Source organism: Anopheles coustani, chromosome X (genome assembly GCF_943734705.1).
Source record: "Anopheles coustani chromosome X, idAnoCousDA_361_x.2, whole genome shotgun sequence".
Taxonomy (NCBI): Eukaryota; Metazoa; Arthropoda; class Insecta; order Diptera; family Culicidae; genus Anopheles; species Anopheles coustani.
In genome coordinates, this window is record NC_071290.1 from 2,694,896 (window position 1) to 2,835,235 (window position 140,340).

A 140,340-nucleotide genomic window follows, 5' to 3' on the forward strand; every position below is an offset into this window, starting at 1 on the left:
GTTTGCCCAGTAATGCCGTGCAGGCTTCACTGGAAAACTAGACAAGGACACTTTGATGGAAGCCTTGTGCTCGATTTTCGAAGGGATTACCTAGCACGGCCTCTAGACCCTAGGGGAACCTTGTAGCAAACGAAAGATAAACATGTAAGTTCATTAAAGCTGAAGTTTCACTAAGCTTAATGAAATGAGCTAACTTTTAAAACATTACACACAATTAAAACAACCCGTGAACAACCGTATCGTGATGATATTGACGACGTATGCAACCATGCGACAGTACCCTCGAGTGGATTATAAACGAGGCCTGACGTGAGTTTGTTTGCGCGTCCGGGAGCTAATTACTATAAATGGTACACCCAGCAGAAGATCTCCAACTAGCGATTAGTAAGTTTTCTCCTCCCTTTTGGGCGATAATGAAAATGAAGAATCGAGGGGCGATAGAATTGGGGTTGAGAGTCGTACCGCCTGCTGTTACTGAACTGCTTGTTCACAAGCGCTCGGAATCTGCTTAGCAGACACTTCCAAACACATTTATCTTCCCTCGTGGTGACACGACACAGCAGAAACTTCAAACAGGACCGGCTTCGATCGTGACATCAATAATCTAAAACGATTCATCAACGTCATTATAAAACTGCGAGAGCTTACGGAGTTCATCACGACAGTTGATGGGTAAACTAAAAAACAAAAACATTTCCTTTTCACCTCCCCTTGCACAAACTCTGACTATCTCAACCAGCGTTTTGAGAAATGTTTGGTTGATTCCAATCATTTAGCTCGTTATAATGGTTCGCATTCTTGTCGTACTAGTATTTCACGTTCGTTGCAGTCTTCTTATCTTGGTTTATGTTATGTCAACATTGCCAAATTCATATTGTAGCAACAAGTGAAATTCACCATGCAACCACATTGATAGCTTTGGAAGAATACTTTAAGCACACCAAACTTATTCAAAAGGCTTAAGGCAATCGTTTTGAAGGGACTACATTCAAAATGCTGTAGTAGCAGAGTATGAAGGTGATTATCCAGGCGTCTATTTTAATTTAACGCCTAAGAAAAGGCAAACCGAAATTCCCGATGGAGGAGACAAGTAAAACAAGGGCTTAGACAAGTAAAATAAGTTAATAATAATATTGGGAAAAATGAAATGTTCCGAAGAGGTCCGCGACAAGGTTCCGACAACCACAGAATTTAATAACAGCCGCCCTTACCGCCGGACGAGCTCAAATTTATTCTCATTTGACCTTGCCTGCGCTCAAGTGGTTGGCTTCGCGAAGGGAAAAACCACGTGCCGCCGGTAGGAAAATGTTGAACATACTTTACTCTTTTATCTGCGGTGAAAGCTTTTTTCTTCGGGCTGCGGAACACTTAATGCTCGTTATGGACTCGATACAGCGTCCCTTTTGGGGGCGTAAAACTTTCGTTGCGCACGAGAACCAGCGACTAGGAAAAAAAGTTATTAACAAATTAAGCTTGCGGTGTAACGCTGAGTGAACCACCACCAACGATCATCAGGAGAAATGGGCAGAAAGAGTGAACACACGACACCGTAGATCTATATAGATTTCTTACGCCAGTTGCGCCAACTGTACCACCGTACCTCTCGGTCTTTATTTCATTTTGCTCTGCTGTCAAATCTAGCGCTTAGTATCTATCGCCGCTCCAGGTGACATCGTATCCCGTGTAACAAATAAGTTAGCAGTAAAACAAAAAACAAAAATAGAACAAATGGACGGCAACCGCTGCTGGGCCGCTGCGTTGTGACTGTGTGTGTTGTGACTGTGTGCCTAGGACGCTATTACTCCCCGCTTTGCTGCTGCTGCTGCTGCTGCTCCGGTCAGATCGCTCAGAGTTCTCCGGTTGGGCTCTATTGTGTTGGGCGTTGCTCCGACGGATCGTCAGATTTACCAGGCGTAGCTGGCACCGAGTCCAGCGAACTGCACCACCGATCCACCGTGCACAGCGGCTACAGGAGCGGCCAGCGGAGCCCTGGAATGGCAGTGAAACGATGCCCACCGGTTAGAGGCCGTCCTTAGGGAACAGATGGCGCTCGATAGGGACTTACTTGTAGGCCAGCGAGGCGGCAGGGTACGCCGGGTAAGCGGCCGGGTAGGCGGCTTTAACGATCGGGGCGTGGGCAGCGTAGTGGACGGCCGGGGCGGCGTAGTGAGCGGCGGCCGGATAGTGGACAGCCGGGGCGGCATAGTGAGCAGCGGCCGGGTAGTGGACAGCGGGAGCGGCATAGTGAGCAGCTGTTGCACCAAAGAGACAACGATTGTTAGATAGTTGGAAAAGGACAAACGGAAGCTAGTACGGAAACTTTGAGGTGTGATGGAATAATTAGAACTTTGATATTCTAGGCGAGTGTCACCCCAGGATCAGGAGTTCTTTGCTAGCGTATGACATTTGGAAGCGAAAATACTTAGGGTAATGAAATCAACAGTAATATCAGTGATGAGTATCCTTGCGGGTAACTCCTACATCTGCGCTATCGGTAGCCAGGTACAGTATCTGCTCTCCTCAATCTACTCACCGTAGGCCGGAGCGGCGTACTTGACGGCGGGTGCGTAAGCGAATCCATCGTTGCTCAGGCGGGAGCTGTGCACGCGGACCGACGAGTGCGCGGAGTCGACGGCCTTCGAGTACTGCGACAGGACGTTCTGGCCGTACAGACCCTTGACGGTGTGCTCGTGCGACGCACCGACGGAGTGATAGTCAGCGCTGGGGGCCGCAATGGAGTAGGCGGCCGGTCCGCCGGCACTGACGGCAGCAACGAGCGCGGCAAGGATGACGAACTGCACGATCGAGAGAACATCCGTGAGATTAGGAAGACACTCCCGCACGGTTCCAGCTCGGTTCGGATCTCTTACCTTGAATGCCATGGCTATGTTCGGGGTTGGTTTTTAGTTGGTTGGTTGATGGAGTTGATTGAATGGTTGCTCGCTCGGAGATCGTTGCTGCTGAAGTGATGCTGTTCGAAGTTACGCACCACTGCTTTATATACCAAAGTGTTGTATTTGCTCTGCGCCGGTCCTCCTTCCCCCGCCCGATCTACCACACCCAAGCTCCGATGGGGCGTAGCCGTTCTAGACCTCCGCAAGCGAGCAACGCGCCTAGCGTTCGGCAAGAACTTATCTAACGCGGCCTATCCAAACGCAGCCTTGCCGCAAACTCCTAGCACCCTTCCGAATTCCTCCTTCCCCCCAAAAACACTGATGAAAATAGTGAGCCTTTCGATCAGTCCGCAAGGGCCACGCATGGGAACACCTGAGTACGTTCACTTCACACCCTTCCCCCCTTGCGCCGGCGTCGGTGAACCCGATTTAAGTATCGCCCGGAGATCGTAGAGATCCCGCCGTTCAATGCTCCCCCGGACTGGGACCGCGGGTTTTTGCACACGCACCGTTGTACGCCGGTGCTGGAGGGCACACCCGCCCCCGGGACGGATCCGGTCCGGTCGGGCAGCCACGCGCCATTCGGCGGAGGTCAACGGAGCAACACGCCCAGAACCGGTTCTGCGACCTCCGCCACATTATGCAACTGCCACAACAACGCAGCACGTGAGTGCACCGTTGCACTTTCCCTGCAAGCCTTAAAGCCGCATGCAGCCAAATGCCCCCGCCCGAATGTGACAACTGTACCGCGGCGTTTTGGGGTGCAACCAGTGTACCGCCTCCATGCACGTTCACTTTTCTCCGGTGCGCCTAAACGCTGCTGAATCGGTGCAACAGCTGCACCGGGTGAACAAACTAAATCAAAACGCGCAAAGGTTAGGCACCGCCGCCACAGCTGTTGCCACAGAGCGCGCGCGCCCCGCTTCGTCATACACACAGTCGCAACTGGGTCAGCGAGAAATCGGCGGCCATCGTCTGCATGATAATTTGCAGCGCCAATTCGTTTGGAATGCTTCAGCAGGACGCTTGGCGTTCGCTCGCTTGTTCGGTGGACTTTCGGGTATCACAGCAACTACATCTCCGGTGCACGTCCTATCGCACCGCACACCAGCAAAACTTAGGGGGCCCTACGACCTACCGAACCCGAGCTTTTACATCAAACATCTTCGGGCACATTTCCACGCCCGCCCATAAATAATAAATCACGCAAACAAATTCTTATGATGTACGGACAAAAACAGGGGGCGCAAACAAAAAATACATTCAGCCAATCCCTGTCACAAACCAATCCCCGAAGTGCTGCCATATAGACCGTCTCCCTGTCCTGTGCGAGCGTACAAAAATAAACGAACCACGAAAGCCGCCTCCATTAGCGCTGAGGTTTGATATCCACCACTAGTACACTCCACAGGTAAGGTAAGGTGAGGTAATATGCACCGACTGAAGCGAAGCACATTCATTTCTCCACTGAACATGCAAAACTATTCCGAAAGTATTTCTATTCGCTTTAGGAAATGCTTTTAAAGCAATTCACATATTTGGTATGACACACACCAAATTCGACATTTCAAACATCTGAGTGGAATCTACCGCACCAGCTCATCTTGCCCCACTCGTTCCTAAACTGTTGGAAAAAGTTGCCAATCGACCGGACGCCACAGCCTGAGGTGAACCCGGCCGTGTTGGTCAAAGGTAGTGAATATTTCGCAGCACCAGAACAAAAAAAAATCATCATCCCACCGGACGACACTTTTCTTTTCCACGGCCCCAAAATCCGGTTGTTGATGGTGCCGGGGATCGCTGTCGGTGTATTTTCTTTTTTTTTTCCCCTGTAAACGCAAAGGGCAAACAAAACGCCCCGGCCCCAATCCCCTCCACATTCTCTGGAGATTTTCTTGGTTTTCGTTTTTCGTTCCACTCGCGCCATTTTGGTTAGTTGCGTTTTGTTGGCCTAGATTACACGGAGGGACAAAAACAATGCCGTATCCTGCTCGAACGCACACACCCATTGTGCACCCCGCGTCGTCGAACCATCACAGTCGAGAAATCATCTGAATGAGTAATTGATTTGCCAGCGGACGCATCAGCGCACAATAAAAAAACCTAAGGTAAGCAGAGGCAGTGCGCCACAAGTCCTCGCGTGAATAAAAATACTTCTAAATGTTTGTAAGATTGGATCATTTTGCCTAACATTTGCCTCACTTTGAAGCATTCGTCTCCACAGCAAGGATGCAAGGGTTATACAGTGAAAAGTGTTTTTGATTTTCGCTCAATATTTTGTTCTTAATCCAACTAAATACACTGCTAATATTTGTTGCATCTTGTTTTGCATTTTGTCCTTGTGAGAGTCACTTATGAGTTAGCGAAAACAAACACATTTAAAGTGCCCACTTTGAAATTTCGAGTTTTGCATAAACTTTTCCATTGAAAGCTAAACAATTCATTGTTTATAAATATTGTTTAGGTTTGTTAGCACCCTTTCTGACAAATGGGACATTCATACATGTATTTGTTAATATTAGGTTAAGGTATCTCATTACTTTGACGAGTGGTAATACGGTTGGTGGTAATTTTCCATTATTTGCTTCAATAATTCAACTCAAAACATAACGTTGCATTTTACCCCCGAACGGGACATCTGGCCCTACGTTTCCCTAACGAAAGGACTTTCGAGCAACAGTCATCCCGGTCATTCAAACCAAAAGCTGTCTGCTACCATGGGGAAAAGATCGATTGCTCCATTTGCCAAACCGGGAGGGACGGAAAAATCCTTCGAAAGCTGAAAATCGATCGGATATTTTTCAATGGAGCGTCTGAGCGAGGAGAGAGAGACGCAACAAAAAAATGGGAGACCCCAAAAAAGAAAAGGCAGGCCGTGTTTTACCGCTAAATGTCAAACGGTGTTTTAACAGCTGGAATCCGGATGCCCCTCGGGTTTTGTTTGTCCCGAGCCGTTTTCGGGTCGTTTTCCGGCTACAAGATTGCTGGCTGCCGGATGCTCTTCTCGTTGCTCGTTCCCGAAACGTCAGTTCTTTTTTTTTAATGCAGTTCAAGGTTGCGAATCGCACGCTGCAAAACAAACCCGGTGATCGGATGCCCTTCTTCCTCGATCACCGAACAGCTTAGTTAGCAAAGTGTGCCGTGTACGTCGCCCTCAATCGCGAATGTCTCCGGCGTCAGTTAATGGGCACAGTATTACGAGCAATTATGGTCACAATTACAACCCTCCGTACCACGCACCCTTGCCAGGGTCCAGAAGCGGTTAAAGCTCGACGCAAGGGTGGTAATGGGATAATTATATGAGCTGCAAATTTGTCGATGAAGCGGTAGGAGTTGGCAGGGCGCAACTGGTAGGTAAACAATGGATGCCCTCCTGCACATGGAGTGCCACAAGCTAAATAGAAGGAAGATAAACACATCACAAACACACACCCCCACACACATACCACACAGTTTAGGATGCCGCATTATGTCGATGCCTGGAATGCATGGAAATTTATGTCGGCAGCATCGCCCGGCTGTTGGAGAGGAAAAACATTCCCGCCCGCCGATGAGTGCGGAGAACGCGAATTAAAGCGCATTTTCCAGCTCGCCGTCCCTGGCAGTCGGATGGAGAGGCAATCAATCAACTTTCCCGGCCGCAAGCCGGGGTTGGTGCTCACCCAGTTATTAAACAGCCCTCATCAGAGGGCAAGGTGCGGACGTTCCACATCCACGCCGAAGGCTCCAATATGGAAACGGGAGGCAATTACAGCCATCGAGCATCGGTAGAAAACAATCCCCAGATGGTCGTTTACGGTGGCTACTCAATAAACATGGCATACAAAATGCATCCATTAATCACCGGCTCCGGGCGGATTCGCAGCAAACATCTTCCGATTCGCTGCAATCGAGCAATCTCAATCATTGGTGTGCCAATTTTCCAATTGCTCATTGCAACGGGTCGGTTTCTATGTCTCGCCCGAAAAGTTGAATGGCTTTCGACCTCCCGGGTGTTAATAAACTATGCGCCAAAGCCCCAACCACCCATGCGGTAATCATACAAACCGCTACGAAAGTTTATCAACGTTTCCACTTTTTTCGCCCTAAGCCAATCATCTCACCACTCGCTCGTAAACGACCTGCCCAAACTCCTACCAGACAGCATTCCATCAACTTGCGGATAGTACCAGGGGACAGTGGGGCAAAATGCACCGCATTGTTTTAAGCGCTTTTCATTTTAAACCCATATTTGAAGTAATTGGATATGTTTATTAACACGTTTCATTTCTCGACTCTACGGCAATATTTTTACGGAGAAAACGAGAGAAAGCAAATTCAGTGTGTTAACAAATGTTTACAGCTCAAACATTTACTGAAACATAGATTTCAAATTGTTCTAACCGTTATGTTCATTTTTGTAAAAAACTTATTGCGCCAAAAGAAACAAATCAGCAACAACAACAAATCCCAACACTTCGTTGGGATAAGTTCAGCTGCTTTCTAGTTTTCGGTATAGATGGTAAATATTTGTAAATTTTTTTAAATTTGTTATATATGGGAAAAGATGTAAATGATGGTATGGAAGTTCATATTGCCACACCTTGCCTTACTTGATTCCTGCTAATGTTGTTACATATCCGATTGTAATCCATGACCATACGCTTCCTGCTAGCGCTCTTTCTCTTCCATGGAAATCAAAGTTATGCATATTTAAAATTTTATCAAACCACCCTGCCGCAACCATCTCACGGGCACCCCGCATGCATCCTGCCCTTCCCTACGGGTTATACAATATGCGACAGTTGTCGAAAAGAAACCCCGTTTGCCCTCTTGCAGTCTGAGCACGTTTGTAGAGCGTGCACGATGCGCATCCATTTGACTCTGCAAGCGTTTCAAACAACCGGTACTCGCCGTGTTATCGTAGTACAGGTTTTTGTCCGGACTGCCGTTTTACTACTCCCATTCAGTGTGAAAGTGCGCCCTTACATTTCACTGCGGATCAACTTTCTAGGCAAATGTTTACTCTTATTACTCTCACCCCGTCTTACCAACGTCAATTATTCTTACCACCAAAAGTGCCACACATGGATAACCAAATTTGTCTTTCTCTTGTTTTGATTGCCCGAAGTAATAAAAATTAAGAACAAATACAAATTAAGAAATAAAGTCAAAAAACTTTTACTAAACTTGCAACAAACACATTTCAAGTATTGATATTGTAAAATCTGTTGGAAAAGATTTCACATGTAATAGCAATAAGGGATAAAAGTATCATCTAACAACTAATTTATAATTTCCTCTACTCCCACCTGTTGCTTCTCCAGCGAAGGAGTAACCATTCTTTCACTCGAGATGTTCTGTTCATTCCTACTGCAACCAATAACATAATGTTTTTTGTAATATTCTTTTACAACATCGTAAAAAAACGTTTAAAAGTTTTTTGAATTGCATCGTTCTAATAACCTTATGAACTACAGTAAAAAGTATGAACTACACAGGTTGGCCATGGATACGTTGTTAGCTTTAGCTGTGGATGTGAAAATTAACTAACTATTTATAGAAAAATGAAACACGTAGGAACAGACAAAACAGGCTCTCAAAATAAATGTTTGCATTTAACAACTATGAGTGCAAGAAAACCTCTCTGTAGGTACCTTGGTACAGTGTGACATCTATTTTCACCGGGCAAGCGCACTGACAGCACAGACAGCAAACAACGAAAAAATATTTTGGCTCTGCATGACAACCAAAGAATCGCGTTCGTGCAAGTTGCATCTTCACTTTTCGGTTACCGTCCGACATACTTTCCCCGATTCCTGTGCCGGTGTTTTTCAAGTAAATTGTTGTGAAGCAAGCGTTGTGCTGTTAGTGCTGCTGTTAGCAACCGAAATCAACCTACTGCGATGGTTTCGGACGCCCAGTGTTGTTAAAAATAAGACCGGGAATCGGTGAAACCAATCTTTGGAGTTTCTTTACTTTGGATAGTCTCAGAAACCTAGGGTTGCTGAATGCAGTAGCGTGGCCAATTTTCGCGTTTATTGCGGCATCCTAAGGGAATGTAGGTCTGCTTTACGGTTCACGCATCGAGGGAAGGACGTATCAAGCAGTGCACAGCAGAAGCCATCATTCAAGGTAGCTATCCTCAAAGAACAACAAAGAGATTGTAAAACAAACGCTTAGTATAGTAGTACGCTTTGCTTACTATTGAAAATCATAGTCATATAAAACAAACCCGGTACTGGTCGGCACGTAAGCGAATCGTTGGTAAGGCGCTTCATCGATTTCACTCCAGCAGGCAGGGCAGGGATGATGATTATTTGCTCGTTTCGTAGCACCAAATTCGAAATCAAGGAATGTTTCTCGTCCCGAACAGAGACCCGAGAACCATGGCGCCCACATCTTGATGTCAAAATTCGCCCCGTCACTAGTAATTGCAAAAACACTTTCATGTATTTTTAGAACTGACATGTGAATGGTCAAAAAACATCTTCATCATCCATAGCAAGAGCAAATTAGATTGAGCTCCATACCGCCTGTACCACATACTTTACTTTTCAACTCAAACCGATTGAATCGACCTGAATGATTCATTCTATCTTTTAGATGTAACATTTTTGCTAGAGTGGCTAGAGTCAACAGAGGAATGCACACTCAGTGACATGACTAAAAGACAGCACGCACTTTGCTCCAAACATATTATTTGCTGTAAAAGTAAAGCGCATAAGATGGACCCATTTGGTTACTATTTGCTACAAGATACAAATAGCGGATTGCAGGCATTTTCTTCTAAAGAATCAGTATCACAACGAAGTACGCTGGGAGATAAAAGATAAGGCCACACGAGTGCTGACTGCCATAAATGTATTTTATGGAGGCGCGCAGCGTTTCAACAACTAAACTGTAGGTGGTGATTCAGAAATGAATTTTAAAAAATTACAAGAAACTGACTCAAAAACGATTCACTACAAAAGTTTACGGTGCAAATTGATATTGTATAGTTGAAAGGCTTAAAATGGCTCTAGGGTCTCTTTGTTCATCGTTTAACATTGTATAACAAAGTTAGTTACTCAAAACTATTCCGTTTAAGCTTACTAATGAAACACTTCGCGGTAGCTTTTAGTTGCAAGGGTTTCATTTTGTGTGTCGCTCAGTATGTTATCGTCTAATGGAGTCATAAATCTGTCCCAGGCTGGTGAGTAAACCGTCGATAAGGCAATGCAAGGGCCAACAGATTTTCAAGTTGCGTCTCGTACTATCTGATATAAACAGTTACGACGTCATACGATGACGCATTGGCCTTTCAAATTGTCTTCATGGCCAATCCAGCACTATCGTAGTGTTCTTATCTTTGTTTGTCGATTGCTGATGCAGTTGTCGTTGCATACAGTGTTTAAAATTTAATATTTTTAAGTAAAACTACCTACAACATATTGTCTTTAAGCACATATCATGCTTACACTGAGACCTAGCGATGGCTCACGAGAAAGGAAATTACGATATTAAAACAGCAAATGTAACCTTAAACGGGACAATTTCAACGATTATTTTTGTTTTTCTTTTGCAGCTCAACTCCTCACCTATCAAAGAATCACTACAAAAGAAGAAACGGTCGTTCGGCGAGAATGATTTTTCAAATGGCGGATCTACCATCACCGAACCCAGATGCTGCTCAGCCCGAGGGAGGGGTTTCTAATACACCGTCTTTGGAGAACAGTGTGAAGAAGTATTACCGCAAAGCCGAGCACAGGTGAGTTGAAATTCACACTGTTTTATGTTAACATCGCCTAGTACATTATCGAGCCGCAGAACCTTTGAAATTGGTGTTTATATTTTAAAGGTTGGTAGAAAGCGAAAAGTTACCCAGGACACCAGAGGTTTGGACATCAATTCAATGGGGTTCAATGTATCAAACGACTATGACTATAAAATGCCAACGCGTGGCAATATTCATTGTTTTTATTCGCTCCACAAGCGGATACAAACAACAACCAGTTAGCTTAGTTTTAAAATCGAAGCTCAAGGACGTTGTAGGTCATAAATTACAACCACTAATACTGCCTTTATCGGGTGCAATCGACCGCTCCCGGTCGATTATCAACAGAGCGCGTCCGACAATGGGTCTGATCAATCGATCACTGTGCAGATTGCGGCGCGGCTTGTTTGCAATTTCCGTTCAACGCGGTACAATTAAATACCCCAGATACAAATAACAACTCTTTGTGACGTTGCCCCGAAATGGAGCAAGCCGTAGGCACGGAACGTACACTATGACGTCATGACGCGGCCGCAGTTGTTGCATCGAGCGAAGACGCTCATGTTCGCCTAAAGAAAACGATTCAGTAGAGCCGCGAGAGCGTGGCAATAAACGTTCCGATAACAACAACCGGATTTGATCCGATAATGACGCTATCAATTGAATAATTTTGGCTAACCCCCAGCTCTTGGGGTTTGACAAAATTATCTCTTCACGGCACTTTGTTCCAACTCGCCACCAGAGAATGAAGCTTATTGTACTTAGACCCTGCGGCCATAATCCAGCCCGAACATTTTTCTTTTACCACATTGATTTCGATAATTTATACCATCACTTCCTATCGCGAACGTTGTGATTTCAATGTATTTGGTTTGGCTTCGAAAACGATAACCGAGAGCTTCTCTAATGGGAATGAGATTTCAATAAACAAACCAATCATACTTATTTCAGTAACTAACCACAATGAATTCCTCATAGTTAATGGTCGATTGAAAACTAAGATTTGTTCCAAATCGTAAGCAATCGATAGACGATCGTCTCCAGAAGCGTTCGGGGGAGAACGTCATACTTGCCAAACTCACTTCGGCCATCGGATCCTATTCCAGCAATTATTATTATGCTCTGGAGGTCGAAATCAATTAACCCTTTTGTGGCCCTTTAAGATTATAAGGATTATATGATAATCTATTGCAACCAACGCGGATTCACGAAAGTGGAGTGTTTCAGCAACGTTTTCACCGATGCTCTGGGAAGTGTCCCGAAAAACCACCTCCCATCAGCACCCGAAGGGTTAGCTGCTGGAGGCGACCACAATCGCGAGGCGGAGAGAAATCCTGCAATCGGATGCACCAGCACGGGACGGTGTGTGTGTGCGCTGCACTTTTGCCCACCCCCGCCCATAACGCCCGTTCGTGCCGCCTCAACCCGGGCGATTCGTCTATCGCTGTCCCGCGGCTCTTTCACTCGTCTCGTATTGCTGGCCAAGCTCGTATCTTTTCCTCCCACTCTGCTCGACGAAATCCACCTACGTGGAGACGGTCTCTGCTGCAGAGTGCGGCTTAGCTGCAATGGCCGAAGGGCCGTGCGCGTCCCACTCCCTCCCCGCGCAGATTTGGTGTGTGTGCAGTTTCGAGTCGGCCATCCACGGTCAGTCCCCGTTCCGCCACCCGTTCGAACGCAAGCAGAGTGTGCGCTTGTTGCTGCTCCCCTGCAAGGGAAAGCGTGTAGAGAAGTTTGTTATTCCGTTGGCTGTTGTGTGTTTGTGTGCTGTTGTTGGTGTGTCCACGTTGTGTTGGCCGGTCCGAGCAGGGTGGGTATTGAGAGGCAGGTATCGAGCGGGGTGTTCCGCACATCCGGTTTCTCCCCGGGGCGCTCTCTGTTTTGGGCCAGTTTTCGGCCAGTTTTGGGTTAGGTTTGGGCTGCTTGCGAAGGACGGCAGACCCTTCTTCATCATCGGCGCCATCCGTGCAGACTTCCGTGCCCGCCTCCTCCACTGTCCTCCCGCTCTCACACTCGCGCCGTGGATCAAGGAAACGCAGCCACATTCGGACCAACCAACTTTCCCTCTCGAAATCACATTCCAGCGGCACGCTTACGCATAGAGACCCCGATTTTCTACCTACCCCCCACGAGAGGCCATCGTTCGTGGCCTTGGATTCCCCCTCCCGTCGGAGAAGGGTGAAATGTATATTCTGGCGTCTGCGTGGGGTTCCCTTCCGTAGGTCGGTCGCGATATCGACAAGTGCGTCGTGTGCCTGCTGTCGTCACCCCCGTCGTTTTGTGAAGCTACTCGTCCGTCACAAAGCGAAAAGCGCACGATCGCGGCAGCATCACACACATTCCGCAGCTCGCTTTGTCTTCTGTGGTCGGTCTCGCGCACCGTCTCGCTTCCGCCATTACGCGCGCTCCGTTGAGCGCTCCAGCCGTTCTTCTATTGCGCGGTCGCGTCATTCTTTCCTCTATCGTTGCGCCCGTGTGTGTCGTAATAGTCGTGCCGTAGTCGACGGAGCCCCACACTGGTCACCTCCAGTCGAGTTTGCAGCTCCGGTTTCGCGTCAGTGTCGGTACGGCTGTCAACGTCGGCGTGTGTTCAGCCATTCAAGTTAATCTTTGCTCGCGCTCCACACCACCTCGCACTTCCTAGCTCCAGCAATCGGTGGCGTATTGTTGTCGTGCCCCCGGTCGCGAACGGAAGTGCCCAACAGTGTGCCTACGTGCCGTATATTTGTAACGTTTTGCTTTTATTATCGTTGTTATTTTTGTGACCCTTATTCACCCGCAAACGCAGTGCCGTACGTCGCCGTCGCGTTCCACGATAAAACAAACATAAAACACAGATAAACGTAAACAAAAACGAAAACAAACGTCCCCGACCGACCCAGCGACCATGCCGGACATATCGCAGGATGAGTTCGAGGCCAAGCTGCCGCATCTTGCGCCGGCCACCGCCGCCGAGCTGCGCAAGCGTGCCAACTCCGGTGGGTCCCGCACGGTGGCTCGTGCCGCAGGCTCCCCCACATCAAACGCCCCGGTCACCAATCAAACGCTCGACGAAAGTGTTTCCGGTCCCGCGTTTGCCGAGCCCGTGTACGGCTACAAGCGTGAGATTAGCCATAGGTACGTATCGTGGGGAAAGGGGAACCAAACGGACGGTTCCACGCGGTCCTTCCGAGGGTCCCTCTCGGTATATCTTAACACCCATTGGCTTCACCACCATAGCACCAGCAGCCATTTTCCCCCCTCTCCCCCTCCAATTGTCTGTGTCATGGCTTGACACACTTGACCCCTCCTGATAGTGTCATCCGAAAGGGAATAAACTTTCTATCCTTGGCCTCAAATCCACCGAGCCCGACATTCCTCGACGCTTGTCAAAATAATCAAGACCCAAGACGCCCAGGACCGTGTGGTCTTCGTGGTTTGGTTCGATTTATCGCCACAATAGCCAAACACCGCAACACATCGATTCAATTACCACTGCTGCTCGTTGTTGCCATTCTAGGTCAGGCGCGTAGTTTGGGTCTACTTTCGTGCCGTTTTTAACGTTTCATGGAGCCACTTGTAAAAGTATAGCTGCTAACATTCATGCACGTAGTTTACGTGCTTGTTGCAAATATACTTCCATCACACATGTCTTCAAAACTCCAGATCTTACGCGCTTATTTGCCCAACGCACATGCCGCCGTCCGCGACACATGGGGGGTCCGCGACAGCCGAGCGGTAGCGCCGGTTAGAAATTCGGCCCATGAGCGCCGAGGCTCACCACCTCGACGGCGTGGGTTCGAATCCCAACCGTGACCGGACCCTCCCCTGTACGAGAGGACTGACTATCCACGTACAACAAGGCAACAAGTCTTGTAAGCCCTCAATGGGGCAGGCATGACCAACAAGGTCGTTACGCCAAGAAGAAGACATGCCGCCGTGGAGATTTTGATAAGGTTCCAGCACTTCGCTTGAAGATTGCGGCTTCGGTTCGGTCAAAAATCTCCTGTCAATCGCCATGCTTTTGACCGGTTTTTGGAGCATGAAGATTATATATAATTAAAAGATATTGTCGTAGGATTACTTTGAGCCGGGTCATGGTTCCTTCGGACCGGCAATAAAGTCGGGTAGTGAAGCGATCATTCATTCACCGCAGTCCAATAAACCTGTAACCTCTCGCTGCAACTATTTTAAGCCCTCCACCAAGGTGTGTAGCGGTCGTTAATTTTTGCATCGGGCGATAGTGAGTCGCTAGGCAAGGGACACAGGCGATAAGGTTGCTCCTGGCGAACGGGTATTTTAATGACGATCATATGTAGATGAAGATGAAGCTTGTTGTTGGCCGTGAGGTTCGCTCGAGAGCGTCTGCTCGGGAAGGGAGAAGATCTTGACCCCGAGTTGATAACGGAACCTGGCACCACACGTCGCCGATAGTCGCAAGTGTGTTCCAGTTGTGATCTACACATAATCTGCCAAACAGGGTGCACGTAGTGGACGGTATGATGCATGCTGGACGCTAATCACACTCTTGGCAGTACCTACCCTGAAACAATGGGAGTTTTTTTGGGTATCAACCGGAACCACCGGAATGTTGGCTTAGACACAGGATGTATCTTTAAGCTCATCAAATTAATAATTTCACTAAGAAGCATCGTGGCTAAAGCTGTCCTGCCTACTGGTCCTACTGTGTAGACAATATAATATTGTTTACCGATTGAACCACTGTTGTGCGTTGTGCCCCTGGCCTCAAATGCGACGCCGCACGAACGAGCGGAGAACACAAGCCTCGTTTTCTGCGACATTTGTTTTCCTTCTACTAAGGACTAAGTTATTTTGTTGTTTCGATCCAATCGCGTTTTTGTTTTGCTACACATCTCCTGCATTGCAGCCGCATTCGCTTCGGGGGACCGTAAACAAGCAACCCTCCAACAAACCGAGCTGTAAACATCTCTCACGCGGCCTACCAACTGCGATTATTCTGCGCCGCAACTGCGAATGCGAGGTGCAATGCTCTGCACAAAGCATGGGGCAACAACATGGCACCACTATGGGGGCCACTGCCACTGTGTTTTGGCTTTGCTGGAGGTTGGACAGGGGATGGGAGTCTAAACAACATCCTATCGCATCCGATCGGTCACCGAAACGGCGTCGGAGAAGAGTTGAAGCTTGTGAAAAACAAAAATAAAATACACCAGAAGCCGTACTTGAATCGGTGCACGTTGCATTTGAAAGCTACGTTTAACATCCCTTAAGCTACTTAAAAAAATACACACATCTATCAACCTTTGATGTCGCACAATTGCAACACATTTTCCCACTTGATGCTGCTGAACGGTCATCATCATCAAAAAAAAAAAACAACGCCGAATAACGTACACTTCATACTGCGTTTGAAACCAACCACAGTGGGGAATGCGAATGCAAAGGTGTGGACGTAAAAACTTTGTAATTCTTCATATTTTTCGATAACACTTGCGTATTACGTTTGCATTTAAATACTGTACATTAACGCCATAGAGAAAAAGTTTGGATCTTGTTTTTGCATTCAAAGCTATAAAGGATTTTGGACATTGATTTGTAGAATATTAATTTACAAAACAATATGGAGCGATCCAAAATTTTACAGTTGGTAAAATCAAATCGTCAGAAAATGTGGAATTGGAAAAACTCAAACAAGCGAACTTAAGCACGTAACGCATATTGCCCATCCCATTGATTTGTTACTTGAATATAAAAATACAAACGCAATCAATCGGTCAATATTCGTTATCGTTTCATCATACTACCTCCTTCCCCCCACTGTGCAAAACCGGCGCAAATCACGCCCGTAAGAGTTATTTTAATCGTACTGATCGTCCGCCCTGCATCCTGCTCATTAATTCTCGCTAAAATCATTACCATCACGCCCGGATAGCTTGGCCGCCGACCAACAGGTACTTCCTCGCTGGTGGAAACGGTTTGCTGGTTTTGTTTTTCACTACACGAAAATAAATGGAAATACCAGTTAACAGTACCGAACGAAGCGGAAGTGGGTGCTCACCGTGTGAAAGGTATGAAAAATTGCCAAAATTTGTCATGCATTAATCGTCATTTGAATTGCACTCGTTCCATGCATTCGAAACGCATCCAACCCCTTGAAAAGCGAAATAGCACCCTTAGGCCACCGCTCCGTTTAGCACCTCGGCTTGTATAACCAAGATCGGGAATTTTATGGAACTGTTTGGGAAAAGTAAAACAAGTGTCCTCAGTGTGTCCTTGGAATCCAAAAACCCTTTTCTAAGGCTCGGGTCAGTGGTTTGACGTTATTTTGAAAATTCTAGGAAAGCCAGTTGAATTTAATTATTATTCGTAGAAAAAAGTCTCAATATCGGTTTGATAAAAACCTGTCAAGATTACGAACCGATAAAATTAAATCTGATTTTCATCTGAAAAATCCGCAATACCGTGTACGTACAAAATCGGACGTGTCAGAGATTACTGGCATTGCGATTCTTCGAAAGAGTCTCATTGTCCTCCACTGCTTTCAAAATTAAAAACACATGAAAAGGTCTAGATGGCACTCGACGAACGATGCATGCAAGGGTTGAACCTGCGACGGTTGGCAGGCAGCTGCTAATGCTTCCCACACCGCATCACTACTCCCATATCCCTCGATGCAGTTTCCCCACGATTTCGCAAATCCCATTCCAAGTGGAAGGCACCACACGTCAGTGTTCGAGTCACTTCCCCACAGTGCGAGTTCGTCAGTGAATTTCGACGAACGTTCGACGGTCGCTGGTTACACAAAAGGTGAACCGCGTGGTCTCCGTCGTGTGTCGCGCGTGTTGGGATGGGATTGCACACACTTGTTGTTCGGTGGTGGTGCGCTTAGCACAAATAAATCATCTGCCCTACCCGTACGGGAAAGGAACAGTGTTTTTGGAACGATGTCACTCGCGAAGGCGGACGATGTTTCGGAGCGTGATGGCGATTGTGCATCGCCGATTTGTTCCAGCCAGTCTTCTAGCCACGATGAGGATGACATTCCCGAGCTGTTCGTCGCTGACCCGACCGGAATCGTAGGTCACCGGGTGGAGGAGTAAGTACAGTACCGCCCAAGGTTACACGTCGTCAACTGGCTTGTGATGGGCCAGTTCCAAACCAAACCCGAACAGTGTCATCAGTAGGTTGAACTCTAGATCAAACCCTAATTTGATCGTGAACTTTCCATCTTCTAGCCCACAATAGACTTCGGATAAGCTATGCTGAATGTCGTGAGCAGCATCAGCTTCATCGCGGTTGGCAACAAGGCGTACTTTCCACCGTACCAGGAAGTCCTCCATGTGCCTAGCCTATTATGTTTCTAATCTTTAACGTAGCCCCCCTCCCTCTTAAAAAAAAAACTCCACTGGAATGCGTCCGGCAACAGCTTTTAATGTGACCGCCGCCCCCCGAGACGAGCGGGATCACGCAATAATTCAATCATCCACAAATTTGTCACAATTTGTGACAAGTGCTAGTTAATTTGTGGCGGGTTGAGAGGATCCTCCGACATCTCATGGCTTCTTTACCACCGACCGACTTTGGGGGTCGAAGTTCAAGTTCAATGCTTCCACCCTACTACTAGCAATCGATCGCAGGAATGCGGGTGGAGCTATTTATAAACTGGTGGTGTAACATTCCAAGAGCTCCTATTACTGCTAGCTCAAACGGGTAGAGTTCACCGTCGATCGCATGTTGATGTCCACGAGGAACTTGGTTGGAACGCATCTCAATTACACCCCGAAGCAGGGAAATATCGCTCTCACCGAAGGCTTGAACAAATAGATACAGAAGCAGAATGACAAAGACAAGAAATTCTCTAAACAACCTTTCGTCTATTCCGCCATTGAACAGGATCTTCGTCAACCGCTCGATGCACCTGGAGAACATCAAGTTCTATGGCTTCGACATGGACTACACGATCGCGGAGTACAAGTCGCCGCAGTACGAGCAGCTCGGGTTCGATCTGGTGAAGGAGCGGCTGGTCAGCCTCGGCTATCCCGCCGAAATACGCCAGTTCGAGTACGACCCGTCGTTTCCGGTGCGCGGTCTCTGGTTCGACTCGCTGTACGGCAACCTGCTGAAGGTGGACGCGTACGGCAACATCCTCGTGTGTGTGCACGGTTTCGAGTTCCTCAAGCAGTGAGTGTTGATTCGCGTGTGTGCGAAAGGCAAAACTACCTCGAGTTTTCACCTATCTTTTTTATTTGTTTTATCCCAGCCATCAAGTGTATGAACTGTACCCGAACAAGTTCCTGCAGCTGGACGAGAGCCGCGTGTACGTGCTGAACACGCTGTTCAACCTGCCGGAGACGTACCTGTTCGCGTGCCTGGTCGACTTCTTCACGCACTCGCCGCAGTACGCGGAGCAGGTCGATCGTACCGGAGTCAAGTACGGCGAGCTGTTCATGTCGTTCAAGTCGATCTTCCAGGATGTGCGCGGTGCCGTCGACTGGGTGCACATCTATGGCGATCTGAAGAAGAAAACACTTGAGGTGAGGTCGAAACCCCCTTTCCGCCCCGAGCCCGTTTTACAACTAACGCAAACCTCTCTCTCACACACGCACAGAACCTGGACGAGTACGTCAAGAAAGACGAGCGGCTGCCGATGGTGTTGTCGCGCATTCGCGAATCGGGCGCGAAGCTGTTCCTGCTCACGAACAGCGACTACAACTTCACCGATCGCATCATGACGTTCCTGTTCGACTTCCCGCACGGTGCCAAACCGGAGGAGCCGCACCGGGACTGGAAGACGTACTTCGACACGATCGTGGTGGACGCCCGGAAGCCGCTGTTCTTCGGCGAGGGCACCATTCTGCGCCAGGTCGACACGACCACCGGTGCGCTCAAGGTCGGCACGCACATGGGCCCGCTGCAGGCGAACCAGATCTACTCGGGCGGCTCCTGTGACGTCTTCACCAAGCTGATCGGCGCGAAGGGTAAGGACGTGCTGTACATCGGCGACCACATCTTCGGCGACATTCTCAAGAGCAAGAAGATTCGCGGCTGGCGCACGTTCCTGATCGTGCCGGAGCTGGTGCAGGAGCTGCACGTCTGGACGGACAAGTGCCAGCTGTTCGCGGAGCTGCAGCAGCTCGACGTGCGGCTCGGCGACCTGTACAAGAACCTCGACTCGAGTGCCAAGGAGAAGCCGGACATCCGCTCGGTGCGCACCGCGATCCGGGACGTCACGCACAAGATGGACCTGGCGTACGGCATGATGGGCTCGCTGTTCCGCTCCGGCTCGCGCCAGACGTTCTTCTCCAGCCAGGTGGTGCGGTACGCCGACCTGTACGCTGCCACCATCCTCAACCTGATGTACTACCCGTTCTCGTACATGTTCCGCGCGCCCGCCATGCTGCTGCCGCACGAGTCGACGGTCGCACACGAACAGCGCTTCACGCTCGATGCACCCATGATCCAGCGCTCGCGGCCACCCCGTGCCATCGGCGGCTCAGCCAATCCACTCGGCCCCTCGACCTCGGGCCTGCCTCCGACGGCAACCAACTCGCTTTTCAGCAAGTCTGCGATGGTGGAGGGTGCTGCATCAGCAGCAGCAGCTATGCTGGCCTCCCTGACCACCTCACAGATGATGGCCAAAGCCAGTGTCATGCTAGCACCACACGAACTCGCTGACGAGCTTGGTGATCTGGTCGGTGGTGACGAATCGAAGGAACTGACACGGGTAAGATTGCGTACCCCACTAAGAAACTGGTTCTAACATTCTCACACTTACTTCAAACTCATCCAAGAAAACTTTCTTTGTTAACCACTATGCTTTCCTTCTCTAACAACTCAACATAATGAAGACGGTGTTTAAACAATTTTGAATAGTTGATTTTTGGACTCATAATACAATACAAAACATTGCCTAGAACGATAGGGAACAATCCTTTCTAAAGCAAAGTTGTGGCAAAACATGTTCAAACACGAACTAGCGGTTTTACTTTCACTTTTAAAATCATTCTCAATCGATCACGACAATAGTTTAACAGCGAAATTGTATGTTTACTGTTTTTACTGTCGTTTTAGCTTATACCACAGGAACAGGACGGTCTGCTGGCCGTGTCCGTGCCACACACGCGCCCAGAAACGCCCCGCTCCGTCACGCACACGCACGACGAGGACTACTCGGACGAGGATAGCGACGATCAGAAGAAGATGGTGTCGGCGGTTGCACCCGCCGCAGCAGGTTGTGAGGGCGGACAATCGTCATCGGCCACCGGCGACGGACCGGATCCACCCGCTCGGGTGTAAAAGCAGCTTGAGAGAGGATTGGCGTTTTCCCGGCTTCCGCTGCATACACACAAACACATTTATCGCATAAGTAGCACAAAACCACGGGGGGGATGAACACAAGAGAAAGTAAAAGCGAAGGAGAGACTGCTGCTGATGCTGCTGCTGCTTGCTGTTGTAGTAATATTATGCACCGTAGCCCGTGCGCAGCCGAATGTTGATCCGAAGCCGAACGCAGAGAAAAAGGTAAAAGCAGAGTGAAGGACAATTCAAACAGACATTGCAATTTACCTTGGTATAGAGTGAAACCGAACTGAGGCTGGGCTGACGAATGTAGCCTACGTAGAGACATTAATTGCAGTTAAAAAAAAAGGTAGAATTAATTGAACGCTGGCTTTCGTTAGACGATGAAACTGAACAGATATGAGAGGAACAAGCACACGTAGAAAGGTTTAGTTTTTTTTTTTTTATTGCTCGGTACTCTGCTCGAATTATTTATTTCTACGTTGTTCCATTTGCACCTATTTCAATTCAAAATATCCAACTCAAAAAGAAAAACATGAGGAAACCTATTTTAAAAAAAGGCCAGGTTCATTGTTTTTGTCGAGAGCATTTTTGTTTGTTTGGGTTTTCTCATCGATTCTTAGGCTACGCTGGCAGTGTACAGAGAACACAAAGGTGTCACTTGTTACAGGGAAAGAAAATTCAACACAGGACAAAGCGTGAGGGTTGAACGAATGGTTAAACCATCGGAGGAGAATGCTCTTTTCGGCCCATGATGATGGTCCACCAGAAAGGTCAGAGATTGCGAGATTCGTTTTTAAATGTTCCTTTCGTTTCGTGCGAATCGAAATAACGACTATAATAGTAGTACTAGTAAGGATTTATAATAACCATAGTACAAGCAAACCCGTAGCTCAACAACATATATCGTGTACGCTAAGAATTTATGACTTTGATTGGTTTGTTTAGTTTCGCGACGGTCGACAGCGGAACTCTCTATACTATCAAACTTGCGCATTTTGTGGAGCACGGTAAACGGAAGATTCACATTCAGGGTGGGCGACAAGTTGTTCTCTTTAAATCAACAACCCATCAACGTTAACGGGTCAAGAAAGTCGTATGTTGTAGGAAGTATCGGGATAGAATAATCATGACTTGTTCGCCCAAAAGGATTGGATTTTACCGTTTTATTAGAGATAGTTTTTTTTTCTTTCAATCTTTTGTATATTTACTTTTGGCTTGATATGTAATCTGCAACAACAAAAAAAGTGAACACGGCACAATGCAGCTTTCATTGAGATTATCTTTTTATATATAGCTACTAAACAAATGAAGAAGAATCACAGAGGCAAGAACACATACCGAGCTGCTACAGAATCTCATATCATTACCAAGAATTTACAACTAAATTGCAACTAGTTGGCAAAGTTAGCCAGCATTAGTTAAAAGGCATTGTTTCTCTTTTCCGAGGCGCTTCCCAAAGGCATAAATGCAAATCAAAGCAGGATTCGACAATATAAGTAATGCAGTCAACAACATTGGTACACATATTTCGAGAGTCGTAAGACTTTAGCATAAGTCTTCATATGTTCATGTGGTAGCTCTTTTAGTATATTACTCTTTTTCGCGTTTACCTTATGTTCTGTGCAGTGAATTTCCACCGCGCGCATGCTAAACAAGCAATAGAGTTTAAAACGTTAACGGGTTTTTTGGTGGAAAAGTTTTTCGAAAAGTACTCTTGCTTGAAACGACGATTCATACGAGTTGCACGAACCGAGTAAACCGAAGCATTTGCAGCCGAAAGCTGAACCGCATTCGCATCAAAATGTGAACGAGAGGGAGCAAAAGGTGGTCCCAAAACTAAGCGACACTAAACTCGGAACACAGTACAATAGGCAAAAAGGGCATTGTGATCCAGACCTCCACTAGAGCTCGTTTTTTGGTAGCAGGGTTTAGTAACAGTGAAGTTAAACGCGTTTGAATTTGTATCGTTACAACGTAGGGAAAGCGAAGGAATGCCAGCGTACAAGCATGTAACCGCGTTAAAGAGTGTAATTAATAAAATTCGTTACCTAAACATAGCAGCAGGCTCCGAGTGTGTGATTCTTGAACGGTGGTATTATCCTATTGGCCCGTTCTAGAATAACATTATTTGCATTAAAACGATCTGAAACGCATACTTACTTGTGTTTTACGCCTTCAGAATGTTCTTCGTTAAGTGAAATTGCCAATTGCAGTCCCAGATACCTTTATGAAATATGCGTTGAGTTTAATCTTTCGACGAGCTGGCACTATAAAGTACTTCATACATTCAAGTTCGGAGTTATAAACATAACGCACGACACGCTCGATAATGTTTCATAGTTCATGTTTTTTTTTCCTTTTATTAGTCGTTTATCTTTTTCTTATCCATTTATGATTACTCTCTTAAATCGATTAAATGTGAGGACATATGGCCTCTACCGTCATAAAACCCATGCGGGTCTATGCTTTAAATGTTAGTTTCAGGTGTGTGTGTATTGTTGTGTTTAATGCATGCGACGAAACATAGATAGCATGCTGGATGACGCCTGGATGAGACGGTGATAAGGGTGTTTGTTTAAATATAATATATATATATTTGTATGTATATATGCTCAGGATTGACTGTTGCTCGCGCCCTTTCCAAAAAAACCCCATCATGCTCTGCTATGCGAATCTTGCCTGTTAGTTTCGGGACTGGTCTCTATTTAAACGGGTTTTCCAAATCGTGTTATCCGTACATACGTATGGGTTGTGTAAGTGGCTAAATTCGTCTCTTTGCGAACTAGGATAAATTTTGCTAAAACCTTTTTTATGCTGTTGGTTTACAGTTTTTCCTTCTCGAACGAACGCCTGAAAAAGCTAACCTGAGCTAACCCCCGTCTTCTTCTCGTGCCCTGAGAGCTTAACTATAACGAGACCGTCTGACCACATCTGTAACATTCGCGATTTTGTTTTATTATTACAGTACAGGCGCGGTAAACAGAGCATTAAAATCTACGGAACTGATCTACGTGGAACAAGGAAGGTTAAACGAACGGTTTGGTTGATGAATCGTTTTCTCTCCAATAGTGGCCACTTGAATCTGGTTCTTGGCGTAACGACCTTCTTCCGGTCATGCCTGCCCGTTACCCACGCACGTCAAGGTGGTGAGGGCTACTACTTGAATATTGCTCCGATTTATCAATATTTTGAATCATTTCCGAACGAGTCTCCAATTTTTTTCAAGCTTTTCGCATGCACGCCACAACAAACTCTCATTCCAAATCGCCGGCTTCTGCTGTTTTCTGCCGCAAAAAAAAAGCTGCGTTGGGGAAAATATATGCAAATTCGGAATAAAATAAATCATGGTTGACTGCACAGCGTGTACAGGACATTCTTGTAGGAAACACATTTACCCATTTGCTGCTTTCCTAGCTTCAAAATTCTGATGTATTTAACGTTCAAAAAAACTGGAAGTGACAAATGAATACGTATAATTTTCGCTTCTTTCCGAATTCATAGAAAAGCTAGTAAATGGTTTCGAGAAAGGCTCACACTATTCATGTTTCGAGGCTTTTTAAGTGAACGCATTATTATTACCTCGCTTCGAAAAGGAAAAAACGATATTCCTCTTGTTAATTCTATACGCACTCCTCTCCTAAGCAGTTTCGTTCTGATCCTAATCTTCCGTTTGTTTCATCATGCCTGTCTTGCCTTTCAATCCTTTCAAAACATAATTCCATCGTTTCGACGTTCTCTTTCCCAAAACTGCTTCTTACCGAAACACACCTTTCTTCTCTCATCCATCGACTTTTTACCAAAACCGCTTGCTACCTTTCCGAGGCCTTTTGAATTCCGCACCATCTCCAAACGAGCGCTATTATTATTTTTATCTTCGCCAAGTGCAAAGTGTGTGTTAATTGAAGATTGTAGTACTATCTGGTTCAAACTGAAAATTACTCAAAGTTCTGAAGTTATCAAATCAGTTTAGTTTCCATTAAAAATAAAAGAAAATGCATATAAAATTGGCGAATTATTTCGAAAGTAGCAAAAGTGAAACGGGTTCAAATCGAATAGTGATTAATGAAAAAAGGGTATTAAGAAAAAAGGTTCTGATTGTAAGATAATAAAAAAAAGCTGAGTGATAACATGATCGCGAAGGTTCAATACCAGTCAAAATTGAAAAGCAAATGAAATTTAAAACCATTTCAAAGAAGACAATAATGGCGTGAAATGGCAAACAAAAAATCTAAAAAAAAGAACAACCATTGTTGGAAAAAAACACACTATACGTGTAGTAGTAATACGAAAAAAAACCTAGACACAAAACCGTTAATTCAAGATCCTGGTCGAATTTGGCGCAACATTCTCTTCCCACTTTCTCATGATGTGTCCGCTTCCTGCGCGATGATCGTTATTCCTGCCTGTAGTGTCTCTCTCGAAAAGCTCTGAATGACTTATTTTTAAACGAGTTCTATCCGCTAAATAACATGAAGATGAAAACTTAATTATACAGACTGTTCCTTGAACAGTCAAAATCAGGAAGGAGAAAATGCGACTACGATCTCCGACTCGGATCCTCCTACGTATCCTTTCCTACCCTCCCATCTCCCTTTAGCGCCTCTGATTTTCTATCTCCTGCTGAAATGATAGTTTTCACACATGACTACTACCTTTATCCATGCGTTGTGTGAATGAGCGAACTGTTAAGATGAAACATGATACTATCCTTCGATTGTTTTGTTTGCAAACACAGTGCTGAAGTAATTACATGCCTAAGGAAAGTGTAGGAAACGCGATTGTGATCGCTGAAAAAAATACTATCCGCACGCTCTGTGACTTTTCGTGATCGTGTTCTTATAAATTCACTCTTCTCTTCTTTCTGCCCAGGATGCAATTTCCAAGCTTTTTTAATTCATTCGCTAAGCGCCTTCCCTTTCTTTTCTTCATCCGTAGCCAAATAATAGCCTAAATCCTTGGCCAAGAACACATGCCAAACGTTTTCATCTTCTCTTTTGTCCCAACAACATGGCTCTTTCTCCGTCGACCAATTTCCTTTTTGGTTTAGTTCAATAGTATCATCCATAATCACTGGGATTTATCGGCGGTTTGCATTGCCATGCGTTGTATTGTGTGTTGCACGTCATCGTGCTGCGGGTGATGATGATCTTTGAGGGGTTGGGGGGGTGTTGTGATTGGCGATTCCGGTCGGTCGACAGCACATTAAATATCACGATGTAAGAGACTGGTCTGCTTAATCTGACCACCGTCGCCTTCGGAGACGAAGCGCTTGCGGCCTCTAAAAAGAGATAAAGAACAAAAAGCGAGAAAATAATCAGTCAACTGCTGCAGTTCTGTAACATGCTAATGCCAGGTGTAACTTTCGTATAACACTTTGATGGGAAACAGCGGCTTGAAATCATGAATTCGGTTGAAACTATCCAAAGAGGAATACATGTTGTGTATTTTCAACTAACTGTTGCGCATTAAACATAACTTTTTGTGCTTATCATATTCAACATAAGAACCGCTGAATGGGGTGTAAAACGCCCGAAACGTGACAACGACCACTCCGGCATCCATGCACGCTTGGCACTAGGATTGATAACCGTCTTCTTCTCGACGGCGTTTTCATTCATACTCTATGATTGATGAAGGGTGTGTCACAATTTCGTTTCCCTCGGGTTTGTAGGTAAGAGGTGGTGTGGTATCGGCTAAAAACAACATGTACCCGTAACCAAGATGAAACTGGTTTAAACCGGATCGGCTTAGGAGCAAATCGATGTATGTATAGCAACCACTCGGGTTTGTTAGTTTCCTTCCCCCGGGTGCCCCTACTATGTAGTAAGGCGTCACCGCACAGTGGTCCATACACTGCAGACCAGTGGGGGTTTGGCATATCTAAATGATTACAAATGTACATTTTGAATAACATATTGATTTCAATAAGATATGTATCTAACTTTTCATTTCTGAAGTCAAAATGCGAATGTTGGGAAATACTGTTCATCTCAAAATCAAATAATTATAATTCAATTTCGAGGAATCTTACTGTGTTTATTGGACTCGATATTAATTAAATTACATTATTGGCGTGCAATTGTAGATGAAGCTTCGTACCCAATGTGCTCTCACCACACCTCATCCATGTTGAGGCCCCCCTTTACTGGTTTTCATTTTGTGTTGGTGGTTTGAACGAGAAAAAAAATCAATAACGATAATTATAACCGGCAAACACGGCGTGGGGCACGTACAGCACACTTATCTCATCTAATCACTACAATGTATTGGCCTAGCACAAACGAGAATAGAAACATTATCGCAAAAATCGCCCCTGGGGACAGGAAGAGAGGGAGTTTGTTATCAGCAAAGCGGCGCTATTGCGTCGCAGGTTAGCGAAAACAACGCACACAACAGGCGTCGTCTCCCTGTGTATTCGTGTGCGTGCTTGCTGTCATCTTTCGCGATGGGGCTCGCGGAACCGCGTTCGCGGATGTTGGCGTTCGTGTGTTTGTGCCAACACCGCGATCCGCCTCTTTGCGCTGCCCTTTTCTTACTAAAAACAACCAACATCCATCTTCCAGTCGGTCTTTTTATTATTTAACTTGTGAAAGGCGTCGCTTTGTGCGGTGTAACTTGCACTCCTTTTTAGTTACACAAACAACAATTGAAGAACACATATGCGAAGAAACCGCATTTCGACAGCGACACCACCATCAAAACCTCTGATTGCCATTAGAATTCGAACTGGATTGTAGAATGTTTATGTGTAGACCCGTGTGTGTGTGTATGCACAACAGTGCAAAAAAGCAGAGCGATGGAACGAACAGGTTTTCATGACCATAACATGATGATTCCCTTCCGTGCATAAACACACACACACGCAAAGGAAAAAACCGGTACCGGCAAATGGCGATAAAAATAAACACAAAACAAGGCTTGCCCTACCAACGTAACCCCCGACCCCCCGCGGCCCCGCCATCGTTACCGGCGTAATTTCATGAACAAAACATGAAACCATGATGAAGCTGCACACATCGCACAACCACAACAGTGAGCCTGGCCAACACCGCGTATATGTGGCCAACCCTTCCCTCCCAACGGAACGTCTTCACATGAGCAGCAACACAACCCCCATATAGTTGTTGCCGTAATATTTATTAGGTGGGCTTCAACAAAACGTTGGAAAGTGAAATACGTTTCAGACTACCCCGCGATATGGGGTGGTTTGTTGCACAAATGTATATTAGCTACCGATAAATGTTGACCTTCGGGGCTAGGAGCACAACGCAGCTCCTGCTTCTTTCTCGTGTGCTGTTTGGCTTGGTGTAATAATCCGCCATTACAATCATCCGCATCCGATAACGCCAATTATTGCACCATTGAAAGTACATGGTACAGGAGTTGAATGGAGGATTAAATACTGAAGAGAAGCCTTAAGCTACCCGTTACGCAACAATGTTTTGGTAAGCAGTTCGTTCTTAGTGGCATCTGTACCACAGACAACCTTCTCCCATCTCTATACATATGTTGTACATACTTTGTTTTGATGGTACCCTAAGCGATTGCTTTAATTATAGGACGCAACCCACTGTCCGAGGTGTTGTAATAGAAACAACAATCACCGCCCTCCCCCTTCTACCAAATCAGCAGCCCAAATTGATTTGAACCAGGGAGAGGAGAACTATGATGTTTTGATTGCCGGCCATCCATCGTATGCAAGGGCAGAAGAACACATAGCACTACCGAATGGACACACAGGTGCTGGTGGTGCCTTGCTATCTCTGACACACTGTTCATGTTGTTAAATCAACACACAAAACAACCACGTCGAGAGAACCCTCTTTCCGGCGGGGTTTGGATTGGGGTGGTTGCGTAATATTTGTTGTTGTCGCCGAATTCAACCGAGGCCTTTTTCCCCCTTTTGATATTCGGCTCGTTCTTCGAAGATAGACGAATTAAAATTACGCAACGCGGCGTGTGGTGCAAAGCAAGAAGAAAAACTTCTCCCAATCCGAAGACGCGGTGTTAGAGAAGCAGCTGTTGACTGTGTTCTTGGTAGGGGTCGGGTAGGAGCATTTTTCTTTAGACACATACACTATTCTGTAAAGCATGTATCACGAATGTTTTCTATTTGATAAAACAACCCAGAAGGCTTTGATTGCGAGGGATCGGTTTACCATCCTAGGTTAGACGTTTTTGGTCATTAAAATATAGATAAAATATAGATTATATTTCTACTTTTAATATGTATAAACCAGTCGAAAGGTAAACAGTAAACAATATGAGCGAAAAAGAAGCTGCTTCGACAAATATTTGTTGATGCAGCACTGGTTGCTCTAACCAACACTCTCCTTTCATGTTTTACAGATTTACCGGACATTGGCGTCTATTGCAAAACTGGACGCGAATGTTGTTATGATCTTTTCTACGGTTTTGTCGTAGCCTTCCTCCACCATTTTCATGAACGAACTGCGTTTTAGTGCGTTGTATCTTCTACCCCCCAAAAAAAAAAGTAAAAACAACGGAAAGGAAAACCATGCCCACACAGAAAGAGAGACAGAGAAAGAAGCAAATACCAACGGAGAGATTGTACACCCAAGGACAGGTTGACCTTCAAAAAACACGAGCCAGGGCCCGGGAACCGACCCAACCCGGCGCGATTCTGTTCTGTTTTGCTCCAGCAGGGCGCATAAGTGCATATAGGGGGAAAAGAGGGAAAGCGATTGTGTGTGTGTATGTGTGTACCGCATATCTCTTCTTCTCCTGCCAGAGGAAACCACCAACATGCGCGCTTGGGCGCGTGCGTGACAACGCGTTCGAGCATATTTCTTCGAAGCGAAATAATGTTTTGGTTCGATGCGAGATGTTGGGGACTAACTCCTCACGTACACACGCACGCACTTCCAGTAACGAAGGAAGAACTGGGCTTTCTTTGAAAACAATAATAAAAAACAATCAAATGTTTTGAAAACCGGATTAAATAAGACCATCAAATTCATAGTACTGCTCCGGCTCATAATGGCGGAAATGTAACATCAAAAGTGACATTGCAAGATGGATTATTTTAGGCTCAAGAATGTGGGTCGAAACAAATTCGCGGGATTCAACCTTTACCTTTCACAAAATTGGATACACGTTTGGTGTCCTCATGTTACTTATCCAAACTAAAACCACCTCTTTTCGTCAAATGCCAACCGAAAACTGTGTGCATAATCGAATAGTATCAAATAATTGGTCGGTGTTTTGTTTTGGTTTTATATTGTTACTCATCAAAGTAGTAATGGGCAGCGAGCAATTGCGTTGTTGTTGACGAAAACCGAGTTGATGTAACCGTGCCGCGGCCGCACACCCCCCAATCATCCATCGTCATCTTGGCCTCGGTCACTACGATCTCGTTTTATCACCCTGGTCTCCTTTTCCCCACTGATCCCCCCCTTGGGGACTACCCTCCTTCCTATCCGTGCAATCTAACCTTGAGTCATCCGAACACACGAAAGCCGAAAATCCTGTGCGTGACACGTGTCTCCCAGAATAGAGAGAGGGGTAGGATAGGGGAGGGGTAGGATAGGGGAGGGGGGGGGGACCGACCATCCCCGAAGGCCAAATCAAGGCCGGAACAGAAAAGCAAACAACACCAACCAGGCAGCAGCAGCACAACAAAACACAGTGTGTGTATTTCCTGTGCCGGGAAGGCGCGTGCGGGCCGTTCTATTGCGTCGTTGTCCAAAATTTGCCCGATCATAACAAAAACAACATGGGCATCCCCCATCTTTCCCGTGCGCCGGGGCGTGACATGGTGGTGGGGTAGGGTGTGTATGTGTGTGTCTGTTAGATGCGTGAAGGAGGCAACAAAAAAAACCAAAAGGGAAACCCATGAAAGAAAACATATGCCATTTGAGGTAGAACGAATGTTAGATTGAATGATTCTTCTGACCGTAACTTAGACTAAACGCAGTACGCGAAAGATACGGACACATGTGTTGGAGGTTTTGGGACACGTATTTTTCTCAAATGAAAGTAAAATGAAGTGCATGTTCAAACACAAAAAAAAGAAACAAGAAAACAACACCAACCAAAACGAGAATTCATGAACGATAGGAGTAAGAGGGCGCGCCTCTAAAACGTCCGTTCGCTTTTGCGACGACATTGCAGACGACTTTGAGAAGCATTTTAAGGGTGTTTTTCTTCCTCCATCGAAACTCGAAAGTTGTTTTTGTTTTGCCTTTGCCGGGGTTGTTGTTGTTTCTGTTTCGCTCTGACCTGCTCTCTATGCTGTTTGCTATTACATCATGGGTCGTTGTGGGGTGTTGTATGCTGCCGAACAAACACACCAACAAAGTCGTGCGCATACTCTCTGCTCTCCTCCCCTACACCAAGGCATCGCACACATCATCCGGTACACCCTAGCGGTCGAGGAAAATCGAAAACAAAACACGGCGGTACCACCGGAGAGGGGAGTGCCTACTAGGGAAATGGCACGTAGGCCACACTTTTTTCGGTGACCGGAGCCAACAACACACCAAACCCGGCCACAGGCGGTTCGGTTAGAGATTTTATTTCCGGCAACATCGCTCTCCGATACACCTCCTCGGTCTGTCGACAGCTTTATTGGGCTACAGCTTTGTTTATGAGCGACGGTGAATGAAGATATTCTTGAAACTAATTTGTTCCAACAAATCGGTTAATTTTTAATCTCCACACAACCGGCATACGAAGTGTGTTTAAAATGTAGATCTCATCTCATCTTGCTAATGGAAATAAAAACCAAGTGACAAACTTGCTTGGACTTGAACAAAACGGAATAACAAGACACCAACAACAACAGTGTATAAATCGACAAACAGAAATAGAATCAAGGGAAAAATATTGTAAAGCTTTTAGGGCAACAAACACTTACCGTGTAGGCATATCCTTGATGAGGTTGTCGCTCAAGAACGAACCGGCCTGGCGGCAGCGCTGCATGAAGCGGTCCAGAATCGAATACGCCAGCGGTATGTCGAGCACGATGTCGGCCAGGTCCTCGTAGACGCGCCGGAAGCCCCGTTCCATTTGGTCCGGCGAAACGATGCAGGTACTGTCAAGTGTGCGAAGCAGCTCACACATGGCGATCTCTTTGGACTCGTTAAAGGCTTCAAGAGTCATGATAATGGCCTGTACACACCGGGTGAAACACGCGAAGATAGGAACCGGTTAGCGCAAGAAAGCAAAAGATGCAAACGGTAAATAATGTTACAAAGGAGTGAGAACTCCACTCTCTCCTACCTCGTAAATGAGCTCGTGGTGGAAGTGCGGCACTTCGAGCTCCTTGATCGAACGCTGGGCTTCGATCGGGTCGCGCGACACCAGATACTCCTGCAGGAGCATCAGCATCTGCCGCGTGATGGTTTGCACCGGGCGCAGCGCCCCACCGACGCCCCACACGTTGTCGAGGTGGCCCCAGCTCATGTGCATGCTGAGCAGCGCGGTGGCACGCATCAGTGCCGCCTGCGCGTGCCCATCCAGTTCCTCCCGGTCGTAATCATACGCGTACTTCGGAGGCAGACAGTCGTCGGCCACCGCGCGGGCAATAAAGTTGCCCACCAGGTTCGGCGCGTCCGGTGTATCGAGCATAATGTCCGACAAGTCCGCCAGCAGTAGTTCGATACCTGCGCACACAAACACCATAAGATACGTAGTTCACATTATAATAACAAATATATACATGTGCTCTCTTCAAATGATGTTGCGGTTCCCTAAACCGAACCTCCTCTTCTTCGAATGGAAATATATGTACCATATTTCGACAACCTAGTGTGATAGGAGTTGGCTGGTTTATACAGCACACACTTACCATCTTTAATGTCCTGGGACGTAGCGAGCCGCCCGTAGAGATCCGAGAGCAGCATCGACGTCAGCTCCCGCTGGGACTGCTTGTGATCAAAAGCGATGGCGATCATCGTCTTGATGACGAGTGCCTTCCATTCCGGCTTTACTATCTCAAGCAGCGCGTCCGCCACCTCGTGCGTGTCCCCGTGCTCGAAATACTCGTGGATGATCGTCTCCACCTTCTTCACAAACTCCTCCTCCGTCATCTGCGGCACAATCTCTTTCAGCTCGACATTGTGCGAGCTATTGTACGCATCGATGTCGAAGTTGGGGTCGTTAGGGTCCTCGTCCAGCTCATCGTAAACCTCTGACCCAGGCATCCCCCAAACGCCCTTACCGCCGGCGCCCCCCTTCTTGGGCAGGCCGCGCCCGTATATGGTGCGCGAGTGGCGCGAATTTTTCCATTTCCGGTGCGGCGCGACAAAGTTTGGCCGGCCGGCGACACCGAGCGTTGCAGTCCCGCCACCGTTGCTGTCCCGACCGACCAGCACCGACGAACGGCGCACGCGCTTCTTCATCCTACCCTCCATCGGTAGCATCGGTCGCTTCATCAGCGCATCGTCGCCGTTCACGCCGTTCGACGGTGGACTGCCCGACGACGACGGCGGACTACCTGCCGCCTCCACGCCGCTGCCATTAAGCGATGGCCCGTTGCCACCACCAACCCCGTTTGCGACAACTGCAGCAGAGTCGTCCTCCATGGTTTTAAACTTTCTCTGCTCGGAGGTTCCTAACAAAATCTATATGCACAAACGACGTCTACTGTAAAAGAAGGGAAGCAGGAGAAAACCGACGTGCGAAATTTGCAATTATTTTATTACTCAGGTAGACTCTCAAACAATCTTAAAAACTCTATCGTGCGCGCAACCCCAACCAACATTAATAACTCTTCAAAACAATCATATTTACCTGTTCGCGTTGGAACTGAAAAAATCTGATTCTCTACAAAATGTCCGGCCGCTGATGGTGGGGCGGATGAGCAGTCTTTTATTTCGATAATTCTTATTTCTAGCTATTGCTAGTCTTGATGGTTGATAGGAAATTGTCGGTTAAATTTTCGGTTGATCGGTAGAATTCGCTCCACAACCGGTCTTTTATCGCACGCTACGCACGAACGTGTGCAGTCCGACGACCACGAAAAACACGACGTTCCACCAAACGAACAAAGCCTCGACGATGGCTCCTACAAGACACGGCCGTTACGACGATCCTACGGGACGACTGCCTTTATCGCATACTATACCGCGAGGAAGAAGAAACCCACAACGACCCAAGCCGGAGGATGGGGAAAAGAAAACGGGACGGGGGGTGCGCACTCGGTTATTTCTTCCTTCCTTTCTTCCTCTCTTCGACTACCGCAGGCTACAGCGACCGAAAGCCCGAAAGACTTTCCAGCATACCACAACTGCGTAGTACTGGCTCAAAGGCAAATGGAGTCGTCGTCGCTTCGGTCGAGAGCAGAGGCAGCCTTCCGTGGACTGCAGCTGGCCTCTTCCTGCATGTACAACTGCGTGCTCGAGCGCCGAGCCGTCAAAAACGTAGCGCCTGGGCCGGAGAGACCACCAATACCTAAGAGCGCACACGCGTGTTCTCGGGCGCCGCCGCTAGCCTTTCCAACGATTTGTCCAAACACAATTGCCTACTATTGACGGACGGGTAGTAATTTTAGCATTCGAACATTTGCCACCAAATATCGAATAGGGCAGGGATGGATGGTGCTTCAAAAACCGGCTTATTAGTTCTTGCTAACCAATCGAATACTGATCCTAATTTTACTGGTTTCTGCTTGCTTTACTTCTATGTCTATCGTTTGTCGTAGCAAACCGGAACGCAGCCCAACACGCCGGCCGGATAATGGAACATTCGTCCACACTCGCTTCGACGCCTTCGCCTAAACACCGCACATGCGAACGCGCGTAAATTTAATGTTCACTGCTGGTTTGACACACGCTAATTTCCGTTCACGTTTCGAAGTCACATCAAAAATCACACACAACTGCGCACAAACTGCTAAATAGAGGATTTTATTCCAGCTCACAGGAGCCAAATATCCGGGACTTGCTTTCAGACACGTCTTTCCGCACTAAGGTTTAGCGAAAGAATGATCCGTCCGGTCGCAGCCGGGAGACATCGAAGCTGTAGGAAAATGACTGCGGTCACGTACACTGCGCCACTAGGGTGCCTTTTCGCCTTGTGCAATCACAAACACCTTCCTACGCTGACGCTCCGTCTCGCACCTCCTAGTAGTGATGGGCAGAATGGCGTTCGGAGCAAGATTCATTTGCTTGTGCGATCCGAAGTCTATTTACCTGGGAAGCAGTTGAATGTATTAGTTGACAGCTCATGTAATCACAGGTTTTCAAACAAATACCGTCAGTCTTAAACCAATACGTCAATGGTAACAGTTAATATTATCTTTTCAACAATGCCATTAGTTGTGTAAATGTAGCGATAGTTCCGGCACTGAAGAAGAATCATCGGATTTGACGCTCGTTTGAGACTTGATGGTTTGATTTCCACCTTCGCAACGCTTGCTGTTCAAAGCCGCAGTTTACAACACCGGTGTGGCCTTATGACTCTACTTGATTTATGAAATTAAGTTATGCATCTTTTGGAGATTCGATTCCCTCGACAATGATAGATTTCCTCACCATCATGAAACTTTATGATTCGCCAAAGATGCATGCGATATGCAGGAAGAAAAATGTAAACTCAAGGAATCTGTAATGATTCATGAATCCCTTAGGCAAAGATTCAGATTCATTTATTCAATCCAAAGAGCTATTCACAATCATGAATCACGGAATCACCCTGTGTAGAACTCCTGTGCAGATGCGTAGCCCTGCAACAACGTCACGCACACATATCCATCGATGGAGCAACATAGCAAACAAAGGGAACATATAATCGGAAAGCCGGTATGCGTTGTTAGCACATACCCAGCATATGTGAAAAACAATTCCAGCGAAAATCGAATCTTTTGTTGGAATGTTCGGAGTAGCGAATATTAGAAACAAATAATGGGAAAACAAATCGTTAGCCCACCTGAGAGGAAATTCTACAGAAAAATAACTTCGACTTCACGCAAGCGAATCGTTTGAACAGCGAAGCCCAGTAACGAAGGTTCTAGAAATTATCCAGCACCTTCTAGAATTTAGTTTTCTTTTTTCTACCTTGCAACGAAGTGGCTCAACTGCACCGATGGAAATAGTTTCAAGGGGGACATTCTGGAAGCTGAAGAAAAGAAAAGGAATGCCTTACGAACCACCAAAAGCGTATAGCCTGAAAAATATATTCTTAACACGTTAAGTGTAACGACGGTACCGTGGAACCGACAGCGTTCTGTCCGAAATGCTGTACGCCGGCGTCGGTCCACTCGGACCGACAGAGCCAGTTAGGTAGACCGGTTAGCTAGCTACGAACCGTCGGCAGCACGGAAAGCAGTGCAATTTGCGCATAGCACTTAACGTTTTTTAACGTGTTAAAAATTAAATATGAACTCCTAGCGTGGTTCCGGACGCGCTAGCATGGTGCAGTTGTTTCATCGTGAATCAAAGTTACTGTAAATAAAAACATAAGAGCAGAAGAAACATTTCGCTCTCAAGCCATTTATGTACTGCAGAAAAATTAACGAAATTAACGAACGATCCGAAAATGATTCAATGGTAGAAGCATCCCTCTGAAAATGACGCAGAACAACGTGACGATTTAAATAATCATTTTACAAAAAAAAAACTACAAAGAGATGACCTGAGTGATTATTTTTGCCGTACAGTACACTTTAGGAACTATTTGTTGTATAATTTTCAAGTCGATAGCTGAACAAATAGTTACAAAACGCAAAATTAATAAAGCATTTTTTTTAAAAGCTCATCTCTTTTGAACGAAAAAGGCGCTCGTATTATAAATATATGCTTAACATTAATCGTGAAATAATTATGTATTTAGCTATTAAAGCCATGCAATAATATTGTTATTAAAAAAATCACAAGTTTTTCTTTAAAACATATTTATTGTGACTGTTTTTTTTACAACGCTTTTGCCAACGGTTATTTAAAATCGTCAAGTTTTGTTGCACCACTCTGCAAAAGTCGAAACTGGGCGCCTCCATGCATTACCAAACCATAAACCATAGTTTTTAAACCAAGTTTATTAACTTTAGTAACAATATAAAAGTCAATATAAGTTTCATAATAATATAAAAATGTTCTTCTTACTGAAAATGTTGTCTTCCCGGACGAAAACGGGCAATTTTGCTAGTTCAAGAATAAATAAAAGGCCTTTAAAGAATAATAAATGAAATCTTTGTCGACTTCCTGTTGCATTATCCGAAAAGATTTTTGTTTTGGTAAGTAAAACAGCTTCAAAATATCTGAAAAAAATCCGCCCAAAATGATTAATTTAGGTAAGTTAAACAGTTTTCAATTATTCGAAAACATTGCAATTTTATCCGAAAACAGTAAAAAAAGCTTTAAATTATCCGAAAATATTGCATTTTATCCGAAAACAGTGAATTAGGTAAGTTTTACTGCTTTCAATCCATCGCTTTTGGTAAAAAAGTTGAAATTTTCATCCCCAAAAACCGGCCCAAAAGTACCAGTTTATGCTGAAAAATCGATAAAAATTTTGCTCCTGCTACCTGCTGAAAATCCTGCGCTCCTGTTAAAAAAGTTGAAATTTTCATCCCCAAAAACCCGGCCCAAAATTACCAGTTTATGCCGAAAAATCGATAAAAATTTTGCTCCTGCTACCTCCTGAAAATCCTGCGCTCCTGTTAAAAAAGTTGAAATTTTCATCCCCAAAAACCCGGCCCAAAATTACCAGTTTATGCCGAAAAATCGATAAAAATTTTGCTCCTGCTACCTCCTGAAAATCCTGCGCTCCTGTTAAAAAAGTTGAAATTTTCATCCCCAAAAACCCGGCCCAAAATTACCAGTTTATGCCGAAAAATCGATAAAAATTTTGCTCCTGCTACCTCCTGAAAATCCTGCGCTCCTGTTAAAAAAGTTGAAATTTTCATCCCCAAAAACCCGGCCCAAAATTACCAGTTTATGCCGAAAAATCGATAAAAATTTTGCTCCTGCTACCTCCTGAAAATCCTGCGCTCCTGTTAAAAAAGTTGAAATTTTCATCCCCAAAAACCCGGCCCAAAATTACCAGTTTATGCCGAAAAATCGATAAAAATTTTGCTCCTGCTACCTCCTGAAAATCCTGCGCTCCTGTTACAAAAGTTGAAATTTTCAGGTCGAAAATTTCTCGGGCCCGGTGGCAGTTTTGGGCCCAAAAACCAACAAAAATCCGGTTTTTGGCCGAAAAGTAACAGGAGCGAAGGATTACCAGTTTCGTAGGAGGTAACCCAAATTTTTTACCGGTTCGGCCGAACCGGTTGGCGGGAAACGGCCGAAGCGGTTGGCGGGAAACGGCCGAGCCGGTTGGCGGGAACCGGTCATCCGAATCGGTTGACAGCTGGCGGGTGACAGCTGGCGGGTGACAGCTGACGGGTGACAGCTGACGGTTGACAGATGACAGTTGACAGGTGACAGGTGACAAGTGACAACTGTCAACTTGACAGATGACAGCTGTCAACTTGACAGCTGTCAAATGTCAATTTTGACAGCTGTCAACTTGACAGCTGTCAAATGTCAATTTTGACAGCTGTCAAATGTCAATTTTGACAGCTGTCAAATGTCAATTTTGACAGCTGTCAAATGTCAATTTTGACAGCTGTCAAATGTCAATTTTGACAGCTGTCAATTTTGACAGGTGTCAATTTTGACAGGTGTCAAATGTCAATTTTGACAGGTGTCAAATGTCAATTTTGACAGCTGTCAAATTTGACAGGTGTCAAATGTCAAATGTCAATTTTGACAGCTGTCAAATTTGACAGGTGTCAAATGTCATTTTTGACAGCTGTCAAATGTCAATTCTGACAGCTGTCAAATTTGACAGGTGTCAAATGTCAAATGCCAATTTTGACAGCTGTCAATTTTGACAGGTGTCAAATGTCATTTTTGACAGCTGTCAAATCACGTTTCTCTGGAGCACTTCCGGGAAAACTTGCATGCAAATCTTAAGAAAGTGGGCAAAACTTGCATGCAAGTTGCGTGCAATTTTCGCGAAATTTACACGTTGAAAAACACGAACAAAAATTTCCGGCTTTTTCGTTAAAATGTGTGCAAGTTGATCGCATTTTTTCTGATTTTTTAAAAACTTGCATGCTAGGTTTTTTAAATTTTTAAACAAAAATCTGCGGTTTTCGTTACAAACTTGCATGGATGTTTTCTAGCTGTGAAATTCAATTTTCTTCCTAAAAATCTAATTTTTTCAGGATATTTCCGGAAAAAAAACTTGAAAACGATAGTGATATTTTTGTACATAAAAATGCTAAAATATAATTTAAAAAAAATATATTTTCAGATAATTTAAAGCCGTTATTTACCAACTTTCCATATTTTTTTCTGATTATGGTTAATAATAAATCAACAAAGGGGTTATAGTTATTTAAAGCGTTATCTATTCTACTAATTGATTAACCCCCCGGTTGACAGAAATTGACATTGTTGCTGGTACTATGTAGTTCCAACAAGAGTCCCAGCAATCTGCCATGGAAAAACTTGCTGGTACTACATGACAGCTGCAAAAAATTTGAATTTTTGTCAACCGGGCCGATTTCATCCGGGTAAAACAAAATTTCAAACGAAATAGTGTTTTCATTTGGTATCTTGAGTTTTACAATCTTCAATTTAGCTATTTGCTAAAAATGCTATTTTTAAGTATTACCTGTAGTAGCTGTAGTCAATGAAACCATGTTAATATACATTTAGCATTCATTATTCAAGTGTGTTTCCATCTTTAACTAGAGTAAATCGATGCTAATACAAAAAAACAAATTAAGAGGGCATTTTTGTTTGAAATGAGTGTAATAATTGGTCTCTTTTCTAGGGGGCCAAGATTACATGCCAAAAGGGCCAAAAGTCTCTCACTGACCCTACGTTTGTCATCCTGATTCTGACAGTTGTACGATGTCAGGTAGCTATTTGACGGCAAATGTCAACTCCTGTAGTCTGCGGTCCGCGGGTATCAGCTATCTCCTTCGGCCGTGCGTGACGGGCTTCCACCGTACATCTGCCTACTCGCTCCAGCTAGGTGATCGTACACGGACGGGGAAATGCGATGAAAGTTTGCTCGACTGAACAGTCATCATTTCCCTTCACGTCGTCGGCTGAATGTTTATCGGTGCGAATAACGTTGCAGCAGGCGTACGGAACCAGCGAACAGTAGGCACCTAGCGAATGCTGACGGCCATCCGTGACTGCATTCCGAAAGTCTGTAGCTTCCCTGCCTTCGAGAAAAGTGTCCTCGTCAACCAGTGTAGAAAAGGCCAAACCAATTTATCAGCAACCATATCGACCCCGCGGTTCGCTGGAAAGGAGTTTTTTTCCATCTTCTGCGCCCCTGCACCTGCACCTCCCCCTGCTTCCTTCACGCCCTACTGACGGACGTGCGCTGTGTGCGTGCGTGCCTGTGTGCATCAGTGGGTCGCAAGGGGTTTATTGACCGCCAGCGAGCCACGGAGTGCGAAGAGCGATTGCACATCTCGGTAGCTAGAAAAGCAGCGTACAGTTTGGCCAACCGTTAGGGGAAGACACGCAAAAAGTGGCCACACCGAAGCGGCATGCTGTTGTGCGGGGGCAGGTGACCGTGTGTGCTGTGTTGTGTGCAGCGCTAAACTTGGCGTATCTCTCTCCTCCACTCTGCTGACGGCGTATGGCCACGGCGTAAAAGATAAAACTTGGCTGCAGTTTGCACATCACCAACAATCAAATATCCTTCCAACCAACCGTTCCGAGGCTCGCAGTTGGGTTCTTTGGCCCGTAGAATCTCTCGCACTGTTCGCACCGAGCCGGCTGCAATCAAACTAGCAACGAGCTGCTGCAACGCAACGGTACAGCTGACATTGGTCCGGGCCAATCTTGGACCGAAGCGACGAAACGATGGCACTGAAAATGGTAAAAGGCAACCTCGAGCGGATGTTTGACAAAAATCTCACCGATCTGGTGCGCGGCATACGCAACAACAAAGATAACGAGGTAAGTGGGGTGGAACGAGGCGCGCCGCAAAACCGGACAGGCATCGGCATGGCGGCAGACGCACACTCGCTGCCGTCCGCGATGGACAACAACGAGCTGCTGAAGGTGCTGTGCCGGGCTGATCGATGCTTTTTCATTCCGTTTCGCTCGCAGGCCAAGTACATCGCCCAGTGCATCGAGGAGATCAAGCAGGAGCTGCGGCAGGACAACATCAACGTGAAGAGCAATGCGGTGGCCAAGCTGACCTACCTGCAGATGTGCGGCTACGACATCTCGTGGGCCGGCTTCAACATCATCGAGGTGATGAGCTCGAACCGGTTCACGTGCAAGCGGATCGGCTATCTGGCCGCCAGCCAGTGCTTCCACCCGGACAGCGAGCTGCTGATGCTGACGACGAACATGATCCGGAAGGATCTCAGTTCGACCAACCAGTACGACGCCGGGGTCGCCCTGTCCGGGCTGAGCTGCTTCATCTCAACCGATTTGTCGCGGGATCTCGTCAACGAGATCATGACACTGGTACGTACCTTGTGCATTGCCTTTGGTTTCCTCAATTAATTCGCTCACATTGGCCCCGTTTTCCGAGCAGATGAGCTCGACCAAGCCCTACCTGCGCATGAAATCCGTCCTGATGATGTACAAAGTGTTCCTGCGGTATCCGGAAGCGCTCCGGCCCGCCTTCCCGAAGCTCAAGGAGAAGCTGGAGGATCCGGACCCGAGCGTGCAGTCGGCGGCGGTCAACGTCATCTGTGAGCTGGCGCGCAAAAACCCCAAGAACTACCTGTCGCTTGCGCCCATCTTCTTCAAGCTGATGACGACCTCAACGAACAACTGGATGTTGATTAAGATTATCAAACTGGTAGGTAGATTCGGGAGGGGCGCTCGTGAGTTCGCCACGACCGAACCGGATGAAGCTACGCTTCCACAAACCAGCGGAAACGAATCTTATTTCAGCCAACCGAACCGTTTTCCGATAAATCATTTTACCCCCCTGCTAACGATTTGTTTCACCCTCGAATCAGTTTGCGAGTCTCACCGCGATCGAACCGGCACTAGGGAAGAAACTGACGCACCCGCTGATCGAGCTAATCTCCAGGTTCGCACCGAGCAAACAAAACGAAAAAACGACCCCCCACCCGCTAGACTAGGCTTGTCTTTCTCCTCCCTCTAGGCTCCCATAGAGCGGCCATGGGCGTAATTTCGTTCTAGAACCGGAAACATATTCCATGCAGGACGTGGGACGAAGCGTGATCTTTTCCGGGGACGGGGGTGTCCGCTTATCAAAATATCGCAATGTTGTGTGGTGCACCGTTACGAAACGACTTGTGGAATAGCCGGGTTTCGAGTATTCACCAAGTTATCAATAGAGTAATTTTTTTATTAAAGCCCAACATTTTGTTTTTTATGCCTACCTTCAATAGTTGGTCATAGATGTATTCTTTTAATTAGGCTTTTGGTTCGAACGGTTACCATTCCTATTTTACTATATGCAAAGATGTGTTGATGAATTGTTTACAACTCCAAAAGTGTTTGAGAGATCAAGTGCCATTCCTTACTCCATTCCAGATAATGTAAACGTAATTTTAATAGATTAATACGAATAGGATGTGGTGAAAAAGAAACCGTGACCGCCTGTGGCTCGACGGCTGCCCGGACAACACTTTTTGCAATCCCAATATGCAGTACCTACTATTTATCTATGTTTTTTTTCTCCCTTTTCTATTCTCTCTCTTCCAGTTTGGTGCTTTGACTCCGCTAGAACCCCGATTAGGAAAAAAGCTAATTGAACCGTTAACCAATTTAATCCATAGGCAAGCTACACGTTGATGAAGAAGACGATTTTTATAATCACTCCCTCCCCAGTTTAACTTCACGAACGGCCGCCGTAATAATCCTCCCCCAAGGGAGAGCAATCTCGTTCGTTTGGGTCTCAGTTGTAGAGTTGGATTTCGATACCGATGATTTATAAGTGATTGTTTTTCTTTTGCTAACATTGAAGCTACTGATACATACAATAGTTTTGATACAGCCAAAATCTCTCTTTCCGTTGCCATCGTTGAAGTAATAAACACACACAAAACTAATGGCCATTCTCATTTGGATTTAGAACATTGGTTGCTGTAAATCAAGTTATACCTGATTGAGTTCGTTTCACATGAGTCGTCCGTGAGGTATTTTTCGCTTTTTTTTCTTGATGGTAAATGTATAACCAGCATCCTTTCAGTAATGTTGAGTATATAATGTTAACCCAGGTTCGTTGAGGACTGATTACGTTTGCCAAAAGACATTCGTTGGGGAGAGTTTCTCTAAAAGTGGACAAACATTGGAATTATTTCATTTTGAATGGTAAATTATGAAGACAATAATGAACGAGATTGTGGAGCTTGGATGGATTGTGATGGCTTTCTTTATCCCTTCTTCCTCATCATCATCCCATCCACCCACCCACCCCACACATCCGGTAGTTGTTTGTTGATGAGCTGTACCTGTTGTACCCCCGCCCTCTCCCTCTTCCTCTCCCCTTAGGCGAGCAGTGTAATTGTGCGTACTAATGGATTGTTTTGTTCGTCGCCCCCACCCAAAACAGCACCTCCGCGATGAGTCTGCTGTACGAGTGCATCAACACGGTGATTGCAGTGCTAATAAGCATCAGCAGCGGCATGCCGAACAACAGCCCCTCGATACAGCTGTGCGTGCAGAAGCTGCGCATCCTGATCGAAGACTCGGACCAGAATCGTGAGTTGCATAGTATAGTTTTGGCATGGTAGCAATACTGATTCGCGTTGCGTGTGTCTCACACATACACAGTGAAGTACCTCGGGCTGCTGGCGATGTCGAAGATTCTGAAGACGCACCCGAAGAGCGTGCAGACGCACAAGGATCTGATACTGGCGTGCCTGGACGACAAGGACGAATCGATCCGGCTGCGGGCGCTCGACCTGCTGTACGGCATGGTGTCGAAGAAGAACCTGATGGAGATCGTGCGCCGCTTGCTCGGGCACATGGAGCGCGCCGAGGGTTCGTCCTACCGCGACGAGCTGCTGTACAAGGTGATCGAGATCTGCTCGCAAGGCTCGTACCAGTACGTGACCAACTTCGAGTGGTACCTCACCGTGCTGGTGGAGCTTATCCTGCTGGAGTCGGGCTCGCGCCACGGTGCCTTGATCGCCGCCCAGCTGCTGGACGTGGCGATCCGCGTGCAGGCGGTGCGCACGTTCGCGGTCAACGAGATGGCGTCGCTGCTGGCGACCTACCCGGCGTCCGGGGCGCCCCACGGCACGATGCCGGAGGTGCTGTACGCGGCCGCCTGGATCGTGGGCGAGTTCGCGTCGCACCTGGACGAGCCGGAGCGCACGCTGGCGGTGCTGCTGCGCCCGAAGCCGGTCGTCGGCCACATCCAGGCGGTGTACGTGCAGAACGCGCTCAAGCTGTTCGCCTTCCTCCTGGGCAGCGCCGAGCGGGCGGCCGACCTCGCCAAGGTGACCGGCTGCTGCCAGCTGATGCTGGTCGGGCTGCGCGACTTCCTCAGCTCGGCCGACATCGAGGTGCAGGAGAGGGCCAGCTCGGTCGTCGCCCTCGTGCGTCTCCTGCGCGACAACATCAGTGACGACCAGGGAGGAGATGACACAACCACAGTCGCCACTGAGCAAGAGAAGACTGCCGCCGCCAACATTATCGAACTGACGCTAGACGATCCATCGCCGGGCGTGGTCGGTGACGGTGAGACGCAGCCGGATGCCAGCTCCACCACCACCACCACCACGACGGAGGCCGATACCCCACGGTGGCAGTTCGTCCGGCAGTTCGTGGGCGAATTGCAAGGGCTGCTGGAGAGCGAGCTAAACCCGGTCGCACCGAAGGCCCAACGGAAGGTGCAGCTGCCCGAAGGGCTCGACCTGGACGAGTGGATCAACACCCCGCCCGACTCGGCGAACGCGAGCAGTGCCGATGACAACTCGAGCGATGACGACGGAGGCGGCGGCGGTGGTGGACGCGGTGGTGGCGTTGGCAAGTTCCCGCTCTTCCTCACCGAATCTTCGGGACGGGAGGCGAACGGCGGTGGCGGCACCCGATCGTCTTACAAGCGTATCGAGTATACCCAGGACGAGCTCAACAAGGTAGGCTTCGCTCAACCCATCCGAGCCCCGATGCTCACTGCCCTCTCTCCTCCTGCTCTTCTCCTTTACCTACAGATGCGCGAGGCTCGGCTGCTCGAGCAGACCAACAATCCCAACTATCTGAAGCCGGCCAAGCAACCGATGAAGAAACCGACTGACGGTGGTGGTGGTGGTGGTGGTCCCACCATCGACGGCTACGACGACATACCGATCGCGGAGATTGCCCTCGAAGTGCCGCTGCAAATACATTGTAAGTTGGCTCATAAAAGCAACGGTATAGGTTAAAATTTAAGATTGGGAAAAGCTTATTTTACATTGCTTCCAGTTCAGTTTACAGCTTACAGTATGCTTACAGTATAATTTTAGCTAACAAATCGTTTTTCAAGCCTTTTATGATTACATCACTCAAAAAGTCTACCATTTTTTTTTCGATCACCTTCTCCAAACTTTTTCTATTGTAGCCACGAAACGATCTGACAAATACCTGATGGAAGCGGAAAGCAACCGACCGTCGAAGAAAGAGGGACGCGCTGGTGGGCGCAGCGGCTCGGCAAAGGACGGTGGCGGTGCGGACGGCAAGCGCAGCTCCTCGGGCAAGAAGTCGTCCAAGCGGCTCGGCAAGAAGGGAAAACGCTACGCCGTCGAGTCGGATTCGGAAAGTGACGGTACGCGCGGAGGCGAAGCAGGTCCGTCCACAGGGGAATGCACTAATGGCGATCATTTTCTTTTCTTCTTTTACACCGATTCGTTCAGATCCGAAGCCACTGCACGTGGTCAACACGGTCATTGAACTGCCCGAGGGTGCGATCCTTTCCGACTCGGAGGACAAAAATAACGACGACCCGGACGATCCCCACCGGGCGTTGGACATCGACCTGGATGCGTAAGTGTTTTGCTGGCCCAGGCTTTGAGTATTTCTGTTGTAATTGCCAAATTTAATTACTCTTCCACTCTTCCCTTCGTCCGCCGCAGTCCGTTCGATGATGACGCTCCTTCGTCGCGGGAAATCAAACGGAAGGCGAACGCCGCCGGCCAGCAGCGTGTCACGGCCGGTGGTGGCGGAGGGCTGCTGCAGACGGCGCGGGTGGAACCACGCGCCAAACCGCACCAGCGGGAAGGCGAAACGGACCGGCCGCAACCGGACGGGCCAATCGAACGGAAACAGCGCTCCACCTCCACCAAGCACCAGTCGAAGAAGGTGAAAAGCCGAGCGGAGAATGAAACCGGCCCGGCGGACGGCGACGGCGAGAAGAAGGCGCGCAAGGAGCGCAAGAAGAAGCATAAGTCGAAGAAGGGCGCCGCTACCGACGAGGAGGACGCGCTCGTGGTGCTCGATTCGAAGGAGGAGGACGCCGGCGACGAGCTGCTGGCCACGGAAAAGCCGTCCCGCAGGGAAAAATCGAAGAAGGGCAAGGGCCGCGATGGAGGGGATGCGATGCTGCTGATGACGGAGGACGACCCGGTGGCGGCAACCAAGGAGGGCAGCAGTGGCGGGCAGAAGAAGAAGCACCACAGCAAGAGCAGTAAATCGAAAGACCGAAGGGGAGGAGGAGCGGCGGCGGCGGCGGCACCGAAGCAGGGGTACGAGGAGATGCCGACGCAGGGGGGCGGCGCGAAGGATGCGATGATTTAATATCCGGCTTCCGGCAACCTGACCCCCTGCTCCCTCGCTGCCCCTCCTCCCTCATGCTGCTCTGTCGGTGTGGTGCCGCCAAAAATCCACCCGATTTCTCTTCACCGGCACCGGCACCGGCCAGTTAGGGTTTACCGATTCGCTTCGGAAACCATCGAGATTACGCTGCTGGATGCAGCGCAGTGCGACGAACAAAAACCCCCCTCACCCCAGGCGAGACGAAAGACCCCCGCTCCTGCCGAAAACTCGTCGTCGGTTGGGGCCACGCTTTCGCTGGCTGACTCATGTTAGAATGGCGGACAGCGGTTCTAAACCGCACGTTGGATGCACCTGCTAGCGCCGGTTTCTTACGTCGCAGCCGTCGCAAGCGAAGCAGCGGGTCAACTATTCTACCACTACATTAAATTTTCTAAGAACCACCCACAACTGTAAAGATGAACATACTATTATTACCATTAACATTATGCTATTAAAACAATTATATTACACATAACCATGCGTCATTTTACTACTACTGTGTGTTTCTTTAGTTTTTTTTATGATCTCCAACAGAAACAACAATGTTTCATTTCGTTTTACGAATCATTTTAGGATAAGCGGTGATGAACAAGTTTGTGGAAAGAAAACACCCAGGTGATATTATTATTCACAAGCAAGCTCAGGTATCGCTTGCGTTGTACCTCATTTTCATGCAGCTTTACTACATCATTCCAGTATGTTTGTAAACGAATTAAATTTAAAAAAAAAGTAAGCTAATGTATGAGCTGCTAGTTGCACAACCATGTACATGAATATATACACCACTAAATTTATTTACTATTTTAAAACTCCTTCTCGTCGAACAAAGCACAACATTGGCCAATTTTTCCAACGAACGTACAGTTTATTTCGAATACCAACTCTATCTCAAATGTTTGGCAATAAACACTTTTCATTGGAATAACATTAAGGAAAAATGCAGATTAATTTAAATATGGCTCCTTATTGTATAGTTTGAGCTACAAATATTGCTTTTCAAGCCAATAATTAAAACACAGCGTAACAGCTCCAGCTTTAAACAGTGTCATTGAATTTTAGCGCTATCGGTAATATCACATCTAACTATTCGTAGATTCAATAAGAAGTCAAGTCATCACACATTAAATTGCAGCTAAAATTGTTCGCTTTTCGATTGCACTGATGTTGCTTGAGACTCGGAGTCTGCACAACACGGGAGAAGTTTATCCGTTTTCGGACACAGTAGGCGTTGCTTGGGCCTTTTCGAGCGGTTCGAGTAGTTCGCGCGACAAGCAAGTCATTCTGTCTCGGGCCGGTATCGTGTGAACGTGCGTCGGTTGGAAGTTAATTTGTTGCAAGTTCCTTAATATCCTTCGAGGTCCTTACTTTACTCCTTCGGTTGAAAATGAAAGTCGGAATCGTCGAGTTGGGCGACGGATTGGGATTGCGGGTAAGTAGCAAACCGTCTCGATTGCCGAAGGAGGATCCTTCAACGATGGGGTTATTTCCTTTCGTAGGCAGTGAACACTATCACCGGTCCGCACTGCAGCGACATCTACCGTCAGCTGAAAGCCACTGTACGCCGGCTGTACGAGGAAATACGCGCGCAGCTCCGGGATGAAGGTGAGTCTATCCTGAACGCTGAAACCATAAAGTGGTCTGTATTATGGTCGCTTTCCTCCAGGCGCCCGGAACCGGGCAATGGTCGTGCTGTTCGGGGTGGGATGCGGTCTTGCCGGGGGCTGTGTGCTCGGCATGTGGATTGCACGGCCGTATGCCCCGGCTCCGTGCATGAAGGCGATTGTGTGTAACTCCTTCCGTGATCCGGACAATCTGGCCATCTGCCCGACCGGGCCACCGTCGTACCGGTCGCCCGCCGATGTTCTAGTGCGCGTTCGAGCGGCCTCGCTGCAGCGCATCGATCGCCGGCTGTCGTTCGGTTACGGGCGGACCATCCGGCGGCTGTTGGCGTCCGGCGGGTCGCACGAGCCCGAGCTCCCGCTGGTGCTTGGCCGATCCTGCGCCGGAACGGTGGAAGCGATCGGAAGCCGCTACAAGGGCAGCTTCGAGGTGGGTGACGCCGTGTGGCTCGCGAGCGCCTGGTACGAGCCCGGCCTTGCAGCGGAGTTCGTCGTGGTCCCGGAAGCGCGCTTGTCGTCGATGCCGGCGGGGCTGGAATTCGCGCACGCGGCCAGCCTGCCCTACAGCGGCTCGGTGGCGCTGCAGCTAATGCAGGCCCAGCGCCTCACCGGGAGCTCATGCGCCGACAAAGAGATCCTGGTGCACGGCGCAAACACTCCGGTGGGTTGCATCGTAACGCAGCTGGCCGTCAAATGGGGCGCTCGAGTGGTTGCCACATGCCCCTCCCAATTCGTCGCTCTGGTCAACCAGCTCGGTACGTATGCTCTGCTCCGCTCGGGGTCATTCTCCGCTCATCAGGTCATTCTATTCTCTTTCTTATCGTATTCTCCTGCAGGCGCCAAAGTGATTGCATTCGATAGCTGCGGCAATATCGAAAAATCGAACGGATTGGGAAAGTTTAACTACATCTTCCTCGCAACCCATCTCCGCGACACGAACGCGAAGTTCTTCGAGAAACTGCTTACAAAAGGGGGAGTGCTGGTGGATGCCGTCGAGCCGGACCTGGCTTCCGATGAATACGGCATCGTTAGGCGCTTGGTGCTTGCGGGATACGCGGGAGTGCGGAAGGCGGTGGCGTGGGTGTGCGGCCGCCAGGTTCGCTGGGATGGGCTCGACCTAGGCCAACGCACACTAGCAACATTGGCCACATATGTGGAGGATAAAGCCATCCATACATTAGGACCCGTTCAGGTGAGACAGCTCAAACCAACCTCAATTTGATGTTCTCATTCAACAACGTGGGGATCTTTATTTTTCTTCTCGTTCTAGATATTTTCGCCAAGCGATGCTGGCGCAGCATTGGAGCTGGTTGCCAGTGGAAAGCCCATTGGCAACACAGTTATAACATTCGCCAACTAACCTGGACAATTATATTATCGCATAATGAGTGAAGACAATCGCGGGATATTATAGACACATAAGTAAGCGAATGACCTAGTGTTGAGGTTGTGCATCTTTACCGGTGTTTGTTCATTTTCAGGAAACCTACAACCAACGCTATTCGGCAAGTAAAATAAACCATGTTTCCGTGTTGTAACCAAAATAAAAAAAGAAGTCGATTCCTAGGGTTTATTATTTTTTTTGTTTGATTTTATTATTTTTTTTTGCAATATTGTGTTTCTTGGTTTTAATTTGTTGTGTGAAAGAAAACAAAAAAAAAGCCGCTTGGAACTGCATAAAAGAACGGAGTAGAGCGAGATTAGTAAGAGGAACAGGTTGCGATCAAAAGGGGAGACTGGTGTAAACGAACGCGCAAACGAGCGAAGCAACTCATGTGTGAAAAGTAAAGAAACGGTGCAGAAATGCAACAAACCCTGCTGCCGCTGCACCGACGAATTGATGTGTGGTTAATTTTACTCTAATCTCTAGCTCTCCCTTCGCCGCCTGCCTAAGCCTTTTGCCCGTGCCTTAACGTCTCTCGTTGTCGTCGTTTATCTTTAACGGTCGCTTTACATCTGCGCAAAGCCCATAAAACAGTTTAATCCAGCGGGTAAAAACACACAACATGTTTCCCTTTTCGCTTCATTTCTACCTATCTAACTATTTAACTTTCACGGTTGACTCGCTCCTTGTTCCCCGTTGCCGCTGTCGAACGTGTCCCGGTCAATATGTTCCTTGTGTTAGGTTTTCCATACAAAAGAAACGCTCTCCCTCCTTCAATAGCCACTGCTTGCAACAACACTTTGATTTCTTCCTTCCATGACGACTCTTTTTGCCTTTTACTATCATATGTATGATATTCGTTAAATTCTGCCTAGTCAAGGGTGTTTCCTGTTTCGTTTTGAATTTCTATACATCATAACATCTCTGCTACTTGTTTCTCTGTTGGTCTTTCACAACGTAAAAACAGCCGGCTACCATTTTAAAGGTAGATTAGAGTAGTAATCATTCATTAGCTTCACCATCTTCACCTCGTTGGCGATCTTCCATACCTCGATTTTAGTATTTAGATCAATTTTAATCTTGTTATATCTCTCTCTCTTTGCTTCTTTTTATTCTTTGTTATATCGTTTCCTTTCTATCAGTTATTTGTTAAATAGTGATTGAGTCGACACAACTCTTCGCGTCCATAGAGATGCACATCGAATGCATCGGGCACCTCTCCAGCCAAGGTACCGCGTCCTGCGTGTGTGTGTGTGAGTGTTTTCGAGCCTATCTGCCTGTGCTTCATCCGATGGCATAAGAGAGCATATTATTTTACAGTTTTGCGAATGTTTCTTCGCCACTATTCCTGTCTGGCGCGAATTTGCCTACATATTTCCTACGCAAGGCGCTAGCAAACAACTGTTAGGGAGGGTTGCAATATAGTTCTCAGTCCTTACATTATCGTTTAGCAATGGCCGACAATGCCTCTGTTAAATTCGTGCAGTGTGGTTCTAGCTTCCACCCAAAGCTGCGCTCAGCTTCAAATAAAGGATAGCACACTACATACTCTATGATCGCTTACTTTTTGTTTCTGTTTTTGGTTAGCAAATAATGTGTTCAACTCAATGGAACAACGCAAAAAAGTAAACCAAAACAAAAAAACACTTAAACTTTTACGTTAGATGTTTGTTAAATATATTCGAATTCTCCAATGCAGCAGTGTGGGGTACACTTTTGCGGGCTTCCAATCACTCTTATATCCTGACTTAGACACAATCCCCGTCATAGTTTTGACGTACGTTGATAGTATTTGTCTTTTAACTGGTTCCCATAGGGATCCTCCTAACTATCATCAGCAATCGTCATTTATTCTTCTTTCTTCGTCCGCCATGTTTGACGTTTAATTAATCGTTAGCACTTGAAACTTAATTTTCCGCCACTTCGGGAAGAGGACCCCCTTCGAGTGTTATGTTTTAGGTTTGTCTGTTTTTTTGTTCCGCCTAATGCTCTGGCTTATATCACGTAGTTTTGCGCATTTTCAGTATAGCAATTAGTTGCCAATATAATAATAGTACATTTTTCATAATAGTAATGATAATAATACAACAATCCATTCTAGTACTTTTCACTTTGGGTTTTGTTCAAATCTTCTATCCTGGCCTGTCGTGGTTCATTGTGTGCCGTCGTCCACTACTCGGCTGACTACTCGTTTCCCTAGTCGAACAATGAGAACTGCGTCTAACTGTAAAAACATTCTTCGTTCACTGCGCGTATTTCTGCTTCTTCTTTCCCAACGGCTGTCACCCCTTGTCGTCGAGGAGTCTGTTACACATCTTTCTCTGACCCTAGATACATCTCGTTCCTACATAACCTATCACCATAGAATGATGTGTGTTTAAGTTTATTTCTGCTTACATCGTCCCATAAATTGGACCGGAATGAGTTGGGATGTACGAGAAGGTACGTAGTAGAGGATTCCAATATCGGGTGAACGGTTGAAAATAGGTAGAGAGCCAAAACAAAACAAAAATTGTCCCGGGCTGTGCGTTTGGCAAATGCAAAGCGTAGCACAAAAAAAATCGACCGAATCAGCATGGGAGCACAATCATAATGTGATTTAAGATACTGAAAAAACTGCAAACGATAACCTACTTCTTCTTCTTGGCGTAACGACCTTTTGGTCATGCCTGCCCGTTAAGGGCTTACGAGACTTGTTTCCCTGTTGTACGTGGATAGTCAGTCCTCTCGTACAGGGGAGGGTCCGGTCTCATGGACCGATTTTCTAACCGGCACTACCGCTCGGTTGTCGCGGACCCCCGCAAACGATAGCCATATAAAGCAAATCAACATACAATGGCTTACCATCGTCCTTACCACCCTGAAGCATGAGTCGCTTGTAGGTTCATCGACTAGCATGTCCAAGCAACACGTTATTGTGGACTACAATGAGCACGTAAGTGTGGAAAACATAAACAAAAACTGAAAGTAATACAAACACTATCTAGCCTGAATACCCAAGCGACTAATTTAATAAGGCAATATTCGACTGCCTCATTTCGGCTCTTAAAGATCAGGATAAGATCGTAACTCAGTTCACAGTTTCAGCAAGGAAACTGCCTTAGCTAAGTGCGCCAGCGCCTTATCAAGAAAACTGCAGTAGTTAGGCTTCCCGACTGTGCTCTCCGTTTTTTTCTGTCGCACTGCAGTATGTTGGGGAATACTTTTGTGGAATACTATTTCGCTTTGTTGCCTGCTTACTCCTGTGTCGCTTCATGTCATTATTAGGAGATAACATTGACTCCGAAGGAAAAACATACATTAACATTTATACATTATATACGTTATACATTAACAAAAAAGGGTGACAGAGCCCTCGGTTTCACGAAAAACCCAGGATACAAACAATACAACTACAACAATACAAAAAAAATGTTCAAAATCCATGATAGTATACGAAACAAGTTAAAAAATGCGCTGCAGTTTCACTTAAAATTAAGGGATGGGAGGAAACAGGAGAAAAACCCGGAAACCCGTGCGTGGTTAGTAACTGCTCGTCAGGGCATAACGGGGTGCAGAATTTTGTTCGCTGGTGTTAGCTCGAGTGTACTGGACGCGCCTCATTTTGTTTTGCTCGTCTTCGAGACCATCTCCTCCTGCGCGAGCTTGGTTCGCAGTTCCGATATTAGGTCCTTGATGGACTTTGCCACTTCGGACAGCTGGTTGAACAGTTCCTCTCCTCGTTTGCAGTATGCTAAAATTAGAAAGAAAGAATAATACAATAAAGTATCGTAAAGTTATGTTCAACAGATCTAACTTATACAACAAGAAATAATGTTTTGTTAAGAAGTTCAGCTTTCAGTTCGCTCCCAACCTCCGGACGGAACGGATGCGATTATAATTGCTGCGTCGAGCGAAGTCTCAGCCAGCCTGGGTCAACGCCTGCGCTTACTTAGTCCTCCGAGCATTCGTATTAGTGTTGTGCAGCGTCGAAGTGTTGTGCATAGTGGAAGTTTTGTGTCGTCCGGATTAGCCGCCCGGTGCTCAGTACCGGACTGATAAGCGGGCTTTTGTTCTTCTTGCCATCTCTCGCCTCCACGTTATTCGTGCAGGAGAGCAACTGTGTGATTAGTTTCGACTTGCCTTCCTTGGGTAAGTCGAAAAGTATCGTCTCATACCTTTTCCCGTAATTTTTTTTTTCTTTTTGTTATTATCCGGGGAGTGTTTTCTGGTCCCTTGGCGTTGGAGGGGTGATCCATCCATGGAAGTCGAGGAGACCGTCGACCTAACCGACGGCGACGGCGGACCCTTCACCTTGGTAAAGGGTAAAGGTGACTCCACGAAGCGTAAAGCTTCCCAGCCGTTGGGTGAGGCGACATCCAAGAAAACTAGTGATGGCTCTGTCCTGAGACCCCGCTCGTATCCGGAGTCATGGCAGGGAGATTATTTGGTGTTCTTCATGCCTGGACGAAAGGCGTTAGATATTAGATCGATCGCTGCTTCACTACGCAAGAACTATCCAGCCGTTACGGATGTTCTTCGTACGCGTCCAAGTAGAATTAGGGTCACCGTAAAAGACCGGGAGCAAGCGAATGCTATTGCTGCTAGTGCCGCTTATGCGCAAGACTACCGGGTTTATATCCCTGGTAGCGTTGTCGAGATCGATGGTGTCATCAGTGATTTGGATTTCCCCCATGAGGACATCCTAAAATACGGATTGGGTGGTTTCCATTCCCCTGCGATGGGGGCGGTGAGGGTAACGGCGGTTCGACCGTTGTTCTCCTCCGCAACTGTCAACGGGAAGAAGCTGTATCGGGAGACCCGCTCGATTAGGGTTACCTTTGAGGGTGATGCTCTTCCGCAGTTTTTGATCCTCGAGGGTATCCGCGTCCCGATAGCCAGGCCTTTTGTAAAAAGAGTTTTGACCTGCGGCAAGTGTAGTAAGTTGGGCCACCATACGGACTTCTGCAGCAACAAGCTAAGGTGCGCTAAGTGTCGTGGTGAGCACCTGACTAGCAGCTGCATGGCCCCAGAGTACAGATGTGTGCACTGTAAAAAAGAGTGGCATGAGACTAACTCATGCCCGGTGTACAAACGTGCGCAGCTGGAATTCAAAAAGGCACAATTCCAGCGTGCTGACGGAATGTACTCCTCGGCCCTGAAGCGTGGCCTACCGAGTGACGACGCCCTGAGTCTCCTGGAGGAGGTTCGCAATGCGTCTCCTACTGCGATCTCGGAGCCAGCTCCTGCGCTTCCGCAGGTTGAAGTGGTTAAGAAAATGTCTGGGATGCAGTCTTTCGGAAGGCAGCCGAAAAAGGCCAAGTCCAAAAATCCCAAGGCACCTCCTCGTCCAACAAAAGTGCCAAGCCGTAAAAACCCTTCCCTTAAATTGGACGAGCCTCCTACCCCTCCTCACCGTCCCCCAATATCCCCTGCTAGACGCAAAGAGCTGAGGCAGCTCTCGGGAGAGCGGAGGTCCTCGCTTCCGTCCCTCTCGGGGCTGCTGAACTCTTTGCTTAACAGTCTAAGCATTCCTGAGCCCCTAAAAAACCTGGCTGCCTTTGCCTTGCCCCTGATCCAATGCGCTCTTAAGCAATGGCTGGAGCAATGGCCTGCTTTGAAGTCGTTGGTGCGTCTAGACGATTAAACTTTAAAATGGCCAACATTCTCCAATGGAACTGCAGAAGCTTTCTTGGTAAAATAGATTTTTTTAAGGGTCTGGCATTTCAACATAACTGCGAAGTGTTTGCTCTCTCAGAAACTTGGCTTACCTCAGATATCACTTTAACCTTCCAGGGATACAACCTAATACGTCAAGATCGTCACGCTACAGACAGGGCTAGGCGTGGAGGCGGAGTAATGATTGGTATCAGAGACTGTCACAGTTTTTGCCGATTACCCCTCCCCTCCCTCGAGGTCATCGAATGTGTCGCAATTAAGACAAAGCTAGGAGATCTTGACTTTTCTATTGCCAGTATTTACATCCCTCCGGAAGCCAAGGCTGATACAAGCAAGATCAAAAAGGATCTCCAATTAATAGCAACGGCAATACCTCCGCCGTTTTTCATCCTAGGCGATTTCAATTGCCATGGAGTGGATTGGGGATGCACACGCGATGATAATTGCGTACCAATCATAAGGGACCTTTGCGACAATTATAGCTTGACAATCCTCAACTCCGGTGAGGCAACTAGGGTTTCAACACCTATGGCACGAGGAAGCGCAATCGATTTATCTCTATGCACGGGATCGCTTGCTCTGGATGTTTCGTGGAAGGTCATCCAGGATCCGAATGGCAGTGATCACCTACCGATAAAGATTGCGATCACTAATGGATTCAGCCCGGTGGATAGACCGGACGAATATGACTTGACCCGGAATATCAACTGGGCAAGGTACGGCGAGCTGATGTCAGCTTCGCTTTCTCTTGTAGAGCCTGTTTCTAATCCCTTAGAGGAGTATCAAAAACTCGTCAGCTCAATTTACGAGTGTGCCCTTGTAGCCCAGACAAGGAATCCCCACCAAAGGCGCAAATTCAAGAGACCTCCAACTCCCTGGTGGGACAAGGATTGCCAAGCCGCATTCACTACAAAAGAAGAGGCATATGCCCTTTTTATTACCACTGGCTCCATGACTCTATTTGATAACTATAGAGCATTGGAGAAAAAGTGCAAGAACTTACTGAAGGCAAAAAAGAGAGGTGGGTGGCGGAGATACGTCAGTAACTTAACTCCTTCCACCTCTCTTAGCTCGCTTTGGGGCATGGCAAGAAGGATGCGAAATAGAAGCGCCACTAATGAGAGCGAAAGACTTGATACGGACTGGCTGGAGCCTTTTGCACGCAAGGTTTGTCCTGACTTCGTTCCTGTGCCAAATTTTCTCCAATGCGCACCTGGCAGTGATCCTAACATGGATGCACCATTCACAATGTCTGAACTCTCACTAGCTCTTTATTCAGGCAAAAATTCCTCGCCGGGAATGGACCAGATTGGAAATAAATTGATTCTCAATCTACCAGACGTGGTGCGGAAACGACTGTTGTGTTTATTCAATAACATGTTTGAGCACAACATCGTCCCTCCTGAATGGAGAGAAGTGAAAGTAATTTCTGCGTTGAAAAACGGCAAACCTGCATCAAGGCACGACTCATATCGCCCAATTTCGATGATGTCCTGCCTGCGAAAATTGCTCGAAAGGATGATTCTACGCCGCTTGGATAGTTGGTTAGAAACAAACAACCTCCTATCCGAAACCCAATTCGGCTTTCGCAAAAGCAAGGGCTCTAATGACTGCTTAGCTCTTCTTGTGACTGAGATTGAGTTGGCTCATTCTCGAGGCGAAATGATGGCCTCAATCTTCTTAGATATCAAGGGCGCTTTTGACGCAGTATGTGTAAATATACTGTGTGAAAAGTTAGAAAACGCGGGATTGGGACCGTGGTTAAACAACCTTCTTTTCAATCTTCTTTCGGAAAAGGTAATGAATTTCGAACATGGTCAGACTAAAGTGCGCTTGACCAGCTACTTTGGACTTCCGCAAGGGTCCTGTTTGAGCCCGTTATTGTACAATTTTTACGTGAGTGATATTGACTCATGCCTGGCGCCAAATTGTACCCTTAGACAACTAGCGGACGACGGTGTTGTTTCAGTCACAAGCAACAGCATCATCGGGTTACAACGCCCTTTGCAAACCACGATGGATAATCTTGTCACGTGGGCTGACAACCTAGGTATTGAGTTCTCTACTCAGAAAACGGAGATGGTTATTTTTTCTTTTCACTACAACACGGCGGAAAATAGGCAAAAGAACCTAGTAAATCCCCAATTTGATGTCCATATCTATGGCTCAAATATCAAAATCTCCAGCACGTTTAAATACCTAGGTGTGTGGTTTGATAGAAAGAATATGTGGAGAAGCCACATAGACTACCTCGCTCAAAAATGCGCTAAAAGGATCAACTTCCTTCGAACGATCTCGGGGTTCTGGTGGGGGGCACACCCACAAGATCTCCTGAGATTATATAAGACAACTGTACTGTCCGTCTTGGAATATGGGAGCATATGCTTCCACTGGGCGGCCAAGACGCATTTGATCAGACTAGAAAGGATTCAGTACAGATGTCTTAGACTTGCACTAGGGGCTATGAAATCCACTCATACCATGTCCCTAGAAGTGATTTCAGGAGTGATGCCGCTTAAACTTCGCTTCGAGCAACTTTCGCTTCGCCTTCTCATCCGTGCCTCAGTATCGAATCCGTTAGTGATTGACAACTTTAGCCGGCTGCTAGAGATGCGCTCAAAATGTAGGATAACAAAAACTTTTCATGACTACTTATCCCTACAGGTAACCCCTAGTCAATTGTGCCAATATCGTGCCAGTCTCCCGGAGTCCTTCAGTTCCTCTTTTATAACTGATTCCTCAATGAAGGAGGAAATGAAGGCTATTCCAGAAAGCCTTCGCTGGACGCAGATTCCCAGCATTTTTATGGAAAAGTATGGCCACCTAGACAACCAGTTCTACACCGATGGCTCCTCATCAGAGGAAGGCACGGGTTTCGGGGTGTACAGTAGTTCCACCGAAATCTTCTTTAAGCTGAGGCAACCTTGTACAGTGTACATATCAGAGTTGGCCGCAATATTTTACGCTCTGTTGATTACCAGCGCGAGCCCTGCTGATCACTACCATGTTTTTACGGACAGCCTCAGCGCAGTGGAGGCGCTCAGGTCAGCGAAGGCTGCTAAGAGCCCCGATTATTTCATAAAACAAATATTGGAATTGCTGGGCTCATTGTTTGATAAATCATTCAGAGTATCTCTGATATGGATCCCATCTCATTGCGGCATCACCGGCAACGAGAAAGCGGATGAGTTGGCCAAACGGGGGGCCTTATCCGACCTGTTTTTCGAGAGACCAATTCCCCCTCACGAGTTCCTCCGTGTCCCTCTACAGCTCTGTCTCTCACGATGGCAGGGCTTGTGGGATGCGGATGAGCTCGGCAGGTTCTTATATTCGATATCACCGCGGGTTTCCCTGCGACCCTGGTTCAAAGGCTTTTCTGTGGGTCGCTCGTTCATTCGCATGATGTCGAGGCTAATGTCAAACCATTATGCGTTGAATGCGCACCTACAGCGCATAGGAATAACTGATAGTAAAGCATGCAGCTGTGGCAACGGATTCCACGACATTGACCATCTCCTCTGGTCGTGCGTGGAGTTTGAAGCCGCCAGACCCGAACTATTTGCCGCAGTCCGAGCGGCAGGAAGAGTCCCTGTGACCCCCATCCGTGACATCTTGGGACAGAGAGATTACAAGTATGCATGGATCATATTCGCTTTCGCCAGGGAGTTTGGAATCACTCTCTGACCTTCTCCTCTTCCTCCCCATATATCCCTTAGCCTCCCACGTCCTATCCATTCCTACTAGTATATGTTAATCCTTGCTCGTAGTCTCGTGTAATTAGTATATCTAAGTAGTAAATGTTATACGTCTTGTTCGGCAGGGCGGTTGCCAGGCCAAGTATCGGGCACTGAGCAACCGAGCAAGACAAGCAAGAATGCTGAAGAAGCATTAATACGGCCTGGCCGTTCAAACTAAAATTTAATAAGAAGTTCAGCTTTACATTTCGTCACAGATTTTTGTTAATCAAATAATCAAGAACACGTTATATTCTTGTAGGAAAATAGTTGGCACAAAAACTAAAATGCACGTGTCAACGCCGAAGAAGCTTACCATCCTGGTCGTAATCAACGGTAAGCGTCATGTTGTACAAATCCTTTGATTCGGGAACAAACTTTTCGAGGAATTCATTCACCCGCTGGTGGTTATCAAGCACCTCTTCCTCCTTCTGCTGTAGGTCGGATATGGCCATCTCCATGGACATTTCGTGTTCCTGCAAACGACGAAACGGATAATGTAGGTGTTTTCGGCGGCAGACGTCGTGGACACTTACGTTGAGCGTTCTGAGCTGCAGGTGACCGTTGCCAATTTCCAGCGTACCGGTGCCGTTCGGTGGCTCGTCGCTTTCCATCGGTTCGTCGGTGCGCTCGGACGGGTCGATGACGGCGAGTTCCTTCGCGCGGTGCGCGTATCGGAGGGTGTTAAGTGTGTGTTCGCATGACGTCATTCCCGGTGCGATCATCGCTATCATGCACGTCTTGATGTTCTCGCCGACGAACGAGTCGCGCAGCACCTGCGTGAGGATGCTGCCGCGGAACGGCAAATAGTTCTGGCGCCCGAGCGCCCGGATGCACTCCTTGAGTGTCAGCAGCGACTTGTTGATCTCGGAGCTCTCCATGCGCGTGCGCCGGTCCTCGGATGAGGTGTCCGCTCCACGCTCGTTACCCGCCAGATCGATGAAAGAGAATTTACCGTGGATCTTGTTGGAGCCGCGCGGCCGCAGCGTGAGCGAAAAAATGGCGTGTGATCGGGACGAGTTCGCGTTGGCCGCCGTTTGGCCGGAGGTACGCACACTCGTACCGCCGCTGATGATCGCCAGCACCTCCTCGACCGAGTCGACCTCCTTCTCCGTCAGCCCGACAAGCTGGACCACCTTCTTGCCGTCTTCGAGCACGCGAAGCTTACGCTTGTTAGCCAGTAAATCAAAGACCTTTGTTCATCGAAATGATCGAAGAAAATTAAAGTATCAGTATATCAGTCGAAAAACAAAAAGGAGCCCTGCTGCGCACCTTGCCACTGTAAATCTCGCAGAAGCTGGCTGACACCACGAGGTCCTTCACGCTATACTTCGCACTGTGCAGATAATCGAAGATATCCCGGGCGGCGAGCGCGTATATACCGCTCTTGCTGTCCTGCGTGCGTCCCTGGAAGTTGCCGCCCATGGTGTGCGTCTTGCCAGATCCGGTCTGACCGTACGCGAAGCAGGTTGCCATGGCACCGTCGAATACCGACTGCACAAGCGGTTTGGCGGTGTATCTGCGAAGGAAACAAACGGAATATCGATGTTAAGCTAGCAATGACGATCTCGCAGGAAAGAATATAACCACTCACGTATAGACCGTTTCGTTCGTGCACGTGTCATCGAATGTGTAGTCGAACCGGAACTTCTGATTGTCCAGATACTTCGTCAGGTCCACCTTGGTCTTCGGTTCGTGCACGATCAGCGTGTTCTTATTCGGCACGCAAATTACGTCGATTTCCTTGCGCATCAGCTCCTTCTGACTGAGCGGCCGCTTCCTCACGCACACCGTGATCTGATGGTTCTCGACTGGCTGCCCGTCCATCAGCGGCCGGAAATCGATCGTGTTCTGGTACTCGCGGATCATGTTGGCGAACTCCCAGTTCGGGTTGCCGCCGTCCTGGTTCATCAGTGCGTTCTTTTTCTCGCGCATCACCTTGAACATATCACGCTGTTGCTTCCGGTTCTCCTCCATCATACCGACCGTAACTACGCACGAGGACCGGCGCGACACCGAGCCGGCGACGGCCGCATTGTTCGCGTTCGTGCCATCGGCTGGTGGGTTGGTGCCAGCACCGTTCACATGGACCTTCGGCGGCATCGGCATATTCCGCGCGTTACTCTGTTGCTGGAAAATGAAAGCAGAATCGAAATCGGTGCGATCATTCAAGGGAACTCAAAACTCAAACTACGGAACTTCACCGTACAGAACCTTGCAAAAACACACCAAAAACTGAATAAAATTACAGAACTCTATCTACCAGCAGGTAAGTGCAATAGGCTAGGAGTAAGGCGGAGAGAAGATCAAACCAATGCAACAGGAATGTTTTGATAATTCGTTGCATTACACACACTTCATTATTACTCCAGAAAGTTTTGAAAGTAGCTTCTGCTTATTGTGCAAATGAGACTACGGGGTAGATAGATTAAAACATCTCGTAAAACATTGGTACGTCTTCTCCCAAACTCCATTTAAATTTGAGTAGATTATAAATCGGTATAACAACTTTCAATTATAACTTTCATCGGTATAACAACAACTTTATAAGCATTCCCAATTTAAATTAGTTCAAATCAGGTTGATTAGTTTTCAAAATCGGGGGCTAACATGATTAGGCAGCCTTGTCCTTATATGGCTGTAACTGGGCGATTAAAAATAAGTTTGGATAAGAAATAGAAAAAGGGTAGGGTAAGGTTTTTTTTCTGTCGTTTGTTGTTTTTAATTCTTAGAGATATTCGAACTACCGAATACTGTTGCAGTTTGTTGGCACTCTATTTTTCTACACTCCTTTGCTTTGATTAAAGCAATTGCTACTTTCAGGAGGAGCTTACCTTTGTCTGTGTTTTGGTTTCGGCAGGTTGCTCCGCCGTTTCCCGCTTGCCTGGCAACGAGCTCCGTGCGAACTGCGGGTTGACAATGGTGTTCCGAGCTGGAAAAGACGGCTAAACGTTAGTAGATGACGTTTGCGCATGCTGCACTATACCATAAAGTCGTACGTAGCTCATTATTGGAATATTGGCAAATAGCTCTCTTGGGTTAAACGGCCGTTCTTATTTTTGATAACACCGGCGCAGTGGATCATCGGAGTTGGGACACATAATAAAACAAACTACCGTAACCAAACCGCAGCATCATGTCGTTCCGCCTCCGAATGTGGGAGGAGAGAGAACAAACTGGTTTTCCGGTGCTGTCCGTCGTCCATCGGTGGATGGACCGGCGTTCGCGGGAGAGCTGCTTAGCTCCGATTCCCGTTTGGCAAGCACGGGCACAGTCGGCGAAAACATAACGGATTCATGCAACAAGACAACACGGTGTGTGTGACTGCAATTAAGAAAGCTCCAAAAACCGGTCACCGATTTTCCAACCCCAGCTGTTGACACGCGGTTCTAGCCGTTCGATCCGGTTGTCGTTCGGCTTGGAAGGGTTCCCTTTTGACCATGAATCAATTTGGCAGGCCCACCCAGCGCGAGCCCAACCGAAACACCGGATCCGGGTCACATCGGGATTTCGGAGTGGGGCCTATAATTGGGCCGAGCTCCCTTCTGTCGGTGGATGGGATATCAGCCGGGCGGGACAGTTTTGAAGCAGTGTCAAACGAAACGATAAGCATCGAAAACAATCCCAGTCGCTTCCAGCTGAGAATGCAATTTCTCGCAGCATGTTGCAAACGTTCGCTTTGGTTTGATGGAGGAATTTGGATAACCAAATATATCTCGTCCCAATGAGTATGACCTAGTTCAAGGGTTGGAACAATATTTTTTTCTTCTGAGCAAATTAGCAATTGTTCTTCATAGTTCCATTGAACCATGGTTGAGTGTTTCTATATGTTTTAATATCGAAAATGGATTATGAAACGGTACAAAACCCTTTGATCGTTTGGAGATCCAAAAGTCAAAAAGGAACTGTTTCTTAAATGTGTTATTTAATTCTACATCTGTTAATGCTAACTTTGAATTCTACCAACCAAAGTGCATGTGACAATCGACGTAGAAATGTTTACATAACCATAAGTGAAGTTTGTGCTTATTGTGGAACCATCCATGACAGTGTATTCATCTTCATCTACCTAATGTTCCCCTCAGGTATGCCCCCATCAGGTTATTTTTTTTAACAGCGTCGTCGCGTCAAAGGTGACTGTTAGAAACCTAACCTTTCCGTGCCGAAAGAGTTTTCTCGGAGGCGGAGAAATACGGTCAAGAATGCTGTGGCGGCGGTGGCGGTGGTGATGGTGGTGAAAAGCAAAAGCCCCAAGAACCGTTAAGCCGCTAACGAAAAAGAAAAATACCCCGCTTGTGCGTGTGTGTGTTTGTGTGTCCCGGTGCCCGAAAGGCGATCTCCCCAAACCAGTTCCTCCCAATAGTCCCGATCGTCAGCTTTCTTCTGGAGGAGAAGGAGGAAGCGATGTCGACGGGTCGTCGCGCGAAAGTGTATAAATGATAGTGGTGCGCTTATTTTCGGCATCAGAGAACCGACAGAACTTTCACGGGCATGATCACGAATCTCACTCCGGCTCAAAGGAGAACAAACTGCCCAGCAGGCAAGAGTAGTGTTGTCGAGTGCATAGAAATTTAGTGTGTTTGCGGGTGATTTCTTTGTGTTCCGCAGTTTTTCATCTACACTACTTTCGTGATCTAGAAGCGACCTGAAACATCGAGGGTGTGTGCTTGCGAAGTGAACAGTTTCGTTGGAGTGAAAGAAAGTCTATCAAGTTCTCAACATTCCAAGATGGCAAACATAGGACTACCCATACTACGAGTGATCGCTGCCTGTGTTCTACTGGCAACACTGACGTCCGCCGACGGTGAGACATCCGATGGTCAGATGCAGCTGGTAACCGTTCCTTCCACCACGGTGACGCCGAGCCCGACGGAACCACTAGTTTTTGATGGTATGTACACCGTTCCGATAATCCTAGCTTGGAACCTAACTTCTCACCGCTTCAACAGAACCGACGGTGACCAAGTTTTTCACCGCCGTGCAAAGCCAGCTGCGCTGTGGATATCCGATGTTTGGCATTCCGTCGCTGGCCCCGCTGAAGCTCAGCTATACCCTCAAGACGTCGTTCGATCTGTTGCAGCTGAAAAAGTAAGCCCAGCGGGTGGGAATTTTTCCTTGCCGGCAGGCAAACCCAACAAAGTGTCTTGCGCTAATCGCTGTGTGTTCATTTTTCGCCTCGTTCCGTTCCGTGCCAGGATCAACATAATGGCCTCGAACTTCACCATTCACGGGCTAAACAACTTCACCTGGAACCCGTCGAAAACGTTCTTCACGCGGACGTCCGCCTCCGTGCCGTTTACCTTCCCGAACGTGACGGCCTTCGCACGCACCACCCTGAACGGGGCCAACGGGACCTCGTACGTCGAGCTGCGCAACGTCACCATCGCCCTGAACGCCCAGTATGAGGAAAAGGACGATCTGCTCTACGTAACCGAGCTCGGCGGTTCCATCATGCTGGAGGACGCCAAGGTAGGGGTCCGGCTCCCGGTTTTCTTTTCCATCTCTCCCTCTGTAGTGGGCTCTCATGCGCAAACGCTTGTTTCCATTCCCGCCAGGTAAAGATCGCATCCCTCTTCCCGAAGAGTGCCAAGCTAACGAAGATCTGGAACAGGGCGATCGGCAAGTCACTGCCGATTCTGGTCGAACTGTTCAACGCCGGCAAGCTGAAGATCGAGTACCTTAACCGGCTGCTCAGCGGCGCCAAGTTCTACGCCATGAACACGATCAACAACGCGCTCAGCACGTACAGCCTCAACTTCGACCGGCTGGTGGAGGCGATGATAAAGTTCGCCGATGGTACCTCCGACTCGCTCCAGTGTGATCCGGCGGCCGTTCCAGCCGACGGGCTACCCGGATGGCTGCGTACCGGCTCGCACTAGCGGCCTCATCACCCACACACGTTACATTAACTCATCCCGAATGCACTATCCACAATAAAGTGGGGTTAGGATTCTACTTGCCCCAACCGATAAAGCAAACGCCTGTGTGTTCCAGTGCCTTCTCTTCCGGTTCAGTTGCGACGTGGTGAAAGAAATGCACTCAACTATCCAAGCGCACCCAATCAACCAAAGTGTCGGGGCCTTCTTCCGTCAAACTTTTCTACTCAGAGTTTCAGCGATGAACATTGAACTCGCCGTTTAAGGACGTGCGGTAAGAAACATTCCCTTTCTTCGCTCGTACTAGCTGCTCGAGAGTCTATCGTTGCCTTGCGAATCGTGATATCACTAACGTAGTTCTATCCTTCCTTTTTCACAGACGCAACGTTACAAGCACTTTCAAACGGTGATTGCAACTATCACCGTAATGGAATGTTGCTTGCAGCTTACTCAACTAACAACTTTGAAAGGAGTAGAGAGTATTCAAAACCATCGTTAAATGAAATAAACGATGTCGTTTTGTGTGATTATTTACAATTGTTCACAGTTGGTTTATCCGTCCAAGATTAGCGGTTAACTTTCATTCAACTGAAATGAACACGAATGATTGTTTCCAATGAATGATAGTTGCTGTCATCTATTGGCATGGATTATTCAGTTCAGTACGCTTTTAATATTTAACAACTCAGCAAGAGCTAGGGAGCATTCACTAGAGATGTAAACACCAGAACTCTGAGGTTTGTGTTCCCCCTGATCGTTGTCGGATCGCGTCAGATTAAGAAGAAACCGGGCGTTTGAAAGGATAATCAGTTATACCTCCAAGCTCTTCGAAGCACTTGTTTCTCAGAGACGCAGAGGAAAGCACTTATACTGATCGCAGTCAAACCCTTTCTCCCTTTAAGGCTACAAACACAAACACTGCTGTAGACGCGTACGGAACGGTGATCCCTGAACAACTGCGCCTGTTCCATTTGCAACGACATCGCCGATGCGAAGCTCTTGCAGGGATAAATAGAACCCAGCTAGTGTTCGTGTGTATGTGTAACACACACCTCCACTTTGGGGCGCCTTGATGCCTCAGAAGCGTTCGTGCTCGCGTACATCATGGAGAGTCCGACAGTCCAACCATACCGTGGCCACAAAGTCAGAACTACCCTATCAACAGGCGGGACACATATTTGTATGCCTTTGGTTGCGTGTCTACTCAACGCTGAATCCTTCTGCTCCGTGTCCTCTTCCTGTGCACACACCGACCGATTCCCATCAGCGGTCGATATCTATATAAACGGTACCGCCACAAACGGCCGTGTCCCTCACAAAGAATCTGCAACTAATGGGACTTCCGAGTGTGCTGTGGAGAAAAAAACATATCCCTAATTTGAGAACAGCGTTCTCCGCAGCCCCTCTTCCTTTTACAAACCGTAATCACATCTAATGACCGCCCGTTCGGTGGTGTTGGTATTGGTGATGATGGCGCAAGCCTAGGACGGTCGTCCCCTTCCTAGTCGATATTCGAACTCCTTCTCCTGCTCCTTCCGGTACGCTCTTCCTCTGGGAAGCAAAATGCAGTCACGGTAATTACTGGACCTGACAGCCTTTCCAACGTTCGATGTCATTTATATTCCAATGACCTTTGGAAACCCCCCACACCCCCACGCACACTTACAATACACGCTTGCGATTGTCCTCCATTTGTCCAATACCGATTCGGCATCGGCTGACGTGTGTGTTTACCTCCGACCCGTTGTATGCTGGGTTGCACTAGTTTACCCACTCTCTCCTAGTTACCAGGCCCCGCTTTCTCGGGTGCACACCCGAGAATCGTGCTAGACTAATTTACATCATTCGATACGGGAGGCATGGGAAAGAACGGGAGGTGATCCGTGGGAAAACATACATCCGTGACCATGCGGAAGCGGTTCGTGGCCCCGAGGCTCATTCCATATATATCGGAACCCCGTGTTTTGGCGTACCGGACCGCGCCGGTGATTTGATAACGGCGGTCGATACCATACAGGTGCTGCAAAAAAACAAGCACTGAAACGAGGTCATGTGCTGTTCCGCATTTTCCTACCGGTGGTGCAAGCAACAATGACGGTGGTGATGACGACGCTAAGGCCCGGGAGGTGTTCTCTAAGGTCAAGTTTGATTTCAAAGTTCCACGCATGATCACTACACTTCGGCCAACATCCTTTCCCCTCCCCCGCCGCTCCCCGGAGGGAGGACGACTCAGGAGCTATCGGCCTTTCCCAGGCAGAAGAGGTACACCTATTTTCGTGACAATCGTAGCAAATTTACCATTGTTGGCGATGCGCGTTCCGGTGGTTTGCGGTGGTGGGTCCGCCTTGACTGGCTTGGGCTGCTGGCTGCCGGCGGTCGTTGCGTTGTTCATCCGGTTCAGGGCCGACGTGAGCGGTGCCATCGGCTGGCCAACTTTCGTCGCCTCGGCACGTTTCGCCATCAGGTTGTTGAAGCGGATCGCCGCGTGGGTTGCGTTCTGCCATCGGAAGCCATCGGAAAGGGGCGGGGGAGGGAGAGAAAGAGAACAAAAAGAAAGCAAAGCATATTAATTAGCATACACGGTGTTGACACGGGTCGTTACTGTGGACCGGGATCGGCCCGAATAGAACGAAAAGAAAAACAAAATGTAGAAGAGAAAGTAGCGGAATCTCACCAGTTCACAACTGGTGAAATTATGGAGCCCAAATATGAGGTGTGCAGAGTGCAACCAGTGGAAGGGATCGTTTACCTCCCCTTGTGTACGCGAAAACAACCAAAAACACAGATACAACGGTACCAGCAAGCAACATAATTAAGGTGCAACACACATAAACGCAACAACCAAAAAGCAGCACCTTTTAGCTACCAAACAAACGAAGTGCAAAGAAAATTTGAAAGAAATCAAATACTAATTAATCTATGCGATAAGAGATAGAAGGGGGAGTAGTACATGAAGTAACAAAAAATAGATGACACCTCAGGTGTGTATGAGCGCATGGGTATGTAAAGCTGCAGAAGAGGGAGGGCGGTGTGTTTCGGTGCTGGTAAAGCATAAATTGCAACATAGGGGGTGGATTCTCCTGCTTCTTTGGCGTGAAACAAAAACAGAAACAAATGGAGAGCTCGACTGAAGTGTGGGATGATATTTGTAGCCGCCTACCGTTTGTTCTGGCTGGGAGTCCTCCTCATCCTCTTCGATGGAGCTTGATCGCTATCGTTTCCCGGTTGGTGTTGTTGGTTGTTTGTTTCGTTTGTTTGTGTGTTTGTTGTATTTGTATCGGAAGTTTTTGAGTAACAGACGTTAAGATGTTTGTTTTCGTTTAGTTTACGAATGCGTTAGGAGGAGAGAAGTAGAGAAGTTAAGATAAGAGAAGGAGTGATCACTTGGTTAATTACAGTTTTTTTTTCTTCACTCGATCTGTCAAACGATTCGAATGATTGAACTTAGTGACAGTAATTAAAGGAATCATTTGCGTTGCGATATTGATTCTAAGTTAAGAGAGTACCACCGAGAATATATCCTTCCTGCGCGGGGACACCAGAAGAGATTCACTTTTGGCGCACAAGTTTGCCCCATCTTACCCTACCTTGGCGCTTTTGCTGGAACTTTTCGAAAAGAAGCAACCGATTGTAGATCCACCCCGACACTTCCGACCTACGATGGGCGATCTGTCCCCCGCGCCCTCCGGTGCACCGTCGTTTCCTCCCATCAGACGCCGACCATTCCGTCGGTTGTTGTTATTGATGTCCGGTGGGATCTTACTCCCGGCATGGAATGGTCGTCCCCTAGCTCCGGTGCCGAAACTGATTTCGAAGAATATAGGAAACATGGCACACAAGCAAACCGCAGGGCGGGGTGTGGGGTGAAAGAAATCACTCGAAACGGGCCCGAAAGGAATATTTTCCGGATCGTTTGTTCGTTCACTGGTTGGGCATTAAAACACCGTCTATCTTCTCAATTACCGAGCGCGCAGGGTAAGGCTTAGAAACTATATTTCAGCGACCACTGCAGTTGAGGAAATTTCGACCAACACCAACCAGCGTCGTTAGCTAATGCACTCGCGTTAAAAACAGGACGGGCCTTTGCCAGGTTGCCGCGCCGGAACCGAGAGATTGGAAGCAACCAATTTTCGTCATTTTTTTTTTTTTTTTGGCAAACAAACATACACACACCAACCAACGAAAACAACCTCGCAGTTACCATGGCGGGTTCAGTATGTTCGGTTCGGTTTTGTCCGGTTTGGGGACGCCGGAGAAGCCAACAGGGAGCAGACTCTATTTAAACCTCCGTATCATGCTTCAAAGCATCCTTGGAATTTCCACGGCATATTCAAACATAGCTGCGTTGTGTTTTGCCTACATTTTTTTTTAGCGTGTGTTAATTCGACACTATTCTGTGCATGAAATGCGCAACTTTCGCTGAATCATACAACATTCGGTCACGGCCGACCCGCACACACCCCGAAGCCTATTTATTTCCGTTTCCATGGCATCAAGTGCGCGCTTGTTTTGACAACGACAACGAGAGGCTGGGGGGTAGGTGCAGCAAAGGGAGCGAACTTGTAAAACACGGGCAACAAACCAGGACACGGATCGGTCGGATCGGTTTCCCAGGCATCCCCTGCCATCGGCTGCTGTTGTTTGCCGAAATCAACAACCTGGTCACGGTGTGAAATTATCGGTTTTGGCAATAAGGAATAGAGAATGGAACCTTCTTCCTACTCGAGCCTTACATTTCTTCGCATCCTGTGAGAGAAATGAAACAAGCCAAATGGGCCAGCAGCAGCAACAACCATGGGGTAGAAGTTTAGCAAAAGGAGATAGCCAAAGTTTTCAAAGACACAATCGATTTATCCTAGTTCTAGCTCCGGAACGCTTCAAACTGGCAATACAACAAATGTACGGGGGAGTAGGTGTGGTAGCGCCACAGAAGGAGAGAGATATAGGATGTGGCTTTGTGTGGTGTACTTACACGTGACAAACTGGCGGGAGCCTGGGCGGAATCCTCGTCCCCCGCCTGGGACTCTCGCGGTGTGGCCGGCGGTATGTCCACCTTGTTCAGCTCGAGCAGCGTGTCCAGCTCGATCTCCTTGCCCTTCGATTCGCCCCGCTCGTACCACTCGACGGTCACCGAGCGGGTGGCCTCGTGGAACCGCGACACCATCGCCGTGTGTACGCGACCTGGAAGAAGCAGAAATGGCAAAAAAAGAAATCAATATTCGACCCAACTGTATCGGTGGTACGGAAGGATCAATAATTTAAAAACAATATGTTGATAGTCCTTGCTTCGAGTACTAGCAGGCAGTGGAAGGTAAAGAAAGTCCTATTATTGGAAGTCCTAGGTTCGAGTGGAGGCGAGAACAAAAGATCACGAGTCTTTCGATCTATACACCGTCGATCATTAGAGTACATTAACACAACTCTCCGCGGAGACAGACCACCAATTCCGAAAAAGGATGTGTTGCATGGTGTAATTTGGGAAGATTGTTCATGACGGTTCGAAACAAACGTGTCGGGGGAATCTCGGACATTGAAGCTCTTGTGCAACTGCTCTTATGGTTGAGTGAAGCAATTACATTTTCTTCTCTGCGTACAGTTGCTGCATTGATTGTTGTCAGTGTTTCCGGCAGTACCGGCGTCGCTGGTGGTGTTGATGGCGGTTTTGCCCCTCGGTGGTTGAACTCGTTTGCTTGCAGCAGCATGATATCTGGCTTTGGAAGCCTTCTCGTTGCTCGCTGCAGCCACCGTCTTGATGTTTCCTTTTTTGCCACCAGCTCCCCGCAGCCCGCGGTATTCGGATGTGATTGTGGTCTGGCTGCTTTCGGCCGCGGGTTCGGCTGGATGGCGCCTTGGTACCTGCTGCAAGTCCCCGTCTGCCACCACGCCGCCGCCGCCGCCGCCGCCACCGCCTGGAGATACTGCCGACGATGATCCTACGCCGACAACATCGCTCGTCGATTGGCTGGACTGGCCCTGCGGCAACTTCGACTCAGCCGTGGCACGGGTATTGTCTCGCTTCGTGGACGTTTTGCCACCCCTGAACAGGGTGCTGAGCCGCTTCTTGAACCAAAGCATATTGGGAATGCTTCGTTTGCTCGATAACACACCACCGATACACCTTGGCAACGGACACTGCTACTTGGCTGCGCTTACACTGCCGTTGTGCGACGTTGACTCTCTACACAACTGCGGGACGACTGCGGGTTCGACGATTGCTTCTCCGTTCACAAATCGGCACCTCTAGCTGCATTATCCTCTCCCGTAAGCCTCGTCACACTATCGGGTTTTGCTACGCGGTGGTGCGATTGCTAGTATACCGAGCTGGTTCACTTGGAAGCTGACGTGAAAGTGACTCCTCAATCTCGCACGGGCTTCATCTGGCGGACGGGCGATGATGATCCGCACCATCCGAAACAGCACCGACCTCTGCCACACCCTCGATGTTCGAATATCGAGTCCTCGGTGCCGTGCCGAATGAGAAGTCGGTGAGTTGTGGTTGAACCTAACGCGTTTTCACCACCACACTCTGCCTCACTCTTTTCGTTTTCGCTCACGATAGCTTCCACAGCACAATAATTTGGCCCCGCATTTGGCCGTTTTGCGCTCCGCTCGAGCGAACAACTAGTTGTTGTGTTTTTTTTTATTTTTGATTGAAGTGCCTCAATTTCTTTTAGTGCAGTTGTCGAATAAAAGTTTGCCAAAACGGAATCAAACAGTTCATCGTTCGGATCGGATCTGCGGCCGAGAGGAGTTCCAGCCCGTCCGTGTGCGTCGGTGTGCGTTGTTTCAGATCAGCTCCCACCGCGGATGGATGGTAAAAATCGACAAAAGTAAATGACCCGATGACACGAATGTGCAACGATCCAGCGCTGGTATCGATATAGCCGGAGCTGGCGATTATAGTACTCTTAGCTTTCGGTAGTCTCCGAAATTCGCCACTCGGTCTACCCGAACTTTTACACCGGCTATTCAACTTAAATATATAGATGACCGCAGCCACACGAGCCGATTGAAAACGCAACCAACATTGGCGAGATGTGCTTTGTCACCGTGGGATCTCGGGTGATCGATACTCTTGAATTGCTTGATGCTTAAGAAAACAGCGTCCACACTGCAACGAACGCTGAGCTAACTGCAACCGCGACGAACTGTTGCCGGATCAACCGTCGTACACGTCTGAGGCGAAATATTATGGCGCCCTGCTTCATTACTTCCATTGCGGGGAGAGATTGTTTTCAACTATTGCTTCGCTTGTCCCAAGTCGTCGACGAGTTCGCGCTCCCCCTCGAGTTGACACACCGAGCACCATCTGGTTCGGCGACTGACAGAGCAGCGTAGGGCAAACCCTCGGCCTCCGACCGAGGCCGAACAACGAACGTCGACGCGGTTCACTTCCGCCCAATAAAAAACTTGCAAACGCACACGACGATGTCAAGTCTTCCTGCACCGATGGCCCCCCTCTCTGTGCTCGTAGGTTTTCCAGCAAAGGACCGAGGCAGAACCTTCGCGTGTCAAACTCGCGCGAGTCCCTTTCCCAAACAGGGTGAGGACATCTGTGAGTGTGCTGTCCTTTAGGCCAACGGACCCGAAGTTGTTTTTTCAATATACTTCCTTTTTAGGGCGAGCTAAGGCCACGGTAAAAACACATGGGAGGTGAACAGTGATGTACTTGTGACAAATAAAACCTCACAGCACTTATTTTTCCAGCTTTCAATTGGGTGTGTTTACTTCGGACATTACTGCATTTTCACGAGTACACCACACCACATTTCCTCTACGATTCAAAGGTGGACATGAAAATTAAAAAACCCGGATTTGATACACCACTGCCTGTAAAGCACGGAACGAGCTGACAATAACCGATCCAAACACAGTCCGGAATCGGCTCCTCGCGCATGGAGCTTCCTGTTCCGTTGCGTGTGCCCTTGTGTGTGATGATTAGTGTCTTTCTTCGCGATCGGTGCTACTAGGACACTACACTATATTTATACCTCTTTCTCTCCCAATCTCCCTCTCTCTTTATTTGATTATTGTCCTTTTTTTCCTTTTTTACGTCCTATCGTATTCTTTACCATTCCGTAAAGCGCAATAGAACTCTACAGCTACTAGGACACACCACTTCGATCGGTCGATGAACTTCGAATCTTGTACCTTCATGCCCATATGCTCGTGAAACATGCATGACATTCTCTTACTGTATTATTCAGTAACTTATCGGATGCAGGCCAGGCCATTTGAATTTGGAGATGGGACGAATATGTTTCCACCCCCTAATGAAACTGCTGTTTCTATTATTTACCGATAGTGTTACTATTTACTTTACAGTGTTATTGTCTTTAATGTTTTTTTAGTAATAATAATACGTTCATTATATTGTGTTCGCTTCCTTCCCCATGATATATATATTTCTAGTTTTTCGAAGGGTTATGCATCTATCGTCCCTCTATCATATCTTCACCCTACTAGATTGTTCCAAATGAGTTGAATTCACTCGGAAAAGGGAGCCAAAGTTTGAGACACGTAGCAAACATCATAAAGAAAGTGGAATAAAAAGTAAAACAAATTTGCTGCGGCAGGAAGGGGCTTTTTACTGACTCAGACTCTACCCGACTGGTGGTGGTAAAATCCGTTTTACCCTCTTCAAATGCTGTTTAACAGCTGACAGCGCTTTGTTGTGGTTTCGCTCACATCCAACATCCAAAACAAAGAGCGGCCCATGTTTGAAATATTCATACGAAACGAAAAACACAAAAAGTTGTTCAAAGGGTCATGGAAAACTCTGTTAGTATTTGAACCGCATTGCCACCGGTGCAGGAAAACTTACGAATATCAAAAGATTTTGACAGATTGAATCGCCTACCGATGGATCTTAACATTGAATAAATGGTCGCTTAAAAGCCCAACAAGCACACGGCAACAACAAATCAAGTCATACCAAAAACCATTTTGCAGAAGGAAAACCAACTAAGCAGGTAATAGGGTCAAGATTGGAAACCTGTTCAACACATGAGTAATCTTCATTTGTGAAAGTAAAGCTTTCCGCAACAACTCCCAGAACAACTTGCACGGAGGAAATATTTCCTAGTTTTCCTTTTTGGAAAAAAAATTGCAAGATGCACGATTAAGAAGAAGCAATAACATCAGTCGAATTGGCATTTCGTTAAATATCTTCACAAAACCTCAAGATGGGAAAATCCGCTTAATCCGTCGTAAACGTCGGAGGAGACAAAGGAAAATAATGCAGGAGAAAGACTTATCACGAACGTAAAACACAAACGTCCTTGTGCCCTCTCCACAAACGGTCGCGATAATGACGGCTAAGGTGAACGCGATGCACGTTCCGGGGTGGCAAAAATAGCAAACATGGGGCTTGCGCCATCATCAATCGCAGGGAGAGCCCTGAGAGGCCTATTTTTGGACCGGTCTGTAACACGACCGGCACTTCCTTCCACAGACCTTAAGCTGGAAACCGACTACTACATCCGTAACGGCAGTGGCCAAGAACTTTGCCTCAAAAAAACATATTAAGGAAAAATGTTGCATCGCGAAAGGTGATTTATTTAGAGGTAAATATTTACTCCCACTTCTGTTCAACGATGGGATTTTATTTATATTTCTTCAGCTTTAAAAGGTTCCGCCGCAGCCTGAGAGAGCTCCATCATCCGTCCGGAGTTTGTTTCTACCATTCCGCCGAAAGGCCACGGTTGGAACTTCCGGTTGAAGCAAAAAAGCTCGAGCCTAGAAGACGATCTCTTTTTACTATCCCCTCTCTCTCACACTTTGTGGAAACTGGGAAAAAAAATCTGCACCACTTTTCGCTTCGTAAGGGGGTTTTCTTCGCACACGTACTTCAGTGTGTGTTTGTTGCGAGATATTTGTGCAGAGTATCGATATCTTCTTTAATCTGCATTGTCGCCGGAAGGCAATACACGCAAACTCAGCCTTACTCTATCCATCCATGTTGATATTTATTACCGGCCACAGATAAATCACATCATCAACCACCGCATCAAGGGTCGTTAGAGGCGGGGGACGGGATTTGGTTTGTTCATTAATTTGTGCGCCGGGTGCCATAAAATGAATCGATGCTGATTGATCTTGTCTCTTCCTTTCCTTTTTTTTGGCATAAAATTGGTCGATTGTTTTAGTCGGGAAAATCAACTCTTTTCCACCGCCACAAAATAGGCCAATCCGAGTCCGAGGAACCGGCTTCGACTTTTATCGACTATTTGTCGGACTGCGATTGCACAAATCACCAGACAAAACCGTCCGACCGTGTTTTGGTCCAGGTTACTGACCATCTCTACAATATTTGTGATACCCGGTGCTTGTGCATATCCTGTTTGTAATTGTTGTACCTGAGACTTACTAAAAAACTACTAAAGTTAAACAAAGCTCCCGTTCATCTGCACCCGCAAAGAAAAAATGATCGTGTTGAAAATAGCTCTCGGTGTGTTTCTGTGTGTGTGATCGTACGTGCCGGTAATGAAGCGCGGTAGTGTGAACTTTCCAATGATGATTGTTGATGACGGGGACGGAGAAGCAGAGAAGGGGTTATGGATTAACGGAACGGACATGGAAAATATGTGTCGGAAAATGCCTCGGAGGCAATGGAACACTTTCGACAACAGCTCGTACACAACTCTACTAGGGAGCTAGCTATCCAACACGTTGCCAATAAGAGCACGAATAATCTGGTGGTTCGTTCGATTGGGAAATCGCTCTAGGTTGCAATTCAACGGCTTTGAAAGGCAGCAGTAGTTTTGCAGGAAAAATGTTGAGCTGTAAAATAAAAGAGGTGCAGGATAGGAGAACTCACAAACGACTGGCACGAAGATCAACACTGTCAAAATGAAGTGACATGCCATTTTCTACTCATTGCTTCATGTTTAAAACTCTCTCAACTTGATCCAAATTATTAAAGAAAGGAATTATTTGATTATCGATGTATCTTTCATCTTTGGTCGTCAACAATTTTAAATCAGACACGCGTTTAGTATGGTCAAGTTTAAGCATCTCGTTTACTTATCAAAGGTAGGCACAGGTTTGATGCTATGCCCTACTGTGGCCAAAGACTTTGCTCCTGAGGAAGATGATTCGATTAATTCCAAAAATATGCGACAAAATAATCGTGTCTATCATCGACGTCGAGCGCTTTGCACAAGCACGGTCGAATAACGCAAAACATGAGATCATCGGCCGACATTTCCGGGAAATGTAACACATTGATCCAAGGGACACTTGTGCGTCGACGTGGAAAGATGCCGATAAGATATTTCGCCAGAATCGAAATAGAGTGAGAGTGTTCTTTATCAGCTGTTTGTTTCAGAATGCATCATTGGTAATTTGATTGCGTATCGTGATTCAGTCCTACCTCTTACCCCAGGGTAGGTTTGAGGAATGGTGGAGGTTAGCGGAAGATATTTGTACAAAGATATTTTGCACAAGCAAAACAAGTAGCGGTGGTGTTAAAGTGACCTTTCACGGAACAGATAAGTCAACACTCTTTTCCCTTGCGTACCGTTGTTAGGAAAACAGCAAACAAGGTGTGCATGGGCAAAACTAGCGATAACGATTCTTTTCATCTTGTTTTGGATATATCTGAAACTACATGCAGTTAAACCAGTGCTGCCCAAGCATGGAGACAAAAGAACCACATGATCATGGCTTCGTAACTTCCTCTATACCCTTTAGATTGTCGCCTACTCATCGAACGATAGAAAATCTCATGTCTAACTAGACGGTGGTGCTTCATACTGTGCATTTTCCGTTCACAGTCTTCAGACCGTCTATGAATAACAGTTTTTACCGTCTCTTGGGGATGTGATGTGCAGCAAAACTATTTCCAGCAATCAGTGACACCCGTCCCGAAGACCCCAGGTAGTGTGCGTCGTCATCGCGAGCAAAAGCGCGATGAGTCACGCAAGCGACCATCGTTGGGGCTAGCCCACTCTGCCGGCCACATCGCTGTGTGCAATCGAATACAGCGAGAGAGAGAGTGTGAGCAACGCAGATCTAGTGATCCGCGGCACCACAAACACTAGCAGCCCCGTGATCCCGGTGGTGCATTCCAAAACCGGATGAAAATGCTCGAAAACGGAGTACAAAATGTGCCTCTTCGATTGCGGGTTCAAGCGCCTCAGCGGACAGTGTTTCGAAATGGACACAGTTGCTAGATAGTCATTACGACTGGATGAATTATGCTTGTGGTACAGCTGGGAGAGAACAGCTTTGACCAATCCGTCGACCGATTAGGAGACAATAATCGTCGCAAGTACTTATGGTGCTTGCGTCGTCATACTCGGCCGCCAAAAGTCGAGCATCATCGATCGAACGAAACGCGATTGTGGACCATAAAAGGGAGCAGAGCCCGCGCCGTCCAGCTGCCCATCCGTGTCGTCCGGTATGTGGCGAGAACCGTACCGCCGCGGCCCATACTTCCTGCATTTGTAGTCCGCGTGTCGTTGTGTATGTTAGGGCACCACCTCAGGCTTCGCGCGGTGTCCAAATACAGAGGCGGTGATGAATTCTCTCAAGGACCGCGAGACCGCGAGACCGCGGGCCACAAGTCTGTGCCAATGCCAATTTTACCAGTTTTATCGGTATGTAATTGTTTGAATGCGTCTGTCTTTACAGCCGGGAGTGTAGGCAGCAAATGTAGGTGATGGTAGTCGTGCTGGTGATGCGTGAGTGAGTAGTTGTACGCAAAGGGGCCGCTCGAGAAGGCGGAGGATTTGGGCATTTGGTTTGCCAAGGTTCCTTTGTCCGGTGTTAGAGGACTACTCCAGCCAAGAAAGAAAACCACACCTGCGATACATTGTTGGAAAATCTTGCACTGAACGCCTCAGGACACGCGCCATAAGCTAGTAGCGATTTCCACCGGCATGGACATAGGCAAATGTATCGAAGTTGTTTGGGAAACTTCAGCCCAATGTTTTGGAAATCGGTAATTTGGAAACCGTCCATCTGATGACCTGCTCTACCGGCCCTATATTGGAGTGTGTGGGCTGAGCCTTCCTAGCCTTTTTGCAGACCTTGACAGTGGTTGTCAGAATGGCTACGTGCCATGCCATTTCCGGTGCAACTCTAAACAAAACAACTCGACCCGTTTTTCGAGGGATGCGAAACTGCTTGAACGTGCCCGGCATCGCTGCAAGCTGTTCCCCCCCAGGACACGGGTGCAGCCTCATTGGTACCATCCTCCTCCCCCCAAACTCGTCAGCCCACAGAGCTCCTCACGCACACAGCTGGCTTCCGAGCCGGAAGCAAACCAACACATAGAACCAGCGGAACGTTATTGGATGACATTTTTGGTTGACGGAACTGGAAAAGGAATTTAGTTGATTCCGAGTGGCCGCAATAGTCATCGGTTTCATATTTGCTACTATCATGACTCTTTCTTAAAAAACCCTCTCTTACCGCTGCTAAAACTCCCGCACGTGTACATACATCCGAAGGCGACACGCGTGGGAAGCACGTGCCAAACGTGGTAGATTTATTTGGTTGCAGTTTTGATGTTGTGCCACTCTCACGATCGCTCTCCGATTGTAAAATCTCTCTCTTACACACACACACGCTGACACAAATGCAGCTGTGTATGCGGTTGCAACTGCAAGCTCCAACTGCATCATTGATTCACAACTGCTGCAGTCCGAGAGACATTTGGATGCATTGCGACTATTTATTTAGTTTTTCAACTTCACCTAAAATGTGTCGAAACAATAAAAGCTACTTGCAGAAATGTGTGCAAGAAAATTAATACATCAATTAAATACCGTTGCAACTATTGTTTGCCAACAGCATGGTGAAAACTAGGCTAGAGAAAGGAAGAAGAATTGTCGCCACTTACCATCGCTACGCATGATGTTGATGATGCTTCCTTTTCTGAAAAACTCCATCGTGCGAAACGTCTTTCGAACGAAGCACCAAAACCAGCAGTCTTCGATTTGAAGGGGGATTGAGAAATAAAATTGTATGATTGATTGATGTTGCAGCAGGACACTTGGATTAGTTTCGACAGTCGAACATAAATGCACTCGCGCACCAACACACACGCCTGTACGATGATCACATATACTTACGAAATATAAACACAAAACAAAATTTTTAAAATAACAAAAAATATACGATTTTATTGCCCCACGAAGGCACTCTCAGCGGGGTGGTAGCTGTAATAAAACAGAAAAAAAGAAGAAATTAGCTGCCAAACATCAGAAAAAGTGTAACTGTGAATGACTGCAAAAGTCTGGAAAATGTTTTGTTTTGTTGATAAATTGCCATACTCTTGTAATTTTCCGTAATGTTGATCTTTCGAATGGACACACGAACCTGAGCTAGTCGGAGCTTCAGTGTATGCAATCCATTGCATCCCTTGAGCGAACACATAGGATATGTTTGCAAACTAAAGCATTTTACCACAGAATGGTGTATGCATTCTGATGCTCCATGCTAGTGTTGTGTATAGAGCGAACGACTGGTACCTCCAACCTCGGTCATCTTACCATGCAAAGATTCTAATTGTTCGCTCTTATTGGACTCGGTTCTTCAAAGGAATACAACATCGACAATCGACAATTCGTCGAGCGAGGCTTGCTATGCTTCATGTTCCCTTGGATATCGTTACGTTCGTTTGAGGGATGTTTGGTATGTTTCGATTGCTCGCGGAAAATTTCTCAGTCAATGAAAAAAACCGTTTTATCAATTGCGGTAAAAAAGGTAACTTTTCGTGGACATGGAAGGGTTCTTTGGAGGGATAGTTGATGGCGATCAGGTAGGTGTGTGATAATGAAACACAACCCAGATTACAGTGCTGTTTGGACACGGCAGGATACTTCGTTTCTCGCAAGGATGCCAAACAAACTGGATGATCGTTCAACTGGGTTTCCTGCTTCAATGCAGCCACCGCTGCCTGATTGATCGCTAACTCATGAGCAATCATGAACAAAACTATGCATTGTTTTAGCTGCGGTTAGGTAGAAAGAAATGCGCTTACTTTGTATTTTTCGTCTTTAACGGAATCATGGCACATTAGAACATAGAGGTGCACAGCTACTAATGTGCAGTAAGCAGCTCTCCGAAAAGTTTCCACATCCTGGGGGGTCTGGTCGGATACCAGTAAGCTACGAAGCGTATGATGTGTATGGCGGTCGGTTCCATCCTGTAGGGATGATATATTTGTGATGTTCACATCACATGCTCCAGTTCATGGCAGTCAATTCCATTTTGTAACGATGACATTTTTGTAATATTCACAACATATGGTCGGGAGCATGCCAGTTATGCCGGGGAAGTGATAACTTTGACCAAAACCTAGCCAGGAGCCGCAGCGATGCAGCATACAATGTACCGGGGTTCAGGAGCCTCCGTAACCGGGGATTACCAATTGTCATCCGTACAAGATGGTACCGTCCACCATACAAATCATATGCTCCGTAGAATGTCGATGCTGTTGTACCCGGTGTGTTATCGGTTGCGCAGGGCAACGCTAAGAAGTTTCTCACCCAAATGCCTATGTCCTCCGGGAGAAGGCTCCGATCCGATACGGCCGTATAAAGCAAAATCTTATAAGACATCTCGCAAAATTGCCACGGACGTGGACGGAACTGCTGTGCGCAAAGATGGCGCAGTCAGGCATTAAAATACCACCACCGTAAGATGGCGAACGCGTTAACATTTACAGTGCAGTGATGGGAGCCAACAACTGGATGCTTCGCTGCGGTGCAGCAGAGGCCGTCAGCACCGTGGCGCAGATCTTGGAATTTGGAGGGTCCGTCACACACACGCTATTTGCTCGACGGAAATTTTGCGGCCACCGGTTGTGTCGGGCACGGCAGAAGCACCAGCGATGCAGCATACAATGTACCGGGGTTCGGAAACCTCCGTAACCGGGGATTACCAATTGTCATCCGTACAAAATGGTACCGTCCACCATACAAATCATATGCTCCGTAGCATGTCGATGCTGTTGTACCCGGTGTGTGATCGGTTGCGCAGGGCAACGCTAAGAAACGCAAAACTATTTCCCGCAAACACACAAGCACACACGCACACCGCACACACGTATGCACACACACACAAAACACACGCACAGCTGCCATTCATGCTTGGTTTGCGGAAAAAGATTTGTCTTTACGCGAGGAAGCCAACCATCCGGCATCCAAAGATTGGAGTGCCCGTCCGCTGGCACCGCGACAGGGAGGCTGCTAGCCAATTATCGAGCGGGTTTGGATGATGTTTCCATTCCTTGCAGCAGCTACAACCAAACGCCGTTTCTCACCCAAATGCCTGTGGGAGAAGGCTCCGATCCGATACGGCCGTATAAGGCAAAATCACATAAGACATCTCGCAAAACTGCCACGGACGTGGACGGAACTGCTGTGCGCAAAGATGGCGCAGTCAGGCATTAAAATACCACCACCGTAAGATGGCGAACGCGTTAACACTTACCGTGCAGTGATGGGAGCCAACAATTGGATGCTTTGCTGCGGTGCAGCAGCGGCCGTCAGCACCGTGGCGCAGATCTTAGAATTTGGAGGGTCCGTCACACACACGCTATTTGCTCGATGGAAATTTTGCGGCCAGCGTTTGTGTCGGGCACGGCAGCAAGGACTCGTTCCTCGGTGGGAGACGAACTCCAGGCGCTACGTTGGTGTGATGGCGAACAACAAAAAAAAAGTATATGAACGTTCCGACACTGCATCCGCTACACACGGCTTGAGGCTCTTCAAGTGACTGGTGCCTGCGTGCGTCGTTCCCTATACTGTTTGATGGCAGAGGCGTTTCGAGCGGCTCGAGGTTGAAAAAACCGTTGGTCGAGCACTTTTTGACAGCGGAGTGTATTTCGAGCATGACTTCGAGCTGGAGATTTTTTAATTGCACCGTTACGCTGATTGATAAATCTGTTTTAACATTAATATTGGGTTGAATGTATAAATCAAATATAAAAGATAAAAATTGATAATAAATTGTGAATTTCTATCTCAATATAGAGACCCAGTTTTGTCTATAAACCCATGGCTTTTCTTGTGTGCTCGGCAACCAAATCAAACTGTGTCTATACCGTTTGTTTAAATTCTTGATGAACTTTAACTCTTGCAGGCGCGCTTTATCAAATTCTTTTATTTATTTTTAAATATCATAAATTACCTTTTTTTCTCATTCAAGTAGATTGATAATTTAACACGTTAACCGCCCAGCTTATTTTGTGACACTTTCCGTTTATACCGCCAAGAGAGTGCATGAAAATGAAGCACACTGGTGGACTCACACCGGCGGACTAACACTGGGGGACCGACGCTGGCCAGTGGCGGACTGACATTGGCGGACTGATCGACCGACGCGACTCATGGATTCGTCAGTCCCTAGAGACCGACGTGACTTGAATGGAAACTTCACCGTCAGTCCCCAGTACACAAATTAAAAAGAGGAATCAATATGGTAAAGACAACTAGTAAGCTAGCACAAGAAATAAAAAGGAATCAATCAGATAGTCACACAGTAAAGGGTATTTTAATACAGACTATATTGGTAATTTCATTCTTTTTCCTATTTTTAGTATTTATTTTTTCCTAGAATCTCACCTTGTGCTGTACCTCGTGAAGAGTTTTTTGTCGATTATGTTGAAAAGTTTGATTTTTTTGTTTTTTTTTGGTTTTGTTTTTTTGAACTGCAATGCGTTTTCAACTGCATCACCATCGTTGGCATATATATGCTTACTATATATGCATATATATAAAGGTGATATGCTTGCTGCAGTTGCAGGAAAGTTTGCACAATATTTACAATCTGTATGTCGAACGAAAGCACAATCGTGTACTTGATGAATTGCGCCCTTTCCACGTAATAACGTGTTCATCTCAGTGTCTGCGTTCTCCACTGGCTATGCCCACTGTTACTGCCTATAAAATCTACTCTCGTTTCGCTTCGTTTGCTTTTGCATGAGGAATTTAGCGTTCTTGGTATGGTTCCACACATATCAGTTTCCTGCGGTTTGCTTTTTTCTCTACTTAGGATTAAGATGTACCTATTATAACTGTCCCTATGTTGCTGTTAGTGCTTGCTTTTCTGTTGCTCGTTTACGTCAATTTTACTAAAGGCACAATACCACTGTATTAAATCATCCGCACATCGACCACCTTTTTGATTCAATCTCAGTCATGATGATCCTTCCTTCTTCGGCAACATTGGATGATGGTCATTTTTTCCACTACTTTTGCTACCCTGATCCCTATTTAGAGTTCAGTTCGTTAGTTTACGCAATACATTTGGCTATCTTTCCTCTTCTGACATGCTAATATTGAGATTTATTCTTTTATTAATTTTTTCTCAATGCATGGTTTGAAGTTATTATGGGGCAGTTGCATCATGCTGCAAATAATTTGATCTACTTATCGCCAATAGTCGATGGTCTGTTTGTTATACAATAATGAAGTTAATCAAACGTGATGAAACGAATGTTTTATAATACTTCTTCTAGGTTGATTTTGCTCGTTTCGAGGTTATATAGTTTCGATACTGCATTTTAAACAATTTTTTGTTTTTGACTTTAGCGATTTTAAAACAAACTCAATAGTATGACTCCTAACGCTGTGTTTGTCCGTCTTGCCTAAGTCATGAGAAAAACAGCTTTATGGAAACTGAAAGAAGAAGCATCCACTTACTAGAGTAATTTTTTTTTCACATAGTTGAGAAAACAATTATTAAAGTCAAAAGTTATTACTATACATAAACAATTTGTTTATAAAGAAAATCTTCATGGGGCTTATGTAACAATAAGCTGGTATGCAGTACACGAAAGCATATGAAATGTGCAAAGTACAGTTCGCGAAATTCTAATTGCACCGTACGATGTATGCACGCATACAAAGGACGATAACTTTTGGCAAAGACGTTTGCCGTTGTCAACTGAATGGACCGTTCATTGAGTGCTACTACAGCCTTTTTACCACCGAAGTATAGCATAGCAACATCATGCTGCTAACACTAGAAAGGATTCAAATTTCTTATTTGATCACGGCTCGGAAACGACTGAAGAATTGTTCGAACCTAAAACTACATCACAATACACGGGGCAGGTGTGACGGTAAATTTTTGAATATAAAAAGACGAAGTTATAGAGAGGCTTGAATGAACTACTACAATGTTTTAGTTTGCTGCAGCTATGGCATATTCGGTGTATGTTTTTAACCTCAACATACCGGCAAAAGTAGATATTCAACCTAACCGTTTGGGCAAATTTGACGGCAGCTTTTTATACTTTCCATATTCCTGGATGAAACATTAAAAACTGCTAAAGAAAATATTAGCCCCGACAGCAGTCTATTTTGTAACACAGTTAATAGGGTTCAAAGTGTTATTCAAAAGTTATTGAATTCATTTTTTTTCTTTAAAATAAGTCCGACCCGATCACTTATCGTGTACAAAAAAATCGTATGACATTTTTATAAGTTCATTATTACATTTCATTATTCAATAGGTGTTCGAAATTCTTATCACACCCTTTGTGTTCAACGAAAATTATTTGTTAGTAGTGAGTTAGAAGAATTTTACTCGTCGCACTAAAAATGGCCCAAAGGTGTCATTCGAGGCGATAGCAGCTGGTTTAAATAGAATTATAGGAGGAAAACGCTGCCGTGAAATTTATGCAAACGCGGCTACGAACAAGCTAAATCATATCCTCGGAACGTAATTTTATAACCCTCTTAGAAGCCCTCGATGCACGTGGGTTTAAAAAAGACGAGGATTACTAAGTTATTTCCGGGGACAGGATTTAGCTTATTCAAGTTCAGACAGAATGTCGCCGACCATGTCAAAAAACGCTAATGATCTGGGGCTTCAATGAGTAAATTCGGAAACCGAGCCGCCACCACCTCCATTCGCTTTTCTACGCTTTTTCGACTTGTGCGCCGTTAGCGATTCCTGTCCACTGTCCGTGTTGGACTCGCTGTCGCTACCGCTATCACCGTCGCTGCTAGAACTAGAAGACGACGAACTGGAGTTACTCGAACTATCCGATGCAACACCTGTACTCTGGCCGAGATCGGTCTCCGAGGCGATCTTGGCCAGGTCTGGCTCGACTAGCTGCAGCACCTTGTACCACTTGTTAGACAGCTTCGGGCGACCGCGCACCGTCTTGTGCCAGACAACTGGAAAGTTGGTACGGCTACAGAAGTTTTGCGTCACCGCGACGGTGTCGTCCAGGTTGAGCACCACATGCCACCATCCGCCCGGCACAAATACCGTTTCCCCTGGCTTTTGGAGAATTTCTAGCTGCAAAGCCGAAAAACGAAAGAAAAGGTATACCGTTCAGATTTTTTACAATTCGTATCGCCTTCACGCATTCACGAACTTACCGGTTTACAGTTCGCTGGCCAATCAGGCTGTTGCGATCGAGGATAGATCAGACTGAACCAGGTGATGGCTTCGTCACGTTGCTTGCCGCCGATCGCCCCGGTCACCTTGAGCAGTTCCTTCGGAGTGTGAGTCGGAAACAGACACCAGCGTTTGTGGCCGTGTACCAGCGCGTTCCAGGCACTTGTACCGAGCGGATCAATATGGATGCCGGTGCCGGAGCGAGCTGGGCCCATCACAAACCAGCGATATGGTGGTCTTCTCTCCTCACCCGCATGCTTGAACAGGTCATCTCGGAAGTAAATCGGAACATCGTAGTCTTCGAGCAGTTTTCTACGCCGGTGATGCTGAAATAAAGCGTAGCCAAAAGTGAATGTGAAAATTGTATTAGCGAAGCATTGCGTCGTCGAGCTACATGTGCTTAGATTTTAATGATGTACGTATCAAGAATGCAAAACTGAAACATTATGCACTTACCTCACCGAAGCTGCTATCGAATATGTACAGTGGGCTGTCGTCCGTGGTTGTTCGCATGTACGCGACGTAGTATTTCATCTTCATCTTCACACTGTAGCCGTCATTATCTTCGCCACACTTGAACTTCTGGTTGCGGTACTTTTTAGCCAATCGCTCCAGCGTCCACTTGTGCCCAGCCTTCCAGTTGTCCTGCATGCCCTCGATAACGACGGGCTTATAGTCTCGCTCAAACCGCTCGATAAACTGCTCCGGACTAACCTTGTCCACATGGATCCGCTCTACATTATCCTCAAACTTGCGGAGCGCATCGAACGTCTGATGGTAGCCCAGCTGTACCCATGCCGATTTATCGGAGAGCTCTGTAATATGCAAAAGAGTATGAATTAGAATTGGGATTTCTGGCGTTGGAAAGTAAAAGTGAAGTGCTAAGAACAGGACACAAAATGATAGGAGGGATATCCTATCCGTTAAATGGATGTTGACTCTATCCAACGGGAAAGCATGTGAAAGCGATCTAGTGCGTAAAAGGGCTCGGTTCTTAATTTATGTGCTCGATTACGTACAATTTTTACTGAGCTTAGCCTTGCTTCTCCAGGGTCTTCTTGGTGTTTAATGTTTCCCATTTGTGTGCAGAATTCAGTAGAAAAAGCTTTCGAAAGGATATTTTACACGCCTAATTGAACTCAAAAAAAAAAGTCTGAAGTGCTGATCCAGCTCTACAAAATAAACATAAACAAATAAACAGTCAGCTGACATATATCGTAGAATACAACAATTGACCCAATATTGAAGTTTTACCACTTTCATATTACAATTTTACAGAAGCTGTGTCATAAGAACAGTCATCCGGGAAGAACCATCTAGAAGCTAAACAAAAGAGCAAAATTACCACCTGAAGAGGATGACCGGCCACGAAACATCGGGAAATGTCAGAGGTACTGACGTTAGCATTTTCATGGCCTACTACCGGCCGAAGTTAGGGAGTGTAGAGGCAGGAGCGAATGAGGGGACAAAACTGTGCATAACTGTATTTTGTGATTGCAAATGTAAAGCTAACCACTGACGTGTTGCAATTAAACTGAATGAAGTTCCTGCATGATGGATGGATGGGATTACTACTTTTTATTTTGCTCAGATAAACTGTTCACATGCAAGAGTCCGATAAGCTGGTAGGTTTGCAAATTAGCTCCTTCTGAGTAAAACATACCTGGTCGGGCTTTTCGTTTCACTTCCCGGACGCGTTTTCGGGTTCGGTGGGAAAGTTTCGCTGAATCGGCCATCGGGTGGCGACGGTTTATTGGCAGCTCACTGAACGCGGGCTATGCGATATTTGTTGTACTGTTGCCTCGAGTGCAGTGGTTGATTGTTGCTGGCCTTTTAATCACAGAACTTCTACGCACGTACGCTTGATCGCTGTGTTCGTTTGGAGTGTATGTCACGGTCACCGCACCAGATCACTGGAATAACAAACGTGAACTGAACCAATGGCTTTTCAACTTATATCGGAGGATAACAGTGACTAGGAAGAACGTGGGATGATTTAGAAACAAAAATAATGCATGAAAACTAAACTAATCCACCAATCTAGTGCGTTTCAGTGCGCGCACGTCCCACGGAACGTTGCGAGTGCTTGATGCGGATCCGCTGGATGGCAGTGTGTGCCCTAGTGTTCTGCGAATCATGATTCCGAAGATTCGAAGATTCAATCCCTAGACGCATTCCAAAGATTCGAATCCCATTTGACGGATTCCAAAGGATTTACTCGATTGGGATTTGATTCAGATTTGACTCTAAACAATGTGAATCGACTCAAATTAATTTGAGTCGAATTAGTCATGTAACGAGTCGATCTAGAGACAATCGGAGCTATTAATAACTCGATTCGAGATTGTCTCGAACGCGATAATGGCGGGTTGACAGATGAATCGTCTTTTGTGCTCAAAATGAGTGGATTTTACGGGTGTCATCAATAAATGCATTTTGACGTCCAGCTTCTTGATATTTTTAAAAATGTGAAAATCCAAACCAGTAGAAAAACAAACAAGAGTACCGAGCAAAGTTAAACATGCGCGTTTCGTTGTTTCATGTTGTTTTCGCAATGTGTTTAGTAGTGTTGTGCTTAATGAATCTTTTGGTGAGATTCATTCATATGAATCTTTCACCTAAGATTCATTCAGATGGATTCATGAATCTTTGCGGATTCGAATGTTCAAAACTTAATGAATCTTTCGAAAACTTAATGAATCTTCATGAATTTTTCATGGATCTGTCAAGAATCTCCCCGATTCTTTGATAGGCGTGGACAAAAAAAAAGGGGTCCTTCAACACATTTTTGTCTGGCGACTTTCATCATTTGGTGTGTCTTTGGGATTCATGAATCTCTCGACGAAAGATTCATAAACACCTTATAAGGCAGAGATTCATTCAGATTCATGAATCTGAATCAGATTTACACAACTCTAGTGTTTAGTATTTATATTCACATTATTATCGACACTGAATAGATTTCACTTAAAACTATTTTTACACAATCCCTTTGTTACCTATATTCATATCGGTACTTCAAACATAATTAAATTAGAAAAATGGTTAAAAATAAATTGTTTATAGTATTATTTTCGTTAACACTACTTTCCGAACCAATCCATGAGAATATTGAATACGATTACTTCAGTAATTTTATCTTTATTGTGCCAAAATTAAGCTTCATCAAATTACAAATTGAACTTATAATAATAATCGAACGTTACGAAACAATGTGTTAAAGGACTTTAAATGAGCTTCTTCGCGATGAAGTATCGCCGCAAATACAGCACCTGCCATGTCGCTAGCCCCAGAAGGCAGCTCATGCTGAAAATACTGAAAAATAGTACTCGACTATTTGTTGATTCTGAAATAAGAATCAAAAGATTGATTAGTTTCGATACAGACAATCGAACATGTGCAGGCTAGTGAATTAGGACATACTCACCGTTTGTATCACGCATTTCTTCTTCACGCTTTCGCATTAATGCAAAGTCCTGCACAATAGCATCAGACAAGTCCTCCAATCTTTTGAGATCAACCTCTAAAGGTTTCAGTTTAGCTGCTTCTCCGATCTTTTCAGGTAAGTTGGGAAAGAGAATTTTATAAAACAATGTGAATGTTATTGCTTTGGGGATCATTTGGTAATAGGCAGACAAAACAAAAGACGCAACAAATTAAAACACAAACAATTGTTTTGCAGTAACACTTCTACTCGTTTTGAATACGATGGAAAAATGCTTCAACAATCTATCTTTCATAGAAAGACGTTTACATAATCAATCTAGCAATGCATTCATTACAAACAGTTGGTTTCTTGGAACAGGTCTTGTTCAATAGACGTGTTGATCATGAGACCTATCGTCATTTTATACACAATCTATTAACCTAAGCATGCGTGATTCGTGAACAGTGCAAAAGGCACTCCATTGCAAAAAAAACCATTAAAAAATTCCATTAAACTAAAAAGATGTCAACAATAAATCAAATCGCAAAAAACAGGCAAACGCTCAGATAACTTACAACATTCATAAACTGAAAATAATAGCGAATAAGGAAGATATATCATTTAAAAAGAATTGATCAGTTGTAAACATAGTATCAAAAAAGGAGGGACAAGTAAGAAAGTATTGCTTATACAATATTGATGCACAGCTAAAAGTGAAATTTGATATTCGTTTCTCGATTTTATAACTTACCCCTTCATAACTCTTTGTTTCTATGCCTTTCTTAACATCCAATGAAACTTCTTGTTCGATGCCTCGGTGCGCTGCAGAATGATTCAATCAGTAGAATATATTATTAATGGCTTTCAAGTAAATGTAGATATTAATCAGAAAGCATTTAAATTACACTGTTCTGTACTTATTCGAATGGACAAATCATCTTACAATCTTTGAATTTTATAAAATGATTATTACGACTGGGAAAAAGGCACTGTACAAATGAACAAAATTGGCCTATACATGGTTTCTGCAATTGGAAATATGAACGTATAGCATCGTACGAGTAAAAAAAAAACTAAATAAGATGTATAGATAACGTTACAAAAAAGTGGGTGTCGTTTTCGTCTTATCAAATTCATCAGCCATGTTCGAAAATGATATCTATTACATTGCACCGTTATATGCGCCATATGTCCCATCGTCCAAAAGCAGAAAACTTTAGTGATAGAAATTTGTATGCGAATAGCATTTATACTTTATCGTGATAAAATTTGAGAAATAATACTGACGCTTTTAACTACACCAGCAACTATGGAGGATATGGAACAATCACTTTGGCAACAAATACAGACATGGTATCACGGTACTTACTCGGTGGGACTTGCGAAATGAAGCAAATTTCAAACGTATCGTACACTTCCGACGTAAACGAAAATTTTCCTTTTGATATGTCCTCTTTTTGTGCCAGGATGTGTCCTTTTGTGTCGCGTACCTGCAAATTCAGTTCATCAGTATCCACAAACTGCAGGGTTGTATGCCACCGGCGGCTTTCTAGAATACTTACCACGTAGTCGATCTTTTGACCGGGCGCGTTGGTGATTTCATACTCACCGGCAACGATTTGATTGCCCTGCATTTCATCCCGCAAACACTTTTGAGTGTTTGGTGCCAACCGGAACATGATCGCCATCGTGTTCGGCACTATCGCTAGTACCAACAAGCTACCTAAAATCCGGTGCAGCGCAAACACCATTTTGCGGCGTTGTGGAGTTGCTAGGTTTAGGTTGATAGGAAACACCGGGGTGCAATCGCAATGTATAGGCAGTAGCCCGCAGCAGGCAGCCGAGTTTTTATCCTAATATTTATTGCGTTTGATACGTGGTATGTTCCTTAAATTTATTTCTACGTTTCCAGTTCTGTACGAGTGTGTTGTATGTCACCGAGAAAGTTTTTTGGTAGATGAGCTGGCCAGCAAGCTGACATTTCAGCCCGGTGAAAATAGTTATGGCATATTTGGTACAGTATCGTACACACTGCATGGAAGAGGGCAGTAAAAAAAAGTACCCATGTTATTTGGTATAATATATATTGTTTTATTTTTAAAATAAAATATTTAAAATCGTGGTAAAGATGGGGTTTGAATCGAAATTAATCAAGAGTCGCTAATTACTTACAACTCTTTTTTCGAAGTAGTATGTATGCCTATAAACAAAGGACCTAAGCTGTTGTAACTTTAAAATCCCAAAAGTTTTATTAACATTTTCGGATAATTTAGAGTTTTCTTACTTACCTAATCAAATTCTTTTTGGATAATGTGTACATGTGCAACATAACATTGTTTTTATTTTATACTCTCGTTTACCCTTATGAAAAAACAAAAAATAACTTTATACATACACTGGATCGTTGGAAGCATCCCTCTCATCAATATGCTGCATCTCAAATCGATTAAAGTTCAACACATCGTAGTTAACACCTGTTTCCCTTTCATGAATTTCTTCGTATATATGGGCCAGTGGTGCAGTATCCTGATCGTTGTTCAAGGGAGCCTCATACATGAAGGACGTACTTTTTTCGGTGATGGTATCAAACACGGTACGGTCCTTCGACAAATGGCGATAGAATGGAACATGCTGGAGTTGCCGGTATCGGTTGTAGAGTAGAAGAATGACGTGTGAGATTAGAATTCCCATAGCTACGGTTAGAATAATTACCAGCGGCCTAGAGACGTTCAACGGTTGCTTGAGCGTCATTTTAGGACCATGTTTAATAATTTCCCCATGCGGATTGCCCTTTGGAGGTATGTTCGGGACGATGTTTTCTGTAGCTTCCGGTTCAAATGAAGGTTCGGTGGTACCACCGGCACTAGTGTTTGTCAATGAACAAGGTAGTCCACGTATTGATAGGATATCGAAACGTTGCGAATATTTGAACGTGTCGAACAGGACGGGATTTGTTTGGCGGGTGTGTTGCAACCAGCGGCAATCCCAAGGGTTGGCGTCAACCTGCACATGGACTAAATTGGGCCACGGTGCAAAGTTCCCGAGGTTCAGAAAATCATTGTGGGACAGGTCCAGTACGCTTACGGAAGGTGCCACGCTAAATGCATCTAGCTGAATGTAGGTTAGCCGGTTATAGCTGAGGTCGATCGTGTCCAGGGATGGTCCGATGGCAAGCAATGAAGCTGACATATGGTGGAAGGTATTGTGGCTCAGTATCAGCTGTTGCAATATTGGTAGGTTGTCCAGTTTAACAGTATTCTCATTCAAAAGATTTTGTGACAGGTTCAGTGAAACCACCAAGGGTAAGTCACGCACGATAGCATTTGTCAGGAAACACTCGACGACTGTAATTTTGTGCAGTAGGCTGTATTCTTCCACCGCAGGCTGCAGTGCTATCCAAGGCTCCTCGTCCGACATTACCCCAGTCGAATGGATTATCCTCATTTGCCGTGGAAGGGAATTGAAGATTGACGAGATGTTTTTAACCATACTCTGTTCTAGCTCCAGCACCTGCAGTTTCTCAAGCATACCAATCGAAAAGTCGACGCCCGTACAATTCCAAATCCTTAGTCGCTGCAACTGCACGAAACCGTCCATCGAATCTCGTTCCATGGTTCCAAATTCATTGTTCTCCAGATCTAACTCCTGTAACGATCGCAAATCACGCCACCCGACCGATGAAAGGTGATTGATTCGGCTTGCGCTAATCTGCAAACGTTCGAGCTTTACGAACTGGCCGAACGTTTCGTCTGGCAATGAGCGTAGACAGTATCCGTCCAAGACTAGTAGTTTGATATTTTGGGGAAAGTGAAGGTACTGCAAACCGATGCCCACGCCACAGCATACCGCCCGCCCATCCAGCCTGTAGCTGGCTACCTTACGGAAAATATTTTGCGAATGCTCGTTGGAAAATGGAGCCAAACTGCAGTCGAAGCTGATGCTAAACTCTATCGACGGCTTCTGATAGTTGACTATGGTCGGAAGCGAACATTCCGTTGTATCTCCGCCGCAATCGAAGAGCTCCTGCTGGGAAGGTGTTACTACTAAGCTTGTGCTGCTTTCGTACCACTGGTCCTCCGCTGGCTGGCGGGATATTGTAGCTGTACGTTTCACCACAAACAGTTGCGATGCCAGTACGAGCATCATTATAACTCCCATTGCTGGGCGGTAAACATCGGCACCGTGTCCCTCACGGACCGAAAGCGTTTCAATGACTACTTGTGGTCCGGCTTGAAGCTACATTCCATTCCGTTCAATGCCAAAACCTTTCCTGGAACATCTTTGCACTGTTTACATTAGCGAAGATTCGGCGTACTACAAAAGGTACGAAAATCCGTGAATCAGTTAAAACAGTGCAGAACGATCGAGTGTTCCTCGGTAGGCGATCGATTTCTGCACGTGATGCGCATGTCGAATGCCGCCTAAATGAACGGCGAATCGGGCATGCGCCTCAGCGGTACGAGGAAGAACCACGATCAGGTACGAAGCAACTTTTACACCCTCAACGACACGTACTTATTAATCGTTTGGATACTCACCCACTTGCTTGAATTGTTTGAATGACAAAATAGAACGAAATTCAGCAAGTTGCACCACGATTTAGTGAAATCGTGGGAGGTAACATTTTATAAAAATGAATAAACGTATGCTGCCTATTTTTCCAATTTTGACAGCAAACTGTTGTCATGCATAGACATTTGAATCAACACAATAAATCAGGGAGTTTTTATCATAGTTCTATAAAGCAGATAAAATGTAAGTCCCAGTCGGTCAACCAGGGACAAACACACCACGGATATGCCCGGAACCGTGGGTGACAAAAAGATACATTGTCATCAACTAATAACACGCTCCATCACAGCAAAGCTGTGATGATACTGATAATGTCTGCCGGATTACGAATACGGCGGTACATGGGCTCACATGGCAGATTGAGCGTGTTCCACATTTCTACCCAGCGGCTTGCATGACGTCAGACAATAAGGGGCACGGAAAAGAAAAACGACTGATAACAAGAGTGTGGCAGGATCTTACCAGGTGACCCAGTGGGCTTCATGTGTTGTTAAAGGCAAATCGGTTGAAACAATATTTTTCATTCAAACACAGCACAGAGCCTTTAATGTTAATTATTATTTATGTCGCATGTACTCAACACAATACAACCGTAGAGGAAATAATATCATAAGCGTGCGGCCATATTTGGTGACATTCGACCATGCATGGTTAAGGGTTCTCCAACGCCTGGCGTGCTGGCCTGGTAAGTGTTTCAAAATAAGCAAGAAAAAATAATCCCGGGTTTGGTAGTAAGCTGTACCGTGGCCGAATGATACGCCGAAAAGAATCCCGTAGGTTCCATGGATTGCGCGTGTGTGCGGCACATGTATGCCCCGTACTGGGCCTGTCTTCGTTATCTGCACTGATAACAGCGTCTCAACCACCTCTCTACAGGACTTTGTAAGTCCTGTCCTATACTCTCTGCAAATGGCGCTTTCCGGTGTACTTCCCTTTGCCCGTACACTTTCTCTGTTCCTCAGCAGCTCTTCTCCCTTCCTCCTCTTCAGGGGGATCTGGCATTGGATCAAAGCGTTGGGAAGTGGTTGACGCAATTGCGCACCACACGTTGCTCACGGGTTCAAAGTCTACCGATTTCTCGGCGACAGACGTTGTTGACGTGCTGGCCGTTCTTCTGACGATTTGTCTAGCGCAAAACCACCACAAGGATGGCGCGCTTACGCCGATGAAACATGAAAATACGCAAGGTGTACCATTGTTGGATCATTTCGTTACCGTACCACCATCGGGCGGTGATTCACACTTTATTTTGATTTGCTTCGAATAATTTGTGGTGGAATGTTTAAGCTTGACGTTCCACAGTTGTTAAGTGCAAACAGTGTCCCCGGACAACATCACAAACACATTCTCTCTAGTCGAAGAATATGTTTAAAGTTCCATTTGTCTATTGTTGCAAATATGTTCGGAAGACAGTGAACGACAATTTCGAGCAGTTCACTTGATCTGATCTTGTCTAAGGCACAACTTCTGCGATTTGAATATTGCTCCGGTGATCCGATTTAAAATGGGCCCCGTTCGCGTTGCGAGGCATATCCTTGTATTCGCAACCACGTGTGACCCCGCTGCAAACATCACCTACACGTGAGAATAGCGACGTTAGGTAAAGGGTACAAATTTATTTAGATTGATTTCAATTGAAGCTCGCAGTACGTCACGTTGTTGTCAGTCCTGCTAGCCATAGGCCGGCATGCTGTTGGTGAGAAAATCCAGTTTGCTTCCAGACGCCCAACCAGTAATCGAAGCTAATTTAAATTTATGAATGCCATTCAAATTATAGGCATAGGGTACGAAGCGGCTCCATCGCGCAGAGAAAGAAGCTGCCAATGGGATTGACTGTGTACTCGTGGTTAAAAACAGTGAAGGGAAGAAAAAAACTGAGCAAGATGAATAAATATTCCCAAAAGATGCATACAAATGACAATCACAAATTTAAAACACAATATACAGAGCTACCAGCCACAACTCCGGTTGCGATTGTAGAGCGGAGGAACATGCAACAACTGATAATTGCTGGTAGAAATGTAACACACGGAGAGTGGCCTTATCCGCCACCGGGATTGCTGCCTCTGCTTCAGGAATACGCCATTTTTTTTTTTACTGATCCAGTGAAGCAATGTCACCGATGTGTTCGGGTTCTGGAGCGTTGATATCCTTATCAGTTTGTGTAACGATTGCACCGTGGGGAATTCTTCTCTCCAACACACTGAACTTGCGCTTACAGCAGAAGCTTCTCTCTGATGTGTATGATTGCCAGGATTAAGTGTTTTATTCTGGAAACTGTTTTCATGCTTATCTTCTAGCGTATGTAGTTACTGCTTTTTAGCATAAAAGTCATATAAATATCTACACGTAAGCCTTCTACTTGTAATGTACCTGGCATACGCTTTTTTTCATCCACTCTAAAGAGCAGATATTCCAAATGTAACCTTTATACAGCGTTTCGCTGCAAATGTATCGTGTTAGCGCCGTTGTAAGGGAGCTATAATTAAAACGCTAACCGATGTAAAGTATTAGTAACGCTCATCGTCGTATGCATCACGACCAAAGGGCGACGGCTAAACGTTTACCAGCGGATGGAAAACGGGCAAAACCGGTCCATGCATTGAACTTCGCACTTGACCGTGTGTGATGGGTGTGGAAAAAAAACATCTTCCCCCTAGACGACCGTGAGTAATACATTACGTTTGCTCCGAGCAGCTACGCGAGCCGGTGCATGTTACTGGCCTGTAGTAGTCAAATCATTTCCTGCAAAATTCAAAATTCCATTCGCACATGACAATTGCGTTTGAGAAAAAAACATTGGGCAATAATCGACAAGAGACTCAGAAACCAGCAAAAAGAAACCGTAAATTAGTGTTATCTTAGGAGTAAAATCAAAAGTAAAGTTTTGAAAGGGTTCAAAAGTGTTGCACAGTGAACACAAATAGTATTAATTATGCTTGAAAAACAGCGAAAATGCTATTACAACACAATCCTAGGGCGGTAACGGAAAATTTTGATCTCTCTGAAGGCTTTAAAGTAAAACAGAACTAAAACGAAAGCTGTAAAAACATTACCTCGGACATGACATTGATTCGCGATGATGTGTTCCGTTTCTGATTAAAAGTTGTGCACATTTGGGCGAGCGAGCTTTCCGATTGGGGATTCAGCAGCAAACGATGGGAATCGCGTACTGCAGTGGAAGACTTTCTTCCCCCGGCAATGTTAAAAGGAAAGATTATAATTTTATTATTTTTCCCATGACCGCTGCTCTAATCGAACGTGGCGCAATGGGCACTTCAGGGCAGCAAAAAAAAACAAAAAAAAAACAAAAAGCAAATCTCGCCATTTCGCAAAAAAAGCCAAAGAGTTCATTGCAACCGTGCATACACAAGCCCACAGACACACTCACGCGGCGCGCACGGGGTTAAAGGTTACCCGGTTGTGGTGCCTGTCGTCAAGGGTTCGCGTCCGTTCGTAGTGCGGGGCAAGGGGAAGCGCGGGGGAGGAAATTGCGATTGGCAAACGATCCTAGTGTTGCGCCCGGGATACACGGGACCCTCGCGAAAGGGCAGGCACCGGTGAGGGGTGCGGGGAGCAAAGTGCAAAGTACTAATTAGCTAAGTCTGGGCCGTGAGCGTGTGTGTGTGTGTTTGCCTTGGATTCGCGCCGAGGGTTCGAAGGTTCATCGTGACGGAGCGGCCAGCGGGATCGGGCGCTAGATAGGACCGCACAGGGTTGGGGGCCGGGGGGCCGGAGGGGGGTCGTAACTGATAAGCGGCGAGTTTCGGAGTAGTCCGTATACGCCACCAGCGCACCGGCCATTTACTATAAAAAGCTTTATAAACACGGCGCACACCGTCATCTTGAAGCGCAGCCGGCTCAAACGGGTTCGAAAAGAAATTCTGTGTGTTCTGTTCTGCGTGGCTAAAACCGCTAGTGATCGGATGCAACCGGCCCGAGTACAGTTTGATTTGCTCAGGTGTGTATTGATGTGTGTGTGTGTGGGGGGTGGGGGAAGAGGGGGATGATTTAAATTGCAGTATAACGTGGGCGCGCGCGAGTTCTGATAAGCCCTCGAGTGTGACGTGCACGAGTGTAAAATCAACGCATGTTCTACTACCAACCTCCAACCACGCCGCCAACCAAGTACAACTTTTCCCCTCCGAAAAACCCGGTTGAGCGGACGCGCTATCGTTCTGCCACCGCAAAATGCGTGCATTGAGGAGAAGATGGAGGGTGCATACACTGCGAGATGGATCGACAGCACTTCGGACCGACGAAAAAAAAACAACACCCGATCCCTTCACACATACCCCGCCACAGGACAATGGGGGATGGTTGGTTGGGCGCGGCCCTTGGTGCCCAGTGGAAGCGGGGACGGGGAAGTGCGGGTGCAATCAGCTCATCAGCTTGCGCTGACAAATTCTTTCGAACCGCCGACCGCTCGCTCGCTCGCATACACCCTTGGCCGATGGCCCTTTCCGCTCGGTCGCGCTCTAGCGGCTTCTACCTCGAAGCCCCGGGGCGGACCGAGCGCTGGAGCGCGTATTTGCATGAGTGTGTGCGTTCGGGAGCCGGTTATTGGGAAGCGTATCGCGTGTAGATAGCGGGGACGTCCGCGTAGTGTAGGACGATCCTCGTGGCGCACCGTGCGGCTCATTCCATTGCCAACCGTTCGACAGTGCAGTCGAGTTCCGACACACGCTGATCGCCGAATAACAAGACACAGCAGCGCGTGAGTGTGACCACCAAAGCGTAGATAGACGTACGTTTAACCAGATCGTTACCGAGGTACACTGAGCGCGATTTCATCTCCCCTTGGCTATTGTTGCATCAGCGGGCTTTACCGCATACCGTTTCGTTTCGTTTGTCGTTTGTCCTCTCGTAATTGAGTAAACACTTCGTTTGAGTAATTCCCATCCTATCTGTGCAATTTGTCCGTATAGGAAAGTTTTTGCGGTATTTTCAAGAACGCTCGTGTGTGCTTTGAGTGCGGATACTATCTGAAAAAGGAAACAAACATGGCGTCCAAAGTGCAAGAAAATGGAAATGCAGCAGCTGGAGCCGCTACAAGCAACACCACCAGCGCGGACGGCGGGGCGCCGACCAATGCCGCCCTGCTGCCACACCTCGAGTCGCTCGATCGGATGCTGAAGCTGCCGGTAGTGGACGCCACCTGGCAGCAGACACAGAACGTCTACGGGCGTGTGAAAGGTACGTAAAACAACGGGGGGTGGGGGGGAGAGAACAAGTGGAAATGGAATGACAAGAAAGCTTTCTACCACCGAGCGAACCATGTGACTCCGCGTACACCTGCCAATGGTGGCCCGCCATTCCAGCAGTGATACGCCATACGGCGGCCATCATGGAATGGTTCCCTCTCCCATGCGCCCGCTGGTCCCCGTTTTTGCAATCGATAATTGGTCGGGGTCATTTCACTTGGTTTTGGATCGTGCACTGTCTTTTGATAAGACGGGTCCCTGAGGTTTGCCCTGAACCATGCACGGAAGCGGTGTTGCGCCGCCATTGTAAAATTCTCGTTGCGGTGGTGGAAGAAACAATGTGCCTCATCGCTACGAGGGGGAAACCCATTCTGGAGGTGTAAGAAGGTGTGAGCGCGCGGTCGGGCGAGAAAAAATTCTTCGCGGCCCATTTAGTGCCGCTGCACCAACACTGACGCTTGGGGACGACGACGACGACGACGACGACCGGCACCACCAGACGGCGATGCTGCCGCATACGATGGAAAACATGTATCCGGTCCAAAGTTCACTGCCAGCGCCAGAAACCAGTTCGGCGGAATGACTGTGTGAAGATCGTCATCATACCCGGTCATGGTGGTCCAAGAGCGAGAGAGAGTGAGACAAAAGAGAAGATAGAGTACGAAATGGTTGGTGGCGAGGGAATACGCCACAGAAAACACATGCCTTCAGGGCGCTGTTTGCCTTTGGGTCGTACAAGCAGCAAGTATTTGGATTGTTTATGCACCAACCGAACCACTGCGCCATATTCGCGAAGGATACAGCTGACACAGTTTGACCCGATTCAATCAATCCCGTTACGATCGTCCAGAACAATCGATCCTAACCTCACAACCGGTCTCACAAGGAGGGTAGCCATTACGATATCGGTCGAGTCGAAACTCGATCGAATGAGCGCGACACAAAAACCTTCACTAACGAACGCATATGGCTTCCGTCGTTGAAGAAACGCAAAAACGTACACGTTGAAAACGCTGCATACGTTGCTGTCTGCCTGTCGTTCAGCACAACAGTGGATGCCTGTGGTACTTTGCGCATGGGTGGATTCTCCTTATCTCGCCACCGAACCTCGTTGGAATGAATGAATGAATGTATGCCGTTCGTGCGCTGATTACCTTATCTGCTGTATTGCATCCTTCTAGTTTTTGCGAATCTCTAAGAGTTGAGCTCCTCATTGTGTTGTGTTGTTTATTGTGATTATTCTGTTTTCCTCCCTTCTCTACTTCAAGCCATCCCTCTAGATGGGTGGTTCAAAGTCCTTCAACTGCACGATAACGCTGGTTTCGATTGACAGAGAGTATGATGTTTAACTCCGGAATTCAACCACCGGACTGGATCTCGCCCTTTCGCAGGACAAGTTCAAAGGAGGTTCTCCGAATGGGTTTCTACTTCGTTCAATCGACTATATACCGCATCAGTTTCCATTTCCCCCTACCGATCGGGGCCGGTTTGAGAACTCCCGAGACGACGATAGTCGATCCATGGGGCTGTGTTATCAAACACCGGGGGTTGGCACTCTGGATGCCCTTCGTGGACTGTAGAGTCAACGTAGGTTGACGCTGGCGATAACGTCGGACGTCTCGGAGCCACGGAGAAGGGGGATTGGACGGTGTCGTACTGAGAACCGGACTGACCCATTGGGGCGAACCCTGGTACTTCGTACCCTGTAATTGGCTAAGCTTATCAGCCGTGCTCAGGTTTGCTTGTGGAAGGTTATTACATGAAGTGGGAGGTGTATGTCACGACGTGTCGACTCGAATGTCGCCGATGGGGATCGCACGCAGGTGGTTGCTCGGGACTTCAAGTACGATAGTATTTCCGGTAACACCGCGAGCCAGTCATGGTTTACGATTAAAGCAGATAATGCTGTTTCTTTGGTCCCTTTGCTCACAAACTTCAGTCGTGCCATAAACAAAATCTCATCCGTTCGATCACATGCAACTCATCGCTGATATTATTCTTCGATGTTGTTACTGGATAGCGAGTCAGAATATAAACGAGTATTAAACGAGTCAGCTACTCCAGCAAGCTTCCCCTGAGTTACCACACGATTTCATTGAGAATCAATTGAATATAGTGTTGTGCGTCATTGGATGAGATATCCAAAGATTCATGAATCACCTAAATTCCAACACCTAGACCAAAAGAAAGAGATCTTCCTTTCCTCATGTTAGTCCTTTTTAAGGCTTCATGAATCTGGTTAATTTGTTCGTCAAGAATTTTGAAGAAGACTCTCTAACATGAAGATTCAGATTCACATAACGCTAATTGAAAAGGTCTGGGTGGGTGTCAGATTAAATAACAACCGTCACATGCATCGTGCATGGGAAATAAATTTACGATAAGATCGACCGCAACGGACCAGTTTGTTCCGGATGGGCGATATGGACCCAACCTACCAATGCAGGGCTACCAAGGGGAACTCTACGTGTGATAACATCACCATCGAGCTCGCTAACACTGTTTTATTATCTTATCCACGTACGCCGACAGACTACAATCCACTGCTGACGTGGGCCCTCGGAACGGCGGAGGATGTTGTGTGCCGCGCGGTCACCATTTCGGCGCCGCTCGTCCAAAAGCTGGACCGCCCGCTGCAGCTGGTGGACCAGACGCTGGTGAAGGGCATCGACAAGCTGGAGGTAAACGCACCGATCATCAAGGAGCAGCCGGCCGAGATCTACCAGCAGGCGCGCACGCGCGTCCTCGAGACGGTGAAGCCGCACATCGAGAAGGTGTGCGAGCTGCGCTCGGCATCCCAGCAGCGGGCCGCCTCGCTGAAGGATCTCTCCTGGCGCAAGGCGAACGAGGTCCTGGCGACACAGTACGGTAGCCTGGCGGTGAACGGCGTCGACACCACGGCTCAGCTCGCCGAACGCCTGCTCGACTACTACTTCCCCAAGTCGGACACCGACACTGACGACGACAACGGTAAGTTGTGATACCCCCAGCTTGACGGTTCCAGCTACTAACTGGTATCGTTGCTTCCTCCACGCAGTGCTCATCTCCGCGAAAGACGACCCCGTGCTGCACACGGTGCAAACCGTCGGACGCCTATCCAACAAGGTGGCTCGCCGCGTTTACCGGACCGTCTCCACGCAGGTAAAGTCCCTCCGCAAGGAAGACGTCCGGGACTACGTAGCGACACTCATCGCCGTGCTCCGCCTGACACAGTACCTCAACTTCATCAACGAGAAGCGGCAATCGGTCGAGGGGCCACAGGGCAAGGACGCCGCCACCGATAGCAGTACCACCGCCACCAACACCACCACCACCTCCGCCACCTCCTCGTCCACCACCAGCACGTCCGATGTGGTCGCCACCACCAACAGCAGTAAAACGCTCCAGCCTCCGAAGCAGGAATAGGTCTATAGACACGTTAGGTTTTTTTTGGAAAGATCGCGTGCGATGGGAAAGAGAGGGCAGGGGGGGGGGGGGGGGGGGGGGAGACATATGCATAATCAAGTAGAATACAGTAGGAAGCGGGCATCCCACACTCAGCAGCGTGCACACAAACACGCATATTTACACTGACCGAGGAGGAGCATTGATGCACGTGCATCGTGCACGCATGAGAGTCGTGGGACGCAACTACTTTTACTATATACATATATTAATTATATACCAGGTAAGGGGGGATCTTTCCCGTGGAAGCTAAGCAGAAGATTGCACCAGCGTGTGGGCGAGAGACCAGACATTGCCACGCGTTGGTTTGGCATGGATAATCCGTGTAAAGCTGTGAGTTTAGTTGTAAAGAAGGCAGACAGAAAGACAGAAGCTCCACCACAATAGTACCGCCCTCAGTGGGAAAAGCGCGTAGCCTTCCCTGATATCGTTATGGGCTTTATTTTTTGTTTTTGTTTTTTAACAAATGCGTCCTTGTGTTTTTGAGCGCAGACGACTTTCCTATTCTGGTGAGAGTCAGTGTTTTGCATTGGATGTGTACAGGCGTGACCACCGCTACTGGTAACGATGGAAATCGTAACAAACAATTGCGTCTATGTAGGTTAATTTGTGTTTAAATGTTTTTTTTTCTGTTTGTTCTATTTTGATTGTTTATGAAGAAAACATGTTAATAAAGAAAAAATCATCTTTTTTTGTACATCGAAGGGGGTTCTTCATTTACTCATTCCGGGGACCTGGTAGGAAGTCCGAAAATTTGACCTCAAAATAATTTGTAGTCGTTACGTACAAGTACGAGCTGCTGTTTCTTTGAAAAAGAGGTAAACCACAACACCTTTCGGACCAACCCGGCCTGAATCAGCACATTGGCAATACGAAGTAGAACACTGCTTCGCTTCGGTGGTCCCCCACACGTTGGCTCAGCATGAATTTGAAGCTGCCTCAATACAAATTTGTTTGCTTAACTTCGTGAAAACTTTAAACGTGTTGTGTTTGATAAGAAGTCGCGTCTCGTTTACTTGTTCCTCTCGATTGGCTCTGGATTCCGATGGACCGATTACGAATCGGCCAACGTGCACATACATGTATAGGGCGGGGTAGTTCCCCGCCCCAGACGAGAAAGCTCCCCCGCATCGGGCTGAGACCACCAGTCGATAATTGTATGACATTGGAGGTCATTTCACTTAGAGCGATCGTACGATCCCGACTTTTGCTCCCCCCTGAGTCTGGTGAACTAGATTAAGAAAGCGAGACAGCCAAGTGGGTGCGTGTGAGTGAGCGAAAGAGAGACACACCTTTTAAGATGTGGAACAGATATATGTAAAACTCGCCCGTCTCATCACACTGGGGTGCATCGGTGTCCAAGGATACCGTCATCAGCTGATTCGGTACAAGTCCTTCCAGACCTTCCAGATGACGGCTGTGCGGACGTGCCCGATCCCCCGTGCAAGCTCTTATCCGGTTCGGGCTTGCATTTCCGATGGAGTACATGGAGTACAGCACCACCGACTCACGGATGACGTGCGACCAGCGTGTAAACACACATTCTGGATCGACGACGACGACAGCAAACACAGAAAATCCCTCGGACTCAAGGCACCGCACCAAACCTTACACCTCGCCTGCATGGGTGTTGGTGTGGCTGAGCGCAACTGCGTCACACCGACCGCCGGTGATTAGGCTTCGCGCTGAGTAAAGCCGTGGCCGCGTCGTTCTATTTGTTGCTCATCACACTTTACGCAACGATCACGCCACTTTTGGACTTTGATCATTCGAAAAATTTGCCCACCACCACCACAAGCACCATCACCACCGACACTCCACCTGCGGGCGAGCGTGTGTCTGTGTGCAGCGTGAATGCATTGGTGATCAATCCGCAAGGTCCGCTAAAGGAACGCTGCAACCGCGCTTTGCATTTCTGTTTGTGTTTTGACGTTTCGTTACGTCCCTTTTTTGCTTCTGGCTCTCTTATCTCTTGTTTGCAACTGCTGCAATGCACTCGTCAGGTGGCCTAAGACGTTTTAAGCCTAACCAAAAGACGCGTATGGCAGATTTTATTAAAGGAAGCAGGCCTCTCCACTTTATACCACCCTCACAATGTATACTGGAAAAAAGGCCGTTCGATTCAAACGAAAAATGTTTAATCAATTCAAAGTGATTTTAAAAAATTGGTAGAAATTTGAGCAGCATGTTCCAAGAACCAGATCGCCAGTGGTAAACATTTTACTAAAATAGACCGCCCGTTAAATATTCTCTTACTTCCACACGCTTTCGGTACTCCTCCAATCTTCTCCTAATCACAAACGGTCATCCACTGTGCACCTTCTAAATGTAATTTATGCGACAGAAACAGCTGGCAATACATTGTATGCATCGCAAAAATAAAAGCTTACTTGAAACGAGCTGACCTGCAGAATATTCAAATTTCTTTTCCATTTTGTGAATGCAGAAGTTGGCCTAAAACTGGAAAATTTTTGCAGGTTCACTATGTTTCACATACTAGGCGCCTCCATTGCCTGCCGATTTGCAGATCACTATGTTTCAGATACTAGGCGCCTCCATTGCCAGCCGATTTTTAGCTCATCTTGTTTGAATATTCAAAAGGCGAACCATGTCCCGCTTTGCGAATTATAAGGATATATTGAAATGACTCTTAAATGCTAGGGTACAACTCTACCGGCGTAGGTTCGAATCCCAATCAAAAGCCTAAGGCTATTAGAAATACTTATAAATTGAAGGTGGTTGTTTTTCGGAGAAACTGAATGAAGATTTGTGTAACTTCATGAATAGTTTATGTTTTGATTATTGCGTAGGAAAACGATAAAAAGATTTTTTGAGACATTATTTTAGACATTAGACATTTAGAACCCAAAATTAATGGATAACTCTTCTAATACCCACGGGTAGGATCTTAGGGCCGTGGGAACATCGCAAAAGCCGTTAAATTTGATAACGAATCTACAGCCGTTGATTTTTTTAAAAATCCGTTTGATTTTCATTAAAACGCCTTACCATATGCAACAAGTCCGAATATGTATGTACCATTTGTTAATGAAATAACATTTGTTAAGTACTCTAAAAACTATTTCAACGACCTTACGGCGGTTGGTACGAGCTTTAGTCAAAGGCTACGTGCATAGTCATCAACACAGGAAGAACAATAATGATCATTCGAAGAACAATTTAGGCTCGAACGAAGGCAAATCAAAATCATCGAATGCTAAACTCATCGCAAATGTATTGCATATGAATTGCATACCTTTAGGCGTTTTTAAAATATGTTCTACGGACGGTAAAGTTATGTTGTATGCTCAGTTATGTGTTCTCATGATAGGTTCTTCAAATAATTGTCGCTTAAATTGGGCAAAGTCAGTTGGAGAAACATTTACAAACGTTCGAGGAGCAATGTTGGCTGAGAAGTACTGAGTGCTATGCAAAGAACGTGCTATTACAGCTGCTGTGTTTTTTTTTTGTTTTCTTCTTCCCTTCTTGCGATCAAACGTGGGTTCGGGCCGCGTCCCCGAACAGGTAAACACCGCAAGAATCAGATCAAACCGTGAATCTGAAGATGAAAGGAACGATCAAAGAGAAGCGGAAGGCTATGAAAATAAACTGCACATTCTCTATTTTGCTGGCCTCGTTCGTCTCCAGGTCTCCTCTTCGCTGGTTTCCTCCGCGCATCTCTCGAGCGATACAGCGATACAAACATGTTGTGTTTTTGTGTGAAGAATCCGCTCTCTCTCGCGCGTGAGCGGAACCCGCGGGAAAAACGCGTGGTAACGAGCGCGGGTTTCCACAGCGCTTGGGAGCGGAATCGGGCCTCTTCCAAAAGGGGACGCCCGTGTGCCGGCCGAACGGGGTTGAACGCGGAGGCCGCTGAGAGTAGTTGCTCGGACCCTTTTCTATATAGCAGCGATCCGTCAAACCGGTGCGGCGTTAGTCGGAGATAGCACGTCGAGCTGGCAGGATCGCTTGATCGACGTTCCGCTAGCTGGATCGGAGGTGGTGTGTACGTCTCGCTCAACCCTTTGCTGCATCTGTACACGCAGCCGTGTTAGCGCGTGTGCTGTTTTACGGTAGTTTTTGTTTACGTTGTGCGATGTTCTTGCCATTCGTGGCGCTCGCGGGTGCTTACTAGATGAAAACTCACGAGCAAAATTTAGTGCAGAAAGTGCGTGATCGATAAAAGATTGTTTAGACCAGTGTCAGTATGACGAACAGCGTCCGATTTGTGCCGGCCCGGAAGCCATCCACCGGAAACAGTGCTCTACTACTCGCGAGGTGTACATTCCACTAAGGACGAGTGGGAACGACAATAGTGCGCAAGCAGAAGAAAACACGGAACGAAACAGAAAGAGGAAGGAGTCAGAGAGAGAGAGAGGGAGGAAGGAATCGAAACCCACAAAGGAGAAAAAAAGCAGCAAGGACGCAGGAGAGAGGTTGTTGAGGAACAATGTTTACCGCGCGCCGGAAACGGTATCCGATGGATATCCCGTTCGAACGCACCAGCTTCCGGAAGCTGGCCACCGCAGCAGCGCTGCTCGTGTGCGCATCGTTCGGCGTGCTGCGGGCGGAGGAGCTGCGCTGCGAACGCATAATGCTGAGTGCGTGCCAAAACCTGGTGTACGACATGACGATCGCGTCCGCGCCCGAGGCGGCCCTGGACTATCTCGCCCACAGCGGCCCACCCCCGGCGAGCGCCGGCAACGGTGGCAATGGGTCGGCGAGCGGCATCGTGCGCACCTGGCTGGACGCAGACCGACTGGTAAGTTGGTTCGCTGGCTGTCCCCGGCCCTGGCTGCTTCCGTCGGAGTCAACCGAATGTTCCCGTACAATCAACCGAACACATTGCTGTCCAATCAAACGCAGGATAGCCACTGAACAATTTATCTAAGGTCTTCTGAGGGATCAGGGTTCTAATTTGGAAATTTTACATAGTTGAAATATGACAAACAGAAAACCCTAAGATTTAGAGCTGAGTATTTCCGATTCCGATTCATGAATCTGAATGGTTCTTAGCATCATTTTCGAGATTCATAAATCTTTCAATGATTCAGATTCATGAATCCCAAAGATTCATTAATGTTACAAGTCGAGACACCTGAAGACCAAAAAAGAGCTATATAGACCCATGTTTTTTATTTGGTCGCATGATCCACGCCAACGAAAGACTCATGGAGATTCGTGAAAGATCCATGAAAGATACATTCAGGTTTGGTTTGGTTCATTGACATTAGAAGATTCGAATCCTAAAAGATCCATGAATCAATCTGATTGAATCTCGCCTACAGATTCATATGAATAAATCTCTCCTTAAGATTCGTAAGGCACCACACTGCTAAGAATCGTACATTTGCCTAGAATTGACTTAAACCCTATCTATTGATCATTACAAGATATGCAAGAGATCGGGATACGCCATGTTGGAACTCGTGGGTTCGAATCTCGAGTCCGGAACTGCCTTTACGGGGCGGCTTTAGATTGTCCAAAAGCCATACATTCTTCCAAGAACCTCCTCGGAGCTGAATTTTTCAGCATACAACAACTTCACGGGCTGTTTGATGATGATATCATTTGATGGCACAAAAGCAGTATGTCAACAGAGTATCAATAGAATGTTGTACCTGAAGAGCAGGAAGTACAAAAGCTACGGCTCATCACTTGTTTAGCACATCCCCGTGAGATAATGGAGTTAGAGGGGAGGGAATGCACAGAGTTGCAAAACATGTTCACACCTTTCTAGCAAAGCTTGATGGAGCCGACCCATCAGTCGAGCGTGTTGCTCAAATTAGTGGAAAAAGAATGTTTGCACGGGTGTGCCCGGCATGTAGTCTACTAATGGGGTAAGCATACTTTACGATACGATATCCAACATGCCTGTGTTTGTTATGCTAAATTCGCAACTGGTCAAGCGCGGACCCCTTCACCATTCCTTGGAGATCGCTTCCCTTGCCTTCAGCTTAATTGAACGAATTTGAACGAGAAACTCACGAATCTTCGCGGCGAATCTTTTAAACGCATCAGTGTCAAGATTCATGAGTCAATGAATCTCCTAAAAAACACATCCATGAGATATAACTTAAGTTACGTAAGTCGTGAGTAATGTTCTTAAAGAATCAATTGATTATTTAACTACTTCAAACGTCTTCTGTGTCTAGGATCTCCTAATTTCCATCACCAACTTGTTCAATTCTCAGGCACTACATTTTCATTGCCTTAGCGTTGTTGCAACCGGCTGTCGACATGCCAAAGAAGTCGAACGAAGTGACGACTAATTAAATTGGATTCCCTGGTAAGCAGAGCGGCTAGGTACACCGAGTTGTAGGCTCGTTCAGATTTAATTACCGGTAGGAAACCGGCTTAGGTTCGGCCTTTCTCCATTACTTTCATCGACAAATCAGTTCCCAACCGCATGTTAATAACTTGCTTGTCTGTGGTAGGCAACATTCGGATTAGAGATGTCCCGTATCGGCCACTGTGTTTAGCGAACCGGCTTCAGCCTAAGTCGGGCAGGTTTAGACGCAAGTCTATTAAAACAGAGGCTGCCAAGCGTGACTGTCAACTGGCTTTTTTTTTATGTCGTACGCCGTCTTTCCATCTTGTCAACCGGTAAAGGCCCTCGTAGCTAGGCATCATAGTGTGCATGTTGTTGCCATCCTAACAAATTAGCTCGCCCCGGTCAAGCGGCAACTTCTGCGCCAGCCAGGGTTTCGTTATCCTTTTGCTGGGCTGGTGATCGTAAAAGTAAGCTCGGTAAAATCATCCTTCTTTATCTCAAAAAACTCCTGCCTGCTCGAACGTTTTTTAGTGTTCCCCCCCCCCCCCCCCCTCCACTTTATTGTTGTTGTTGTTGCTTTTTTTATTTGTGCTTGAATACCCATTATGAAACACATTTTGCCCCTTATTTCTTGTTCTGCCACCGGAATTATTTATTTTTTAACTGTATGTTAATTTTCACGGCGCAACGCGACCACGGGCAATTCTCGATTGTGGTGGCATTTAGAGCTGATGGGTTTCCTTTTGCCTTCCCACCGGGCCTTCCTCCCTCACCAATCGTCACGTCATTTCGGCAAACGCCGCCGAGGCCAATCGTCAACCCGGGCAGAGGCGGTTCCTTTTATCGGTTTCCGTTCGCTTTCTTTCTTGCACTCCCGGTTCCTTCCTCGGCCTCCCCCCCACCCCCCCGGAGTTCGGCCATTCTTCCCAGTGGGCAAGTGTGTGTCGGGTGTCGGTGCAGATCAAATGGAATCATTAATGTTCGTTAGGAGCGCCCGAATGGCGAGGGAGATTTTAGTTCCTCTTATATGTGTGTTTCGTGTTTTTTTGTTTTTTTTTGTTGCTTCCTTAAATTTCGGTTAAGCCTTCTCCTACCTTCGCGCCCGCGCGTGGTTGTGCGTGTGACGGCTCCATATCAGCTCGCGGGCTGTGTCCGTTGCGCCGAAAGGTGAATGTAGCGGACACCTTCCCTCCCCGCGCTCTGTGACCGGTGGCGGGGGTCGTAATCTCGCAAACCGTAACCCTGAACGGAAGGCGCACGAACGGCGGCCCTCCCCCCCCCTGGCCGGAGGTTCCCGTAAATGACCACCATTCAGCCTCCGGTGGCCCATAACAGTCGACGTTTTTCGGTTACGGTTCCCTCTGTACGTGTGTGTGTTCTGTGCGTGATGAGGGCATTTCATCTTTCGTTCGCTTGCTTTGCGCTCCCTCCGTTCTTCTCCTCTTCTCTTACACTTGCACTCCTACCCATCGTTTTCCTCATTTACTTTTTTATTTCCACCTCCGGCTCCATTCGTTCGGCTGATATTTATGTTAATTACATTACCTTTTATTGTGATGTGAAATCATAAACCTAATTTTATTGCCAGGATTAAGTGTCCAGCGTCGATATCATATTCCACTTTACATACCTTTCCACTTCCACACACACACACACACACACACGCGCGCGCGCTTCGACCGCACGCTACCGGCAAAAGGGTTGATAATGAATATAATTCTTTCACATATTTTCTCTTCTTCGAGCTGACCCCGTTCCCCCCGTCGTCGACACGTCCCCGGTCCACAATTACACTTCATGATTTCGTTAATTTAAAAAAAAATCCATCATACTAGTTTTACGGCGAGACGACAAACGTTAGACGAACGGCTAGGAAAGGTACGGCTGGACGTATTTATGACGCTCCCGCTAAATTTCACACTTTACCAAACTTTACACTGCTTTGCCGAAGCTGCATTGTTGTTGGTTGATTTTTATTTCGATCCTTTTTTGAAGATTGCCGCCCCGTTTACGGGGAACGAGCGTTAAAAAGTTTAGAAAAAGGCCTCAATCGATCAATACTACGTTCCATGCACGTAGAACCGCTACGCTTCGTCGAGGTCGACCTCTGGCGCGGATGGTACGCTTACATGGAGGCATGTCTGATGATGATGGTGGCAGTAACACTCAGACACCTGCCGGCACAGGTCTCAGCGGGCGCTCGCGCTTCGAATGGAGCTTGGATGGTGCGCGGCGAACACACCGAAACCGGGCCGATCGGCAATCGGCGAATTGTAATAAACAGGGCCACACACTGTTCCTAGCCGTTCGAATGCGCATCCGCGCCGGTTGTTCCATCGGTTTCCAATTCCGATCTGATCGGCGAGTAACGTGCCGGTGTGAATTTTCACACCTCCCCGACGGGCGTCCGCCGAAACCCCCCGCGACCCCGGCCGGAACACCACAGTTCGCCTCCGCACGTCCACAAGCCCGTTCCGCACAGTGGTCATTTAGGACACTTGCAGCGTACAGTATTTTTTTTCTACCCCATCCCGTTGTTGTACCACATGTTCCAACACTTTGTTTTGGCATATGTGGTTTTCGTTGAATCTTTCTATTCTCCGTTTGATCTACTTGACGTCATTCCTTTCAAATTCAAACACACATTTAAAACATGCAAGAAAAGGGCCTCTCTTCTAGGTTGTTTTGAAGTATTTATCAGTGAAGCCCTTCGGCCTTTTTCGTTCTCTAATCTAAAACTAGGCAATCATAGATTAGTAATAAGTGCATAAGTGCATTTTAAGTTTTATCATGGTCTAACGATGTTTTGAATGCTTATCATACATATACCATGTCCAGCTCGCCCAAAGATGCATAAGATGCAATGCTACAAAGTGTAACATCCGAACAGAATGTCGGGTTATCGAATGTAATAAAACGAATTGAATAAATGAATTCGGCGTTTAAGCTCCACCTAGCCCTTTGAGAAATTTGCATTTATATCGCCAACGAACCGTTCTCATGCGTTTGCGTTATAAATAGTCTCCGGTACTGGGACGTGGATCTTCAGATACTGGAAACCTCTGCCCATTCCATCTTTTATCGACGTTGTCGGGTTGTTCGCATCACCTGCATCGCATAGTTTGACGTTCACTCAGGGCTGAAGTAGAATTGACAAGACAATTCGAGGGATTTTTAGGCATTAGAGCAAGTGTGATCATGTGTGCTCTGTGGGAAAACAGTTACATCCTACAACCTTCACCACCTTGTGGTCGAGGTGTTTGATAGACATACATATAATGGTATGGCTAAGGAAAAACACAAAAAAAAAAAACACTTATAGACGACATGAAGCAGCCGGAAACGGCCTTCAAATGTGGTCGTCTTCAATTGGTTCGGGCGACACTTTCCGCCACAGAGTGGACAATCGAATTCGCAGACAGATGGGAAGTGTCGAGATTCCTCGATCGATGGCCCTTCAGCGCGTGCGGCTCAGCCGCACCACTTTGCGTAATGGCCGAATCGAGTCAACAATTTCTGATTCGATGCTTGATTGGTACACTCCATTTACACTAACAGCTGCTCGATCCGAGATATAATTTTCATCATGATTATTTGCCCTTTTTGTCCCATGCTTCCGCCTGTGTGCCGCCGGTGTATCCTAAAGTGCGTCGGTGTGCCGCAGATAGCTCGACGCTCGGCAAAGATACTATACTGCGCGTTGGTCAAGCGCGGCGCACGTTCGGGACCGACCGAAGCTTGTGCGAGTGCGAGTGCACACGATAAAGGGCGGTGGTAGACGTGCTCTCGGTGTCCCGGTGTCCGGTTGGGTAACACGCCCGAACAATTCGATCTGCACCCGATAACGTCGACCACGATATCAGCGCCGCGGTGAAGGTTTATGAAGCCCGTCTGAAAGCCGTCTAAGCGGAAGCCACCGACGGACAGATTAGACGGCCGGGGTTTATGAGCTGGACGTCCGGATGGCATGGGTGGGTGGGCGTCTGCTAGTGGAACCCGGGGAAAACGTGAAGCCGCCGAAAGGACTTTACCCTCCGCTATCCAAGCTCGGGCCGTTCTTTGTGGTATGTTTACAAATTCGCAGTCGCAGCCGTAGCAGTTCCGAAAGGGGGAAAAAGACGCTCAGGTTTGCCGTAGAACAACGCAACGGCCACGAACAACGGCTCACGGTAACCCGTTTGCGTGTGATCTCCGTTTCAGCACACAGCATACGGGCGGGTTTCCGCACACCAACACGCCAAAAACCGGCGGCCCGGTACGAAAGCAGCGTTACGGTGCGCGCAACGGTGGACGGCTTGCTTTGAATTGAGCTCTTGCGCCAGAAAAGGGCTCGAACCGGAGGGAAACGGGGTGAACGGGAGAGAGAGAGAGAGAGCAGCAGATACCAGATACGAACATTCGTTACCGTACCCCGGGGGGATGGGCTTGCGGAGAAACGGAAGAGCAGGGAGAGGGCGAGAATTATGATGAAGACCAGGGATCCGTGTCCGCGTGCTGAAGGGAATCCGACGAGTGTCGGTGTCGGCTCCGGTGCCTTTGATCTTTCGGTGCTCCCTTCCCCGTCACTGCGCCACTTTCCACCCCGCACACACACACACACACACACACACACACACATACACCGCTGGCCAGTTGCCTGCACTTCACCGCACCGCACCGCACCGCACCGTGCCCACCCTTCCATGCAATGCGCGCAAATTACATACCTTTCTTTCTCCATCCTACACCCCCCTACCCGGGGATCAAACCGCGTCTAATTCCCAACGGCGTTCTCGTCGATTGCTGTAGCTCTCTCCTGTTTTTTTTTCCGTCGCCTTTGCTCTGGTTCTCCATTCTTTGCACTACGTGCGGATCTTCAACAGCCTTGAAGTCACGTCCATAGGACCTCTCTTGGTGGTGTTCCTTGCGCTTGGCACTATGGGAAGATTTGTTTAAGAAATTAACCTGTATATACCTGTGAGCTTGGAGTTATAGAATTGCTATATAAAGTAGGTGTTGGAAGAAAATTTGACTGATATAGATCACCCATAGATACGAACTGTCTACGAAGGGTAGGTTTCAGGTTGGGAACATATGGCATTAGTAGCCGGGCTAAGGATCTACGCTTACAGATTAGCACGCGGAGACCCAGGAAGCTGGATCCCGCTTTTCAGAACTGGAGTGAATCCTCGCAGACTCAGAATATAAAGAGGGAGAAGACTTCTTGGACTTGTGATTCAAGAAATCACGCAATGGAATCCTGTATGCACATCTTTGAGCATGCGTCCTTTTCTAGAATTGAAGGAACTTCGAAAAACCCTCTTTTCCGGGAGGATTTCCAACATAAGAAGTTGCAATTTGTCTCTTGTTGAGAGGACTGGTCAATAGAATCGTTCGATCATGCAAGTTAACTACAGGGATGTTCCTGAAGGAAGGTGTCCACGCCTCAAATACTCTTGTAAGGCAAGGCTCATGTAGAATGGCAAACGCAAGGCCTCCACTTTAATGATCTAAGAAGTTTAAGTTAACCACGCCCTAGAACCTATACTGCTACCATAGTGAACGCTGAACGATTTGAGATTGAGCGCAATCCCCATCTGGAGAATGTCAGCATGTCAGGTTAGGGACGTGTTTCCTTTAATTTTTGGATACATTTATGCATAGCTGTAGCTGTAAAGGAGTCCCTGTAACTTAGTAACCTGTAAGTTCTTTTTAGCGAAATCTTTAAACTCTTCAACTTCATGCCCACCAGGTGACCAGCAATGGCCCCAAAGTGCGTATAGCTTTACTTCGTCTCCTTCTGCCGCTGCCTTTGCCTGCCCCGACGGGCCCCCCGGTGTAGCCTTTTCTTCCAGCTATGGGTTCCCCCTCCACCCCCGCTCCCCAACGTTCTCCATTTTCTCCCCTTTTGTTACGATGGTACGCGCATCATTTTACCGACTGGAGGCGGAGCTGCCTTCGTTCGTTTGCGTTTCTTCGTCACTTGATTCGGATTCCTTTTTCATGCAGGCCCCCAGTGAAGGGTTGTCGAGTTTTCTCTACCCCCCCCCTCTCTCTCTCTCTCTCTCTCTCTCTCTCTTCTTCACCATCCTTCCCGATTGGAAGCCGTCCGTTGTTTTGCTCTGCCATTTTCATTCCCATTCTACCCAGGCGCGTTTTCGCTGTTTCTTTTTGGTTTTTGTTTTGTTTCCTTCCTTCTTCTTTGTCTACTTCTTCGCTAAACCACTCTCCAACCGAAATCATCCAAGCCAGCCAAGGAAATCGCATTTATTCCCCGACCGTTCCTTCATCTTTGCTTATGATGCGGTGAATGCTTTTATGTTTTGTTTTTATTTGCCCCATTACCGGACGGGCACTGTGTTGGAAGGGAGGGAGGGAAGTGGAGGGGGAGGAACACTTTTAAACCGGACCACACGGGGACGGAGCGGCCGGCAGGGGGCAAGCAATTCGGCGCAGGGAGATGCCTAAGATGATAGAGTAAGCAGCAATGCGGATGGTTTCCTCCGCGCCGTTAGTTGGTGCTTCCAAGCTCTTGCCGTCCTAAAACCTGCGCGACGGTTTCTTGTCTGGCGTTAACCCCTTCCTGGAGCGCTGGACCATCGCTCTGCACACTACGACTTACGTTTCCGACGCTGTACGAACCGACCTCTCGGCCGATGTGTTCGATTTGTGGTCCGTAGTTGGATACATTTTATTACAATTGCCGGCAAATAAAAACCGCCAGGCCTGGGAGGGAGGGACGAACGTAGGGAGGAAGGAGCATGATGCAAGTGCATCTTTGTTTATGTGATCATGCACCAGCGCTGCAGGAGCAAGGGGATCGCCATTGAATGCCTTTCGGTGTACTCGACCCGCCAGAAGGTAAACAGCGCCCTCGGGGACAGAACGAGTGCAGCGGGCGGCTGCCAGGGAGACCGATTTAAGAGCTTCTCAAAGAATCCAAACTACCAAGCGTTTACTTCGTTTTCAGCCAAGCATTTGATTAAATCGATTGAAGCAAATTCAGCATGATTCAGAATTTAAGCAAAGTATGCAAATCGATAAACTGGACCTTCTCACTCACTCTGACTTAAACAAGCACGTTTACCTAGCTTACTCAGGGTCAGTTTAATAACCCGTGTACATTGTTCCAAACTTTTGCTAACTTATCTATAAAACAGTACTTTTACTCAACCCCGTAAACATATTTTAAACAATACCCTTTTCAGAATTTTTCGTACAACAGTTTTACGTGCAATGCAGAAGGGTTATAACAATAAAATAATACCACACTTTGACATTGAATCAATCCACGCATAACGAGCACCTATATCAACAAGATATCTATGATTTGTTTTCGTTACGTAAATGGATCAACAAGTGAAATTGATAACTGTCACAAAAAACTATTTGAAATGCTCCTGGAATAATTAACACCTTGCCGTGCGGATGCACGGTGTAATGAATCCGTAGCGGTTTGCATCCGATCACGATAATTCGGGTGCTAGATCGTACGGCGTGAACCGATTTGAGAAGCGCTGATCTGTTCTTGGAATAGGCTGGATGGAAGGGTACACAGTTTGATGGTGCTTTTTATGGTGCCAGTGATGCTTTGAGCGTGAGCAAAAATTGTGTGTGTGTGTGCGCGTGTTGTGTTTGCGCAGTGGAGGAGGCAGGAGGGCGGGATCTGCAGAATGTAGCTGGGAAGAAAGATCAAACGGTGCGCACCGACGCGCGTCCATAATTCCGTTGCGCATAAGTGCCTGCAAGTGCAACAGGACGGCGGCTTCTCCCACTGCAAAGTGAAGCCTTCGCATATGAGGTGCGAGCAAATATACCTTTGTGTGATCACTCGATGACAAAACGACGACACGCGACGATCGAAACGATGACATTTATGCAACCCCGGTTTCGGTGGTGCTGTAAAGAATTCACTTTGATGATTTAAACTTATACTAGCATATATCTAGTATATAGGATAGTAGACTAACCAAATGTTAGCTGTAGTTTTGGAAACTAAACTATCCTCAAAGCATTCCTTCGCCAAAGCAGGTTATTTTCTCCCCTGCTGACCGAGTGAGAAAAACCGATGGCGTTTTGTTTTGTTATGTTTTTTTTTGTTGGAGTTTTTTTTCATCTTTAAACAACCTACTACCCTTCCACCTGCAATCCATAGCACATCCCCCAAATGGAGCACCAACAAAGAGAGGAAAAAAGAAAAAATAAAAGGAAAAGAAAACATACACATAAAGCCAACCGATGCGGCTGATTGCCTCTGATCGCTTTGAAATGATGATTGTTTATCTTACAATGGGAAACCCACTGGACACTTCAAAAGTGGTTCGGTGTCGTAAATATGTGATGGAGGAGGAGGAACGGGAGGAGGCGTGAAGAGAAGGGTTGGGTTGAAAAATCACATAAACACACACGCGCGCACATGGGTTACAGGTTTCTTTCCGGTTGATGTTTTTTTTTTTTTGGGGGGGAACGTTGGTTGGGGTGTAAAAGGATATGCAACGGAATCGCCATCCGATGGGGAGGTTGTGCTGAAAAACCTTTCGAAATATGAATTCAACCGTAGGGATTGTGCTATCTTAGGAATTTGTTTTTTGTTCTTTCTTTTTTCCGAATTAATTCATTCGCCCATCGTTGTGATGCGTTGTGCGTTTGAGTTAAAATTCGCTTCTTTAACGCTGCCTCAACCCGTCCGTTGCGTCTGAGGGGGGTGGGGGAATATTTTCCCGTGACGCACACCCGGGGGCCACATTTTTCTCCCGCCAGATTGCCTCGAACCATCATCGTTTTTGCCTTGATTTTTTTGTTTTTAGTTTTGGTTATTTTGTTCCACAATCCTCTCCTTCCGTTCCACCGGAGGAAGGGGAGGGCGTGGGGAATGCATCTGCGGGGCGGGTAGCGGGCGGAAACCAGACCCGGGGCACCCTAATGGAAAAGCATACTCGCGCTGATAAGATAGCTCCAAGTGGTTGGTTGTCTTTTATTTTTCCCTAGGTTTTTTTTTTCCTTTCCTTTCGGTGTTGTGCACCCTCCGGGCAGCGAACTGCGCCGAAAAGAAAACACCGGCTAAGAGGCTGCTGCTGCTGCTAGTGCTGCTGAAGACAAAATCGAGCGTGGCGGCTCCGGCGGTGCTCAAAAAGGATGGCTGCGATTAGGGAGGTCGGTAGAGGTCCTCTCGTGGGTCCCGCGAACCCCCTCGTGCCGGGATGCCATCGGAGCGGAAATATTTGGGCACATTTGGAAACAAAAAAAAAAAACCAACCCGCCAACGGAACGAAACGCCTGGAAAGAGGAAACTAAAGCGGCTTAATTTCAATTTCGATATGGCGGGGTTGAAAAGCCTGACCCGAAGGAGATTCCGGCCGGGGCGAAATGATGCTGCGTCACGTTCGTTCGTTGGTACCGGGCCAACTTTTCGTACGAAATGTATTTCACCTTTGCGAGCTGGTTTGTTTTTTGCTACTGCTTAAACTTAAAACCACTCTTTTTCATTAAACTACTTTGTTTTAATTTGTCATTAGCGAAACACAACGATAAATATAGGCATAAAGCTAGAAGTTAACAAAGCAACTGTTTGCAGAAAATTCTAACACAGTACATCCGGTTTGTAAAGTTGGAATAGTAAACGTTTTGCCCTTTTAAGCTACTATCCCCAACGTTTAATACTTTTTGTAACAGTAAACTAGCGTGGTGCCCATGGCGCAGCGATAGCGCGAGGAAACACCACACCACAGGTGTGGGATCGAATCTCGAGTCTGGCACCCTCCGGTATTACGAACGGCTGACCACCGATCTATAATATACCGTCTTTCGGTCACACAAACTCTCTTCGGAGAGAGGCCTTGTCCCACTAGGGGATGTCGTGCCACATAAAATAAACTAGCGTTTCGAAGAGTCACAATACTGTTTTTCGCGAATGTTTTGACAGATTATTTGCTTTGTTGGTTACTTTTTCACTCGATAGGCTTTGAGGTTGGCTTATTCTTGAAGATGAGAGTTGGTAACAGACCCTTCTACACCTTTCACGATCATTTAGAGTTTGGTTTTTACTGAGCCCGTACAACTTGGACTGTAGTGAGTTCATGTTTTTCTTGTTGATAGATCTTGTCTTCATCCCTGTGCTGTCGGCTCGCTGTATGGTTAAACCTCGCAGAGCGCAGTTGAATTTTCATCCTTCCAACCATCCATACACATACACATCTGTCACATCTTTCAACTCCATCTGTTTCCAATTGATTTTCCTGTCCGTACCTTTCCAGTCGGGCTGCTTCCAATTACTTTTTAAGCGATCACGGATTCCTGGTTCAGTTGTTTTTTTGTTTTTCTTTTTCGTTATTTCGCCAACCCAAGATGCATTATTTCATCCGTTGCGAATGGGCGTTCGGCAGTCGGGCGTGGGGATAAAAAGGGGATAAATGTCACCCATGCGAAACCGGCTCCACGACGCGGTTCGGTTTTTCTGCGCCGGTTCGGACGGGAAGCGCGGCTACATTGTTCGAAATTAGTTCTTATATGTTGTTCGTAGCTTCGTGGTTCGGATCTGTCGAACGCTGGATGTCCAAAACTTGCGAAGCTGACGAACGCGCTCGCACCGACATAGTTGCGCCGACGCAGCCGGAGGTGGTGGCACGTGAACGGCACCGGACGTATCGAAGATCACGGAGACACGTCGGAAAAAAGCAGGACGCCGGGGGGCCTGAGGAAGAGCCCCGGGGCACCGGAGGCGGCAACGGCCGGTTCAAATGGGTACGGTTAATTTCGGATGTGTGTTCCCGGCTCGACGATGATATCCATTAATTTGCCATTATGCTGCGATCCCTCCTTCTTGGCGCGGCCGACCGATCCGACCGATCATCAAACAGCGCCATTATCATCGGCCTCCCGTTCATCCTCATCATCATCTGCGCTGCCCATTAGATTCGTTCGATTCGTTTCAGCTTTATCAGCAACGGCGTAGTATGGTAAAGAGGATTTGGTTTTCCCCTGTTTTTTTTTTTCCTTCTTTGCCCTCCGGGTTTAGGCGCGGTCCGAAAGACAGCAATTTGTATGAGTCGAATGGAGGACGTCCTGTTTCCAGGGCCGTGCGTCTGGTTGGTTCACCTGCAAAGAAGTGCGTCGATTTTTCTGCTCGATCGATAGATCACTCGGCACATCACAATTTCAATCTCACCACAGCTGTTTGACAGATGTTTGTTTTGATTTGCAAATCCCACCAAGCAGCGCGTTACGTTGCGATTGTAGCTTATTTTATATCTATTGTTTTTTTTTCACGCGGCCTTTACTTATTCATTGAACACACATACAGCCACATAAGCGCGAAAAAAGTGCCCACTATCGTTTTTCATTTTTCCTTTCCTTCAAAAACGTTGAAAAGCTACTTCGGCTCAGCAACGCTGTTGACGGAATTCCGAGCTGGTTTTGGTACGATCCGAGCAGCGGAGCAATGGGAGCATTTTGGTATGCAACAAAGCAGGTTGAGAAGGGAGGGGAAGGGTGCAGCGTTGGTGCGATTAATACCAACCGGGGCCGGGAACCGGGAACCGGGCGGGAAAATGAGCGAAACGCGTTCATCGAACGGCCGAAGCCGAAGGAAGATGGAGAAAAAAGGCTTAAACAAAACCCACTGCCTCTACACCCGTTTCCCCTACATCTTGACGGGGACGGGGGGGGGAGGGAGGGAGGGAGGCCGACGAAAGTTCAAAGAAAGAACATTTGAAGAGCAAGGGGTTGCTGGCGGGTGCATCAATGGAGCAGCGACAACAACACACAAGAAAAAAAACCCCTCTAACCCCATCTCAGCCGCCCTTTCTCGCGGTTTTCCCTATCACAAAAACGCAGAAATCGACGCACACACACACACAGGTAACCCCTTTCTTCAACCTCATCCCTTCCCGGCGTCCCGCGAGCTTCAATTGAATCAAAAAGTAACGATTCAAAAAATGGTTGGAAGCGATGTAAGATCATTATTTTATCTCTTTCATCTTTCATCCCGCGGCCATTTCTCCCGTCGATCGGTCGATCCGTCTGAATTGCGCAGGTGTGTGCTGGAGGTTGGAGCAGGACACCCGATGCAGGATCGTTGTAGAGAGAGGGGCAGAAAGCGTGAAGATGGAACGAATCGGAATCGAAGGCACGGATGCGGGCAGTGAAAAAGGCGAGGCACGGGAAAGATGGAAAGGGTTGCGGTGGCGACGGGGAAAGAGGGTGAACCCGGTGAACCGGTTGGCGATGCACAGCATCTCCTTCGTTTGGCACGTCTGTAGCGGTTAGTGTTATAATAATTGAACTTAATAGACCATCATCTCATCATCATTACACCGCGATCAACATCTCAAAAGGATGCATGACTGGCGGCTCGAAGGGAGAAAGGGTAGCGACACAGCGCCCCGGGGCAGCTGCGAGAACGAGGGAGAGAGAGAGAGAGAGCAAGAGAGAAAGAGTGTACAGGACCTCTGAAGTCCCGCCGGTGCGAACCGAAAAGCGGAACGAATTGACACCGATCGGTTGTAGCAGGGGATTTTTTTTCGGTTCAGTGAGGTTCCTGGGCAGATCTCTGGTACTTGCCTGCCTCTGGTTCTCCAGCCACGGACTTACCCGGTAATTGAATCGACTCTACGGCAGGCTCTACAGGGAGCGAGCACTCCGAGCTACAACTACGACTCATTGTAGCGTGAAATGAGACGCGGTTCGCTTTGCTACTCTAGGGAAGCAATGCCTACTCATGCCTGCACGGGCTAGGGATGATGTTTTAAGATATTGCCGCCAGGCGCAGGAGTGCGAGAACTACGCAAAAGCCTCGGTGGGACTTGGCACGATGGCAGAAAAGTTGCGTCACGTAATGGGAACTCCACGCTCTATAGCTTCTAAGGGACCTTAAAGCGGTCTTTATAATGCAATGTTGCGTGTAGTCGAAGTTTGAAATCATCAAAACTCAAAAACATTAACAAAGAACTTTGTACACAAACTGTTTGATCGATCCAATGCACTTTATTGCATGCTCGACAAACCGCACGCTAGAATTCGGCTTGAGGTGATAGGGCTCAGAGGAGAGGAACGTATCATAGCGGCGCGATGTGCTTCTCCGCATGTTTCCAGACTGTGGCTACGTTCGCTAGCTCTATACAAAAACAACATCACTGGGAAGAGATCGGTAAGTGAGGGACGAGCATGAGAGACTGGAGCGTGTGGTGGCTGAGAGAAGGGCGGGAGGGGGGGCTAGCAATGAAGGAACGAAGATGAAAGAACTGGTGCCGCCACGAGGCACCATCATCATCTTCATGAGCCGCAACCGCATCAGCATGAGTAGTTTCAAAAGAGGGCGAAGACACCGGCTACACAAGAGGCGTAGAATGAAACGTGGCGAACGAGAAGAAGCAGAACGCGATGATGTCAGTACCGACCGATATGCAGGCACCAGACAACCGGCCAGATCATGGATCGATCTCCTCTACCTCTGTAAGCCTTCTGTGTCGCGTCCCGCCGAGGTCTCTACCTCGGACTCTTCTTTTCCTGCCTACTCTACGCTTCTCTCTGATCTCCCCCGTTCTCTGTGGGGTATTGCCTATGCTCAATCTGAAACGTGCCTGCCTCCAGCAGGGGAGGGGAGGGGGGGGGGGAATGCTGACCCGAATGTAATAGCATTATTATAATACATCATCACTCCCCTATATTCGTAACGCATTAGCTTAAGCCGAGGGACGAATTATGGGCGCTGGCCTTTCGCCATCTCCCTTTTTTCTTCTCACCCTTCCCCAGCCCTCTCCTCTTCTTTTCCATGTACTAAACCACGCTGCTTTGGAGCTTCGGTATACCGCTTCACTGGAAAGTGTTGGCGTCACCGTAGCGGTCATATCGGAGAAGTTCTGGACCAGGTTGGGCGAGCCTCACCTTTAGTCGAATCGACCAAAGTTAGGCTCCAAATCGGCGTAGAAACTGGTAGAACACAAATGACCGAGAGGGAAGCTATAGCATCCATTGGAAAGTATCCACGCTCAAAGTTGAAGGTTTAATTATAAGACAATCTTTGACGAGGTGGTACTGAAAAGCAATTATCTAGCTCACGGGCTTTGAAAATATGTACATTCAAAGTTCTTCGAAGAGCACTGTTCTCTACATTTTCAAGGTGTTACCGCCCAACCCCTTAAATTTGACTGAAAGTATACCTAATCGAAATTTCCAAAAAATATGGCGGATTGAAAGGGGTAATCACACTCTAAAAATATATAAGTAATGGCTATATGGCGACATAAGCAAGCTGGCTGTTCTCCAAAGTGCTATGTTGTATATTTCACCGTTGCACTATTGATAAACCTTAGATTGGGTAAAGCTTGGCGGGTAGGAGTCAGCTACTAAGCGTATCCTTGTATGGAAAAAGTTTGACCAAGGTGTGTCTAGTGACTGCTTACCGAACTACCATTCACTGATGCGTCGAGGATGTCGTGTGACAGGACGAAGGAGATTGAGGAACCTCTTTCGAGGACAGATTAGATGTTCCGGCGTTCCCCAAAGGCTTCCTAGGGCAGCTGCTCCATCCACTACGCACTGATAATTAATCACAATTCGTTCGGTTGTGCTTCCAGATCACCTCACTGCGACCGGTCATCGACTCCGGGTGCTCCAAGCAGGCTCTCTTCCTGTTCTGCTCGTCGCTCTTCCCACTATGCTCGCCGACCGCACCGCGCCCCGTGCAGCCGTGCCGCTCCCTGTGCGAGCAGGTGCGCAAGGATTGCTTCAGCGAGCCTCCGAACAGCAAGCTGTGGCCGGCGTACCTGGACTGCCGCGCGCTACCACAGCCCGAAAAGCACGAGCTGTGCATGCAGGTATGCCACACATTGTGTTCGAATACGTCGCTGTGTATGGGTGCCTAATTGACTATTGTTTGTTGGCGTGTTCGTGTAGGTTCCTTCGGATGCAACGGGTAGCGTAGAGCACTACACACCGGCAGCTCCGGTGGTCGGTGCCGGTGTCAGTGTCGGTGGTGGTGTCATTCCACCGAGCGTCGTACAGCAGGTCGCCAACACGAAGGATGTGGTAGGGAAGGGCTGGTTCATCTCCAACCTTGGACAGCCGACGGCAGCGCAGGGTGCCGGTGCGACGAGTTTGTCCGAGCGAATCAGCTCCCTCCTGCTGCCGGAGGGTGGCGAAGGTGCCTTCAAGGTGGCGGTGCACGGTGGCACGAGCAATCGAAGCGGTGTCCTTGGCAGCGGAGCTACAACGCGAACTGTGACGACCGCGCCTCAGCCCTGCCCGGTCAACTACAGCCTGGAGTACGACCGGTGCGTGCCACGGTGCGGCCCGACAGTGGACGCACTGTACAGCCAGCGCCAGAAGGAGCTGATCGAATCGTGGACGCTGGTGCTGTCGGCTGTGTGCTTCATCTTCACCTTCACCTCGCTGGTTGCGTTCTGGACGAAGACGGCGAAGTTGGAGTACCCGGACCGGCCGATCCTGTTCATGACGCTGTGCTACAACCTACTAGGGCTGTGCTACCTCGAGCGAACGATCCTGCACAGTCCGCGGCGGTTCGAGGCACCGCTTGACGATGGGTCCGCTCCCAGCACCCGCGCCGACTGCTCCATCACGTCCCAGTGCCTAGCGTACTACATCCTCAAGCACTATCTGCTGCTGAGCGCCAGCACCTGGTGGCTCATCTACGGCCTCTGCTGGTACCTGAGCACGGCCAAACAGTGGTCCTGCGAGGCACTGGAACGCAAGTCGGGCCTGTTCCACGTGCTGGCGTGGGTCGTGCCGTTCGCCGCCCCCATCGGCGCCCTGCTCCGCGGCAACATCCAGCGCTTCGAGCTGACCGGCTTCTGCACGGCGCGCGGCTTCACCGAGCTGCCGACGCTGCTGCTGCTGATGGTCGGTGCGGCACTCGTCTGCCTCGCGCTGGCCGCGCTCGCTCGCCTGCGACTCTGCTGGAACCAGCGGGCACCACACCTGTCGCGCGTCTTCGGCCGGGTGCTCACGTTCGCCGTCTGCTACCTGCTGCCCGCACTGTCCGCCACCATCTGCATGATGCTGGAGCGTGTCGAGCACGAGCTGGAACCGTGCCCGCTGGTAGCCACTGGCGGGGCAACCGGCTGTTCTACCCAACCGCAGCCCCACTTCACCATGCTGCCGACGGCTCTACGACTGGCGCTGACCCTCCTGGGTGGTGGTTTCGTCGGCGTGTGGCTCTGGTCCCGCCAAACAACGACCGACGGCGCGGGCAAGACGCTTTCCGGCACGCCAGCGACGGCAGCCAGCAGCTACTACGCTTCCCGCGACCTTACGCTGCTAACGAAGGGCCCGAAAGCGACCCCGAAGAGCAACGCGACCGACGGACGGTCAACCGCTACCAACAGCCGGCGTACCGGGACGCCAGCTTCCCTTCTGGCGGAAGGAGGACCCCGGGCCGGGTTAGCTTTCGGCCCGGAAGTCCACGGACACCAGCGCAAAGCGGTTGACAGCAGCGGCCAGGCGAGAAGCGAACGAACCCGAGGGACCTCCATCGCCAGCCCGTACCGAACGGCCAGCAAGACGCAGAAGTACTGCTACGTGTATCGACCCTGCTCACGAACGCTGCTGCCGGAGGACGCCGGCACCGACTCGGTGCGCTCCAGCTCCGGACGCCGCTCGCAGTGTCTCGACAGTGGCTTCTCCACCGCGGGAGCTACCAGTGGGGCGAGCGGGGAGGGCGGTGGTGCCTACATGCCGGTGCGGGTGTACCGCAGCTTACGTCCCGTGCCGGTGTCTATGATAACCAGAATCTGAACGCCAGATCCTGAGGTGCCTTCATCGAAGGAGATGATGATGCGTTACGTCATCTCTACTCGGTTAATGCCCTTGGGGGAAGATAATGAAGCGCACGAGTCAATGGCGCAACGGAGCGCTAAGCGCGTGTAGGCGTAGTGTAGTGTAAGAGAGTGACGACCCCTGTGACAAGCTTTAATTAGTTTTTATATCGAATCACCTAACCACGATACTGTGCGTAATGTATAAAATCTCCTCCATAGTGCCTAAGATGTCGGCCTGAGTATTCGCTCTTTTCATGGTTCATTTGTTAAAAAAACGGCGTAGTAGTCGCAACCGAAGTGCACGAGTCAAACCCTAGGGATGCCACACTATGTTAGGGTAAATAGAGGCAAACAGCGATCCTAGGAGCCACGAAGGCTCGCCTGAGTAGGAATGGCAAGCAACTTACCTTTTCGGCCTGAACAAAGTACTGATTTCGACTAGCGTAAGTTTCGTCAATCAATGGCACAGAGTTTACTAGAAAGAGCGGAAGAGAACGAGTCCGAGAGCGTTAAGGTGTGTGTGTGTATATAGTCTAACATTAAGCTAACAACTCAATCGCTTTCATTTAAGCCCCTTGGTAGAATCATATTGTATTTAAAACAGAAGGCAACATTTAACTCTAAAACCAATGAATACATCGTACTTTTATCCTTATTAAAGTAGTCCTTTGTTTTTGTTGTTTTACTGAGTAAGTGTTGGTACAGTTCCCCCCCACAGCGGACACATCCGGCTTATGAAATGGTGGCATTTGTGTTCGGATGAAACAGTCAAGGGTCATCGGTCGTTTTGGATCAACCAGTAACGTGTATTCTATGCTCTAATGTACAACTTGGCATTAGTTTCTACAAACAACTGTGCTGCAAATAGGTAAAATGCGACTATATTTTTGCCTCCCTCAATCCCACAGCAGCTCCAGGATATAATAAAAACAACCTGCAAAGCGTACTCTTCACTGACTGATTGGAAATTTCTATAATTAAAGACTAAGGAGACTAAAATTGCTTTGGCAAAACCCTTGCACACCTTACTAAACAAGTCTTAGCTTATCACATTTGCTACAAAAGAAGAAGAGTCAAACTAATGTTTATGATTCTCCAATCGGTTGATAAGACATTGCAGAGGGTCGCACATTGGTTGCACGTCGTCTGTCGAAATGCTAAAGGCTTGCGAGAAAGCAGACAATGTACAATTTTACCTACCATCCACTAACGGTCTAGTTCAATCACCTACTAGAATTGCGGACATAACGGAAAAAGGTCCTACGAAAATCGAGTATCCCCGAAAGGATACCAAAAGGTGGCTCAACTCGCACAGGATCTACTTTGACATGCGTGAGCCGTGCGGTTCCTGTTCCGCCTCGTCGCGAACGCGCTGCGTCGTCGTTGTCGTCGTCGTGGTCGTCGTCGTCGCCGTCGTCGTCGGTTCCGGAGGCTGGTCCCGGAGTGGTTCCGGTACGAGCGACGTCGTAAAGCGACTCCCACCACATTGCTGCTGCCGGATGCTGTTCTTGTTGTAGCGGTTCGGGGCGATGCCGGTTCGCGGGCTGTCACTCGAGCGGCGACCGTCGTCCACTTCCGGCTGGTGCTGCTCGAAGCTGAACCGCTGGTAGTCCGTCTTGCCGTGGAAGCTCTTGGTGACGCGCGTCAACCTCGGTGGCTCGATGAAGCCCTCGCGGATCAGCAGCGCACCGGGTGTGTGTGGCACCTCCGCGTGGGACGTAGGGGGTGCGGGCGGCTGCGCTGGTTGTCGCAGGGCGGGCGGCTGATGCTGAACCTGGTGATGGTGGCTGCTGAGCAGGTTCCGCTCGTTGCTTGGCAGCTCCTTGCGCAGCTCGTCGAACGACATGTGGAAGCGGCGGGTCGGTGTGTCCGTCCCCGTGCGCCGCGTCCCGCTGGCCACACCCTCGCCGAACTTGTTCCCGCCGCCGTCCGCCCAGTCCCACTCGTGCTGCAGGTTCTTCGCCTCCGTCCGGCTGTCCTTCTCGTACAGGCTGATCTGGCGCTGGATGCGAGCGCTGCGCACCCGGTTGTCGATCTTACCACCCCCGCCACCGCTGCCGCCCGCTTCCACCGGCTCGAGCGGTCCCATCGCACCTCCGCGTGCCGTCCCTATCAGCAGCTTGGCCAGCTTTTCGTCCAGCGTGAACGGTGACTGCACCGCCATCGGTTTGACATCTGCCAGCGTTTGGGCGGCGGACTGCTCGCCAGTGCTCAGGCAGGTGTCGGTCGAAATGGTCGCATCTTCGTCGTCCTCCTCCGTGTTGGTGTTTGTGATCTACAAGCACAATGCAAAACACAGTGTGGTGAATCCCCCGCGCCTCAATTGTTCGACCCGCTACGCTTACCATATCGTTGGTGTTGGTGTTGGTGTTGGTGGTCGATCCCTTGGTCGCCTCGTTCGTATTGGTGTCCCAGTCGGAGCACACGCTGACCGGCGTCAGGTCTCCGCTGATGTCCAGCGTCGAGCTGCGCCTCCGACTACCATCCAGCTCGTCCGTCACCGTCGCACGCATCACTCCCCGACCCGCTCCCCTCGAGAAGTCCAGCTCCTCCCCATCGCTCTCCAGCACACTGTCCTGCAGGACGAGACGCTGCTGCTGCTGCTGCTGCTGCTGGGCCGCCGGGGTGACGCCCGGTTGACCAAACAGATGCGACAAGCCGGCCAGCTGCTCACTTCCTGCGCCCATCACCACCGTCGCCGAGGTTCCCGCCACCGCCGCCAGACTGCTGCTCCTCCGACAATGCAACGGGAAACGGGAAAACAAGTTTACATTAAAAAAAAAGGATAATGTGTCGCTGGTCGCTTACCCATCGGTGCTGCTGGTGATGCTGGCGGACATGTCGCTGCTCGGGCAACCGCGCGAGTACACCTCCGAGTAGTTCGGCGACGACGGACCGCCGCTCGACAGTGCACTTATGCTGCTGGTCATGCTGCTCGAGTGATCGCTCCAGCCTGCCGAGGGGTTGGTTGGTGGCGATGTAGGGCCGCGTGAGGAAGAAAGAAGAGCATTACAACAGACTAGCCGTCGCCGGGCGGGCGGCCTACAATTTATCTTATTATCAACCTTACCATAACCCCGTGACCAGTTCTACATTTATTTATTATTCGAATCAATATACAAAAGCCGAAAAACAGCGCAACGCAACCAGAAAACACGTTAAATTACATATTTGTTGAACGGCAATCCCGATGCATGAAAGGCGAAAGTAAATCGGCCTAGCAAACGGGGAAAGTCTGAATAATCATTCCTGCAAAAACCAACCATCGCTTACCGTTTGAATGCGACCGAATAACAAAACAGAAAGGCAGAAACGCCAACATAATGAACGAAAGTTATAAGAAAAAGCTAACCAATATAGTATTATGTGCTGGTTTCTCTATCGTGTTTGGAGAGCCTTGGGAAAGAAGACCCTTTCCTTGTTATATTGTTTTATTTTATCTTCCAACTCTCATTTTATTTCGTTGCATTGTAGACAGAGAGCAAGCAGAATGATTTGAAAGTCGAGCTACGCGCTGTACCCAATACCATCGGTCCAGATTGTGGACATGTACAGACGCATGTAAGCAAAGCTCTATCGGGTGCAGCTTGAAAAGGTGTCAGTGGAAGCAATGGTTTCCATTCCATGAAAAGTAAACAAACAAGAAACAAAGATCAAAAAACGGCACTTTTAGAAAAATAACAACAAGCTATGGAGAAACCATTAGATAAGATCGTTCTTTATTTGGCTGAAAATTGAACTGAACGAAATCAACATAGCCAAAATAAAGAAGAACAAACATACAGAAGAGCAGTTGCGTAGACGAGGGACAGTCAAATGGGACAGACACGTTGGCGAACACTTACGTTTACGGTTGCAAAACATACATAAATGAAACAAGAACGGAAGTAAAATAAACACAAAATTGGAGGAAAGCTAATTTAATCGTGTACATTTTCTTTGTATCACAAGGTTCGCTGCGGTTAAGATAAGTTTGCAATTTTTCGCTGAAAACGATAAGCGTACAAGAGAACAGAACAGGACGATGTTCGAAGTTATTGCTAGCAACCGAAACAAGCACCCGAATAGAAATATGATAGTTTGAGTTTTGTCGGCAAAATAGGACACGTAACTCCCGTTTGTTTGCAATTAGATTAACAGCCATAGCAAACCGTAGGAGGTTCGTGGGTTATCATCTTAAGACTCGACGACTTGACTTGACCACCATAGTGGTAATGTCGCTTAAAACTAAGAGTATACAATGGTTGGCTGTGAGAAAGCCAGGCTGAAATGAGTTGGTGCGGGAGACGTATGGTAGGGAGCTATACAGTCGATCGCATGTCCCGACGGGTCCAGTCAGGGTGAGGATCTGCCAAAGGTTGGAGGTTATGGCATGGTGGAGTAGTAACAACATGCTAGGTGCGACCGGGAGTGAGAGAGATAGAGGTTGCCTCGTTTAAACATTGCTGTCGCACTTACTCTGCTGCACTCCGGCGTATCCACCGCCGATGGCAGCTGTACCGGTGATCCTTCCGCTCGTGGCCGGCTCGGCCCGGGCATTTCTGTCCTCCGGACCTGCGCCTCCACCGGGCGTCGAAGTCGGCGGGCCAGAGTTGGTGGGCAGCTGACCGATCTGACCGGTGGCCGCTTCCGGCTGCTCGGCTCGCTTCGTTCCGAGCGTCACCGGCATCGACGAGGCGGCCGGTATCCCCGCCGCGGCCAGGATTGATGGATGCTTGGGCGGAGGTGATGAAGCCGGCGTCTTGAAGAGTGGCCCCGTCGTCATGCGCTCGAGAAAGGCGTCGAGCTGGCGAAGCGAAAGGGCGTTGTGCAGGGTTTCGAGGGGCCGAATCGGGGGCACGCCACCAAAACCTGTAAGAGGAGTGCATCGTTAGAGAGCAGCATAAACATTAGTTACCGTCCATACAACACAGTTCGTATGTATATCGTGTATGATGCAAAAAACAATGCCTATACGCACAAAGGAGACTCTAACCGAGCACTGTTAAAAAAGACTCGTACTCGTACTTACCCGACGGCGAAGCGGTGCTCGGTATCATGTCCCGCAGGTTGGGCGCCGACGAGCTGCCACTGATGACAGCGGTGCTGAAGAGACTGTTGGTGCTGGTGGCCATCTTCTTGCTGAAGGTACCTAACATTTTAAAGTAGCTCATCTGACCGGCAATGCTGTGCCGCTGGCGTCGCACCGACGTCGCCGACGCGCTCCCCCCCACCGTCGAGTGGCCTGCCGCCGCTACCCCGCCACCAACCCCGACACCGTGCAGCCCACCGGTGGACGACGAGGGCGTCGAGCAGCAGCAGCAGCAGTACGAGCTGCCATAGCCGCTGTAGCAGCAACAGCAGCAGCAGCATCCGCCGCCGCCTCCAGCGCGGAGGCAGCCGGCGGAGGACGAGCCACTGGGGCCCCCCGCCCGGCCGGCCCCGTAGCCGGCCGGACTTGCCTCGCAGCAACCGTACAGGCAGCAGCCGCCGGTAGCGCCCTCCAGCCGATGCTGGTGACCACCTTCGGCGGGCCCGTCGGGCGTTACTGCGGTTGCTGCTGCCGTTGCCGCTGGCCCTCCCGGTGTCGTCGGCGTGGCCTGATGGTGGTCATCGCAGCCCACACCACCGTCTATGGTGTACGATTTGACCAGCAGCAGTTTGGGTGCGCGCGAATGGTGCGACGACGACGACGGTTTATTACAGTCGTCGGCGGCGGCGGTGGAGATGGTGGTAGTAGTGGTGAGGGGAGTGACACACGACAAGGAGGTCGAAGCACATGCCGCAACAGGCGCAACAACAACGCAGGGGCCATTGGGGTCGGCAGGGCGAATCGGGTTCGTGGTGTTGTTGGCGATACAAGAAGGTGGTGGTGGTGGTGGTGGTGATGCCAAAAGGGAGCGAGTAGTATTAGAAAAAAAAATCGCGGCAGAAACAGTGCCGTTATTAGTACTGAACGGTGTTGGTGGTGAAGACGAGCTTGATAATGATGGCGGCTGAGTCGTTCGGGTGGTGGAAGTGGTAGTAGTAGTAGTAGTAGTAGCAGTACTAATAGTAGTAGCAGCAGTAGTGGATAGAGCAATAGGATCAGCGAAAACAGCGCAACACACCGTGCCGGTGCTAGTGCCGCTGCTCGCAGTGGATGTGAGATGAGGAGTTGGAAGGTCAACGTTGCCCGGAGCGGTTGATTCGAGCGCTGGCCCTATTATTGTGGAGGATAGTAGTGAGATGGAGGTCGCATGCGGCAAAAGCGGACGTCGACCGCTGTCAGCGAGGGCAGGTGCTTGCTGCGAGTGCTTGCGCGGGTCGTCCGGATCCGGATCCGGATCGGCCAGCTGCCGCCCGCTACGTCGCTGCCGTCTTTCGTGCACATCGTAGAACGGTGGGTATGAGGGCGGTTCGCATTCTTCGTCCGGGGGCGGCGTGGTCAGCGATACGAACACCATTCCTTCCGGGACGCGGGCATGCCAGCTCTCCTGCTCCTCCTCCTCCTCCTCCGGAGACACGGACCTACCGCCGCCCGTCCATGCCGGGCCGAGGGGAAGCGACGGATCGCTGGCGTATCGTGCGAGCGTACGCACCGGGTAGCGCACCCTCAAGGGTCCTTCGGAGTGGTCCGGCTTTGCGGCTCGATTGTGCGACGTTGGAACAGCCAGCGTGTCCAGCTGTCCGCCAACCGCCGAGGTGGTGTAACAACGTCCCCTCACCGCGCGGCGCTCACGGATCCGGGGCGTGGCCAGCGCCGTCCAGCAGGTGTAGCAGGGGCACTCCTGGTCGTCGTGCGCCAGCAGCTCGATGGCACTGCGCGTCATCAGCTGGTGATGCGTCCAGCGTCCTCCGATTGTCCGTGATGGCTGCTGCTGCTGCTGCTGCCGGCCATTATGGCGCACCGGATCGTTGGCGAAGGTGTACGAGAGCGATCGGCGCAGGGTGCAGGGCATCGTGGCCTCGTCGTCGTCGTGCGAATCGTGCTGCCCCAGCGCACTGTAGTAGCGTGAGGTCTCCGAGCCGCTCGCATCACCGCCCCCATCGACCTCGTCGTCCGACTCGGAGAAGGAAGATACGTACAGCTCCTGGTCGTCGAGGTTGGGCGTGAACTCACTGATCGAATCGCAGCTATACGAATTCTCCACCGGCCCGATGTAGAGCGTCGGGCGGGCTGGCAGCTCCATTCGCTCTAGCTCCTCGTCCTTCTGCTGCTCCTTCTCATTATTATTATTCTTACTCTTCTCCTCCTCCTCCTCCACCTCTTCGCGGCACAAAGAGACTATACTTGCTCTCCAACTCACCACCGCTGGTTCTTCCTCCCGGCGAACCGGCGGTTCCTTCGGCTGCTCGAGGTCCGACCGGTAGTGGCTTGCATCACCATCATCATCATCCGTACCCTTCTCGTACAGCTCGTCCAACCCGTCGTCTGCGGCATTACGGCAATGCCACCGACCACCGGTAGGTCCCGCCATCGATGACAGCGGCCGCGGCAGGATGTATGGGGATCAGAGGCGCCAGGGTCAGCGCCATTTCGAAAGCCAAATGGGGAACAAACAGGGAACACAGAACGCAGGGCGAAGGTGGCAAGCGGTAGGGGGTTAGGGGTAGAAAAAGAGTTCGAACACAACCACCCAACCGGTACCATTGTATATATTGCGAGGGAAACAACGCACAAGCAAGTGTATTAGAGGGCACGGTTAGTTACCGACCCACCGACATTTTCAGGTTCGGTGGGAAGGGTTGATTTGTAATTTGTTTTGAAAATACAGCATGTTCGGTTTCATTCGGTTTGGTGGTTTGTTGCGTTCCACAATTTAATTGTTGGTGATACCGAGAGGTGTTGTTAGTTTTTCGTTTCGTTTCGCGTTACATATGTACAAAACAAACGCACCCACGCACACCGACGTACAACAATTAGTTCGCACACCAAAGAAACACGCAATCGCATCAACAAGCGCACGTACAAATGCACACCGGGGTGGAAAACCAATTGTTTTCGATACGGTCCAACCAAATACGGTCGCCGAACATGTCGACAGCCAAAGGCAAACAACAGGCGAAAAGGAACCACACCAATGTAACAACGAAAAACAACCGATAACAGCAGAGCACGAACAAACAAACAGTAATAGGAGGAAAACAACAAAAATAACCACAAAAGAAAAAATTAAGGGAAGAAAACAACCACACAAAACAAAGCAGCAATAGAACACATTGAACAACACACACACAATGTAAAGGGGTGCGGGGGGAGGGCACAAATTTAATAGGGCGGCGTCACAAGGCAATCATGGAAAGGATAACGACAGTATGGAGATGTGTGTGTGTGTGTGTGTGTGTGTTTGTTAGTTTGTTTTTATTTTAAAAAAATGTTTGTTCGTGTTCCCAAATCCAAACGAAAACCAAACGCACCAAAGGATGCAACAAGAAAATCGATCGCACGATCGCCGAGCATCGAAAAGTGGGGAAAATTCGGAAAACAGATCAAAAGCAAGTATGTGTGTTTGAAATGAAGTAGAACAGGGCGAATTTGGATGGATATAGATGCGCAACACAACATTGTTATTGAAACGGGGTAAAAATCGACAAAACAACACAACGTATTAGGAAAAAACGGGAAAGCGCACACGCACGCACAACCACGCGTTTGGCCGAGGCCACGTGGTTTTACCAGTGATCGTGATGATTCCCCCGTAATCAAACGATAAACCAAGGATCCAAGTTGGAGAAGGGGGTTGGTTGGAAGGGTTCAGTTCAGTTGTGCATCCGGAGTTGGGGGGCCCGAGTTGGGTTGAATCGTTAAAGAAAAGGAGAGAGAGAAAGAAAAAAAAGAAAAACCACCAGAAGTTGAATAAAACATAACAGAACAATTAAAACACACCCATTAAGTTGAGAGCAAATGAAAGGTAATGTACAAAGAGTGTTGTATGCTTAAACAAAGTAACAGTGCTGTTACATTGCATGAGTAATATTCACAAAATGTGCATAAAAAGAAAAAATGTAGCCCGGCGAACTGTCAAAAACATATAAACGAACCACAAAATAAAAACGAAACGATTGGGGAGAATTGGAAGATATGGAAACTGTTCCATTTCGTAAGCCAATGTTTTTGCATGGATTAAGGATAGAAATGTCGTTACGATCTGGCAGCTTTGTTACTGTCCACGTCAACGATCCTGAATCAAAGTCGAAGGGTTCTTCAATGGAGAGCTTTAGAAAACGACCCAAAGTCTCCTACCACCAAAAACGTCTCTGCTAAACCGTACATCAACTCCAGGTGAAGAGGCGTGTGTAGATGGGATGATAATGGAGCGATGGCTGTTAGAAACGAGAGAGGGAGTGGGTGGAAAACGATTGTGGAACGGAACGGCCCAATGTCGGAGAATATGGAGGATCCTTCGTGGCGAACGTCGGTTGCAGACCAACCGAGGACACGGATCAACTGCCGGTCAGATGAGATTATATATATGTATATATAATATATAAATATAAGGTTCGTTTATAGTTGCGTTAAAACAATGTACGTGTAAATGGTTTATCGGTTTTACTGGTCTTGTTGCGCGGGGTCTGCTTTACTTTCCTGCTTGCGTGGTTTATCACACCTGTGGGTTATTATACAGTATTAATATTGTTTCATCCAGCTCGAGCGTTTATCCTTCTAATTGTTTGTGCATCCCGATAGTTGTTATGATTAGCAGGAACGAAATTTCACATTAGAGTAAAAGCTTCCCAACCTTTCTGCCCCTTTTGCTTTGTATCTTGTCTCCCATGGTGTGAGAAGTGAGACGGGAAAAGAATATAGCAAAATAATTGTATTAGCAAACCATAACCTACGTTTATCCCGGATGTGGTTCGTGCTCGTCAAAAGGAAAACCAAACACAACAACAACAATAGCAATAACAACAAAGGATACTCCTGGACGCAATGATGTAGTAGTGGTAGTTGGCCAGGTCGAATGCTGTGTCTGTGGTAGTTTGCGGGTTGGTGGGCGAGGTATCGATAATGATTCATTTAGGAAGGAAATTTGTATCAGCATCAAAGCAAGCATCAAACATAGGAATGCACAGTTGGCCTATAAACTGACATGGTTATCTTTGAGTCTTGAAGAAAAACGAAAAGAAAAATGTGAAGGGGATATTTTTGAAGAACGCTGGTTAGAAAACTAGTTTAGCAAATATGGGCCCAAAAGATAAAGTACGAGTCAAAAGGAAAACTGCAATCGTGTGTAAAGTTTGTAGTGTAAACAAAGAAAAAAAAAACATTACAATAGGAAATGATCATAAATGCCCGGTCCCGTGTAGCACATTGCATAACAACAAGGGTAAAACTACGCATGACGAAAACTACTACGCGAGAGGCTACGAAGAAACAATACATTTATACTACTGCTTGCGTTTCCGACTAACCGCCTGCCAGACAGGGGAAGTACTATAAGGAAGGAGGGAAACATTGTGAAACAACAACCGGACAGGAAAATCCTTGAGATCACCGATCTTTCCACCAGATGGCAATGCTAATGTGAGGGAGAAGGGGTATTCCCAATTTTGTTAGTAGCTTAGGCCTGATGGTGATGGAGTGCGCAAACAAACAACAACATCGAACGAACAGCTTTAGTTTCCAATTTAACACGGCACAACGTTGTGCAGATAGAGAGAAAGAGAGAGCGAGAGTTCGAGCACAAGAACAGAATAACCAACGACCAGTGAGTATATGCGTATGTGGGTTGCAATTTTGTACAGTAAGAAAGGCAACGGGATGCACCGGGAAAGCACGGGATCATGGCGGAAGGGGCGATGTCTTGTACCGCATTCGGAAACGCATGCTCACCTGCATGTGTGTGCAAAATGTGCAACAAGGAAAGGACACCAATGGGAAACAGTAGGTTCATCCACCAGAAACGTGGTTTGGAAATGAGAAACATTGGGCATTTAGCATGCACACAATGCATTGGGATCAAAATTACACAGCGTGGATCTAAATCAACCGGAAATCAGATACTACCATCCAGGAGCTGGACAAATTGAGCAAACCGAAAGCTTTGTCCCCGATAGCCCGAAGTTGTGTTCCGGGCCGGTGCAGGAAGGAGGCGGTGAACGATGTAGCACGAAATGTGCCGAACAGGTTAAGATGGTAAGGGTGAGAAAACAACTGGACAGCAGCCGGAATGCAGGGGATGGCTAGAGGGTAGGGTGGTGGATGAAAGGAGGGCGAAACTAAATGCCTACCATCCGGTCGGATGCCATTACCTTCACGCTTCGTCGTGTGCGTACCCGCGGAGCGTGCCTGTTCGCCGGCCGTCACAACGGTCAGTGCTGTTTATGTAGAGTGAGCCAGCCATACCCAAGTAAAGCGCCAGATGCGGACAGCATAACCCAGAGCCCCGGGGGGGAATGATTTGTGGCGCACAATTGCATAGCGTCGATCGATCGGTCCCAAGGCAGCGTTTTTTGGCGGCGAGTTCCAGCAATCCATCCGTTCGGCAACAGATAGCAAGAGCGAGGGGGTGACAGAGAAAAGTAGAGTTAAGCAATAAACTAACATCGAGCAACTAGTCTAAGTACAATGAACGGATGGACGGCACATGTAAACATACACCTGCACAGCACACACCCGGCGAGAACCCGAGCCATCGTATCATGGCTGACCCATTAGTCGTTGACATACAGGGACGAAGTGCACAATATGGCAAATCAACAAAGCTAGACAGTACAGATTAGCGAGCCACAGTTTTGTTGTATTATCAGCGCCTTATTTATAGCGCTGGCCCAAAGTTCAGTTCACTTATTATAACGCTTGTGATTAGTTACCGATCTCTTACGGTCTAGTTTCACAGCAACACCTTGTTAGATTCTATTCAAATATAGCGTCACATTAGTCGCAGAATAGAACAAAACAGGTAGCAAAATAACACGGTTAGATATTGATGTTAGATTGATACGCGGTGAAAGGTATCTCATTCGAATGAAGAAAATAGCAGTGTGCCGTATCTTTTTCGCTTTCCTTTCGTAAAAAAAAAATACTTATCGAAGTCTTCAAAATGTGAAACAAATACATGTGCTTGTGTTTCATTTCGAGGCGAGGATGTTGATGCGAGATTGTTAATAAATGTGTTATTTCAGAAAGTGGCTCGCTCTTGGAAAATTTTAATTTTGTTCTAATAAATTGTTGTTCAACAAAAAAAAAGCGAGAAAACTAGAAACTAATTCGTTTTCGTTTCTATAAACCAAAATCCAAAAACAGCAAATGTTATCTGAAATAAAATGTGTGTGTAGCTACTATGATAATGAGATCTTTGCTGCTTTTTTAAATTCCAACGCATGATTAATAAAACATGCTCACAACCACCAGTGAGATCAAACATTTTCAACCTGTCTGACAAGCAAATATTTCTAAAGTGTTTTGTTATGAGAAAAACTTTTTCGTTGTTTATATACGCAGTGATAATAAAATTTTAGAAATGAAATGAAAAATTAAGCTATTCGAAAACCCAATCGGGTATTTTGTAAACGTAATATAAGTAAAGATCGAATGACTTCCAAATGACTTTCCACAAAGTACCGTTATGTTCAAGTGGTTGTATCAGGTAAATTCTAAATAACAAGTTAAATTCAGTCCACTTTCAATGTAAAAACGAGAGGAACGTCATGCGTGGTGCTAGTGTTGGACACGCTTTGATGCATTCAGCATGGCAGCTGCCATGCTGTTTTACATCGGTTTCGGTTATACCTCGGAACGAACGCGTTAGGAAGTGAGTTTTACGACGGTTATGCGTCGCTTAGCCTAAATGTGCCATTCATGGCAGTCAAAACGTTCGAAAGCTTATCGTAGCAAGTCGAAAGTTTGTTTGGCAAATGATCGCCGGCAAGCGGCGACGGGCGGACGACACAGAGACACAGGTCACAGTGATGCAACAGGATTGCGGCAAGCCCAACATAAGAAGATAATCCCGCCACAGGCAGCGCACTTCAGCACAGTAGCAGCAGTGCCCACCACAACGTTACCTCCTTTACACTTCGACCGCAGCTGGGCGGCCTTGCCGTGCCCGTGATGCTGGTGGTGATGGTGGTGATGGTGCGGGTGGCTGTAGTGCGTGGCGGCGTGATGGTGCGGCTGGTGCTCGAACGAGCGTGCCCGCGGCTCTGAGTCCGGGCTGAGCGGGCGCACGATGTCCTTCGGCGTCGCACCGAACGAGCCCGTCGTCGTGTGATGATGGCCGTGAAGCTGCTGCTGCTGATTCTGCTGGTGCAGCTGCTGATGTTGATGCTGCTGCTGCTGGTGTTGCTGCTGCTGCTGCTGCTGAACGGCCAGCTCTTCGCTCAGCCGCTTGGCCAGATCCATCGCTTCGTGCCCGGACACGGTATGGCACGAGCCGATCGGGATCGGCGATGACGGTTTGACCTTCTTGATACGGCGCTCTTTCACTGGCATTCCGGCGCTACCGAAAGCGCTGATGCTCTGACGAGCCTGAGGGCAGGAAATCATTTAACGGGGCCGGGCTATGTCATTTTAGCATTCCATTTACTTACCATTTCGCCGCCATGGGTAGGCGTTTTCGAAGGCGTGTGGTGCAGGGAGGAATTGTTTGACAACGAACTTTCCTCTTCGGTGTCGTTTTCTTCGTCGATTCGCGACGTCGTATCTTCATCACCGCTCTGAAAAGCAGAATAGTAACCGGAAAAAGGATCTAGTAACGTTCACCACTAACATTATGTCCTTTCCGGACACCACTTCCAAAGATTGATTGGGCCAACAACAGTTGCATTTGATACACTTCTAACACATGTTGAAGGAAGTAGAATTGATCGTGATCGTAAGGAATTGGAATCACACACAGTTATCACAAGGTTGATTCGTGGTTCCGGACAGGGTTGACTTGAGTTCTTTCGTATTTTCTTTCCCAACAACATCGTAATCCTGTATGGCGTGTGTGGTGGTTCTTACCGCGTTCTTTGACGTCACCGAGTCGTTACGGCTGTGCGGTCGGAAGCCGGGCCCGGGGGGCAGATTCTTCTGTACGCAACAGTTCACACCCGGGCTGAAGTGCAGCTCCACGTGGAAGCGCTCCTCGGAGCTCGGATCCTTCATGGGGTCCTCGTAGAGCATGATCACGATCTGCGACATGTAGTTCAGCTCGGACACCATCGACACGTAGTCCATCGCCCGGCGCCACTGCTCGTCGGTGAGCACGTTCAGTAGGCCACCGTGGCGCAGCACGGTCAGCAGCGAGTGGATATGGCTCTCGCTGGTAAAGTACAGCCGGGTGCGCACATGCCGGCCCGGGCTCGAAACACCGTGGCTGTAGCGCGGATTGAGCCGATTGACGCTCTCGTCGCCGCCGAGCTCCTCGATGTTGCGCTGCAGGTCTGCCCGAATCTTCTTCAGCAGCGGCGTGCAGATGCCCTGCCCGATCGTGAGCTTTTCGTGCGTGGTCAGCCCGTACTCCTGCGGAATCACGATGTCGGCTAGATACTTGGCGGAGATGTACAGCTCCTCGGCGAGATCGAACTGCAGCGTGTGCTGGTTGTGCTGCAGGTCGTACTTGATGCAGTCGTAAATGTCCGGTATCTTCGAGATGTCGTAGCTTTTGTTCTTGGTGCAGAAGTCCTTCTCGATCTTGCCCCAGCGGCGCCCCATCAGCTCCCACGTCTCGCCGTGGTACAGCACCGCGTCGCGCGTCTTAGGATCGTCCCGCTTGACGGCAACCACCGCCATCAGCGAGCGGATGAGCGAGTGCACGTGCGCACAGCACTGGACTGGGTTCTTTACGAAGTTCATCGCCAGGTTGATGCTGATTGCGTTGCCCGGATTGATCGCGGCCCGGTCCTCGCTCGAGAACTCGCGATCGATCTGCATCAGTTCGTGCAGGCGCGATTTCGCCATGTTCTGGTACTTGCTCGAGTCGCAGTCGTTGTCGAGCAGCCCGTTCGTGTTGGCACTCTTGACCATCTGCACCAGGATCGGCGTCAGTTCGCCCTCGAGCGCCAGCAGGCCTTTGGCGAAGGCGGCCGCCGTCATTTGTACGCGCCCCTCGTCCGAGGCGTAGATCTTCAGATCGTGCCGATAGGTTGAGTGCAGTCGCAGCAGCCCGAGTCCCTGCGTGCCCGGACCTTCGCCTGCACCCGGCTGTCGGCTCTGTCCGCCCGGGTACATGCACCGGAAGATGCGACCCATCTCCTCGGCCTGAATGCGCCCGGCCGGCGTCAGTTCGCCGCCCCATTTCAAAATCAGTACCAGAGACGGCTCTTTCGGTGCATCCGCTAAAGATAAAAAAAAATCACGACCATTAGTTTCGTCTTTCATCACCACCGATCAAACATAAAGAGAAAGAACAGGAGCACCGTACAGACAAGGAAAGATAGCACAGAAACTAGGGAAGCGGTAGGAAACATTAGGACCACTTTTGTGACATCGAGAAAGCATGTGTGCTAGTAACAAACTAGTGCTGACGGAAAAAAATGCAA

General features: G+C 47.7%; 11 protein-coding genes and 1 long non-coding RNA gene across 14 annotated transcripts in view; 5 read left to right on the forward strand and 7 right to left on the reverse strand.

Annotated features, from left to right (window-relative positions):
* Positions 1-1,904: 1,904 nt before the first annotated feature.
* Positions 1,905-2,882, reverse strand: LOC131269267 (pupal cuticle protein G1A). Its single transcript, XM_058271615.1, has 4 exons — positions 2,871-2,882; positions 2,534-2,795; positions 2,066-2,252; positions 1,905-1,989 (listed from the first exon to the last, which is right to left on the reverse strand). The coding sequence occupies exons 1-4, from the start codon at positions 2,880-2,882 to the stop codon at positions 1,905-1,907; spliced, it is 546 nt and encodes a 181-aa protein (XP_058127598.1).
* A 10,634-nt stretch (positions 2,883-13,516) lies between these two features.
* Positions 13,517-22,952, forward strand: LOC131268832 (cytosolic purine 5'-nucleotidase). The gene is made up of 5 exons (XM_058271110.1): positions 13,517-13,746; positions 18,484-18,771; positions 18,851-19,124; positions 19,199-20,314; positions 20,662-22,952. Exons 1-5 carry the CDS (start codon positions 13,517-13,519, stop codon positions 20,884-20,886), a joined length of 2,133 nt encoding a protein of 710 aa, XP_058127093.1. The 3' UTR covers positions 20,887-22,952.
* A 1,346-nt stretch (positions 22,953-24,298) lies between these two features.
* On the reverse strand, positions 24,299-34,814 carry LOC131268784 (programmed cell death protein 4). 2 transcript variants are annotated; one of them, XM_058271057.1, is made up of 5 exons: positions 33,649-34,814; positions 32,705-33,498; positions 32,137-32,519; positions 31,772-32,025; positions 24,299-26,170 (listed from the first exon to the last, which is right to left on the reverse strand). In XM_058271057.1, exons 2-5 carry the CDS (start codon positions 33,438-33,440, stop codon positions 26,095-26,097), a joined length of 1,449 nt encoding a protein of 482 aa, XP_058127040.1. In that variant the 5' UTR covers positions 33,441-33,498; positions 33,649-34,814; the 3' UTR covers positions 24,299-26,094. The 2 variants fall into 2 exon arrangements, with proteins under 2 accessions (XP_058127040.1, XP_058127039.1); XM_058271056.1 differs by having other exon boundaries at positions 32,705-33,501.
* A 5,164-nt stretch (positions 34,815-39,978) lies between these two features.
* LOC131269613 (AP-3 complex subunit delta) lies at positions 39,979-47,058 on the forward strand. The gene is made up of 10 exons (XM_058272071.1): positions 39,979-40,829; positions 40,983-41,348; positions 41,419-41,688; positions 42,567-42,640; positions 43,417-43,565; positions 43,638-44,947; positions 45,023-45,197; positions 45,409-45,612; positions 45,701-45,830; positions 45,920-47,058. The coding sequence occupies exons 1-10, from the start codon at positions 40,734-40,736 to the stop codon at positions 46,578-46,580; spliced, it is 3,435 nt and encodes a 1,144-aa protein (XP_058128054.1). The 5' UTR covers positions 39,979-40,733; the 3' UTR covers positions 46,581-47,058.
* A 924-nt stretch (positions 47,059-47,982) lies between these two features.
* On the forward strand, positions 47,983-49,577 carry LOC131268833 (reticulon-4-interacting protein 1 homolog, mitochondrial-like). Its single transcript, XM_058271111.1, has 5 exons — positions 47,983-48,027; positions 48,095-48,200; positions 48,262-48,972; positions 49,054-49,409; positions 49,488-49,577. Exons 1-5 carry the CDS (start codon positions 47,983-47,985, stop codon positions 49,575-49,577), a joined length of 1,308 nt encoding a protein of 435 aa, XP_058127094.1.
* A 1,935-nt stretch (positions 49,578-51,512) lies between these two features.
* On the reverse strand, positions 51,513-80,694 carry LOC131269491 (kinesin-like protein Klp10A). The gene is made up of 11 exons (XM_058271866.1): positions 80,547-80,694; positions 78,951-79,037; positions 78,719-78,808; positions 69,842-70,050; positions 67,168-67,366; positions 61,828-61,925; positions 60,588-61,123; positions 60,266-60,512; positions 59,530-60,186; positions 59,310-59,469; positions 51,513-53,334 (listed from the first exon to the last, which is right to left on the reverse strand). The coding sequence occupies exons 3-11, from the start codon at positions 78,765-78,767 to the stop codon at positions 53,201-53,203; spliced, it is 2,289 nt and encodes a 762-aa protein (XP_058127849.1). The 5' UTR covers positions 78,768-78,808; positions 78,951-79,037; positions 80,547-80,694; the 3' UTR covers positions 51,513-53,200.
* A 2,096-nt stretch (positions 80,695-82,790) lies between these two features.
* Positions 82,791-87,310, reverse strand: LOC131269492 (bifunctional arginine demethylase and lysyl-hydroxylase PSR). Its single transcript, XM_058271867.1, has 4 exons — positions 86,903-87,310; positions 85,696-86,054; positions 85,221-85,565; positions 82,791-85,137 (listed from the first exon to the last, which is right to left on the reverse strand). The coding sequence occupies exons 1-4, from the start codon at positions 86,973-86,975 to the stop codon at positions 84,703-84,705; spliced, it is 1,212 nt and encodes a 403-aa protein (XP_058127850.1). The 5' UTR covers positions 86,976-87,310; the 3' UTR covers positions 82,791-84,702.
* Positions 87,311-88,355: 1,045 nt separating this feature from the next.
* Positions 88,356-90,600, reverse strand: LOC131268997 (transmembrane emp24 domain-containing protein bai). The gene is made up of 5 exons (XM_058271306.1): positions 90,229-90,600; positions 90,036-90,156; positions 89,418-89,488; positions 88,667-88,793; positions 88,356-88,585 (listed from the first exon to the last, which is right to left on the reverse strand). The coding sequence occupies exons 1-5, from the start codon at positions 90,415-90,417 to the stop codon at positions 88,467-88,469; spliced, it is 627 nt and encodes a 208-aa protein (XP_058127289.1). The 5' UTR covers positions 90,418-90,600; the 3' UTR covers positions 88,356-88,466.
* A 4,073-nt stretch (positions 90,601-94,673) lies between these two features.
* On the reverse strand, positions 94,674-95,287 carry LOC131269538 (uncharacterized). The gene is made up of 3 exons (XR_009179010.1): positions 95,192-95,287; positions 94,894-95,055; positions 94,674-94,800 (listed from the first exon to the last, which is right to left on the reverse strand). It is a non-coding gene; the product is annotated as an uncharacterized LOC131269538 (long non-coding RNA).
* Positions 95,288-97,877: 2,590 nt separating this feature from the next.
* On the forward strand, positions 97,878-102,583 carry LOC131269012 (lipid storage droplets surface-binding protein 2). The gene is made up of 4 exons (XM_058271321.1): positions 97,878-98,011; positions 98,167-98,434; positions 100,975-101,412; positions 101,480-102,583. Exons 2-4 carry the CDS (start codon positions 98,242-98,244, stop codon positions 101,845-101,847), a joined length of 999 nt encoding a protein of 332 aa, XP_058127304.1. The 5' UTR covers positions 97,878-98,011; positions 98,167-98,241; the 3' UTR covers positions 101,848-102,583.
* Positions 102,584-106,222: 3,639 nt separating this feature from the next.
* On the forward strand, positions 106,223-125,515 carry LOC131268835 (frizzled-3). Its single transcript, XM_058271115.1, has 3 exons — positions 106,223-106,648; positions 122,713-122,952; positions 123,032-125,515. The coding sequence occupies exons 1-3, from the start codon at positions 106,337-106,339 to the stop codon at positions 124,886-124,888; spliced, it is 2,409 nt and encodes an 802-aa protein (XP_058127098.1). The 5' UTR covers positions 106,223-106,336; the 3' UTR covers positions 124,889-125,515.
* Positions 125,516-125,711: 196 nt separating this feature from the next.
* The window catches only part of LOC131269637 (inositol hexakisphosphate and diphosphoinositol-pentakisphosphate kinase), a 23,997-nt gene continuing 9,368 nt past the window's right edge, over positions 125,712-140,340 (reverse strand). For both annotated transcript variants that reach the window (XM_058272102.1, XM_058272101.1), the window contains 9 exons: positions 138,821-140,136; positions 138,406-138,531; positions 137,881-138,343; positions 136,126-136,191; positions 129,923-130,522; positions 129,370-129,762; positions 127,720-127,864; positions 127,257-127,638; positions 125,712-127,186 (listed from right to left, as the gene is read on the reverse strand). In XM_058272102.1, the coding sequence (XP_058128085.1) occupies positions 126,230-127,186; positions 127,257-127,638; positions 127,720-127,864; positions 129,370-129,762; positions 129,923-130,522; positions 136,126-136,191; positions 137,881-138,343; positions 138,406-138,531; positions 138,821-140,136 (4,448 nt within the window). In that variant the 3' untranslated portion in view covers positions 125,712-126,229. The remainder of the gene's footprint in view (positions 127,187-127,256; positions 127,639-127,719; positions 127,865-129,369; positions 129,763-129,922; positions 130,523-136,125; positions 136,192-137,880; positions 138,344-138,405; positions 138,532-138,820; positions 140,137-140,340) is intronic.

Coding starts and splice junctions, on each gene's coding strand:
- LOC131269613 (XM_058272071.1), top strand. CDS start 40,734: ATGGCACTGAAAATGGTAAAAGGCAACCTCGAGCGGATGTTTGACAAA. Junction 40,830..40,982: donor GCAACAACAAAGATAACGAG/GTAAGTGGGGTG, acceptor TTTCGCTCGCAG/GCCAAGTACATCGCCCAGTG. Junction 41,689..42,566: donor TGATTAAGATTATCAAACTG/GTAGGTAGATTC, acceptor TCTCTCTTCCAG/TTTGGTGCTTTGACTCCGCT.
- LOC131268833 (XM_058271111.1), top strand. CDS start 47,983: ATGAAAGTCGGAATCGTCGAGTTGGGCGACGGATTGGGATTGCGG. Junction 48,201..48,261: donor CGCGCAGCTCCGGGATGAAG/GTGAGTCTATCC, acceptor GCTTTCCTCCAG/GCGCCCGGAACCGGGCAATG. Junction 49,410..49,487: donor ATACATTAGGACCCGTTCAG/GTGAGACAGCTC, acceptor TTCTCGTTCTAG/ATATTTTCGCCAAGCGATGC.
- LOC131269491 (XM_058271866.1), bottom strand. CDS start 78,767: ATGGAGTTTTTCAGAAAAGGAAGCATCATCAACATCATGCGTAGCGAT. Junction 61,124..61,827: donor AAACCAAAACACAGACAAAG/GTAAGCTCCTCC, acceptor TTCATTTTCCAG/CAACAGAGTAACGCGCGGAA. Junction 59,470..59,529: donor TGCAGCTCAGAACGCTCAAC/GTAAGTGTCCAC, acceptor CGTCGTTTGCAG/GAACACGAAATGTCCATGGA.
- LOC131269012 (XM_058271321.1), top strand. CDS start 98,242: ATGGCGTCCAAAGTGCAAGAAAATGGAAATGCAGCAGCTGGAGCCGCT. Junction 98,435..100,974: donor CGTCTACGGGCGTGTGAAAG/GTACGTAAAACA, acceptor GTACGCCGACAG/ACTACAATCCACTGCTGACG. Junction 101,413..101,479: donor CGACACTGACGACGACAACG/GTAAGTTGTGAT, acceptor TCCTCCACGCAG/TGCTCATCTCCGCGAAAGAC.
- LOC131269267 (XM_058271615.1), bottom strand. Junction 2,253..2,533: donor GTACGCCGCTCCGGCCTACG/GTGAGTAGATTG, acceptor TTGGTGCAACAG/CTGCTCACTATGCCGCTCCC. Junction 1,990..2,065: donor GCCGCCTCGCTGGCCTACAA/GTAAGTCCCTAT, acceptor CTGCCATTCCAG/GGCTCCGCTGGCCGCTCCTG.
- LOC131268835 (XM_058271115.1), top strand. CDS start 106,337: ATGTTTACCGCGCGCCGGAAACGGTATCCGATGGATATCCCGTTCGAA. Junction 106,649..122,712: donor GGCTGGACGCAGACCGACTG/GTAAGTTGGTTC, acceptor TTGTGCTTCCAG/ATCACCTCACTGCGACCGGT. Junction 122,953..123,031: donor AGCACGAGCTGTGCATGCAG/GTATGCCACACA, acceptor GTGTTCGTGTAG/GTTCCTTCGGATGCAACGGG.
- LOC131268832 (XM_058271110.1), top strand. CDS start 13,517: ATGCCGGACATATCGCAGGATGAGTTCGAGGCCAAGCTGCCGCATCTT. Junction 13,747..18,483: donor AAGCGTGAGATTAGCCATAG/GTACGTATCGTG, acceptor GCCATTGAACAG/GATCTTCGTCAACCGCTCGA. Junction 20,315..20,661: donor AATCGAAGGAACTGACACGG/GTAAGATTGCGT, acceptor CTGTCGTTTTAG/CTTATACCACAGGAACAGGA.
- LOC131269492 (XM_058271867.1), bottom strand. CDS start 86,975: ATGGCCGATTCAGCGAAACTTTCCCACCGAACCCGAAAACGCGTCCGG. Junction 86,055..86,902: donor GAAACGAAAAGCCCGACCAG/GTATGTTTTACT, acceptor TGCATATTACAG/AGCTCTCCGATAAATCGGCA. Junction 85,566..85,695: donor TCGATAGCAGCTTCGGTGAG/GTAAGTGCATAA, acceptor GCTTTATTTCAG/CATCACCGGCGTAGAAAACT.
- LOC131268784 (XM_058271057.1), bottom strand. CDS start 33,440: ATGGAGGACGACTCTGCTGCAGTTGTCGCAAACGGGGTTGGTGGTGGC. Junction 32,520..32,704: donor GTCCCAGGACATTAAAGATG/GTAAGTGTGTGC, acceptor TTGTGTGCGCAG/GTATCGAACTACTGCTGGCG. Junction 32,026..32,136: donor ACCACGAGCTCATTTACGAG/GTAGGAGAGAGT, acceptor CGGTGTGTACAG/GCCATTATCATGACTCTTGA.
- LOC131268997 (XM_058271306.1), bottom strand. CDS start 90,417: ATGGTGTTTGCGCTGCACCGGATTTTAGGTAGCTTGTTGGTACTAGCG. Junction 89,489..90,035: donor CATTTCGCAAGTCCCACCGA/GTAAGTACCGTG, acceptor ATCATTCTGCAG/CGCACCGAGGCATCGAACAA. Junction 88,794..89,417: donor AAACAAAGAGTTATGAAGGG/GTAAGTTATAAA, acceptor TTACCTGAAAAG/ATCGGAGAAGCAGCTAAACT.